The 110,691-nt window shown below is 43.4% G+C and overlaps 2 protein-coding genes across 2 annotated transcripts; both read right to left on the minus strand.

Annotated features, from left to right (window-relative positions):
* Window positions 1-18,325: 18,325 nt before the first annotated feature.
* Window positions 18,326-59,954, minus strand: C6H14orf132 (chromosome 6 C14orf132 homolog). The gene is made up of 2 exons (XM_056852093.1): window positions 59,890-59,954; window positions 18,326-18,573 (listed from the first exon to the last, which is right to left on the minus strand). The coding sequence occupies exons 1-2, from the start codon at window positions 59,914-59,916 to the stop codon at window positions 18,349-18,351; spliced, it is 252 nt and encodes an 83-aa protein (XP_056708071.1). The 5' UTR covers window positions 59,917-59,954; the 3' UTR covers window positions 18,326-18,348.
* Window positions 59,955-91,590: 31,636 nt separating this feature from the next.
* On the minus strand, window positions 91,591-92,011 carry LOC130479284 (40S ribosomal protein S12-like). The gene has a single exon (XM_056851664.1). It carries the CDS (start codon window positions 91,987-91,989, stop codon window positions 91,591-91,593), a length of 399 nt encoding a protein of 132 aa, XP_056707642.1. The 5' UTR covers window positions 91,990-92,011.
* Window positions 92,012-110,691: the final 18,680 nt, after the last annotated feature.

A 110,691-nucleotide genomic window follows, 5' to 3' on the forward strand; every position in this document is an offset into this window, starting at 1 on the left:
AGATTGGGGGTGGAGCCTGTGGAGGTTGGAGTTTGGAGAGTGGAGGGAGCTCAGTATGGATGTGATGCCGTAGCGTTCCCCCTCTGACACTGCTGTTTTTTTCTAGGGGAACTGATCTTTGTAGTCTGGGGATCAGTTGTGATTCTGGTAGAACTCCAGACCCCACCTGGAGGTTGGCAGCCTCGTGGTGGAATTCAGCCTGTAATTATCTTTGCATACCAGCGGTGATGACTGTGCAGTTGTTTACATGGCCACTTAATCCAAGGTGAAGTAAGCAAGAAACCCCCTCCATTTTAAAAAAGGGCCCATGCACCTCACTAATAAAATATAAATTGAATAAATGCATTTAAAGTGTGTGTGTGTATTAAGGGCCGTCAAGTTGCTTCCAACTCATGGTGACCCTATGAATCAATGTCCTACAAAATGTCCTATTTTTGACAGCCTTGCTCAGATCTTGCGAATTGAGGGCTGTGGCTTCCTTTATTGAGTCAATCCATCTCTTGTTGGGTCTTTCTCTTTTCTTGCTGCCCTCAACTTTTCCTAGCATGACTGTCTTTTCCAATGACTCTTGTCTTCTCATAAAGTGACCAAAGTACGACAGCCTCAGTTTAGTCATTTTAGCTTCTAGGGTCGGTTCAGGCCTGATTTGATCTACAACCCGCTGATTTGTTTTTTTTTTTTTTTTTTGGCAGTCCACGATATCCGTAACACTCTCCTCCAACACCACATTTCAAAGGAATCTACTTTCTTCCTATCAGCTTTCTTCAACATCCAGCTTTAAAACAGTAGAAATTATTTAATAGTATTTTAAACTAGGCCAAGACTTTCTGAAATATAGAAGTCTTTGTCTGATGTTGGAAGACCTGCAGAGAGGGGAAAAAACACAATTCCGGGGGGCGGGGGGAGGAGGAAGTCCAAAGATTAGGGTCGGCTGCTCAAAAGGTTCTCATATAGTCCCCATCAAATGTACTGCCATAATTGTGGATTCCCACAACAAGGCTTCCTTGGATCAACTCTGTGTGTGTGTGTGTGTGTGTGTGTGTGTGTCTGTGTATGGGAAATGACACAGAAGCAATGAAAGTGTTGTTATACCTGGGGTTTCAGTATACCTCTATTGTATCAGTATGGGAAGTGCTGGTAGTAATTAGGACCACTGAGAGCCACTGTGCCCCCCCCCCAACAAAGATTATCTCTGGGTATCCCTCCACAAATCTGGACCTCTCTTCCATGCAAAACAACACATGTAACATGATCTGAAACAGGGATGGGCCCTCAGGGTGATCGGACCCTCCAGAATTTTTACCCCCAGCTCTCCTGTCAGAACCCCTGGTGGTAACAGAGGCAGCATTAGAGAAAAAGTATTTGCCATCAAGTTTCCCATCCAAGTACTAACCATGGCCGACCTTGCTTAGCTGCCAAGCCCAGGTCAAACTGGGCTATTCCAGCTAGCGTTAGAGTACACAGGGTCAAAAGCCAAGCTTGCGTACCCAGAGGGCACTGTCTGTACGGTCTTCCTTAGTGAAGTAAAAATCACAGCTCGTTTGCCCTTCACAAAACGTACGCCGCGCATACAAATGCAAGGTGCTCCCCTACCTTCCTTATAAGACACGGTGACAGCTGGTGGAAATGAAGAACTTGTGGCTGGCAATGCAACTTTTATGCATAATTTTGGCTTTGGTTCTGGCACCAGAATACAAAAACGAGGAGCAGATGTTTAGGAAACAGAACAAGCAGCAAATTAAACCTACAGCCCTTAGCAAAACAAAACAAAACAAAAAAAACCCTCTCAGAGTGAGTGGAATATGTTTTTATGCTTCTTTGTGTGTGTGTGTGAGAGAGAGAAGTGCCATCAAGTTGTTTCTGACTTATGGCGACCCTATGGATTAATGGCCTCCAAAACAGCCTATAATCAACAAGCCTTACAATAGGGTTGCCAACCTCCAGGTACTAGATGGAGATTTCCTGCTATTACAACTGATCTCCAGCCGATGGAGATCGGTTCCCCTGGAGAAAATGTCCATTTTGGCATTTGAACTCTATGGCACTGAAGTCCCTCCCCTCCCCAAACCCCGCCCTCCCCAGGCTCGGCCCCAAAAACCTCCCGCCAGTGGCGAAAAGGGACCTGGCAACCCTACCTTGCAAACTGTGGGCCATGGCTGCCTTTATTGAATCAATTCATCTCGTGTTGGGTCTTCCTCTTTTCGTGCTGCCTTCAACTTTGCCTAGCCTTATTTCCAGTGCATCTTGTCTTCTCATAATGTGCAGTCTCGCCACTGAATTCATCCAGGGGATTTTATTGAAAGCAAATACTATGGCCTGCAGTTCCATGCATGCTAGATAGTCTTTGTTGTGGAGTAGGCTTTCTCTTCCTCTAAAATTTCTGTTTGGGCAAGGGCCCATTGAAAAGCATTGATCTTGCACAAACAGATGTTTAAGAGCAGCGGTTCCCAAACTTTTTGATTCATGGAGCACTTTTCAGGAGAGAAATTTATCACGGAGCACTAATTTTCACCTCACACCTATATACTAAACCTAACGACAGTAGTATATTTCTTTCCAATCTCTTAATGGAGCACAAGGAGATGTTTCACAGAGCACCAAGTGCTCCATGGAGCACAGTTTGGGAACTGCTGTTTTAGAGGAACACGTGTGTTCTACAGCAGAGACTATCTAGCATAGCATGCACAAAACTCATTCCTGGGATCCAAGCAAGGTCTCTCTCTGGTGGTGGGGGGGGGGGGGAAAGAGGGGCTTTGGCTTTGCTGGAAAACTTTCAGCAGGCACCTCCCTGATCGGTGTGGTCCTTCTCGTTCTTTTCTCCTGAGGACGCACTGTCCGAGTTACTGGGCTGGGCAGAGGTCATGACATTAAACAACCGGAAAAGGCAGTGTATTTTTTTCTTTAAAAAAAAAGCAGAGAGGAAAGAAGAGAGCCAGATGTAAACAATATGCATGAGATCAAACTGTTCTTCTTGGCTTTTATCCTGGAAGCCCAAGGATAGCCCATACGTTGACACAATTTCTTTTAAAAGGGTTTAAACCCTTTTAAAAGGGTTTAAATTCTAAACATTCTAAACATTGAAAGTTATTTGCTGAATGCAGTTGGAATTATATTGGCAAGGCATGAGTGTCTGCTGGTGTTAAATGAATTATCTATGTATGTATGGGGGCGTGTGTGCATGCACGGGCTGTGGGGAACAAGAAGCCCAGCCTTTGTTATCAGATGACTCCATGCAATTAAAAAGGCAGGAGACCACCAGGGGCTTTCTTTGGTTTCATGGAATATTTAACATTTTTTTTTAACATGGTCAGACAATCTGTTGTTAATATTTGACCCACAAGTTAACTGGCATCGCAATCCGACTAAAAAAATTCACCGGCCCAATGATGCGTGATTTCTGTTTGCAGACTCAGATTAGCAATGTGATTAAATTGAATTCAATTTAAAAACTGGGGTGAAGCAGACATGGGAGGAAACCCCTGCCAAGAAATACCCTGTGTCAGGACATGACCCTACAGCTGGCGCTCATAAAAGAGACTCTAGAGCTGAGATACCTGTAACCATTGGAAGGAGGAAAGATGATCTGCTGAGGTAGCAACTGAAGAGAGCCTGCTCCTGAGCCCGGCTAATGATGTCATCAGCCCAAGGAACAGGCTGCTTGCTTAAGGCAGCCTAGAGAATCACCTGGAGACATTCGACAGCTGATTGAAGAGGGCCACCTGGCCCAAGGAAGCAAGCATGGCTGGGCTAGACTCAGGTGCAGGGGCAATTGGATTAATGGGGAAGGCTGGCTGATTGGTGCCTTGAGGATGGAGGAGGTGGGACAGAAGGGAGAAATAAAAGGAGAGCTCCGCAGGCAAGCCATGGAGGCAATACAACACTAGGCAGTGAGGTGCAATGCTGCTCCAGGGGAAAAGTGGAAGGAGCCAGTGTGGTATAGTGGTAAAGAGGGGCGGACTCTAACCTGGAGAACCGGGTTTGATTCCCCACATGAGCGGTGGACTCTAAACTGGTGAACTGGGTTGCACATAAACCTGCTGGGGTGACCTTGGGATAGTCACAGTTCTCTCTGAACTCTCTCAGCCCTGCCTACCTCACAAGGTGTCTGTTGTGGGGCGAGAAGGGGAAGGGGGTTGTAAGCCAGTTTGATTCTCCTTTAAAAAGGCAGAGAAAATTGGCACATTAAAAACCAACTCTTCTTCTGTGGCACATTGCCAGCATCCTACCAACCCCCAATTCTGAGGCCTGAGAGGAAGCAGTGCAGAGAGCATGATGGAAGAAAGGGTGGGGGATATGAACACTCAAAAGGGGGGGGGCTCACAGGCTATTATTATTGTAAGAGGCAAGTCCATTAGCACCTTAAAGGTTGCCAAGATTCCCAGGGTGTAAGTTTTTGAGAGCCGAACCTCCCTTTGTTGATATCCTTTCAAAGTTTGCTTGGTTGGTATCTGATGAAGGGAGCTTTGACTCTCAACAGCTTATGTCCTGAAAATCTTATTGGTCTTTGAGGTGCTACTGGACTCAAATTTTGCTCTTCTGCTGCAGGCCAATATGGCTACCCACCTGAAACTGTTATCATGTTGGCAGGGTCTTTATCCATGCTGCCACCATGTTCAGAAGACAACATTTTGAGTGCTAAATGCTGTGAGCAAACCCGCAGGCATGCATTTTTAAAATTTATATCCCACTTTTCTCCCCAGTTGGGACTCAGAGCAGCTTAGAACATTGTTCTCGCCTCCTCCATTTTCTCACAGCAACAACCCTGTGAGATAGGCTGGGCTGAGAGTTTGTGACGGGCTCAGGGTCACCCAGCAAGCTTCCATAGGGGAGGAGCTGTGGCTCAGTTGTAGAGCATCTGCTTGGCATGCAGAAGGTCCCAGGTTCAATCCCCGGCATCTCGGGGATTAGACCCTGGAGAGCTGCTGCCAGTCTGAGTAGACAATAATGACTTTGATGGACCAAGGGTCTGATTCAGTATAAGGCAGCTTCATGTGTTCATATATGTTCATGGAAGAAGTGGGGATTACCCCTGTTGTGCCCTTCTTGTGTTCTCCCTAAAGACACTTCTCTGGTCACAGGGGGAGGCGGAGTGTTAAGCTAGATAGAGCTTGGGTTTCATCAAGCACATCTTTGTACCACTAACACAACTTCAAAGCCTTTCTAGGCTTACTATGCTGAGGGGGAATTATTTTTCAGCACAAAGAAGCACGTCATTTAGTGTTTATCTCAACAGGGAGCAGATTTGGCACACTGGCTTTCAGTGTAATATTTCCGTCAGTCAGGATTCCTCTGAGGAAGCCTATTACTGTAAACCAACTCGGTCAGCACATTTCAAGGTGCCGACAGCAGCACTTGCGGATGAAGGCTCATGGGTCAGAACAGAGTCTCAAGGCTATGTGGTGTGGTCCTCTCCTCAGGGAGCACTGGCAGTTCAAATAGGCAGCGTGTGGGTTGTGCACAAATAGCCATGGGAAGTTGCAACTCAGGAAAAACCAGAGAATCTGTAAGTTATTGTTGTGAGCCAAGAATCCCAATGAGCATAACCACATAGATCTTAGAGCTGGTATTATACATGTGGAAAAATTACATGGTACAGAGTTCCTGGGACTGTACCATTCCATAATGGGGTGTGTGTGTTGCATGTTTAAAAATTCCTCCCTCCATGATAACTTCCTTGCCCCAGAAGACAATGTCAGGGAGAATACTTTAGCCTAGCCTAATCTTTTCTCTGACTTGACAGTTTCCTATACATAGAGAGTCCCCCCCACCCAGAGGAAGAGCACTCAAACCTGCAATTGCTCATCTGCAATCTGGAATGGTAGCCGTGAACCGGATAGTCCAGGCTAGCTTGATCTTGTCAGATATCGGATGCTATGCAGGGTTACTCTATGACCCAGAATTGTTTCTGGTTTCGCAAAAAATGGACATCCTTTGTTTGCAAGAACATGGTCTTCGGAGTCTAACTCCTCCCCCCAGCTCTCCAGGGGTATCTTCCCTGGGGAACCCCCGGGAGTAAACTAGAAAAGAATGCTGATTAAGAATATTAGTATATCTAGTGACCCAGGTGCTATCCTTCTGGATAAGGGCAAAACATTGCCTTGAGTGATGGGATCATCTTGGAACTCCCTATCTTGCATTGGCTCAAGAGAAGAAGAGGGGCCTAGCTATTTATATTAACGAGAAAATCTTGACCGTTAAGACCCATACAGCAGACCCAGATGGACGTTATCAAATTTTGATTCTTCATGGGCCAGATGGAATTTGTTTCACAATAGCTCATATTTATGCTCCGAATACTGCCAAGGAAGCCTTTTACGAAACACTGTTCAAGAATCTTGCAGAATGTCATCAAGGAGAAATTATAATCATAGGAGATTTTAATGCAGTTGTGAACCCAATGATAGATAAGACTCACAATAGTACATCTGGAAAATTGCCGAAGAATGCTCTTAAACTAATGAAAGAATTTAACCTAATTGATGTATGGAGAATGAAGAATCCTAGAACAAAAGACTTTACTTTTTACTCAAATCGTCATGGATCACATTCAAGAATTGACATGTGTTGGATCTCCAGATCAATGATAACAAGTGTGGAAAGGATACAGATTGCACCAAGAATATTGTCAGATCATAACCCAATTGAATTGACTTTGTTAAAAGGCAGAATAGGGATCAGAAGATGGCGTTTGAATGACCAAATACTGCGGAGGAAACAAACACTTGAACAATGCAAACGTGATGTGGAGGAGTTTTTTATAATAAATAAAACTGTAGGTATGTCTGATTTTGTTATATGGGATGCAAGCAAAGCTTTTATTAGAGGGAAAATGATTGCCCTGAATTCTAAAATAAAAAAAGATAAACAGAAGAAACTCAAAGATCTGCAAGATCAATTAAGAAGATTGGAAAAAAAAGTTCAAACCAAGTTAGATAAAACTACATTACATAGTATTAAGATGACCAAACACCAAATCGAGCTGATAGAAACAGAAGAAATTCAAACAAAAATCAGATATGCCAAGCAAAGACTTTTTGAAAGAGCAAATAAACCCGGTCGTTTTCTTGCTAACCAACTTCGACTACAAGAGAAGACAAGGAAGATAATTGGCGCTAAGACTAATGGGATAATTTATAACAAGCAAGAAGAAATCGAAAGAATATTTGTTGATTATTACAAGCAATTATACGCGAAAGATGACCTGCAAGAAGAAGGATTAAGAATTTACTTATCAGATGCACAATTACCTAAACTACCAAAAGAAGACCAAGAGAGTCTCAATCAGAAGATAACGACTCAGGAAATTGTAGATGCCATAAACAATCTGAAATCAGATAAGGCACCTGGTCCGGACGGTATAACACCTCAATTTTACAAGTTGTTCGAACAACAACTGACTCCGGTTTTACTTTCTCTCTACAATGAGGTAATTAAACATGGTAAGATTCCTCTGTCCTGGCAGGAAGCACATATCTCTCTGATTCCAAAAGAAGGCACAGATCAATATCTTCCTCAAGCTTATAGACCAATCTCATTGCTGAATATCGATTATAAAATCTTTGTTTCTATGATCACCAAAAGATTTCAAAAACATGTTGGCAAACTGGTACATCCAGATCAAACTGGTTTTATTCCAAAGGGGAAAAATAGAAAGGGACTTGAGTTTATGGTCAAAAATGAACATTTCATGGTTGGGCAGAATATCGTTGATAAAGATGAACGTACTTCCTAGACTGAATTTCTTATTCCAATTTCTGCCGATTGATATTCCAGACAGAACAATAGAAAGTTGGCAAAAACAAATTAACCGATTCGTTTGGAATGGGAAAAAACCGAGAATCAGATTCAAAGTGTTACAAGATGAAAGGAAAAGAGGAGGATTAGCATTACCTAATCTTAAATTATATTATCATGCTGCTTGTCTAACTTGGATTACAGAATGGATAAAATACCCCAAAACCAGACATGTTATCCTAGAACGAGCGGACCTTGGACAAGGTTTTCACAAAGTTCTGTGGGACTCTACAACAAAAATTCAAAAAGACAAAGCACCAGAAGATTGCGACGTTAAAATAGCGCTATTGAAAGTATGGAAAAAATACAAAAAGAGAATAAGTCCTTCTCCACCATCCATAATGTCGCCAGTTGAAGCCTATCATGACAACGTTAAACTAAAACCAGGCGTCCATCTTACTTATAATCAAATGATAGAGCCTACAGGAGAAATTAAGACCTTGATCAATCTTCAAGAAAAATTTCAAAAACTGAACTGGCTGACTTATTTACAACTGAGGTCTAACCTACAAAAAGACTGTTCCTATCCTCAGCCATTTCGTGAACTAACAGAATTTGAGCAGATAACATCCAAAAATGACTCACATTTATTAGGAAAAATCTACAAGCTTCTTTTGAAATACGATACAGAAGAAGAACAAGTGAAAACCAATATGATAAAATGGCTGCAAAACTTTGGACAAATGATTAATATGGATTCATGGGAAAAACCCTGTACTTCCGAATTGAAATATACCGTCTCCCAAGAAGTTAAAGAAAATTGGTATAAAACATTTTATAGGTGGTATTTGACCCCCAATATGCTTTCCCAGATGACCATTCCCGGAAAAAGAGGTGCCTGTTGGAAATGTCAAGATACGGATGGTTCCTATTTTCATGTCTGGTGGACATGTCCAAAGTTACAAACATATTGAAAAAGAATTCATCAAGAACTTCAGTTGATGTTAAATACCAAGATAACATTTGATCCCAAATTCTATCTACTCAGTATAGTGCCACCAAACTTGCCTTTGAAATTTCAGGATGTTTTTAAATATGCTACTACTGCAGCTAGAACGGTTCTTGCTAGAACTTGGAAACAAACTCACATACCTGAAATAGAAGACTGGAAAGAAAAGCTATTAGAGTATGCCAGTATGGCTAAGATGACTTTCGACTTAAACTTAAAATTTAGTGAATTTACAGAGCAATTTGATGTTAAGTGGGTGTCATTCTATACTTATATGAATTCTAGTTAATTGAATGAAATACGTTGGTTGTGTATTATCTAATTAGTTTTAAATAATTGTTGAGTAAATTTCAGACCTTTATACAATAGAATACCAATACAAGTAGAATAATTGAATGACACTTTGTATTAATTTTTTCTTCTTCTTTTATTGCCGTACAGAAATTGCTGTATATAATCGAGCTTATTTTTTTAATATTGTATTGTTTTTATACTTATAACGATTTATCCTTCCCTTTTTTCCTGTACCCCTTCATTTATACAAATAAAATCTTTAAAAAAAAAAAAAAAAGAATATTAGGATATCTAGTGACCCAGGTGCTATCCTTCTGGATAAGGGCAAAACATTGCCTTGAGTGATGGGAGCTTGGGGCTTTCATCTGCTTACACCAAAATTAATTAAAGCGACATGTACCTGAGCCCTTACTAAAGGAAAGCCAAGTCCAGCCCGCATCAAGGCAGCTGGACTGCCCTTAGGCAGAAGTAGGATTTTAATTTTTTTAACACTCTCCAGGTGAATCTCTGCAGTGGAAACTCCAGGGGGCACTGTTGCAAGTCCAACAGAACCAATAGGAATGTACAGAAGCCCAGCAGAACCCAGAGCTACTGTGGCAGCACAAGCCCAATAGAACCAATGTCAAACCAGAGAATCTCTACAGTAGTAATGGAAGGTGGGGGCATTTTTGCAAGCCCAGCAGAACAAATGGCAATGCACAGCAAAACCCAATGCTACTGTGGCAGTGCAAGCCCAGCAGAACCAATGTGAATCTACAGTGGAACAAATCCAAGCACTGAGCAGAGAGCAACACTGTAAAAACCTCAAAGAGAACACAAAGCAACTCTGGCAAAAACAACAACCCAACAACCTAGCTCTTAAAACTGACAAAGGTTGTTAACGCATGGCCGTTTTGTCCTTCGATTCTCCTGAAAATGTGGCAAGTCTCTGACATTTGAAACGGATCCCCTAATGTAAAAAAGGGGGGAACAGTCCCCAGGAGCGTGCAAACTCTGGCTCCAGATCTTCCCAGTAAATCCCAAATATTTCCGGGATTTTTCAGGACCATTTTTTCAGTTTCCCAAAAAAATTATCTAATATATTTGGGATGCCAAATATACCCCCAAAATACCAATGGTATTGTTTGAGTATATTTTTTGCCTTGGGTGTATCCGAATGCACACCCCTAGTCACAATATTCAAAAGTCAATCATTGCATGAATTGGCCTTATAGCATGGATGGAGAGCCTCCATACCTGTCCTAGCCATGCCTGGGATAGGGTTGATCTACACGGTATGCCACATACCAGTTATGTACCCCACACAGAGCTGTTTTTGGGCAGAACTGACCAAGAAGCATACTGTAATGTATGAAGCAGCTCTGAAAGGGCTGTAAAACAGAAGTCAGCATCTAAAGTCTAAGGCCATAAACCAGGCCTCTGATATGTACCAATTGGCCCACCCACCACTTGCCAAGCTAGGGGAAAGAAGTGATATCTCAAGGGACTGCAAGAATAGGATTTCAGACAGTTTACCGCTAAGGGTGAATTCCTGCTCTTCTGCCTCCCATCTCCATCTCGACCTGGTTCTCCCATAACTTAGTTGCTGATGTAAAGTTGTGGATCTAAAGTATCACAGAATTAACAAAGGATATAAAATTTTGATCATCCTATAATGGTGGTTCAGGCAAGTTGTTCTATTTTCCCTTCCCTTCCCTGCAGACTGGGTTATGTGACTCGCCTCCCAATGTGTGGCATGGTTAGAATAGCTAATTCTTCTTTGCTTCATCCACCACAGCTACAGACACAGATTGGTCTACAAAGATCCCTTATTGTAATACAATGGTGAGACAGGTTTAGATATTTTTTTTAAAAAAAATGGGTAAAACTGAGGCATTTGAAAAGTTCTAACATGTGAGCATTAGAAATTGGAGCCAACATCATTCAGGGCTGGAAGCCGGCTCATAGAGACTGTAGGATAAGCAGAAACAAATAACCAGAGAGCCAAAAGTTCATGGTGAGCTTAGGGAGGGAAGCTTTACTGTATGGTGGTGTTGCTTTGAGCCAGAACTGTTAGCCAGTTTATCATGAGCCTTTTCTCGCTTCCTTTTTGCAGGGAACAAAGTGAGACTGGGGTAGTGAATTCAGCTGTAGCTGTTTCTAGCTAAGTGGCACCAGCAATGCAAGACAGTCTTGCCTTGTGGCTCTTAGTTATGCACAGCATGCTGCACTGAGATTCCCAATGCACAAATAGTACCAGTTACTGTCCTGAGAGGCTCATGCCTACGTTTGCCCATAGGGCCTTGCTCAGGGCATTATCTTTTGTGAATGCAAAAATATGGTCTGCTCAGTGGCTGCTCCAGTATTGCGGAATGTCCTCCCTTTTAGCCCAGCTGCTTTTGTCTTTTATGAAAATAATAATAGTCTTATTCATTTGGGCTTTTGAACGGGATCAAATGTCCTGCAAGGTTGAATTGTATACCCACAGAAATGGCTGTTCCCTTTGAAGAATTTTGCATGCTCTTTTATATCCTTTTTGGGTATTGCCCTTCTGAAGCAACTGCCAAAGTATTTCTATCGCCTGACAATACCAAAGTTCAGAAGAGCTTTTTACGTTGGCAAGAATGAATGCCCTTCCTTTGGTGGTTCTGGAGGGCAGATATAACGAAGTGCCATACTCAGATAGAACATGTAGATGCTCACATGACAAAGCTGAAACTATCGAACATATTATCGTGGAGTGTCCAATATTTAATGAGCTGAGGTCCACTTTAATTACTCCTTTATTTAAAAATTTGGACATGTCCAATGAGACATCTGGTGGTACAAGGGCACAGGTGACATGGCTATTATTGGATAAAAATGTCTGTGGCATTTCTGTCTGTGGCAACATTTATAGCGGCAACAATTAAATATCAGAAGAATAGCACTACATAAGGCATTTTTTTGTTTGTTTTCTGCTCAAGGCTATGGCTGTATGAGTAGTGGTAGATAAAAGAATCCAAGGCAAGAAAGGTTTTTGGTATAAGGTGGTTTCATGTGTACGAGGTCAGGGCACCTCTGTGGGTGGATAGTTTGTACTTTTATGCACCCTAAAAATATTTTTGTACTTTTAAAAAAACCTAAGTTCATTAATTTTAACCGAGAAACAATGAGTTACAACCCAGTTACCAAACTTCATTGGAGGTTTGGGAAAGACTATAATTGTATTCCATTGGAGTAGCTGTGTTAGTCTGTTGCGTCCTCCTTTTTGATCGCATGAGCGTGAGGAGCTGTGCTCAGCCTTTAACGATGGTGTCAACCCACCAATTTTCACAAAGACAAGGAATTAAATATAACTTTTTGTAAACATTGATAACTTTAATGTTTTTTTTAAAAAAATCACAAATATAATTGTACTTTAACAAAAGCAGTCCCATTGTATCTTAATAATAATAAATAGTGAGGCCTGTAAACAAAAAAACACTGCAGTAGTCAAAAAAGGCTACATGTTTGATTTGCTTAAACCACTCATGGATACAAGACATTATGCAAACCCCAGATAAACACAGAACCCTTTTCAGCCCCTCCCCATATCTCGAACAATTTATTACAAGAATAAAAGTTTCTGTAGAACAATTATTACAAGATAAAAAGTACAATTGTAGGCTTCCCCTGTGAGTCCCCCCCCTCCCCCCACAATCCACTGGTATAAGGAAAACAGTATCAAAGACTGAGAGAGTATAAGAATGATAATATCACTGGGCAATTGATAAGATGGAAATTCCGCTATTTAATATCAATATGTGAACTTCAGTCTTCTGCAACTTCCAGTCATGATCTTTCTGCCCATCCTCTCTTCCAGCATGTTTCCCTTTCATACTCTTCATCATTCTCTTGGACTGTCTCTTCATCCAATTCTCCATTCCTGCCTACTCTTGTTCCTTAGCTCCCCTCCATTCCTAAGCTACTGTTTTAACCACCCTTCCTTCCTACCAACCTTCTATCTGTCTTGCCTTCCCCGCATCAAAGAAGCTCTGTCAACAGCGTCCAGACATCCTTCTGCCTGTCTTCTCCCTCTGTAACTTGGGTTAGCACAACCATTCATTGCCACAGGCTTCATCTCAGATGGCATGCCAGTGTAGCCATTTCAGCATCCTTCTTCCTATGAGATAGTTGTTTTAAAATACTATAAGAAAGGTTTGAAGGCCATGCTTTGCAAAATGGAGGCATTTTGTGTGAAGTTTCATAAATGTTTTAACAATTTCCAGCAGACTGCAGAAAATATTGCAAGTGAGAATATACAAAACGTCTTGCGGAGTTGTGAAAAATAAACAATCCATTTACCACAGATTTATCCACATTACATATGCACATTAAAAATCTATTTAACATTCTTCACAACTTTAGAATCAAAGCCTGCTTAAAACAGTGGTGCAAAGGAGCCTAGTAAGGGTAAGACTATAGGAACAGTGTTTGCTACATCACATATTACTTCTGTCAAGGGTTAGATAGTGTTCCTGTCATTGCTATGAAATACTCCTAAAATGCAATCAACAGGGTAGGGCTGCCACATGAACAAAGGTGTTTGTTAGTGTGCTGAATAGCTGACAATATTTGACCACAAAACCAATTTTAGATAGTCATTTGACCATATTTGATCAGGTAACTGACCAGCTTCTCAGCTATAGTTGGAAGTCAGCTCCATAAAGGAACCTGCTTTATTTCTATTTCAGTTGGACCACTACAAATATTTAAACGAGAAATGTCATTAAGTACAGAGAGGTTCATAAGGATCCAAGGAAACATTTGGCAACATATTTACCACTGAGCCACTATGAATATTTTCCCAACATGCCTTTAACCTTGTTATGATAGCAAGTTTTTTTTTAAATGAAAATATGATGGTGGAACACTCAGAATTTTAACAAGCTTGTGGGTAGCACATAAACGTTTTGGGAAGGGCATAATTTTCCCATGTCCCTCCCCCCCTTTAAAATGCATTTCACTGGCTTACTCCACTTCTCTGATTAGCTGCAGGAAACTGCAAAATTAAATTTTCAGGGGCATGGTGTGAAAAGAGAGCTTCTCTGCACATTAATAACTCTCAAGCTCTCTGCAGGAAACTGTGGAGAAGTAATGAGGATTGTGAATAACTCCTGGATATTAAAAAAGAGGCTCTTTATAGGAGAGGGAAGCATCTACAATACATCACTGAGCAAAACCTGTCATTCTAATTTGGCAACTCATAGATGCTCAAATTCCAAACAGTATGGGAGTGGGAAATGTTTTGTGAAAGTCTGGCATACCCTGGCAGATGCCAGTTCACCTTTTATTCAAGTGAGTTGGCACTTAACATGGTTCGCATGCCTACAGAGTTTTTGTAAATAGCAGCTGTCATACTGGCCTCAAAGTGACCAATGAAATTCAAAATAGTTGGAGGGAGATCTTTTATTGGACCAACTATGGTATCATGGAATCTTCATTAGGTGAAATGGGAAGGCAACAACATTTCTGCTGTATACAGAGCAAAGCACAATTATTTTAAGTGTTGCTGCTTTTCCATTCTGCCTACCAGAAAATTCCATGAATGCTCAATTTTTACTCCACTCCAAGCTAGCCCAATAAACTGCTGATAACAAGTACTTGTCATTTGAACACATGAAATTGCCTTATGCTGGACCAGACAATTGGTCCATCAAGGTCAGTATTGTCTACTGAGACTGGCAGTGGCTCTCCAGGGTCTCAGACAGAGGTCTTTCACATCACCTGCTACCTGGTCCTTTTAACTGGAGATGCCAGGGATTGAACCTGGGATTTTCTGTGTGCAAAGCAGATGCTCTACCATTGAGACATGGTCCCTCCCCAATTGAGAGCCATGTGTGTTGTTCACATCACTTGGGTTGTATGCATGCATGGTGGAACATTTACGTGGGCTAAATGGTACACTGAGATAGCACACAGCCATTCCTGCAGTCGCAGCTGATTGTCACTCCAGTCCCAGTAATCACTTTGGGGTGGTTTTAGCCATATTTCCTGCTGGCGAAAGTCATTTCTGTCAGGGGAAAAGGGGTACATTTTTAGCTATTTCAATGGACACAACAGTGACAGAGGAGATGTGGGAAAGTTCACTTCTGCTGCACGCAAACTAAATAGCATCCACCCTTTTGTCACATGAACACATGAAGCTGCCTTATACTGAATCAGACCCCTGGTCCATCAAAGTCAGTATTGTCTACTCAGACCGGCAACGGTTCTCCAGGGTCTCAGGCAGAAGTCTTTCACCTATTTGCCTAGTCCTTTTAACTGGAGATGCCAATTAATATATGTCAATGTCCATATATTTGCTTCACACCAATATTTCTCAGCTACGAGATTTCTCTGCATACTCAATTGCGTGGAACAGATCAACAGGAACTGCATCTGCAAATCAGCCTGAAAAAATCAAAGCCCAAAAACATAAGAGTAAAATGTAGATCATAGCATTTCTCATAACTCCTGTGGTCTCTTTATTAGGACTTATTTGAAAATCAAATTGTAGGGAGCCAGCTCTGTAGTTGGACAAAAGTCCTCTTCAGGCCTGATATTACACACATTAAAAAGGTAGTTGATGGACAGGGAAGTTGGTCAAGGGCATGGTGGAAGCCCAGTAGGACCACTGATTACAGCTGGTCACTCTAGAAGCTCTTTGCAGATTGATGAGGTTAGATTCTGCCTAGTGCACACCATTACAGGACACAAGAAAATATACTGGGAAAGAGAGGCAACGGAAGCTATCTCTTTGAGACATAAGACTCTTGACTGACCAAACAGAATTGTGGCGACAGAAAATATGGGCAATGATTACTTCCTCTCTTTTCTGATATCATGGTACTCTTCCTGTCAGATCACATGGCAATCTGGTGTCAGACTTAAATACAGTTTGGTGTTTTTATCCCAATTAGCTCAATTCTGCTCCTTTTCAAGTCTGAATGTTCTTTTAAAACCTAGTCCAATCCTTCAGCAGATAAACACAAACTCTGCTAATTGAGCTTACATTAAAACCCACAAATTAGCTTAAGTGAAGCATTGTATTGGCAAATTCATCAAACAGCACAGGAATTCCACTGGGTAAGAATAAGCATTCTCCAATTGAGTGTAACCATGGTGAAATAACTTTTCTCAGCTATTGACCATGCAAAGGCCATTTCACTGCAAGATGTGGTACAGATTCAGAATCTTTACTGAGCGACTGAAACATCTATGAATACCCAATCAATCTAATTATAAAGCTGGCAATGCTCTCAGAAACAACCAGGAATGTGGAATTGAACTCATTTACTTTTCATTAGTTCTTTTAAATGGAAAGCTGTGAGGGAATTGGGAAATTCAGGCATTCGGTTCAGAAGCAGGTACCTTTGGCACGATCAGAACAACACTGGGGACTTTGGCTGGAAAAAATAAATAACACAAACACATAAAAATATATTGCCAGCCTATCTGTGTCTGTTTGTGAAGTTTGCTGTAAATATTCACTAGCCCCACTGCCATTTTGTCTCAATTGGCACTTTCCCCATCATTTTGGAGCCCTATGAGCTTATCCTCCATCTTTGACTGTGGATCAACATTAAAATTCATTTGGGGCAAAAGATCCAGGCTCTGCTTCTGTGTAACTACTGTAGAATGATTCACAGGTTCAAGCCGCTGACCATTTCATAGCTTGTCGGGGTATCATTTCAGATTGTATGTGTGTGTGTATGTGTGTGTGTGTGTGTGGGGGGGGAGGATTCTCATGAAGGTTTAAAAGGTCCACTGGTGGCTACGTTTAAAAACAAGGTGAGGTGCAGTTTAAGAGCATTTCTGTGCTCAAAATAGTTACAGTGACATTTTTGACATAGATCAATTGCTCGTTTTTAAAAATTACAATGGTCCCTTAAATGTGCAGAACCAGCATGTTGCCTAGATATGTAAGTGCTCCTGAAAAATAATTACATTTGGTTTAAAACATGGGGGGGGGGGCTGGGAAGAGAAAACAATTTCCCGATCCAAGAGAAAATTGCTTTCTGGGGCCGCAGTCAATAGATCATCTTAAATACAATTCTTCAGGTGCAAAACCCACCCACCCCTGTCCCCCTAGACATGCCATTTTATACGGTACAAAAATCTTTGTGAAACCGGAAGACAGAAATAGGTATCAGGCACACAAGGACTTCCGGCTCTCTTCCGCGAGATCCCAAATATTCAGTGCACACAGTGGGAATGTGGGAACTTGACAGACATTTTAGATTGTGGGAACTGTTGTGTTGTTGTTGGTTTTTTAACAGAAGATCATCAAAAGGCTCTACCAAATACTTTGTCACACAACGTATACATAATTTGAGGAATTCATTGCCACAAAGTGGTTACGGACATTAATTCAGGATGGCTTTCAGAGGTGATTTATATGGCCTCTCAATGGCTATTCACTTTTTTCTGAGGGAGTATGCCACCAAATTCCATTGGCTGGGCTACAACAGTGGGAGGCGCCTACGGCCTTTAAGATAAGCTGGTTGGCTACTGTGACGAACAGGATGCAGGATTACACAGACTTGGAGTTACCTATTAATAACATAATTGTAAATGCTTTCTTATTATAAAGTTCTGCACTTCCTCCACCTGTTACAAAGTCAACATTTCAAATTCACACACATTTTACGATACAGCTTTCATTTAAACTACTTCTGTTTTCCCGCTGATGAAGTACATGGAAGCTAATCAAAATACCTACAAGCTGATTATGATATATCTTCATGGCATGACCCATATGTATCACATGGCTTTTTGCAGTAAACAATTCCCTGTCCCACAAGCTGACTTGCCATAATCTTCCTAAAAAAACAACAACTTTAAAAACAAAATGAGAACATATGTCATGTTCACATGTCCTGTGCCTCTGAAGAACAAGGGAATTAAGTTTCCACAGAATGAAACAGACAAGGCATTTATACACAAATCTATGTGTTTGAAATTCAAATCCACACCGGGGCAAATTACAAACAAAAACTACAGCAATGTAGAAAAGCAAACACCAGGTTTACTAGCCAGCAGAAAATAAATCCCCTGCTGTTTGCTGTTCACACTGGTCCTTCACATTAGATTTACACTTTGTTAGCTATGCTGTTAATTAGTTATTTCACCCCCAAACCATTTATAGGTTCTCAAGGAGTTTTTCCCACCCACTATTACACTTGCTCTTATGTAGTAAACAGCATTTAACTACATATATTTATAAAGATATACATTTTTGTATATGAATGTGCGCATATATAAACACACACTCATAAGAGACAGCGCATTGACTGCCCACTTCCTTCTGCCGCCTTCTTGCTTCTCTCTCAGAACGTGAATGCATACACAACTCCGACAACGACAATGTTCCCAATTGTTGCTATAATTGCAATCCATAACAAAATGGCATCATTTGAAGAACGGGATGCCTCTTCCGGCTGGTTCTGCATCGAGGAAGCTGCATGGACATTGGCAGATGAGTTAAATAAGGAGTATTCCGTACTATAGTCCTCATTGGGTGAGTCCATAAATGCTCCCCCCATAACGGGAATCTGTGGAAGTAGAATTTAGAACATTAGGGTTAAAATACGAAAAGGGATTCACATTTTATATATAGATCTGTACCCTATGCAAAAAAGCCTATGCAATTATGAGAATCACAACAATGTGTTGTGGAGGTACATAAGAACATAAGAAAAGCCCTGCTGGATCAGACTGAGGCCCATCAAGTCCAGCAGTCTGTTCACACAGTGGCCAACCAGGTGCTTCTAGGAAGCCCACAAACAAGGAAACTGCAGCAACACCTCCTGCCTCTGTTCCACAGCACCTAAGATAATAGGCATGCTCCTCTGATCCTGGAACATTGTTAAGTAGTATGTGTTTGCTCTGCACCCAGCTTACATCAGTTTACTTCTGGCCTGAGCTGGGAAGCAAGGGAAGACTGCGAACCATGTTGTATGCCAGGGTCCCCAATCTTTCTGAGCTTGCAGAATTCTGAGATAGGGTGATGGATGCAACCACACAATGGCTGCAACATGAGGTGGGGCCACACACACAGAAAGAAGATGCCCTAGTACAGGGAAGAAGAGGCATAATGGAAAAAAAAACACTGGTAAAGAGGAGTGACCCTAGATGCTAAAATGAATAAACTGAAGCTATCGTATTTTGGTCACGTCATGAGACGACAAGAGTCACTGGAAAAGACAGTCATGCTAGGAAAAGTTGAGGGCAGCAGGAAAAGAGGAAGATCCAACAAGAGATGGATTGACTCAATAAAGGAAGCCACAGCCTTCAATTTGCAAGATCTGAGCAAGGCTGTCAAAGACAGGACATTTTGGAGGACTTTCATTCATAGGGTCGCCATGAGTCGGAAGCGACTTGACGGCAATTAACACACACAAAGAGGAGTGAAAAGGAGAATAAACCCAACACGCTGGTGGCAGCTGCTGCTGAAATTACATTATTTAAATCTGCATTAAAATATTTAAATCAGATCTCCAATGGCCAATCTTATAACCATTAGAGGTAATTGTTGACATGTTTGTAATGGCCTATGGATAAATGCAAATAAAACTTCGTTCATTCATTCAAGGGCCAATCAGAAGCCCTGCTGGGAAAGAGCCCTATCTTGGCAAAGCCTTACAGCCTCTTGGGTCCAGCTCTTCATGTGGGAGCTCTCCTTAAGCCTGTATTGAATAGGACCTTCCAGAAGTCTAGTCATGAAATATAAATTGTTTGGTTCTGCAGGGCAGTTGAGGGGCAAAACTGATACTGTCCAATAGGAACCAAACCCCAAGAAGCCTGGGGAATCTTATAAAAACAAAAGCTCGAATAAAGAGACGCTTTCGCTATAATAAAAAAGTGTATCAAAGCCATATTTGAACTCTGAAGTGCAAACCATGATTTGAAAGCAATTCCTGATGAGCTTATTGGGAAAACAGTATCTTTACTGCAAGAGAAACTCTTATATCGACTCTTTGGAAGATGGACGGTGTAATTCATATCTACTGAATAGGAGGAGTGGGCCATAATAGTTAGTACTGGGGTGGGAAGGGGTGAATAGGCAAGGGTTAAGTTTATTATATTAGCACATATCTTCCCAGGTTCTAATACTTGTAGGCTCTCTATTGTTGACTCTACTCTAACACCCATTAATTTTTGATTCCTCCCTTCTATGTGCAAAAAAACAATTGACCCCTTAAAGTTCAGGAGATTGTTATTCCACAATAACCACTTTTGCAAACAGGCATTGTGATTGATAAGCTCTAGTTACAGGATTCCAAGCTTCTGGCTAAATATTTTACTTTGAGTTTTTGGATGGGGAAAAGCACCCAGACCAGAAGGAAATTATTCAGTGTACTGCATGCATGTTTCAGAATATAATTCATCTCTGTTTCCAGGCATGCAACCAACATTTTAGCAAGAGTTGAAAAGGGTCCGCTATTAATCTTGTCCTTCAATGAAATTTAAATGCTGCTTGTCTGGAATCAGGCACAATTTTTGCCCTGAGAGGTAACAACTGGTCTCGTACTAAGTTCCAACAACAAGCAGCCTCTGACTCCCCTATTTCCCACAGCATGTTGTAATGGTTAAGAATGGTGGTCTTTAATCTGGAGAACTGGTTTGATTCCCTGCTCCTCCACATGAGCAGCAGACTCCAATTTGGAGAATCAGATTAGATTCTCCACTCCTCCACATGCAGCCCGCTGGGAGATCTTGGGCTAGTCTCAGTTCTCTCGGAACTCTCTCAGCCTCACTTATCTCACAAAGTGCCGGGGGGGGGGGGAGGTAAGCCGCTTTGAGACTCCTTAAAGGTAGAGTAAAGCGGGACATAAAAACTACCACCACCACCCCTCCTCCTTCCATAATCTCTCTTGTTCATTTAAGACATTAGTTGTTTTCGGCCCTGTTCCTGAAAACCCTTAAAAGCCACCAGAAAACATATCACTGCCATCTCTGTATAAGGACTGTATCACTGTTTTAAAGATTTGGCTACTTGTATGTTCCTGCTTCTTGTAGACCTATTTATTATTTTCAGTGCTTGGACATTTCCTCTATTGCTGTTGACTTCCCCAGGGGTTATCTAGAGCTGCAGCATAGCTCATTTTACAGATTGCTGGAGATGTGTGTGTGTTTGTGTGTGTGTGTTAAGTGCCATCAAGCCACTTTCAACTCACGGAGACTCTATGAATCAATGTAAAGAAGCCTAAAAGTGGTTTACCTTTCACCACATGGGGGACAGCCAGTTAAAACTCTTATTTATGATGTGTCTGCTCAAGTGGTTTTTTCAATGTGCTACGTCCCAAGAATACCTTGACCATTTTGTGCAGGCTGAACTTCATCCCAAGTGGCATGATAGATTAGGGTTCTTTTCCAAGCTCTCTAACAGGAAGGTTAGCTCCTCCTTAAGAGGCATTAAATTACTTGTGTGGTTTTGTTCAGTCATGGATATTAAGGCAGAACGTTTCTGTATCTACTCGTGTGCGAAGTTACTCAGCAATGTGCTTGCTATTCTTTACACACACACCCCATGGCAAACCTACTTATATGTAAACTTGAGAAATACACTGAGGGGAAGATCCTAAGTTTCAGATCACAGGGCTGCAGGATCAGTCCCTAAAAATCTCCAGTTAAAGGGATCTCAGAGAGCAGAGCTGGCAAAAGCTAATTTATCACCCCCTTCCTTCTTCCAAGAAACACAGGCATGTGGTACAACGGTTGTCCCCCACCAAGACGATGGAGAACTGTGTCATATGGGCCAATGTTAGGATGCAGCCACTGTGACCAAAGTATGATAGCCTCAGTTTAGTCATTTAACTTCTAGGGAGAGTTCAAGCTTGATTTGATCTAGACCCCACTAATTTGTCTTTTTAGTGGTCCATGGTATCCGTAAAACTCTCCTCCAACACCACACATTAATCCGTTAGGTTAGTCAGGCAAAATATTAGTCAGTAGGCTTGTCCACAGTAATCAAGCTAGCTAAAGTCATGGTAATTAAAAAAAAAACCTCACAAAATCCAAGAGCTACATAACTTGTAGGAAACACCAGTTCCTAGCGCCCACCAAGCTGTCCAGAAAGTGGTCAGAGCCTTTGTAAGGCAGGGCTTGTTAGTGACGGTCTCATTCAAATGAAAGAGTTTTTCCATGGATGCCATAACAGCAGGCAACAGTCACTGGAGGATAAGAACTAGTAAGCATCCAGGCTTGCGGTCCTGTTCCCCCTTCAGGCTTTTCTTCTTTTTATTCCCTTTTCTCTTCCTTCCTTCCCCCATTAAATGAAAGCAGTAGGCACAAAAGATCTTTCTATTATGTCAGTCAGTTTCTGCCTTGCATCGTCAAGAGATTTAGGTAAATCTCCATAATGAAAATGACATCAGATGGGGATCTGTCAATCAGAGTGATAATGGAAAACTACATAAATATTTATTTATTTCACACTATAGTACCCCCAGTCTTCCTCCAAGGGATTCAGGGCAGCATACACGGAGCTCTCTGATTTTATTCCCACATCCTCTGAAGAACCTTAGACTAAGAGAAAGTAACTTGCCCAAGGCTAGTGAGCTTGAGGGTTTTTGAAAGGCTGATGAAACACACTTCTTCCCTTTGGCTTTCCTTTCCCTTCCTTCTCTTTCCCCTTTCTTGACTTACCAAAAGAGCCTCACTGGAGCCCAACCCTGTACATTTGTAGAAAAAAAGGTAAAATGTTAGTCAAGAATGAGTTCTTGAAGCACAGGATTGGAATTCTTACTGCTTTTATTTACAAACTGGTGTTTCCTACAAGTTATGTAGCTCTTGTATTTTTGTGGGTTTTTTTTTTTAATTATCATGACTTTAACCAGCTTGATTACTGTGAACAACCCTGTTGACTAATATTTTGCCTGGCTAACCTAACGGATTAATGTGTGGTATTGGAGGAGAGTTTCATGGATACCATGGACCACTAAAAAGACAAATAAGTGGGTTCTAGATCAAATCAAGCTTGAACTCTCCCTAGAAGCTAAAAATGACTAAACTGAGGCTACTTTGGTCACATCACAATAGGGTTGCCAGGCAGGAAAAGAGGAAGACCAAACAAGAGATGGATTGATTCAATAAAGGAAGCCACGGTCTTTAGCTTGCAAGATCCGAGCAAGGCTTTTAATGATAGGACATTTTGGAGGTCATTAATTCATAGGATTGCCATACGTCGGCAACTTGACATCACATAAAACATGCACAGAACCTAACGGAGTGTCAGAGGCTTAACGAAAGGACATTAATACTCCATGATGGCTCTAGTCTTTAGAATGTCATACCTATCACAGGTTCCAGGAGGGACAAAGACAGCTAGGAGGAGGTTTTGCAGTTTAGTTGGGAGCAGAGGCAGAGAAATGCTTAAGAGTTCATAGCTGGATCTGGCAAAGCTGATGCATCCTTAGCACAGCTGACAATGCAGCAGGATTACTGGTGTACATTTAAGGAGTCTGTTGACTCCTGATCTGCTTGGCTTGTATACTGGAACCGCCACAGACACTACAAAGACATGTAAAGCTCTCTCTCTCTCATCTCACCCAACCCTGTACTGGGGAAGGCATAGTAGAACATGTGCTCGGCATTCAGAAGGTCCCACTTTTAATCCCCGGCACCTCCAGTTCAAAGGACCAGATAGTAGGTGATATGAAAGACCTTTATACGAGACCCTGGAGAACTGCTGTCAGTCTGAGTGGACAATATTGACCTCAATGGACCATTAGTCTGATTCAATATAAAGGAGCTTCATGTGTTCATGCGCTGCCCCTGGACTTCTTGATGCTTGTGGAAGAAGGAAGTACCCCTTCCTAAATGTTTTAATTTTTGTCTGCTACTTATTGGTTTCTCAAATTTTTATGTGACTTGATGGCAAGGTTCTCCTGTTCTCCATCTTATCCTCATAACAACCCTGTGAACTAGGTTAGGGTGAGCATGAATGACTGGCCCAAGGTCCCACAGGGAGCTTTCAAAGTTGAGTAGGGATTTGAAGGTTGAAAAACATATATGAGGAGCAAAGAAGCACAGAATTCACAGGTTGCGTCCCGTTAGGGAGCCTGGTGAGATAGAGCAGTGGAAAAAAATGTCTATGTGAATCAGTGTTTCAGAAGTTCTGAAGTGTAGTGGGATGGAAATGTTTACCACTGGAGAAAAATACCAGGAATGGCCCTACGCCCAAATAACCAAATAGCCATGGGGCCCTGTTGGGTTTTGAAAGTTTCTTTGCTAGAAAATCTTTGTAGAACATTATTCTTATAATTGGATGATGTGGTATGTATAGCAAATCCCCACAAAAACATTTTATTTCCATTTACATTCTATAGCCCATGTCTTCTTTTCCTCAGGGTTGTTAAGAAGAAATTCTAAGAGATCACTATCAAGCCCTTTACAATATTTTCCCCCACATTCAGTTTGAGGGGGGCAAAAAGACCACCCCTGCCATCCTCAGTAGAGTTACACCTTTCTAAGTCCACTGAAGCCAATGAGCTTGGGAGGGTTTACATCTGCTTAGGATGACATTATAGGAGTTGTCTCTTACTCCTCTGCAAATGGTGGTGCCTTCCTCCATCATAAGGAGCCTTCATCCAACACAGGAGACTCTTTTACTTGTGGAAGATCCTGGTATACCAAGGAAGGGGGTTACCGCACTTTGTATTCCCAGCAATGCATTAAGAGTTTGAAAATGTTATAAAAAACATCACTTTAAAAGGGTTTTTGGATACCACGGCTTGTAAAGGGTTGGAAGACATCTTCACAGCTAAAGGGGCCAAACAAAGGGTGAACAGTACTTTTTATAACGTTTTCAAACTCTTAATACATCGCTGGGAATACAAGTGCGGTAACCCCCGAAGTCTTCTTGGAATGAAGGAAGGAAATGGCATTAGTGGAGTAGCAGGATATAGCCACGCCCTTGCTGCAAACACAAGCAAACATGCTCAGCAGATAAAACTATACCTATGAAAACTTAGGTATGTTGGAAAACCTATACGGTAGTGTTCAAAAGGATCTTTAGAGTCTGAATTCCTACACAAAAGATCTCATTAATGTCAACTAGTAAGCTATTGCTCAAAGAACCATTTCCTTTCTACTCAAAACCATCTTGTATGTTTCAAGAATTAAAATGTATTTGGGGGGGACATTGAGTAACATTCATGCGGAGGCTGCACAGGATTAGCACTGAAATCCTAAACAGAGTTACACCCTTCTAAGCCCCTTGACTTCAATATTTAGCGCTGAACTGTAAATGTGGTAGAATCTCTTAAATTTCCAAGTGACCTTTGCACAAGCCAAGGTTTTGTGCAAACACATTGCTTATGTTTTCTCAACAGCAGATAATCTGTAAATAAAGGGAATTTACTGAGTTGGGAAAAGCCCAATATGAAAGAGGAGGGAAGCAAACAACTTAATTTTTGGAAAGATGCTTCTAGTTCCAGATCTCCTAACAAGCAAACAGACATGGATCAGATTTTCCAACGACAAACCACGACACCCGAGGGGTGAGGAAAAGGCTGGTTCCTCACAGACTGTTAAACACTGCACACAAAAAATGCCAGGCAAAGACATTTTTCAGGCGGTCAACCTACTCCTACTTAGGAAAGGAAAGAGTAATGGCTTCTCAAGGGAGTACAGAATCTGCAAATTCAATTTTTTTAAAATGAAGAACTTGTTGCTATGGAAGCAATTTTTGAACTCAGGAAGCACAGGCTGTGTGAGAAGCACAGCAACCCTTTTTTTGGCTTGTTATCATTATGGACTCATGTCAAATGGGGGAGACAGTTTATCACAGCTTCAAAGGAGATACACTTTAATGAAAATCGCATGACATTAAAAAAAGGTTAGCATGCTCAATATCTATGAAGGTAGTACTTTTTGTATGAAACACAAATATATTTTCTTAGGCAATGACACTGCCATGGGCACACATATGGCAATATGAAAATATCTTCATGTTTTAGAATGACACTTCCTCTGCTCTTGACCATTAGCCTCTACTTGAAATCCATTGACATTTTTATCATCTGGACACATGGAAAGGAACCTCTCGAAGAGATTCCACCAGGGTTTTAAGAATTTTCACCTCACCAGCAACCTGAGCATGAGCCAGTCCACACAAGTACATTTTCAGGACACCACTGTAAAACTGTGTAAAGGGTGCATAAACACTGCCTTACACCAACTGCCAAACACCAACTACACGCTTCCAGCTACCACCCAGAACAAATAAAACAATCCATTGTGTACAGCCAAGCACAACATTTCAATTACATTTGCTATGGTCCCTCAGACAGGTACTCTCACCTGGAGGATTTATAACAGGAATTCTCAGGTTTAGAATACCCACCTCATGAAATGAAGAAGCAGGCAAACAAAAGCCAGGCTGGCACCCAGAGGCCGCCCGCTACAAGACAGACCCAAAGTGGGTAACAGAACACCACTGGTTGTCACAGCGGAAACCAGTTCAGCACATCATCTGTGACCCACAGCCTCTCCTGCACAAGGATATTTCTCTTTCACAGTCCTCTCCTCACTTACAGACAACCGCCCAGATTTAAAACAGTTACTTACTGCCAACAATGGACATAGTAGACACACAAAAATAGGAATCAACCCCCACAAATAATCTGGATGTCAACTTTGTCCCCCATAAACACTATTATGGAACTTAATGGCATCAGGTATACCATCTCCAATTCATCTAACTGCTCATCATCCAATTTGATATATGCCATCACAGGCCACAATGCCCTTCTACTATCAACACTGGACAAATGGATAACTTGCTATGAGACAGAATAATGGACACTGATCTGACATAAAAATTGTAACTTTGGTTCTTGTAGGTTATCCGGGCTGTGTGACAGTGGTCTTGGTATTTTCTTTCCTGACGTTTCGCCAGCAACTGTGGCAGGCTGTGGCAGGCATCTTCAGAGGAGTAACACTGAAGGACAGTGTCTCTCAGTGTCAAGTATGTAGGAAGAGTAATATATAGTCAGAAAGGGGTTGGGTTTGAGCTGAATCATTGTCCTGCAAAAAGTATCAAAGGTAATGTGCTAATCATTGTCCTGTAAGTGTCAAGATAATGTGATTAATTTAAATTAATGTTGTGCTTCTAAAAAATGTAGATCTAAAGGGATAATGTTAAGTTGTTGTAGTAAAAAATCATGCGAAGCCAGAGGCACAAGGAGGAGAGGCAGTTTGATCAGCAGAAAGGCCCTAAAGCGAATCCATCTGATTTCCCCCCTACGTGTCTTCCAAGTTTAGAATGACATGTGTGGTTCTCTTCCCCTTTATCTTCCAGTCTGAGAAAGGCATTCAGAGAGCTTCACGGCTGAGTGGGGATCAAAGTCCAGGTCTCTTTGTTCCAAGTCTGACACCCCAACCATCTAACAAACACTATTTTTATTTAGAGAGAATGATCTGCAGGATATAACTGGACAGAGATGTTCTTTGGAGATGACACATCCTTCTCTCATCCATCCGATGGAGAGAAGGAAAGACAGTATACATTAACCAGTTACACACAAGAATCAATAATTTTCAGAGTTGGGAAATGCCTGGAGATTTGGGAGGGGGTGGAGCCTGGGGAGGGTGGGGTTTGGGTAGGGAGGGACTTCACCAGGTATAATGCCATACAGTCCACCCTCCAAAGCAGCCATTTTTTCCAGGGGAACTGATCTCCATATTCTGCAGGTCAGTTGTAATTCTTTGAGATCTCCAGGCCCCTCCTGGAGGTTGGCAGCCCTATTGATGGCACAGGATGTAAATATCTTAAGAAATACATATAGACTATGAGCGCCCCTCCTTCACCACCAGTAATCCTGCTTTACCCCCCGTTGCAACTGGGTATTTTCTTCCACGCATTTTCCACACCATTTGTAAGAACTAGAGATTTACTGTTTTTTTGTTTTAAAAACAGAATATGGAATTTTGTGGCCAATAACAATTACTACATTGTGCAACTGCAAAAAGTATCATCAACCTAAACCAAATAGAATTTCGAAACTCATGGTTGAGTGGGATAGGGAAAGTGTTTGGAAGAGTGTTTGTTTAGTTTTGACTCGTGTTATACTTCTGCAGTGGATATGAACAGGCTTTGCAAAGGGCATTCTGTACCAGCCTTGCCACTGCATCCGGACAACAACTGCTGAAAGCTGGAAAGGGCAAAACAGCTCATTTGAGCCATCAAAAAGATTCCAGTGACCTATTAAAGGATCCCCGTGGCGCAGAGTGGTAAGCTGCGATACTGCAGTCCAAGCTCTGCTCAAGACCTGAGTTCGATCCCAACGTAAGTCAGTTTCAGGTAGCCGGCTCAAGGTTGACTCAGCTTTCCATCCTTCCGAGGTCAGTAAAATGAGTACCCAGCTTGCTAGGGGTAAAGGGAAGATGACTGGGGAAGGCACTGGAAAAACCACCCCGTAAACAAAGTCTGCCTTGGAAACATTGAGATGTGACGTCACCCCATGGGTCAGGCATGACCCGGTGCTTGCACAGGGGACCTTTACCTTTTACCTTTATTAAAGCTGGCTATCACCACCTTCTTTCTGCATATTCTTTAAAACAGAACCTTTCATTCTCTAATTGTAAACAAACAGTACAGGAGGACTACATGTATGACAAACAGATGCAAGAATTAGCCTTAAGTGTACTTTTTAATTTGATTTGCACCATTCCTCACAAAGGTTTGTTTCAACAGACTGGATGGGCTAGTATAGCAACTAACATTGAATGGTACAATATGGAGAGGGTTTTCTTGAAGCAAGAACATGAAATGTCAAGTATCCATCTCCAGTCAGCAAGACCATGTGATTCATAGCCACAGAATATATATATTTAGGGCACTTTCACACATGCTGAATAAAGCACTTTAATTCCACTTTTAATGCATTTTAACAGTGGTTTGCAAGTGGGTTTTGCCATTTCACACAGTAAAATCCAGCTGCAAATTGCATTGAAAGTGGATTGAAAGTGCATTATGTGGCATATGTGAAAGCAACCATACTCTGAGGGTAGCTGTGTTGGTCTGCAGTAGCACCTTAAGAGACCAACAAGATTTTCAGAGTATAAGCTTTTGAATTTTACTGTTTAATTACTCTTTGAGTGAAGAGAGCTTCCTTTGGTTCATCCTTAATCTATGTCCCATCAACATCACCGAGTATAGCCAAGTTCTCCTATTATGGGAGAGGGAGAAAAAGTTCTCTTTACCCACTATTTCCACTGCATGTGACTATTGAAACCAAATGGCGCCTATGAAAGCTGCTTTGAAAACAATCTTAAGCAGGTTTACTCAGAATCCTACTCAGTCTATTAATGAGGTTTACTCTTAGGCAAGTGTTCTTGGGATGGCACTCAGAGAAATATGGGGTATAATTTTATAAAACAAATTTATAAAGTAATCAGAACCAATTCTGTAGAAATCCAGCATTTGGCCACAGAACTGATGAAGATGTGACATCCGTCTGGTCTTTATTATTTCTTTCTTCTATCTTTTTATGTACCCCAGACTTAGAAGGTTTAAACATGCCTGTCCCCATCATCAAAGCTAATTCCAACATTGCTGAATACAGATTTGGTTTTGGAAAGCTTAAGATAAATAACACAAGTAATTTTATGATATTCTAACCATTTATTCTAATTTATGTTCTAATACTTTGAACTTCCACTTTAACAGTGCAGTTCTAAGCAGAGTTACACCCACCTAAGCTTTCTGAATTAGAAGGGTGTAATTTTCCTTAGGAACCCACTGTTAATTGCTTTGCAATAATTATATATGGATATTAATTATGAACACCTATGGTTATTTCACTCTTTTTATAGGAAAAAAAGACCAAAAAAACCCACTTATGTGTGAATGAATGCTGACTCTTGCTTGAACCCATGGCATGGCAGGAATAATAAAGCCCCAATGAGTTAACTTCAAATCACAGTATAACCCATAAAACTTGAATGTGCATTTAATTACATCTCTCCAAGAAGCTCAGCCTAGTTCCATCAAAGAACGTGCTTGATATTCTGTGACAAGCTCATGGGGCATCCAGGTTGCTGGCTAGTAGATTCTATACAGGGAAATTACAGCTATAGAAGCAAGTCAAGAGACAATTCCTGCCCCCCAGCCCCCAATAAGTGGAGTAATTGCTGCAGGTAATAGCAGAAACTACTTCATTCTCAGTACCTCTTAGGCAGACCCCTGGGAAGGCCTCCTCAAATATACATACTAAGAGACGGCACTGTCCGCATCTATCTATAAACCCAGTTGCAATAGTATAATATGAATCAACTATAATACCAAGTCTCATACAGGAACAATAGGAAGACAAATCGGTTCTCCGAGTGAAATCTACAAAATGCTTGTAACTGGTTTGGCATTTTTAAGGTGCCACTGGACTCGAATCTGGCATTTTTAAGGCCTGAATTTGTAGATGATGCATTTATACTCCACTTTCTTGCCTTAATCCAGATAAGGAAATCTACACACAGAAGCAGAAAAGTTCCTCTGCACTAGGGTTGCCAACTGCCTGGAGAAAAAGTGTCCAGTGCATTTAATAGAGGCTTAATAGGATGTTCAGATGCTGTGCTGCCAGTCTTCTCAACCAAGATGCCAAGGAATTAAATTAATTATATTATGTGTTTTTGCCAGCTCTAAAATGTCTTTCAAGAACACTGTGGAAAGGTTTCCCCTTAACCAGAAGCTCAGAGGAAAACCGCAACAGATCTACTTCATTTTATGTCAGTTGCTCAGAATGAGGCTTGTCAAATACACCCTTACTGTCTCTCAACTAAGTTCAGCTGGCTGTTTCAGCATTGTTTTTTCCACATGTAATTAATGACTTGTGTAGTACACAATGCCAAATTGTAGAAGAGTATGTTTGGGGGGGGGGGTTTGTGTTTTGCCTCCTGCTCCTCAAAAACTCAGCCTTAAATGGCTAATCTGATGTTTTGACTGATTTGTGCCTCAGAGGAATCTGTCTGAGAGAATCTGCTAAATGACCCAATGCTATTAAACTAAATACTGTCACTGCGTATTGGTGAGTCAGAATAAAATATCAATTAGTCTAGTGCCTCACAACATGTGCACATCTCTTCCTGAGTGCCTATTTTTTTTTAAGACAGTGTAATCTAGGAACTGCCAAGATAGCTGCTGCCCATTTTCTCCAAGACGGGTAGAAACAGTAATGCTATTGCAGGGTTGTCCAGCAACCTGGAGAGAAAACAAACCTCCTGTCCTTTACTAGAGGCTTCATGTGTGGAAATGGTAGTTAAAGCTTTTCATGGCATGGAGGTAAATAACATCCCATTAAGCCTCTGTTAAAAAGGCAAGACACGTAAGAAGAGCCCTGCTGGATCAGACCAGTGGTCCATCTAGTCCAGTATCCTCACAGTGTGGCCAACCTATTCCTCTGAAGGGCCAACAACAGAGCATAGAGGCTGAGGCCTTCCCCCTGATATTGCCTCCTGGCACTGGGATTCAGAGGATGATGGCCTCTGAACATGGAGGTTCCCTTTAGCCACCATGGCTAGTAGCCACTGATAGACCAATCCTCAATGAATCTGGCAGGAGGTTGGACTGGATGGCCCTTGTGGTCTCTTCCAACCCTGTGTGATTGTGATTTTGTCTAATCCCCTCTTAAAGCTGTCTATGCCTGTGGCCATCACTACATCCTCTGGCAGCGAATTCCACATTTTAATCACTTGCCCTGTAAAGAAGTATTTCCTTTTGTCTGTCCTGAATCTACTGCCCATCAGCTTCCCTGGATGCACTTGAGTTCTAGCATTTTGGAGGGAGAAAAAGTTCTCTTTGTCAACACCCTGTGAATAATTTTATAAACCTCTATCATGTGTCAGAGGAAGGCTTTGTGTATTACAGGAAAGCATCACCATTCCCTGAGCTAAGTGGAAGAATATAACCCACTGGCATTACTTTAAAACCTCAGTCTCACAGTGCCTAATGGGAATATTAATGAACAGGTTTTTGTGTGTGGAGGGGAGAAGCCCACTACACATTATGGCTGCAGTCTTCCAATGAGTAGAATTAAGTCTACTGATATTTGTGAAAATAGTGTACCTGAGAACTTACCTGTAGCCAGGCAATGTATTAAACAGTGGGGGGGGGGACCCATGAGGAATCATAAGAGAGAGAAAATTCCATTCCCTGTCTCCCACCCCTCTTGCTTCCACTCTGCATTCCTTCTCTCTCTTTATCTCTGCTTCCCCCTTCACACCTGCCTGGACTTCTCTCCCAGCATGGTGTAGTGGTTAAGAGCGGTGGTTTGGAGCAGAGGACTCTGATCTGTAGAGCTGGGTTTAATTCCCCACTTCTCCACATGAAGCCAGCTGGGTGACACACTCTCTCAGCCCACCTACCTCACAGGGTGTCTGTTGTGGGAAGGAGAAGGGAAGGTGATTGTAAGCTGGTTTGATTCTCTCTTAAGTGGCAGAGAAAGTTGGCATATAAAAACCAACTCTTCTTCTTCTACCTGATCTCTCCGCCCGGAGAGGGAGAGAGAAAATCCTGTTTCCCCCTCCTCGCTCTATTTCCGCCCTCCACAGCTCCCCCCGCCCCCATTTCCCTCCCCTTTCCTGCTGCCAGACAACTTCTGAGACCCCCATGTCACACAGAATCTTGTGAGTAAGTTCCATAAGGGTTCAGTGCCTTTTCCCAAGCACTGGTGCTAGATGGATCACCTGATGCTTGGGAAAGGGCGCCGTTAGATACCTTTCATATGAATACAATGGTGCAAAAGAGGAGGGTTCCTTAGCTTAACAGCCTGTCTGTACCAGCAGCACACCAATGTTCTGGATGGCACACTTGCATTTGCAATTGAAGGTTCACTGATTTATGGAGGCTTCTGGTTTGTGAATTCAGGGGGAGCTACCTTGATGCTTTGGCATGCTATTATGTGCCAGGTTCTGCTCATGATCACAATTTGGTTCAGTAATTCCCTATATATAAAAAAGGATAATATTAAATCCTAAACTTTTATGTTCCTCAAACAATACCAGTTAAATACATGCACATGCAATGTAATTATAATAGTTTCTCAGACCTGATTTAAATAGGCATGCTAGCTGCACAGCCTTGAAGGAACCCATCAATTCACAATTAGCTCTATTGAGAAATGAATATAACTATTTCTTCAGTTGCTTTTGTTCTCATTGTGTTACATTTTGCACTCACACAACCCAGCATGAAGATGTCAGGTTGTGAATAACGCTCTCTCAGGGTTTATGTCTTATATATATAAAAAAACACATACTTCTTTTGAACAGATACTAAGGCGTATAAAATGTTTACTTTGAAATTTTACTCCCCTCCCCAAGCTAAATGCTACATGCCATTTTTTTTGTGAGCCATAAGCCATAGTGACCTTTGAGTTATGTCTGTGGGGGTTACTGCATTATGTATTCCCAGCGATGTATTAAGAGTTTGAAAATGTTATAAAATGGTTGGAAGACGTCTTCACAGCTAAAGGGGCCAAACAAAGTGCGAACAGTATTTTTTATAACAGTTTCAAACTCTTAATACATCGCTGGCAATACACAGAAAGTGCGAACAGTATTTTTTATAACAGTTTCAGACTCTTAATACATCGCTGGGAGTACATAATGCGGTAACCTGTGTTTCTGCATCTAGATTGCGGGCCTAGTTCTGCACAGATTCTTTTCATGCTAGGGCAGAGAAAAGTGATGAAATCATAGGCTATCTTGGTGGTTTAAAGTTCACTGAATTATCCATTAACAATTTGTTTTACACAACTGTATTGTGTTTATGTTCAGGCCCCACTTTTCATGCTACATTTCTTACATTATGTGGGTTTACACACTAGCTTCTGAATATAACAGTATGCGCTCGCCTCACTTTCTCAAGCACTGAAGTTCCAGGGGCAGCATTACAGAGAACAACAGAAACTTTGTGTTTCCTTCTTAATGTTTATTCACAAATATACCTTCAGAAATGTATTAGAAACAAACAGACCCCTAAGCAGGTAGCAAATCCCTAGACTGGGAGAGTAAGCTATTGTACATCATTAGGCTTGGCTGAAGGTAGTTTTATGTACAGTCTCCATTTTCCAAGCGGTGGGGTGTCTCCAAGCGGTACAGGTCTATATCTCAAAAATTAAACTGTTCTCAGTTTTGGAAATCTCATACACTGAAAGTTCCCTAGAGTTTAAGCAGTGCTATTAAGCTGGCTTGGTAGCCTTAGGCAAAGAGTTTCTGTACCTCTGTTGCTGACAGAGGTCCCCCAAAGCCTAACCAAGAGCATTTTTCCCACAGGCAACATAAGATGTTTCTGTTCAAGCAGGCATATGGTGCCCCAGGAAGCCAGGAGGCAGTTCTAGAAAGAGTCTATTTTAACAATATTGCACATACAGACTCACTCTTTATATTACATATCCCAATGGACACTGCTGATTTCCTCAGGGAGAACCAGGGTGGAGGTGAAGATGGCATTCAGTGTATGAACAACTCCACTGGAAAGTATGCTACACAAATACCAAGATCTGGTTTTAAATAGACATGCATGAGTTTTACCTAAAGGGGTACAGATTTATTCCAGTCAAAGTGCTCAACCCTTAAGCAATGCTTTCTTTGCCAAAACACGGCTCTTCCTTATGTTCATTGCATAATCTGAAACAAAGTATGTTCTGCCAGGACCTTTGCAATTAAATCATATTGCTTAACACTTATTTAATTCCACCCTTATTCAAGTGGATTTGGAGGGAAGCTTTTCCTGTACAATTTACAAGTGGGTTTACAAGTGTGTGTGTGTGTGTGGGGGGAGAATCCTTTTCTAAGAAAACTTGTGCTATTTTAATGTTAAAACTGGAGTTGAACCAATTAGGTGGAAACAAAAGTGAAAATAGGCTGAGGCTCCGAGAAGTTCTTGCAGGAGAGAGGAACGCTGCCAATCTTGTCATTTTAAGACAGGACTTCAACAAAGGTACCAGAGCTCAATTCACAGTGAAGCAGGAGTAAAAAAAAATCTTCATGCTGTTTGAGCAAAGATGACATGCAGACAGAAGCAGGTTTCTGCGCAAGACCCCATTGTTTAATTGGGTCCTGCATGCACCGAAGGATGCTTCATGGAGTAAACAACCCACACGCACAGCTCTGCACCTGCAGTGATTTAGCGCCAGAGTGGTTTCATTTCCACATCTGTCAACAATCAGCTGATGCACCCAGTACAGACAACCAAGATCACATGTTCAAGAAAACCAGCCTGCTTCCCATAAAATGCCCTCCCCACACGGACAGGTGGATGGGCTCTGTCAAAGCTGATCACCACTACAGTGACAGCAGGGAAAGATGCTCACACATGTTTTATCGGTCCACATGAAGACATTTAGCTCAGGACCACCATAATTGGAACTAGCAGCAGCCCCATGAGCAAAGCCAGATATTGGAAGTGCCTCCTTAGACTACTTGTCTCATACAAAAATGTTCTTGCAAATTTCATTTTTCAGGAAGGAGAAGGCAGTGGATAGGGAATCATAGAATTGGAAGCGACCACCTGAGTCATCTAGTCCAACCCCCTGCACAATGCAGGAAATTCACAACTACTTCCTCCCCACAACCCCAGTAACCCCTACTCCATGACCAGAAGATGGCAAAAAACCCTCCAGGATTCCTGGCCAAAGCTGGCCTGGAGGAAAATTGCTTCCTGACCCCAAAGTGGCAATCGGCATTTCCCTGGGCATGTAAGAAAGGGCCACGAGAGCCAAGCACTGACGCAACCTTTCCTGCCCTCCCTGTCATGATCTGCCTAAGTTCAAAGAATCAGCATTGCTGTCAGATGGCCATCTAGCTCTGCTTAAAAATCTCCAAAGAAAAGCAGATAACATTCCAATCTACTATGAAGTCTGTCAGGCATCTCCATGTGACCTTAAAGAGTCAGACCTAAGGGATGTGATGCAGAAGAGCTGCCTAATTAACACTGCGATTTAAATCTCAGATGCAGTAGAGTAAAACTGTAACAACACTGTCCTTTTCCCAACAGATTCTCTCAGGCAGACTCCTGTTTCACTGGGCTAATAACTGTCATATATAATTAGGCCACTGATTTCAGAGGAGCTTACTTTTACTAGTAGGCAAATAACAACATTATACAATGAAAGAAAATAGTGCAGTTCCAATCTGGTACTTCAGCTGGTCCAACAGAAAGGTTTTGAGTCCTTCAGCAGAGATACCACAACTATAAAAGGTGGCAGAGGGAGAAATCCTAAGCAGGTCTACTAAGACATAAGTACTACATTATTCAACTCGGCTTATTCCCACGAAAGTATCTTTGGGATCGCAGTCCGAGTGATGTAAAGATTTGTGCTGTGTTTATGTGGGCCACACAACTGTGTTGATAAAGTCCCAACTGCAACAAGGCTTTGTGCTGATTAAGTTCCAACTGCAACAAGGCTTACTTTCATGGTCGAAGAGCAAACAGAGCATTACCTTAAGGTCCTGATTCCAGCTCATCTCAAAACAAGGAAACGCAGAGCATTTCATCTGCACCCTCTCGGCTGATTCTCCCGGGCCATTCACGGGTTATTGCAATTATCCACAGCATTCTGGGGCTCCATCTCAGTCCTCCATGTCAAGTCTAAAAACCACGCTAGCTCATAGTAATCTGTTTACTTCTTACATCCAACTACGTTCAACATTAGTTGCTCACAAGCTGCTGAGGGGGAAAAAAGCTTTAAGGGGCTGCCCGATAACAACAGTGGGTGAGTGGGATTTAAAGTGCTGTCAAGTCACAACTGATGGTACGGTAATGTCACTGTGAACCTGCAGAAACAAAAACCCAGGTTTTTTTTTTTAAATGCTACACTCTTATTGCAACTAAAAGATAGTAAAGAACTATCTGCTTTCATTCCCAATACCCTGCCTTGCTCGGATAAGTACTGTATTGCCACCATTTCTCCAGATTTTTGCGAAGGATGGATAGAGCTCCACCTCCTGGTTTAATGACCACACTGCCCATGTGCCACTGCAAAACTAGAGGGAGGCAATCATTCCATGCAATATCTTTAAACCTTCCTTGGGGCTGGCATACAAAGACAAAAGGGGGGAAAAGGTTTCTAATCAAGCAAGCAGATATATTTCAGTATCTTCCATTCTACTGTCTGTTTGCTCACCCTCTACGGTAGGGTGGGACATAAGTTCAAATCAATAAATATGGCTACTCTACTTTATGAGTTTTCAAACCTGGACACAGTGCATCTTCCTGATGGATATGTGAAGGTGCTTTATAGCAAATCAGACCATTGTTTTACCTATCTCAGTCCTGTCTACTCTGAATGGCAACAACTCTCTATGGAATCAGGCGGAGAAGAGTCTTTCCCAGAACCTTCTAAGATCCAGTGTGGAGCCAGTGTGGTGTAGTGGTTAGGAGTGGTGGACTCTAATCTGAGAACTGGCTTTGATTCCCCACTCCTACATGAGTGGTGGACTCCAATCTGGTTAACTGGGATGGTTTTCCAACTCTTACACATGAGGCCAGCTGGGTGACCTTGGGCTAGTCACAGTTCTCTTTGAGCTTTCTCAGCCTCACCTACCTCACAAGGCATCTGTTGTGGGGAGAGAAAGGGAAGGAGATCGTAAACCAATGTCCCTTTCTTGCTTACAGACAGCCGGCTAACCTAAAACAACTTCTCACCCATGATGATAAACTACTTAACAGGAACATGGACTCTGGCACCAAGGCCTGCAACAAACCAAGGTGCCAACTTTACCCTCATATAGATTCTAGGAACATGATCTCTGGACCCATCAATGTCAGCCATACTATCTCAGGTTCATACGCCTGCTCATCTTCTAATGTGATTTATGCCATCACATGCCAGCAATGCCCTTCCACAATCTACATTGGACAAACAGGTCAGTCTCTTAGACAAAGATTAAATGGACATAAGTCTGACATCAGAAACCACAATATTCAAAAACCAGTGGGAGAACATTTCAACCTTCCAGGACATTCTGTTGCAGGTTTAAGAGTAGCAGTTCTCTTACAAAGGAATTTCAAAGGGAGATTGGAAAGAGAAACTGCTGAATTACAGTTGATATTCAAACTAAAGTCAATGCATTTACCTAGGCTGAATAAAGACCTTGCATTCGTGGCTCATTACCAATGCTGATTTCTCCACACCCATCTCTCCCCTGGACATCACAGACTCTTCTGCATACCACACCCAATCCCATCATGCCTGCTATTCTCATTTACATGCTGTTAACATTTACATACTAATGCTTTTCTGAATTCACTCTCCTCTACTTAAAAACAGATGGATTCACATTCTAGCTGTATCTGAAGAAGTGAGCTGTGGCTCAAGAAAGCTCATACCCTATCAGAAAATATTTTTGTTAGTCTTTAAGGTGCTACTGGACTCTTGCCCTTTTCTGCTACTGCAGACAGACTAACACGGCTACCCACTGTGAATTGCAAGACAAAGATTGGGATCCACATGGCCAGACAGGTAGCAACAAATAGAGTGGAGCTTTGAAGACTCAGCCTTCCTTCCAACGCTAACAACCTTCCTCCATATCACCTAACAAGTCACTCCTGGTACTTCTTGCATATTTGGGAATGGCTTTCATTTACCTGCATCCTAACTTTCCCCCTGAGGCAGCTTACAAAAATTACCAATGGGCCGTGTGTGTGTGTGTGTGTGTGTGTGTGTGTGTGTGTGTAAAGTGCTGTCAAGTCGCAGCTGACTTATGGCGACCCCAAAAAGGGGCTTTCAAGGCAAATGATTAAGCACAGGTGGTTTGCCATGGCCTTCCTCTGCAGAGCATTTCTTGGAGGTCTCTTCCGAGATCTGATGTGATCGGGCTATGCCATGCCGCCTTCCTTCCCCCAATGGACCATAACAGCATTTAAATAAAACTTTATCAGCTTTAAAACAACCACTAATAAAATCACCTACCAACCCTTGCCATAGAACTCAGCAGAAAGAAACTCTTATTCAGGGTCAAAAACGTGTTTTAAAACATCACTGAAATGATCTTTGAAACAAAACGGTGTTTTGTTTCCTTCTGAAAACCAACACCCTCTTAATGTTTCAGGGCAGGCTGTTGCGATCTGAGCCTCAACCAAGAATGTCCAAGACAGGTCTGCGGAAGGTCAAACATTTTTTTGGGGGGGGAGGGGGGGAGAGTATGGCAATCAGGAGCTGATGGGAGCAGGTATGATGTAATGCAGGGGGCTAAAATCGGAACAGAATTCAGAGAAACCCCACTGTGTATCTGCAAGCACTTGGGAATCTTCACAGCTGATCTGACAGAGCAGTGACTCACGCAGATGCTGTGGGAAAACTCTGTAGAAAAAGCAGTATTTAACATTTGTTTCATGGGCACTCCAGCACTTGTCTTCAGACACAGTTTGAGAATTTCTATACCAAAAGGATCAGAACCCTTTCCCAATCCTACTATCTATTACTATGTAAAGAAGATGCCTAAGACTTGCAGGGCCAAAGCCCTGAGATTTATACACCAAAGCTTTGAATGTCACCATATGAATGAAACGTGGTTGCTGTGTGGGTCTCAGGTTTACTGCTAGAGAAAATGCAATCCGTTAGAGGAAATGTCTGGCCTTGAACGGCTGAAAATTTTCATTGCGGACAAAGCCAGATGGACCACTTACATACCCAGAGGCATCACCACACACACGCGTCTGCACACATAAATTTTTACGCATGCCGTCTGTCCATAATCTGGCCTTCTGATGCAGCAATTCAAAGAATACGGGGCTGTAGCCCCCTCCACTGCCCCATAGAACTCACCAAGGAAAACTGAAATTTTCTAAAACGATCACTGTAGCGCAGTACTCAGATTGTAGAAGCTGTGTAGTAGGTAGGCTCCTTCCCCTCCAATGCTTGGCTGCAGTTCGCTTCTAGCCTATGAAATCAGGAAACAGCACAGAACCAGAGATACAAGCAAGAGTCTTGACTGGCAAAACCCAGCCCAGGCACTCCTGGTCCAGGAGTGCAACAAGCTCCTACTTCCTGCACGGCTCACACTAAAGGTTGTCCGCGTTTTAAATAAGCAGCTTAAAGAATTCCAGGTGGATGTCAGTGCAGCTGCAAGTCCCTCCATCATATGGACATACGAAGCTGCCTAATACTGAGCCAGACCATGAGTCCATCGGTAACCAGAACAAAACGCACATGAAAAAAATCCCACATGAAAATTGAACACAGAAAAAAAAACCCACTGTCATAAATGCCCACATGGAAAAATGCCCACATGGATACATATAGTAATTTTCATGTACAGCTGAAGATGTCTGTCCAACTTCGATACTTATAACTGAAGATAACCCAAATTCTTCAAATACTTAGTATTTTTTTTTATTTCATTATTAAAAAAAAATAAAACCTTATCCTCCCTCCTCCCCTCTGGGTAGAGGAAGGCCAGCCTTTCCGGAGCCAGGGCTGCTGGGAGATATAGTTTCTTTGAAATTCCATTACAGTTGTAATGGAAAGGAAAGGTACTCATCATTTTAAACAAATACTCTGTTTGCTTCCAAACATATGGTGATATGAGAATTTTTCTATGTGGGCATTTTTCTTGAGCGCATTTATGACAGTGGGTTTTTTTTCTAGGAGCAATTTTCATGTGTGCTTTTTTCATAGAACTGAGTCCATTGAGGTCAGCATTGCTTACTCTGAATGGCATAGGCCCCTCACATCAGCTCACATCATCCCTTTGAACTGAAGATGCTGCAGACTGAACCTGTGCCCTTCCACATGCAGACACCCTGTCCCTGAGCCCCTGTCCTCCAATCTGTTCTTGTATGCCTCAATCAGTCTAAGTAGCTGTGGAACACTCTGACCTTATTTTTCTTTAATCAGAATGGCAACACTGGCAGATGATCCTGGGATGCAATGCTTTTTTTCCCAGAGCGTTCATCTTACAGATTCACTTTTCCAAGATCTAAAAACAATTACCAGGCTTTTTTGCTTTCACTCAGAGGTGGAATGTCAAACTTTCTTATTGATTTAAAGAGCTTTGGACAGTGACACAGTTTGAAATGTTCTGTCATCAGTACAAACCACAGCTGTCAGTACTCTGTGCTTAAAGACAAAAACTGTCCAGGTGACTCAAACTTGCCCTCAGAAAAGGTGAATTCTGTGACCCATATGGATTTAAATTCACAGTGATCTATTTTGCAATATGTTTGCTGTTTTGCAGAATGAAGCTGAAGTTCTTAGGGACTTTATGTCCAGTACCACATTCTGCTATTTTCTGAGTTTGACAGCAGCTTCAGAAATTAACCCCAAATTTGCTCTACTACAGTAACAAATGCTTTTCCCCGCTGCCCTTCAAGTGCCTTGATAAAATACTGTTTGCTTTCTTCCCTGTGGGACACCTTTGACAGGAAATGCTAGGCTATTCCACAATCTCGACAAAGAGTATTTCTGCATCTGTGCTTCTGTGTTGTGCAGCTCTTAACACTGTTTTTGTTTTGTCATTTCCGGGCATTTTGGTTTTCCTCGTTCCCATTACTTGTATCTCTGTCCAGTATACCAGCGTGCTGCTTCAGTTAATTTACTGAATGGACAGTTCCAGTGGGATCTGGAAGCCATCCAAGCGTGCGACTCTTTAGTTGTCTCATTTCTGAGATTACAAATATTATGATCCTATAGACCAAACAGGAGATTATGATCCTATAGACCAAATAGGAGCCCCGTGGCGCAGAGTGTTAAGCTGCAGTACTGCAGTCAAAAGCTCTGCTCACGATCTGAGTTCGATCCCGACGGAAGTTGGTTTCAGGTAGCCAGCTCAAGGTTGACTCAGCCTTCCATCCTTCCGAGGTCGGTGAAATGAGTAACCAGCTTGCTGAGAGTAAAGGGAAGATGACTGGGGAAGGCATTGGCAAACCACCCCACAAAGTCTGCCTTGGAAATGTCAGGATGTGACATCACCCCATGGGTCAGGAATGACCCGGTGCTTGCACAGGGGACCTTTACCTTTTTATAGACCAAACAACACAGACATTTACTCTCTATCTCGTGGGAAACAGTAACCTGTTCAGTAACTATCAGATCTGAATCAGGAAAATGCTTGGCACTTAGTCTTCCATTAAATGGTACTGCTCAGTGTTCTTGTACATCTATAGATATAGTTTAATTCAGTAGTCTTCAACCCACTGGTCTTGTAGAAGGCCTGCGGATCCCCTCAAGCATCTAAAGAACAGTGATTGTTTTCATCTATCTTTTGCAAGGACTTGCTGAATGGAGAGCAAAGGGTGTCATGATTCCTGCCTCTCTTTCCATGCATGCTGAGAACAGCAACAGGATAGTTAGTTGAGGTCACTCAACGGTAGAGATAATCCTCCATGGCCCTGACTCTTGGCTGGTTTCTCATTACAGTATTTCTCCTGATACTTGGCTTGTGTTTCCTGTCCCCAGTTCTTTTGGTTTGCTGGCCATGATTTTGGTCAAGACTCTGGTGAGGTCACAAATGTTATATCCTCTTCATAAGAACATAAGAAAGGCCCTGCTGGATCAGACCAAGGCTCATCAAGTCCAGCAGTCTGTTTACACAGTGGCCAACCAGGTGCCTCTAGGAAGCCCCCAAACAAGACAACTGCAGCAGCACCATCCTGCCTGTGCTCCACAGTACCTTCCTGTCACATGACTAGTGTCATATGACTTCCCTGTCACAACCTTACTTATTCAATTCCTCTTTTACTTTCTGGGATGTGGAACACAACTGGATGGTAGAAAGAAATAACTGGTTTGACAGTTTTGCCTGGAATCAGATTCAACTTTGTTGGTCCTATAGTACCAGTCTGGGGAGGAAAAAAAACATTAATAGATATGTTGAACTTTTAAGAGCAACCATTTTCAGCAGGAACCTTGTTCTTGCACTAAAGAGTCTGTTGAATCATCCTTTCTGGGGGGAAATTGCTACAAATCTTCAGATTTAAATTTTGTTCAGATGGTCTGCCTTAGTATCAAACGGAGCTTCCTGAGATGCAACCTTTATTCTGGAAAGGCCGCTGTTGGCAGAAGTCTCAAAGTCTACTGAGAAAGGCAAGGATGTTTTCAGCTGAAGTTTTGTTTGCTGATCCTTGTTTTTGTATCTCTGCACACAACTGCTTGGTCAGTATACCATCTGTCTCACCTTAATCATGAATCTGTCATTAAAAAGACTGGATTTCAGTGCTCTGGCCATCTGCCCATTTTTTTTCTCATGGCATGCTCACTCTAGTGGCATGAAACATAAATTTGCAAAATGCCAGCATTTGGAGCAAAGGACATTCCAGCAATAGGTCACATGACAGCTGACAGGAATGGCCAAAGACATCTGGGTACTCATATCCTTACACGATGTGGCAGAGTGCTCCCACTGATCTTTGAGCATCACTCTGTTCAGCCCTCCGAGAAGTCCAGGCACCCAGCGACTGCCCTGAAGTTAGTGTTTTAAAAGCTTCCCATTGCCTTGCATTCTTTCCCCAGCCAGCCTGCCCCTTGTCTGCTCCACATGGCAATGGTGACCATCAAGATGGAGCTGAGTTATGAAAGCTCCTTCCTCCAGATGTATTAAGTGAGAACGGGCCTGCCAAAATGGATTCCTCTCCCTTCATGCCAAGGGATTTTATCTCCTTTTTCACCCCTTTGTGGGTCAAAGAATCCCTTCCTGAAATCTCCAAGAAGATATGATCTAGCCCCTAGTAGCCTCAAGTCTCTGTGTCTTTTCTAGGTATCAAATTCCAGCCAAGGTATGAGCTGACAATCTCCAGCCAGAAAGGACATTGCTATTTCCAAAGTTTTGATAGTTGGCAGTTGGAAGCAACCAACTCCCCCCTTCCTGCATGTCCTCTAAAACTAAATGTGAGATTTCTGACAAGCTGTTCTTTCTTTATTTCAAACATTTATTAGTCACCTTTCTTCCTTACAGAGCTCAAGGAGGCTTACAGCATAGATAAAACACATAAAATAAAATACATTAAAAACATAAAAACTAAGATTTAAAATCATAATTAAGGACTGCTAATAAACAACCAAATGCTGCCCTAAATAAAATTGTCTTCAGCTGCTTCCTAAAGATCAACAGTGAGGGTCCCAGGTCCCTCCCTAGGGAATTTAACTCATAATTGTGGTGCTGCTATAGAAAAGCCCCTCTCTTGTGTACCCATCTCATGTACCCACCAAATGGCTTTCTTCTATTGATGGGACAGTCAAGAGGTCCCCTCCCGATGATAAGAATTTATAGGCAGGAACATACGGGAGAAGATGGTCCTTTGGACACCCTGGTTCCAAACCATGGAGGGCTTTTAAAGTTCCTACAGCTTTTGGACTTGTGCGCCAAGTCTAAAAGCTGTGTAGGGACTTGTGCCCCTACAGCTTTTAAATTTGTGCGCCATCATGTTAGGTTTTTAGAATTTTATTGATGGTTTTATTATGGATTTTACTGTATATTATATTGTATATTGTTTTATTTTTTAAATGTTACCCGCCCTGAGCCAGCTTGAATTGGACTCCTTGAATTGGACTCGGGAATAGATCAGCAGCAACTGTAAGTATTGCAATATCAGGATCACATGCTCTTGATATCTTTAAAATAAGATGCATTTATTCACACATGCTCTTTTACTATGTTTTATTATCAATTCAGTGTACTCAGGGGGAGGGTTACAGCTAACTAGGCGGAGAAACCATGTCAAAGGATGTTAGTGTGTAATGACAGAATTCACAATTTAGAGGTATGCCCTTATATTTTGCTGTGCTAAGCAACTGGTAATGTGTGGACATGTCTTAAGATCATATAACCTTATTTCTAGAAGAAGGCTTAAAAACTGCTGCGCAAGATGTTTCATTTACTGCATCTATTCCAATTTATTCCTCATTCTGTTACATCTTTATTTGTGAACCAAGAAATAGCGCATGTAGGACTTCGCAATAACAAAACATATGCCGAGCTCTGCCAGTAAGCCATCTGCATTGAATTTTTCCTGTAAAGGCTCTGGGAAATTTTAACTAGGGCATCACAACTCTGTGAAAATGAAGGACTGCGTTGCCATGATAAAGACTGTACGTGGAGTCATATGAAGCGGGCCTTAAAGCAGTTTCATGCAGCCATTATTTGTGTAGTGAGGGAAACATATGCTGACTAGGAGGAGGGGGTTGTGATGCAGTGAACTCATCTTGTGAAACGCCCCCTTGCGTTGGCATTGCAACTTGCCATAACATGAAACTCCTCTGGAAAACGAGCTGAGAAACGATTTGGTCGACAGATGGTTGCGCATTCACAAGACCAGGCTATCACATCGCTATGCCAAGAAAAAACATTTGTGATAACCAAAAACAAAACACTGCTTTCAGAAAAGGGCTTGATAATTTCCATAAGCTGTTTCAGCACTCAAAAATCAACTTGAATTTTCTGGGTAGGCGTGGTGGAGAGAAAAACTAAGGAAGCAATTTCATAGGGTTGCCAACCTCCAGGTAGTAGCTGGAGATCTCCCACTGTTACAACGAATCTCCAGGTGATAGAGATCAGCTCACCTGCAGAAAATGGCTGCTTTGGCAATTGAACTCCATGGCATTGAAGTCCCTCCCCTCCCCAAACCCTGCCCTTCTCAGGCTCCACCCCCAAAATGTCCAGGTATTTCCCAACCCAGAGCTGGCAATCCTACACTTCCATCATTAGACAGCAAAGAATAAAAATGCTTTATGAAACCAGGAAACCATGTGTGTGCTCTAAGTGTACACAAAATGGGACCAGAGGTGTAGCCCCAACCTGGGTACCTTATAGCCTATAGTATCAACATCCTGGATGGGGGTTATTTATGCTTAGGTATGCTGTGATTAACTGCAAAGTTAGTTTGAATCCTGAATAGTATTGTGGCTGAGTAGGTGTAGTGGAGGTCAGTTATTTTCTAATCTTGTTAGACTCAATGGGAGCATTTATACTTGAATTATTTATTTTGCCAGCATAATTTTAACAGGAGTTGGGGGTGGGCCCTGGGCTGAAAGGGTGAACTTATCCCATTGCTCCTTGGCACACCTATTTCCAGTACCTGTGCTGGCACAATTACAGAAGCACCTCCGTCACACTGGCATGGCATCACACCAACGCATCTCAAGACACTCCAGTGTCTCTCTGAGATACACCAATGTGGAGACTTAGCTGCCCTCCTAAATTGCTACAAAACAGTTTTAGGATTGCATTGGAAGGAATTATGTTCACCATTAAATTGCACAGGGTAATAATACACTTTATCAAGCCAAGTAACCACACCTGGCCCTGACCTGGATGGCCAAGGCTGGCTCCATCTCATCAGAACTCAGAAGCTAAGCAGGGTCGGTCCTGGTTAGTATTTGGATGGGAGACAACTAAGGAATACCAGGGTTGCTATGCAGAGGCAGGCAATGGCAAACCACCTGTTAGTCTCTTGCTTTGAAAACCTTATGGGTCACCATGAGTTGGGTTTGACTTCATGGCACTTTGGGCACACACACACAGCCTCACCTGATTGATAAATGGGTGCATCATGTCCTGCAAATAATTCAACTCTAAGAGCAACGCAAGGAACTGAAATAATTTCTTCTGCTGTTCTGTCAAGTGATGTGGTTATTTAACTGACTTCTACCATTTTGAATCAAATTTTGATATCGAGAACCAACATGACATTTGGTATCTTGCGCATTATTTGCAAATAAATCAGTGGTTTCAGCAGAAAGTATTTAATATTAAAGCCATTATTCAGAAACACACACTAAGTATTCCTAGTATATCTTCATTTTCTGAGTTAATAACATCTTCCCGAACACTAAGCAAAGGCCAAAAATCTAAGCAAAAGGCCAGGAGTCACATTTATGAATGACCTCTATACTTTCTACTGGTTTCTGTACTTTTTAAATGGCATTTCCCCTTCTTCATCTTAGAAGGTTAAGAAGAAACTTGATGCCAGCTGTACCCAGCACCACTTTACCCAAATGGGGTCTGAGGAACATCATGCACAAGAACTAGGCAAAAAACAATAACATCATGGTCTGAAATATTTTTCCTTCTTTCCTTAGCCGCTCCTTCCCTTAGTGTGATTCTTCCTTAAGTGGTAGAGAAAGTCGGCATATAAAAACCAACTCTTCTTTTTTTTTTTTAAAATCCAGCCTGGTGAAGACCTCTAGAGAATTTGAAAACTTGTATCTTATTTTGTGATATTTTGTTTGGCACTAGTAAATAGTTTGAATGGCTTTTAAAAATGTCTTTAGCTCATGTATATGTACAATCTTTCTCTACTTTTGAAAACATTAAATATGCATGTGTGAAAGAAATTCACATGGTCTTGGAAGAGATTACAAGATCAGCACATTGCTTAAACCTACAAAGCTCGGATCACAAGGGGATTAAGAAACACATTAAACTTTTGCTAAAGGACAGATTTCATCCTTGCGTGCATTACTCTTCTGAAAAATAAATGCTGCATTGCACATGCAGAGATTTGTGTTTCACCATGAGTAATAGCAGAAATCCTTAAAAAGGGCAATCCTGACATTTTTTTAATTCAGGTGATTTTTAATCTGAATTCTAATATTTTGCCAATCTATTATTTATCATTTTTCTTAAGTATAAAAATGAACATCTTGGATAAATAACATACCTTATCTGGCTGAACAGTTTTATTGTTTTAAGCCACATTTCCATTTTGAAAAGACTAATCCCCTCTCCAAAGCACAAGATGGAAAGCCACTAACAATGACCCCACCCCACCCCCCGGCTACTGTACATCATTCGTACCAAGACAAGAACCTATCAGATTTGACAGTTTAACATTTTGAAAGAACCACCTTAAGATCAAAGGATACCATACCACATCCCTCGAAGGGATTTCATGCCATGAAACCGTTTTGCATTTGGTCATTGCTGAAATTACTGGTGTTACAGTTCTAACTTTCCACATCAGTGCATTTCACTTCAAGGATCTAAATGGGGGGTTTCAAACACCACCACGACTTGACAATACACCAAAAGTCACAGAAAAAGCGCATGCTCTAGGCTGAATGCATTCTACAACTGTAGCTTCTCTCCCTTTTGAAAACAGAATTAATTAAAGCATCACTAACAGCAGCTGTCCTTTTGGTTATACCAAGCTGTATGTTTGTGCCTGTTCTACAAGGCAGCTTGCAAGTAGCTAGACAGTTCCATGGCTATCCTAAATTCTTACTGCATCACTCAAGTGTGGGCGTGACTTGCTGCCACAATAGAGAAAGGCTGCTTAAAAAGACATGCAGTGCAATCCTGAGCAGAGTTACACCCTTCTAAACCCAATGGCTTCCCTGAATTTAGAAAGACATAGCTCTGTTTAGAAATTCACTGATTTTCTACTCAACTTTGGCTGAAAACATTGCTCATGACGCTGTAACATCAAATATATTTTCTGTGGCACACTGCTCAAAACGAATAGAAGGATGTCTTTTATGGCAAGCTATAAGAGATGCAAAATTAGTCATGTATGTTTGGATACAGTGAAAGAGAGGCTAGGGCTCATGAAAGAGCCTCTGTTTTGCATGCAGAAGGTCCCAAGTTCAATCCCTTGCATCTCCACTTAAAAGGACCAGGCAACAGGTGATGTAAAAGACCTCTACCTGAGACCTTGGATAGCTGCAGCCAGTCCAAATATACAGTACTGACACTGATGGACTGATGGTCTGATTCAGTATAAGGCAGCTTCATCTAATTATGTGTGTATATTAAAAACATATATGGTTTCAAAAATCTACACATATTTCAAAAATATGGCTCCCTTATCTTAAAATATCAACCAAATAAGCAAAACCCACTATATTGCAAAAATTCAGCGTATACTAACAAAGTTATTGGAGTTAGTACAAAAGAATTTTCCATCAGCTGTAAATAGACCACAAAAAATATTGTCCATAAGAGGAATGTGTTGAAATAAGACTATTAAACGGCTATGCATGCATTGTGCTATGTACTAGTTATTTGTACTACTGTAGCTATATGAAATTTCAAGAAAAAGCACAGTAGAGCAAGGGCAGCCAACTGGCATCCAAGTGCTATTATCTTACATACAGTGCCCCTTCCAAATCTGAATCAAAATCTGCCGGCATTCTGTACACTGCCATTCATCTTCTGAGCTTGCAAACTCCCCTTCCCACCACCTTCAGTTTCCACTGTAAAGATTCTCTGGTTTGACATTGGTTCTGTTGGGCTTGCACCACCATAGTGGCACTGGGGTGCTGCTGGGCATCTGTACATTGTCATTGGTTCTTCCGGACTTGCATAAGTGCCCCCTTGAGTTTCCACTGCAGAGATTCTCCAGTTTGATTTCGGTTTGGCACATTGGCTTGTGGTTCTACTAAGATTACTGGGTTCTGCAGTTGTTCTGTTGGGCCTGTTGTGTTGGTTCTTCCATGGGAGGAAGAAGAAAAGGAGTTGGTTTTTATATGATGACTTTCTCTACCACTTAATAATCAAACCGGCTTACAATCACCTTCCCTTCCCCTCCCCACAACAGACACCCTGTGGAGTAGGTGAGGCTGAGAGAGTGTGACTAGCCCAAGGTCACCCAGTTGCCTTCATGTGTAGGAGTGGGGAAACCAACCCAGCTCTCCAGATTAAAGTCCACCGCTCCAAACCACCACTCTTAACCACTACACCACGCTGGAGGCATGGTCTGACCAGTGATGCTGTTTGCAGGCCTGGAAGTAGCTTGGAGGTTTATTCCCTTCCCCCACTCCATAGGAAATAATGGAGGACAGCTGAGGGCACCCTGTTTAGGGCCCACAGAATTGGACCCCTTGGCCCAATCTACTTGAAATTTGGGGGCTATTTAAAGGACAGGTACCAGCAGCTCCACTGTAATTTTGTTGCCTGTACCTTCAAAGCCAACTTCTCTCCAGCCCCCCAGAAATTTTCCCCATGCGGAATAATGGGACCCGAAAAAATTCGGACCCCCCCCCCAAAAAAAAACCCTGAATCTGAATACCATATTGGTATTGGAATTTGGGAATATTAGGAATACCAATGTTTTTGGGTTGAATATACCCGAATCTGAATAGTTGCTACCCACCCCCAGTTGGGCACAAGTGCAACAAGCTGTCCCCATGGTGACTAGAGGCTGGATAGCTGGAGACACAATGAGGCAAGGCCTTAGAATGGCAACGCAGGGAAGGGAAGCTGGGAGCCCTGGACCTCCCGGTGGGGAATTCCTAGAAAGGCCAGGTGGGGGCAGTGGGTGAACCAAGAGGGAGAGAAAAGTTCCTAGGAGGGCAAAAAGAAACAGAGCCTGCAGATCAGTGGAGCTGTTCCATCATATAAGGCATTGCCTTCTAACAGATTCTGAAAAAGCAAAACACCACTGCCAAATTGTCTCCGTTAAGTTTACTTTAATTAAAATTTCATCCCACATTTTCCCCCAAGGCACCCAAGCTTTGGAACAGGATTTGATGGAAACAAGAGAAAAAGAGGGGGGTGGGGGAGGAAAGCAAAGCTGGAAAGCTTATTTTACAATGGTGACTGTGTTAAGAGTTATATTTGAGGAGGCAATGGCTGCATTAAGACATCACAAATAAACCTTTATTTGCTTTTGATGAGGCCTTGGGCTCACATGCTCCCGTTCCCTCCACTCCCCTTCCTCTAAACCAAGATTACACTGAGGGTTCAAATACTGGTTTGTGAGCCTGATTCAGACAGCCCAATAAAATGCAGTTTACTGAAGACTCCCCAGTCTGCAATCTCTGTATGGGATATGAAGGGAGGACACGAGCCTGAGGAATTTGGACTGTTCTTGAGATCTAAATGCAACCCATCTCTTCCCATATAAGTAAACCCAGCTTTGCTATTTTTTTTTATGTTTACTGCTGAGCGTCAAAGCAGCTGTGTGGTTTTTTAATCTTTGAGCAGCTGACATTCATATGCCACATGTAAGCAGGTATTCATGCATCTTTAAATTATGCTCTTCTGTGTTCTCCCCCACCCCTCAGGATATTATGATCTGTCTTGCTTTTTTAAAATTCATTTCCTTGGATTTGTTCCAGAATAGAATACATTGCTAAGTGGAATGTGAATTATCATGGATACTCACTCAACGCACTAACTAAGCTTGGAAAGGTGCCAATGCAGTCCTAAACACTGTTAACACTCTGCTAAGTCTACAGAAGTCAGTGGGCTTAAAAGGGAGTAACTCTGTTTAGGACTACACTGTTACACTTGCAAACACATAATGGAGGATCCATCCTTGAGTGCTGTATCACAGCTTTCTTCCTCCAGACTGCTGCCCACATCGCCACAGTGAGGCAGAACTCAGCCTCACTGGCACTTGCACAGATTCATTGAACAGGTACAATAATAATACCCTGACCTGGAAGGCCCATGTGGGCCTGATCTCATCAGATCTCAGAAGCTGAACAGGGTTGGCCCTGGTTAGTACTTGGGTGGGAGGCCACCAAGGAAGAGCAAGGTTGCTATCCAGAGGCAGGCAATGGCAAGCCACCTTTGTTCATCTCTTGCCTTGAAAACTTCATGAGGATTCGCCATAAAGTTGGCTGCAACTTGATGGGACTTTCAACCACCACCAATAACAATAGGTTTTAAAAAAATACAAAAATACCTAAAACAACAGGAAACTGCATAGAAGATAGAAATGATAAGAACATAAGAAAGGTCATGCTGGATCAGACCAAGGTCCATCAAGACCGGCAGTCTGTTCACACAGTGGCCAACCAGGTGCCTCTGGGAAGCCCACAAACAAGACGACTGCAGCAGCATTGTCCTGCCTGTGTTCCAAAGCACCTAATATAATAGCCATGCACCCAGAGTGATAGAATCATGTAAGGCACCTGTGACGATGCCTTACATGATGTAAGAATGATGTAAGGCACCTGTGTCTCTGGCCACGTAGACCAACAGCACCAACAGCACCCTGGTAATTCCACTTCCCCTACACTGGGGTTCCTTCAGGAGGCCATCTCAGCCTGGCTCCCCCCAACATGCTCACTTGCTCACACTCTATGCCCTTTGTAGGTGGCAATGCTACTCTCAGACCCACAGTTCAAAGCGCCAACTCATGCTACCATTTCATCTCTCCTTGCTCGGTGTGTGTGTGTGTGAGAGAGAGAGAGACGGTTGATATCTCTTCAGCATGTGCTACAAATCAGTATCCATAGCATTTTGTTATCACTTGCAGTCCAACCGAGTCAACATCCAGTGGAAGACCCAGAGTGGTACGGCTCTGTTTAGGATGCTGTTTAGGATTGCACTGTAAGAATCTCACTGCGTATCCTCATTAGTCACAGATGCACAGTGAGGAGGCATCTGTCAGAAGATCACCAGAACACCACCACTGGGGTACAAATATAAAGGCAGTTCTCGAGGTGTGGAGGAGCTTCCTCCAAAAAAGCTCAGGTTTCGAAATAGGAGCTCATTCCATCTTCCCATTCCCCTCTTCCAGATCACTCATTGAGAGGAGGTAAGCTATCACATTCCACTTACAAACAGGCTAGAAGGGAGCACTGCAAAAGCTTCATACCAGTACCTTCGATTCAGCATATTCACTGACGACACATGGCATACATTCCCTGGCACAGCCATACTGAGACAGTGAGGTTTACTAATGTCAGAGACAACTTTCCCCCTATCCACCTACGTGTGCAAAGAGGACAAAAGGAAGCTCTAAAAAAGCTGTTTCCGTTCTTCACACAAATATAACTGTGAAATGACTGGGTTTTTCATCTTCACACCCAGGGGAAACCTCATAAAACACTGTATTCCCTCAAATCAAAACTTGTGTCTCACAAACTGAATAATACACCTTCAGTCCTCTTTAGCAATCATTTGCAAATAGATTTTGCCCTTTCACACACTGAAGTCCAGTTGTAAAGTGCATTGGAAGTGGATTGAAAGTGCATTATTCTGTGTGTGAGAGACAGCACTTGGTCTGAGACACCAAAATCCAATTAAGTGTTCCCACTTCCTTTTTTCAGTTGTGCACACATTCTGCTTTTAAATTCTTTTCTAATTTGATGTCAATAAGATCACCCGGTGCCACAAGATGCCTTTGGAAATGCACCCTGCTCCCCCCCCATAGGGGGACTGTTGTCTGGAGCTGCAGGTCAGAGGGTTCCCTGGTTTATGATATCTTTCCCCATACCACAGTGACTCTGCCCAATGAAGCAGCTACCAAATTTCCCCTGGTCACACAAGATAATCAAGGCTTTCAGAGAAAAGCTTGGTCTTTGACGGGACAACAGTTTTGGTTGTGTCTGCCTGACTGCTGATTACCTGCCTATCAACCAGTATGCTTACTACCTTTCTCCCCACGGGACTTATATTTGACAACTCTGTCTTAGAATTTTCCCCTTGGCTTATTTATAATTTATTGGTCATTCATCAGGCAACTGCTACTGATTCTAGTCCAGAAGGCAAACAGCTGACACCAGACGCACCTGCTGACCAGTGGAATTCTCCCTATATATTTTGAAAATGTACATCTCTAGCAGCCTGAATAGTTCAACCTAGTCAGAGCTTGAAAACGAAGCAGGGTCAGCCACAGTTAGTACTTGGATGGGAGACCACCGAGGAAAACGGGTTGCTATGCAGAGGCAGGCAATGGCAAACCACCTCTGCTCATCTCTTGCCTTGGTCCTGGTGTCACCATGAGTTGGTTGTGACAACACACAATTATTATTATATGACAGCTCTCCAGAGACCAGTTCAAGGTAGCTCATCCAGAAAAATTAATACAACAAAATAATTAAGAATAGCAATATCTGGGATTTAGTCATTCTTTAGAGCTCCATTCCAACTATAGCACTGTTTCTTAAGTTTGAGCTGGCACTGGCAGTATATTCTCTCCCAGCATGGAAATGTGGATTGTGACAACTCAAGATCACTCCATTCTTCTATAACCAATCACTAATGACCCTTAGACACAGGTATGGTCAGAAAGCCCATGATGAAACAAGGGAAAGTTAAGCAGCTCCAAGTCTGGTCAGCATCTGGAAGGGAGATCTTCTGGGAACTCCAAGGACATTACCTTGAGCTGCCCAGAAGAAATCTGGGATATAAATGCAACAATAACTCAGGGCTTTAACAAAGGCCTCAGGTGCGCAAAGCTGAGGGGTGCAGAAAAAGTATATCATGACTAAAATAAACATTGTATTATTATTACTCTTGTTATTTATGTATTTGTCTTTTCACCAAAATAACTCCTATGAAAGTAAAGGGGGCATTATTTTATATTCTTGCCTTGGGCACAAACTTAGCTAGTTATGGCTCTGTAATAACTAAATGATACATCTGCCTGCCGCCCATGCCATTAGTGTCTTTTCCTTTTCAAAAAAATTAAGATGTTAACTCTGCCTTGTCTAATACTAGTGCAGTTGCTCATACATATTCTGCTCTGAATAAACGCAAAAAGAAAATCTTCCCTTCCTTGGCATAGCAACACCAACAGAAGTGGCGGTGACAGAACTTCTGTGGGGAGGGGAAGGGAAGGTGATCGTAAGCTGGTTTGGTTCTCCCTTAAGTGGTAGAGAAAGTCGGCATATAAAATCCAACTCCTACTCCTACTCCTCATGAAGAAATAGGTGAAGACTCCCCTGAACAGCTACAACAAGCTCTGTAGTTAAGAGAAGGTGACCGGGTGAAGTTTCAATAGCATAGCTGTCTCTCCTGCATAGGGACTAGATGTTGCAGAATTAGTGTGGATTCATGGCTAGCATTGGTAGACTTAGCTTCCTCGTGTTGTTGCTGCTGTGCTTGGAAGCACCCAATGTTTATAATGCTGCCCGTTAAAGTCCAGTTAGTGCACTACATAAAGGGCTATTTTTAAAACAGAATGTTCTGCTCTCGTTTTTCATCTGATTTGGAAATTCAGGAAATTAAAAATATCCTTCTTTGGAACACATAACCTATGCCTATTTTATTATTTCTTTCTAAAAGCTTGGAAAGCAACAAATTGTCTCTGTCTTGTCTCCACTTGACATCTAGATAAGACCAACTCTCCACCACACCATGCAAAATGAATAGTGGAAGCCATCACTGTGGAAACATCAGATATCCCCCCACACACAAACACACATGCATGTGAGGGAGAAAGCTGCATTGTGAAGGATAGAACAGAGCACAAATATATACCTGGGAAAACTTTTACCTGTTTTATCTGGCATACCAGCTGCAAATAAAATTTATTATTATTTCCTGGGAAAACTGAGGAGGGGATTGCAGTGGGAGCTCAAGGAAGCTAACCCTAAACCTTGAGAGCCAGTGTGGTGTAGTGGTTAAGAGCAGTGGTTTGGAGCTGTGGACTCTGATCTAGAGAACCGGGTTTGATTCCCCACTCCTCCACATGAGCTTTGGAGGCTAATCTGGTCAACTGGATTTGTTTCCCCACTCTTACACACCAAGCCAGCTGGGTGACCTTGGGCAAGTTACAGCTCTCTCAGCCCCGCCTACCTCACAGGTTGTGTGTTATGGGAAGGGGAAGGGAAAGTGATTGTAAGCTGGTTTGATTCTTCCTTAAGTGGTAGAGAAAGTCGGAATATAAAAACCAACTCTTCTTCTTCTTCTGTCCGGGGGCCTTCATGGTAACCATAATCCAATATTGATATTACATTTCTGCAAATGCAATTCAAGGAGGCAGAAGACTGTTTCTGAGAAAGGTTTATGAATTAATGTCTCAGTTACATCGATTCAAGATCCCACAGGGCTGTCCACTGCAACAGCATAAATTGAAAGCCCTCATCTAACATCAAATAACTTAGTGACCTCCTGGTGCACCCATAGTCCAGTCAATGGGTCAATCAATGAGCTTAGATTGGAGCCATATTTTAGTATTTCACAATACAATCCTGAAGAGAGGTCTGAAATCAAAGGGCTTAAATGGGTGTCATTCTGCTTAAGTCTGAAACATCATTTTACTTTGATAATCCATTCTCGTACCCAAACTGTGCCACTCCCACCAGCTTTAAAATAAGAACAAGAATTATTTTATCATGAATGTATCGGGGAGGGGGGACATTTTCATTAACACTGCAGCCAGCACTGTTACAGCAAGAAACCATCTCTGGTTTTTATTAAAAAGGTAAACGTAGTCCCCTGAGCAAGCACCGGATCATTCCTGACCCATGGGGTGACATCACATCCCGATATTTACTAGACAGACTTTGTCTAGCCTTCCCCAGTCATCTACACTTTACCCCAAGCAAGCTGAGTCCTCATTTTACCGACCTCAGAAGGATGGAAGGCTGAGTCAACCTTGACCGGGCTACCTGAAACCGACTTCCGTCGGGATCGAACTCAGGTCATGAGCAGAGCTTGGGCTGCAGTATGCAGCTGACCACTCTGATTGCATCAGACCATACTGAAAAGATTTTAGTATATCAGGTAATATTTAGGTAGGTCTGGATAAGAGTTCCATTCCACATTATTTCTTGATTCTATCATGAATGCAACTACCCAACATACACAACAGATAGTAGGGAAAGTGTCCTCCATTTAGGCATGCAATGGGCAAACAATGCAATACTGAAAACATGCACATGTAAATAGAACAGGGTAGTCTTATGAGCTGATAATCTGGTTAAAACAATCTTGTTCTTTCTGCTCTCATTGTTAAAGCAAAGCATTCAATACACAACACAAAACGTGACTGTATAACTGAATAGTCATTGTCATCACTTTTTAAAATCATTTTCATAAACATATCATTTGTGAGTTTTTTTCCTAGCATGCCTAACAGACAGTATCACCACAAGAAAATAAGAAACATTTCATCCCCTCACAATGTAACCTAATTCAATTTATCGTGGAACCACCTGACATAAGCTCCAAGCTTTGTGCAGGAAGAATAGCCTGACAGATACTTACCAGCAGGCAACAGTATACGGGTTTTTTTCATAATGCTGTTATTGTGCCATTTCTTTTTTTTAAAGGAAAGAAACCTTGCCAGTTATGAGCACAAATGATACCATTTAGTGTGATTTCCAGTTTCAGTGGCATTTAGGTTCAAGACAAACTTTTCAAAACACGTACCGGATGCTTATTTATCCAGAAAAACTTTTGTTTAAGTTATGGACTATCATTTGCCTCCCCCCCACCACCACCACCCGGTAGCACAATCTACTAGAAAACACTCCTGGATGGCCTCTACACGGATCGTCTGCCCCAAATTCAGTGCTTTTGGGAAGCTTTGTTTTTTCCTGCTTCCCCTAGCATCGTGGTACATCTGGGCACCTCCTGAGATTTCCCCAGCTTTTCTCCAATCTTTCTCAAACCTGCTTGATTCTGAAGTTTTGGGAAAGATAGCAGAAAAGCCAGGAGGGCTGCTGTGTGAATGGAAAAACCTGTCTATGTGGCAGCCATTTCCCCTGACCCTGTCCCTGCAGCAGCCATTTCCTGCCCCCACCAAAAGGGAGGCTTAAAAAAAAATCTGTACTAGAACACAGTTATATTGATATACCATTGTAACAATAGATGCAGCAGGTTCTTTCATTGCAAAAATAAGTAAACCTCTAGCCTCTTCTCTTGCAAAGATATATGGAAAAGGGTGTATCTTTGCAATCCAAGGGGCTAGAGACTTACTTTTGTTTAAAATGGAAGCTGGGAATTCAGAGAACCCACTACACCTATAGTTACAATGGTATATTGATATAACAATATTTTACTGTTGTTTTTTGTTTGTTTAAAAAACAACAACAGCAAAAGCCCTGTTGGCCAGGGGAGCAGGTCCCAGCACTGGGATATTGGATCAGGAAAATTGTGGGGTAAAACTGCCATGTGGAAGCCCTATCATCCCCTTGCTTTATCTGCAGGCACACCAGCAACAGAGAAACCACAAAATCCTTTCCCTGTGCGGAAGACATCCTGCTGAAGTTCCACCAGTGGTGCAGTTAGGTAATTTTAGACACTAGGCTTTATGAAGCTCCACTCTTTAGATGGTAGCAAGTGGGCGAGCCAGAAGGAGTTGCAAGGGGGGGGGTCTCATTTCCCCTATATCCCCTTTCCCCACACTATTGTCTCCTTTCCTCCTCCAGGTAACCCCTCATATCTTACCTTTCCCTGGTACCTTCTCTCCTTCCCTGCCTACCATTGATCCCCCCCCCCGCCATCTTCAGCTATATGTATTATTTATTTACTTCATTTATACTCTGCTTTTCTCCACAATGGAGACCCAAAGCAGCTTACATAATTCTTCTCTCCTCCATTTTATCCTCACAACGATCCTGTGAGGTAGATTAGACTGAGAGTAGGTGACTGGCCTAAGGTCACACAGGAAATTTGCATGGCAGAGTGGCAATTTGAACCTGGATCTCCATGTTCTAGTCTGAAGTTATAACCATTACACAACACTGGCTTTCATAGGGTGGCTGCTGTTGAACAGTAGCAAGCAACTAGGCCTGGGGGAGTTATGCAAGCCGTGTGGTAGCAAGCAGGCTGGTGGTCTTTATGAATCCTCCCACAAAGGCCAAAACAGCTCTGGAAAGGGCCCTGCCCTCTTCCCCTGCCTTTTAGTGACAGGAGCCAAGACTTGAAGGCTGTCAGTACTGCTGTCATTGCCTAGCAACAGCCACCAACAGCATTTGTTTCTTAAAGCTACAGGTGCAGCTTCTATTATTTTGGAGGGAGTTAACCCCTAATGTTGTTTTTCTCCAGATTTTTCTGAATACCCGGGGTGCTTTTCAGGTTTGTAAAAAGATCTGTCCTGTCTGCTCATGGCTTCAAACTCTAGTTTTAAGTATCCACAGATTTGGCCATGTTAAGAATTAAATATACTGATGACGATTTATACATCAAACACAAAACTATGGCCTGCTTTGGGGGGGGGGGAGCTGCTAAGCTCTTGGGCCTGGGGGCCCTGGTCTTCTGCCCCCAAAGGTAGCTTTGATAACACCACTAAAATGATTGAGAAATGTGTAATAAGATATCTGTGTAGTTCCCATTCATTTCTCCGAAGCGAATACTCTAATTCTTCACAGTGGGATGCACCAAAGATACAAAGAAAAGAGTTAAGAGTATATAAACCACATTAGTTCCTTTTACTTCACTCATGGCCCCCCCCCCCCCAGTCTATGTTTTCAGCCAAACTAGAGACTGGAAGTGAATCAACAGATTGTCTTTCCTTTATCACACAGTAAAGTTTAACCTTCCATCTAGCGCGTGTGTGCGTTGTTTCGATCCTGACTCATGGCGACCCTACGGATCGATGTCCTCCAAAATGTCCTGTCATTAACGGCCTTGCATCCCCTTCAAGTAACGGATGGAGAACCACAGAAATGGCTCAAACAGCTAAGTTTGCAAAGACCGACAGTCGCACACCCTGCACGCTGATCTGTTGATACCTATTTCCAGGAGCGGGGGGCATTTCGACAGTTTTAACAGGGGCAAGACAGGGAGGGGTACCCCTCCAGACTATCCGGGATATTCAAGCCATTCTTCATTTCTAGGGCTTCCAAGTAGGCAAAACTTCAATCGGGAGATGAAGCGACAAGACATAACGCACGTCTTTTTTTAGGGTGTGTGTGTGGAATATGAAGGTTGGAATTGCACACACACACACACACACACACACACACACAACCCTGAAACATCCCTATTTGCTGACCACGGGTCCTCAGAGGTTTTGCACCGCGCTTGCAAAATCAAGGGCTCCACGCGCCTTACCAACGGCGGCCCCTTCTTGCAAAGAAGAGGGTTCTTGCATTTTTCTCTCCCCCCCCCATTACCTCCGGCCATCGTTTCCCACCCCGGATCCACGCTCCCCCCACCCCTCCCCCCACACAATGGCTACCAAAGGGCAAGAGGGCACGGACGCCGGACGCCCGCCCACCGCCCGGGGTCGCGGGCGGAGGTCAAGGGGCGGGGGAGGGCGGCTTTGCGGGGCTCGGCCCCTCTCCCCTCGCCGTTACCTGGGCAGCCATGAAGGAGAGGTCCATGGTGGCGCTGGAGCTGCCGCTGGAGCTGGCGGAGAGGCTGGGGGCGAGGCTGCCGCTGCGCGCCGGCGTGGAGGGCTCTCGCGGGGGCCGGGCGGGGGTCTCCCCCAGCAGCGCCTTGGGGCGCGTTACCGGTTCCAGCTCAGTGGGCTGGCCCGGCCCCGGCCCCCTCGCAGCATCGTCTGCCCAGGCGGGGAAGCGGCCGCCCCCCACTCGCCCTCTCCCCCTCGCCCTCTCCGGCGCGCGCCGTCCGCAGCCAGTCAGGGCGAGAGGCTGCGCTGCCGTCACGTGGACGTCCGCCGGACCACCCACCCACCGTCTCCCCCGCCCCACTGTCGGGCTGCTGGGGGAGGGAAGAGAGAGAGAGAGAGAGAGAGGGGAGGGCGGGCTGTCTGGCTGGCTGGCGCGCCGCGAGACGCGCTGGTTGCTGCCTGGCGCGCGGCGACAAAAAACCCCTCCGCGCGCCGGGCGGTGCCCCCTCCTCGCAGCCAATCACCCTTCGGAGGGCCCCCCCCTCCCCGGCTTCTTCCCCAGGCAGGCAGGCAGGCCACAGGTGGTGCTGCTCCCCTGGCGCGCCGCGCGGGGGGAAGCAGCACCTGTCGGATTTCTGCTTAGGAAGTGTGACAGTGGCCCCAAAGACCTCCCGGTAATAATTGGCATCCAGACTGCTAGGGAAGCTGGGGGAAGGGGTGTCTACCTACTGGTGCCCAACCAGGGGTCCGTGGACCCCCAGGGGTCCGCGAGAACTAAATTAAGGTCCGCAAAACAAAGTTATAAACCCATAATAAATTAATATTTTCAATTAAAAGTTCTCTATTATATATATATATATATATATATATATATATATATATATATTCAAATATTATTCTAAGCTTAATGTTTAACTAACAGTTATGATTAAAGTTTATTTTCAAATTCTCGGCATTTTTATTTTGAGCCTTGGGGTCCCTGCACCGAACAAAAAAGTCCTAGTGGTCCCTGGTCAAAAAAAGGTTGGGAACCACTGATGCAGGCTTGCTCTCTGTGTGCTTTAAGTAAGTGGGTTAAGAGTCATGGGGCGAAAACGCACGGTCGCTTTATCTTCCTTTAATCCCTGTTTTAGCCAGGATCAAACGCGCGTTAGGCAAAATGCGTGCGTGCGGTCCTGGCTGAGTCCTGGCTGAAACAGGGATTAAAGGAGGATAAAGAGACCATGCGTTTTCACCCCATGGAGTGTCAGAGTGAGCTATAAACAATGATAGGAGAAACTGGATGAAACTGCAACTGTACTGAGTCGCCTTTCAGTCTGTAATACAATCAGATATGTACAGAATGTTGATGTACCGTCATAACTTGAATTTGGATAAATACCCTTTCCTCAGTACAATCGGGACTCAGAGATTTCTGCCCATTAGGGCCTCTGGGTCGCAACTGCCAGAATAAACTGTTTTCTTGAAATAACGGTTCGGGTCTCTATTTCCCCCACGAACCCCTGTTTACCGCTACAGAAGCCTTGGCCATTTATGCATGGGAGGTTTTTGCCTTGGGTTTGCCGCTCTTCTAGATGCACGTTTTCCCCATCCACATTCTCAACACTCAACAGTAAGCCCTCCTGAAGAGTTTTGAGAATTTGGATGGGGGAAATGTGCATGGAGACAGCGGCAAATCCAAGGAAAAACCTCCCGTGCATAAATGGCCCTCGATGTTTTTTTAAAATTAGGGATTCACGCAGTTTTTTTTTTACGAGCGTCATCTAGCTTTCATGTCCAGTAGCAAAGTTATTAAAGCCGTTTATCAGAGCAGAAAGCCAATGTTCCTAGTTAGTGCAAATTGAGGCCGTTCAAGTTTCTGCTTGCTGCCGTGGTGCACTGACTGACGGAGCACCTGCTTGGCATGCAGGAGGTCCCAGGTTCCGTTCCCAGCATCGCCAGTGAAATGGATCAGGTAGCAGGCGATGTGAAAAAACCTTTGACTGCGACCCTGGACAGCAACAGACAAGACTGACCTTGATAAACCAATGCTGTGGCTCAATAGAAGGCAGCATCAGGGTCACTCATTGCAATTGCCTGATCGTTTTCAGACATGGGGCTTAAATCAGCTTTCTTTTAAATTGGTTCCTAACACAAATGTAAAATCTGCACTAGGTGAAGATATGCATTCCTTTTTTCTCTCTCCTCCAGATCCTCTCCTTCCTTTATATTAGGTCAGTTGCACTTGCCACTTTAAATGCTGTCCAGCCCTTCTCCCACAGCTGGTAAGCAAAAGGACATGCCTATAGGTTTCTGAATGGATTGATGACCACAAAGTTTGATTTACGATCAAATTTTGGCCTCATGTAAATTTCGGTCTCAACCAAAAAGGACTTCAATTATGCTTTTTATGCAGCAGTGCTCTCTCTGTCTCTCTCTCTCCTCTGAACACACTGCAAACATCTGGCCTCATTTACACTTTATCTTGAATCCTAACCCTGCTCAGTGCCTTATTTCCAAGTTAAGCTGTAAAAAACAATGAAGAGTCATAGGGCATAAGCTTGGTGAAAAGGAGCCATTTGAAATGCAAACATTCATCAGGGCACAGAGACAAGCTGCACTGTTAGAGCTACTTCACGTTTAATTTTTTCCCTTTAAGAAGAAGAGTCGGTTTTATACCCTGCTTTCCTATACCTTAAGGAGTCTCAAAGTGGCTTACAATCACATTCCCTTCCCCCTCCACAACAGGTACCTTGTGAGGTAGGTGGGGCTGAGAGAGTTCTGAGAGAACTGTGACTTGCCCAAGGTCATCCAGCAGGCTTCATGTGGAGGAGTGGGGAATCAAACCCAGTTTGCCAGATTAGAGTCTGCTGCTCTTAACCACTACACCACACGGTGTTATTGCGTGTTTGCATGTGGACATTTAAATGCTCAAGTTTCCACACAATAAACACAGAATGGGGTAGAGGCAAACACTTTTCTGATTACCATTTCCATGTACATGAGTGAAGAAAACTGGCCATTTAAAATACGTGTGCACTGTTCACAATGTTCATTTCCCTCCCTTTTAAATTATATTTGTATTCAAATTGAAAACGTAAAGAATTGAGTTCACTCAAAGGAAAACATGTGTAAGCACTGGTTACACCACTGGGAAGTACCAAAAATTCAGAAGCAGGATTCATTCTTTCCTTTTTTTGAAAAAGACATTTCCCTAGAGAGATTGTCCATCTCCAGCTGCCTCACAGAAGAAATTGGCAAGGGGGCAGATTGTTTTATGACATTTTAAACTTGGGAACTTCTGCTAATCCATATTGTTCCTGAGCTTGCAAACCTTGTATTTTTACTCTGAAGTTAAAAATTCCAGCACTGTTATTATTTATGTTTGTTCAATAATTTAATCTAAGGGAGTCTTGAGCTTAGAACCACTGGGAAGTGAAGATATGTTTTGTACATCCACACGCACCTGATTTTCCTGCTCAGAAAGTGCTTCTTCCAAACTTTAAAGCCTTTGTGGATGAAGCATGACTGCTCTGCAACGGGGAGATTGATGGAGAAACAGCATGTGCCCAGTGGTAGCATTTCTCCTTGGCACCAAATCCCCAAACTGCTTTTTGAAGCTTTTGAACATGTGCCCACCTGCTTGCTGATAGAAAGCACGAGCTCGGCAAGGAAACTTCTGTTGCTGCAAAGACTTTCAGCCTTAAAAGACAAGTCACCATCAATAGTCATTATTTGGACCAGAATGTCGTGGCTTTTCTAGAGAAAAGTTAATGTGCTCAGTGCTATCTTGGCATTGCAGACTTCTTAAGCAATGTCATAAGAACCAGGAAGGGACTGGGAGAATTAGACAAATCTAATTAAAGGAAGGACATTACTCCAGAAAATGTAAACTAGAGGAAGTTTCTAGAAGGGTGTTGTTGTTGTTTTGCAAAAATTATTGGAAGTGCACAGTCATTTAGTATCTGGAGTGGGTGTGTTTTATGGAGGTTTCAGGCCATAAGAGAAAAAATCTGTATGTCAGTTTGCCTCAAAAGTGTAGGGGTGCCAAGTCCTCAACATCTCAAATCCCAAGAGTTAGTGGGTGGAACAGGGTGATGTTGTAGGATAGATTCTAGTGAAGCTACGCTGAATTTCAGGAATGTTAATGGTAATACTTCCATATGCAACTAGGAATTGTACCATATAGTATCTATCCATGTGTGTTGTCAGAATCAGGTGGCACTGAAGAGATGAACTGTTCACTACATGAAATTAAATAGAATGGACATTATATGGAAAAATGCAGCCAAACTGTTAATGCCATATCATTGCATCTCACATCCAATTTATATGTTCAGTAGATATCGAAGCCTAAACTCTGCCTAGAAACCAAAATGACAAAACAGAGGCTGTTGTACTTTGGTCACATTATGAGAAGACGAGAGTCACTAAAAATGTCATGCTAGGAAAAGTTGAAGGCAGCAGGAAAAGAGGAAGACCCAACAAGAGATGGATTGACTCACTCAAGGAAACCACAGCCCTCAATTTGCAAAACCTGAGCAAGTCTGTTAATGATAGGACATTTTAGAGGTCATAGGATCACCTTAAGTTGGCACTTGATAGCACTTAACACACACACACAGATTCCAAAATCAGGCATGTGTAGAAGTCCTGGAAGATGAGCTAGCTGAAGGCTAGATTCTAGTGAAGCTACACCCTTAGTTTCACTAGAATCTGCCACCCTTAGATCTTGAGAATGTGTCCCAGACAATGACACTGCTTGAATGTAGACCAAGGATGGGAAGGAAACCAATAATGAGTCAGCCATCTTGGCTTGCTTCAGACATCACCCCTGTCCTCATGCGGCTGCTTGTGCAGAGAGCTGGCGGGTTCCAAAGTGGGTTCCTGTGTGTAGTGGATGCATGCAGAAGAAAGTATAATTGTCATTTGACTTGGAACTCTGGCCTGCAGAAGCAACGATGGGATTATCAGATTCATGGAAGGTGTCCATTAATGGCTATTTGCTATGATGGAACTTCCATATTTAGAGGCAATATACCTGTGAATACTGATTGCTAGAGGGCAACAACAAGGGAAGGTTTGGGTCTCCATGCCCTGTTTGTAGACCTTTGTAGGACATCAGGCTGGCCACTATGGGAAACAGGTTGCAGGACTGGATGGAACAATTGTCAGATCCAAGAAGTCTCTTATTCTATATACACACTGTACTCACTCTGTACTCACTCCATTCCCAATTCACAAATTATCATGAGTGCCATTTTCCTAGGGCAACACCCTGCCGTAGAACCAACATACATACCATATTTTCTCCCAGATATGCAGCTGCTGTTACTAGGGGTAAAAATAAATCTCTTAAATCTTTCAAAAGGATTGGCTGGCATATTAATTTAAAACAAACAAACAATCACCCCTCCTCATGTAGTATATGCTGCTGAAATAGAAACTGACCTCCTTTTCATACGATTTTAGTTCACATTGTGTCGTGTCTGCCTCTTGAAGAAGAATCCTTGAAACCTAAAATATGTTATATGATAAATCTGTATGCCTTTGTGCTTTGCACAGTATAACAGCAACAACACCTGGAAATGCGGGTACAGTTGCATGGTGCATTAATCCCACATTATGATGAGTTGTTGCTTCATAAAAATGTGCTTTAAAGTTGTTTACTGAAAAGTTTTGGTTTTGATGTTTTTTTTCCAGTGTTGTGGAATATAAATCAATTAGTGAATAGCTAGGGTTGTCAGATTTCTCTGTAGCATAGCGGGAAATCCTTTGTTGCAGTGAACGCATGCATAAGCTCTACTCTTGCTTCTTAAAGCAGATCTAACCAAATTTGACAATCAAGTCTGGCTCCTGAAGAGGATTTTAAAATGTGCTTGTATTTATGTACATTTGCATTTACTGCATGTCATGTTTTGCTCCCTCCAGCGATTCCCAGTTCTCTCCTTGTGGATCTCGTTTAAACAGTAAGAACATCAGCATGTAAGGATTGCCCTTTTGCATTAGGCCAACAGCCCGTGCCATACAGCTCCCTGTGTCTAAAAGCAACCAGCCAGGTGAAGGTCACGTGCAAGGCAGCAGACCTAGCCATCCGTGATGACCTAAAGGAGGGGGTATTCCCTTTGCTGGTTGGAAGGGAAGATGCCGGGAACCCCCCCCCCCCACAACACACAGGGGAGGAGTTTTTCACTGCCACCAACTGTGGGATACTTTGAATAAAAAGGTATCCCCAGCTTTATTTTTCAGCACATTCAGGACCCTGGACAGCAGTCTGTTTAAGCCAGCTCCAGGAAAGGAAAACAGCGGCTTACTCCTTTTTTGCTTCCATGTGGTAGCAGCAACTAATTCCAAGATTTTAATTGCTGGTTGTTGTTTAATAAACAGTGTACCTACCTATATAGTTTAAGAAATTTGGCTCTCAAAAGAAATCTCAATCGTTGTACTGTTGATATTTGGCTCTTTTGACTAATGAGTTTGCCGACCCCTGCTATATATGGGTGTGAAAGTTGGACAATGAAGAAAGCTGACAGGAAGAAAGTTGATTCATTTGAAATGTGGTGTTGGAGGAGAGTTTTATGGATACTGTGGACTACCAAAAAGACAAATAAGTGAATTCTTGATCAAGCCTGAACTCTCCCTAGAAGTGAAAATGACCAAACTGAGGCTATTGTACTTTGGTCATATTATGAAGAAGAAGAGTCGGCTTTTATACCCCAATTTTCTCTACCTTTAAGGAGTCTCAGAGTGGTTTACAATTGCCTTCCCTTCCTCTCCCACAACAGACTCCTTGTGACGTAGGTGGGGCTGAAAAAGTTCAGAGAGAACTGTGACTAGCCCAAGGTCATCCAGGAGGCTTCATGTGTAGGAGTGGGGGACCAACCCAGTTCACCAGATTAGAGTCCACCGCTCTTAACCACTACACCACACTGGCTCTCAAGAAGCACTGGAAAAGATAATAATGCTAGGAAAAGTTGAGGGCAGCAAGAAAAGAGGAAGCCCCAACATGAGATGGATTGACTCAGTCAAGGAAGCCACAGCCCTCATTTTGCAAGACCTGAACAAGGCTGTCAATGATGGGATGTTTTGGAGGTAATTAATTCATAGGGTTGCCATAAATCAGAAGTGACTTGGCAGTATGTAACACACATACACACAAGTGTGGCAGGATCCTTTTCTGGCTAAGACACATTGATTAATCGCTGGGAAGCATTGATCAAAGGTCTGCCTGACACTAGATAAGGCTTGGTATCTCCCTGGACTGGCTATATTCCTCAATGAATGTGCTGACTCTCTACTGAATTTCTACTGACTCTCTGTGTTCTGTAGTACAACTGGTAACAAACCTTATTTCTTGGCCTCATGGGACACACACAGATGTTCTGGCCCAAGCCTCAAAATGGAGGAGACATACGAACCAAAATGGAGACTTCATGCCATTGCTATATCCTTGCATCATGTGTGTGTGTGTGTGTGTAAAGTGCCGTCAAGTCGCAGCCGACTTATGGCGACCCCTTTTTGGAGTTTTCATGGCAACAGACTAACAGAGGTGGTTTGCCAGTGCCTTCCTCTGCACAGCAACCCTGGTATTCCTTGGTGGTCTCCCATCCAAATACTAACCAGGGCCGACCCTGCTTAGCTTCTGAGATCTGACGAGATCAGGCTAGCCTGGGCCAGCCTTGCACCATAGAACAGCGAAAACCTAGCCATTTGGATGTATTTATAGCATCACCAGTTATCCCCTCTACAAAAAGCACAGCCATTTTCATTCTATCCTGTCCTCGTCAGCCTGGCACAAATGAATAGCCGGCAGTCTGTTGTCTTTAGCAAGCGTCATCCAAATGGATGTGTGTAACTCTGCCTGGAAACCAAGTCCATTATCTCTGCAAAGCTCTCCACCCCCCGCCCCCCTGGTTGATGCTGCTACAACATCCAGCAGAGCAGGAATGCTGAATTTTTAATACAGAGTCTGATTGGACTGAATTGCCAGAAGAAAGTGCACTTAGCAAACTCTTTACATTTTTCATTCATACTTCGGTACCACTTAGGGAACTGAATAAATAATCTGATAAGATCCCCCCTTTTTATGTGATAGACATAGCCTGCACATAGACATTTTGGGGGGATAATGAAAAACAGAGAAACCAGATTATTTTTTGTATGATCTATTATTTAAAATGCAGTGAGGGGAGGTTGGTGCCATTTGGAGCTCATCCTCTTCTGAGGCACCACTGCTCTGTGATTTCTTCCTTCTTCCCAAAACAACACTTGACTTCCATGCTCCAGCTGCCAACAGCTGACAACCCACTGATGTGCAGTGGGAATGCTCAAGTGCCCAACCCAATGATATCATGTCAGTCAATATGTTATGCTACACATAACCAGGAAGAAAAGGAGAGAAAGACACAGACGCTCTTTAGATAGATGTTCAATGTGGGTGGGATGAATGCATTTGGGGGTGGGGCAGGGGAATTGGATGGATGTGGCAAGCTCCATGCTCAATCTGTGAATGTTCATTCAAATGTGCTATAGCACCCATATGAACAATCATGTATGCATATATGTGATCTCTCTGCTTAGTTGATGGCTCTCAGTCAAGTGGAGAGAACCCTGCACATGCACACAATTAATGCACATAGGTTGGGCTGTAAATCTAACACATTGCAGCTTCCAAATGGTCTTCAGAGGCAGTCCCATGTAGACCATATTGCTGGAGTCCAATCTGAATGTGATCAGAGCATAGCCAAATCCTGTATTTCAAGGCCATAACTAGCACTCCAACTGAAATAGAGCAAACATGTCACCGTGGAACTCCCTGCCCCAAAATGTGGTCATGGCTGCCAACTTGGAAGGCTTTAAGAGGGAAGTGGACATGTTCATGGAGGAAAGGGGTATTCATGGCTACTAGTTAAAATGGAAACTAGTCATGAAGCATACCTATTATCACCAGGATCAGAGGAGCATGCTGAATATATTAGGTGCTGTGGAGCACAGGCAGGATGCTGCTGCAGTTGTCTTGTTTGCGGGCTTCCTAGAGGCACCTGGTTGGCCACCTGGTTGACTCCCCAGAAAGGAAGAAGATGCCTATGAGCAATTGTGTCGACTGCCTGAATTATCTCCTAGATTCAGAATGCTAGCAGGACTGCAACAAGAGCACCAGCCCTATCAGCAGATAAAATAAAAATCCCCAGTGACAGCCAGGACAGTCTGGATCTAGCCGGCCATCTTAACGAGTCCTTCAACTGTGCAAAGTCTAAAGTTCAAATTCATTTCAACTCTGCTTTAAGTGCACATTAAGGATACACTTCCAAAAGGTAGATTGTACATGTATCTCTTTATGAACATTCCTAGCTGAAGCGAACACGGCTTGTAACAACGTAGATATTGTTCATCCTGCCAAAGGCTCTCATCATCTGTCAAAGCAAATCCATAATTCCTTGTAAAATAAACAGCACCTGTCAAGTCCAACACACCATGAACTAATCAATTCAGATACACCGTCTTCATAATGAAGTAAATTGCCTATCAAGTCAGGCACTGGGTCAGAATTCATTGATATGATAGATGTGCTCATAAAAGTGGTCTTTAACAAAGCTAAAACTTTACACATCATCATGATGGAAATAATGCCTGAAGATGGAATTGGCATAGGAAGTTTGTGAACTGGCCATAGATTTCACTATAGAACTTGGTAATAATCTGATTGGTTATTTCGCAATTAATTTCCTTCATTCCATAGTCATATTTATGTAGCATTGATGCAGCATATTACAACTGATCTCCAGCCAACAGAGATCAGTTCACCCGGAGAAAATGGCCACTTTGGAAGGTGGACTCTTGGCATTACATCTCATTGAAGTCCCTCCCCTCCCCAAATCCCACCCTTCTCAGGCTCCACCCCAAAAATCTCCAGGTATTTCCCAACCCCGAGCTGGCAACCCTAGCATTCCATCAGGGAGAAGCAGCTGTAGGGCTAATTTTACCAAGCAGCTGCTTGGGGCCCTTTGGTTTGACCCTTAGTGCACGGGATTTGTCAAAAAGGTAGATGACTTTGTAGCAATTTTAATCAGCCGTACAGCAATATGCCTCCTTATGTAATATTTTACCACACTATTAGGAACACTGCTTCTGCACTAGTACAGAGCACCAAAGCAACAGCTGAGTCTGAGGATAGAGGTGGTGGCAGGAGGACCCAACCAACATTTAAAAGGAAAGGGAATGAGGTGTACTTGACAGAAGAGACATTAAAATGAAGGAGGAGATATTTTTGTGAACATTGTTCATCTTAAATCAGCACCCTACCTCTGTGTTCTGCATCTGCTTCTTTTCAATACTATCAATCACAAGTATATTACCTATGGAAGGTAGTCGCCCAGTAAATGATGGGTATAATCTGTATGTTTGTTCACTATTCATTACCAAGAGAGCATCACCACATGTACTTTTTTCTGTATGGATGCTGCTACTTTCATTGGGCTAATGTTGAATAAATCCCACCCCGCTCCCCAGTTATGCTCACAGTACTCTGTATCCTGTGGCTTCAGAGCCAAATGTGGCTAACAAGCAGGGTTGCTAACCTCCAGGTGGTGGCTGAAGATCTCCTGGGATTTCAGCTGATCTCCAGGTGACAGAGATCAGTTCACCTGGAGAAAACGGCCACTTTGGAAGGTGGACTCGATGGCATTATAACCTACCGAAGTCCCTCCCTTCCCCATATCTCACCCTCCTCAGGCTCCACCCCAAAAATCTCCAGGTATTTCCCAACCGAAGCTGGAAACCCTACTAAGAAGCCCAACATGGCTTTTTAAAAATAAATCAAAATCTGTAAGATCAGGTAAATTAGAAGCGTAGGTGTGATTCTAGAATAATCTGTTAGTTTTTGATGCACACAGTGAAGTGAACTAATTTCTCACAGACAAATAAGATCAGTTGGCAACCTAATCTAAACTCATGTATGTGTTTGTTTTCAAAATTTATATCCCACCACCTTTCCATGCAAATAGCAGCTAACAAAATTGGAACATTATAATAAAATCAATTAACACCACAAATCTTTGGGACCTGACTGGCTTACAAATGAGTTCTATAAAACCTATTTGGATTATATACCTAATTCTATATCTGGAGAGGGTTTATGGATATATGGGAAAGACAGGAATCCCTTTAGAAGGATGGACAAATGCTAATACAACTTTAAAATTGAAGGAAAGTGGGGGACTCAGGAAGTTACATCCTACAGACCTATACCATTATTAAATAGCAGTAATTTTAGAGTATATTTAAGGACCTGGTTAACAAATTATTAAATGCAAGGCACACTTAATTTTTAGTTTTGGTGACTGATAGCTTTTGATTATCTGTTATTAAAATACTAAAGTTTTTATCTTGTCATTTTTTGGTTATTGTATATCTGTATAATTGATTGTTATAATAAAAATGTTAAAAAATAAAAATAGTATTTTTCTAAACACACCACAAATAAAGCATATAAAAATCTGCAATTCAAGCATACTGTATTTAGCAAAATGTTTGTTATGCCAGTAAAGGTACCTGAACTAAAAGAAGGCAAGATCATTAAGGGAACAAATTTTCACCTGCCTGCAGAAAATGGATGAATTTCCCGGGGTAGGGATTTCCACAGTTTCAGTGCCATGACTGAGAATTCCCTCTTTCACGTTGTAACCCATCTAAACTCAGAAGGCAGGGGCACCCAAAACAGAAGATAATCATAGTAGCTGGGTAAGGGTGAATGAAAATAAACTGTATAGGCCTTTAAAGGACAGCACCGGCACCTTGAATTAAGCCCAGAATATGGATGTCAGCCTCCAGGTGGGACCTGGCAATCCTCTGGAATTGCAGCTCGTCCCCAGACTACAGAGATCAGTTCCCCTGGATAAAATGGATGCTTTGGAGGGTGGATTCTATGGCATTGTACCCCACTGAGATCCCTATCTTCTCCAGGCTCCATCCTCAAATCTCCAGGTGTTTCCCAACTTGGATCTGGCAACCCTACCCCCTCCATCCCCTGCTGGTGGCCAGGGAGAACCTGGCAAACCTAGCCCAGAAACAGATTAGGACCCAGTGTAGATGAGCCAAGACTGGAGTGATATGGTTCCTACAAGCCACTCCAGTCAACATCCTGGCTGCAGCAGTCTGCACCAATTTAAATTTCTAAACATTTTTCAAGGGCAACCCCATATAGAACACATCGCCATAACCTAATCTAGATGTTACCAGGGCATGCACCACAGTGGCCAGGTCTTTCCTGTCCAGGAAAGGCTGCAGTGCAGCTGGCTAACCAGTCGAAGCCGGTAAAAGATACTCCCAGCCCCAGAGTGAACTCTAATGAACTCTAATGATTCAGAATCAAGCTAACCAAAAACTGTTAATGTTAAAGCTTTTTTTATGCTTGGTGGTACTACAAATAACAAAAATTATACTTCATAATATGAAACACATGGATTGTTTCTTAGGGGCAGGCTTTTGCTTCTCTCATTTTATAGCAAGGGGTTAAAAATGATATATTGATTAATTCCCATTATGGCCTCTTTGTTCTGGGTAGAATTGCTACTCTGAATTCGGAGGGCAGAATTTATTGTAAACATAAAACAGAGCACCTTTCTCCTCTGAGCTCCTTTCCCTGTGTGGTGTTTCTGTTTCCCTCTACTCTGTTAGGACTATTGACTCTTCCCCTCTCCCTTGGGTCTAGTTCAGGACCATATTTCACTACAGATGGTACCTGGTCACACCTTTGGTATTCTGGGAATTCTAGGCATTCTGGGAGGAAGAAGCAAAAATGGAAGCCATCCAGCTGTAAAAATAAAAACCAAAACAGTTGAATGTTTCTCTGATGCCAAACTGAACTCACAATGATAGTATAAGAAAATATATATCAATCAAGTTTTATTTCAATACAATATCAGCTCGGAATAAAAATCAAAGTTAAGTTAAAATAATAAAATAAAATAATAAAAGTTTATGATTCTGGGAAGGTAATTTGAAGAAGAGGAGGAAAGATCTTCTATGGGGAAAGGTTTTCAATTAGCCGTTTATGAATCCCACTGGACCAGAGGCAAAATTTGGCTACTTGAATGGTTATCTTCAGAGAGGAGTCTGCTAAGAGAAGGGAAACTTTAGCTTTTCCTGATCTCCCAGGAAAGGATGACAATATGGGGAGAATATACTGCGATCTTATGTCATTGTAGAAGGGACATTGCAGCAGAACATGTTCTATTGTTTCCACTTTCTCTGTTTTGCATGGGCATAGTCGTTGGTGAAAGGGAGTACGGAGATACCTGCCTTCCAGGAGAAAATATACATGATGTAATAAGATGGTGTATGCATATTTGTTGTGCTTTATGATGTATGGATATGTGTTATGCTTTATTAGTATCTGTTAGAATTGGTTAGTGATTGCCAAGAACAATATTAAGGACAGGAAAGAGGAATCTGTGTGAACAGAAAGGAAAGGAATAGGATGAGGTAGCTGAGAGAGGGCCAAGAAGAAATTTCGTACCAGTTACTGTAATGGGTACTTCAAAGGGAATGTATTAACTAGGCAGATAACAAAGTTGAAAAGACACAGGTGTTGGGGATCAGGTAAATGAGCGGAACTGATGACCAATTATGAATTAAGAGGTGTGCTGGAAATTTGATGTAACATGTTACATTATGTACTGTCAAACCAATGAAATTGTTGGCCGATGACAGTTTTTCAACCAACAGATTTGTCCCTTGGTGTCCCAGCCCAATTAACACATCAAGGGGGAGAAGGTTTAAAGATTTATTATTCAGCTGAATAACAGGCTCCTGTCCAATGCAGAAGCAAGCACTTTTAGTCCAGCATAAGATGATGTACTTGCCAAGATGTTAATCATTACAAACATCATGTTCTCCTCTTGCCTTATTTTAGAATTAAGCCTTGTTCTCTAAGGCTTGTTTTAGAATTAAGGTTATGCAATCTTAAGGTAGATCTGCAAAACTACTTATTCCCTAATACTACTATAAGGGAACAAGTGGAAATCCACAAGGATTTGCAGGGGGCATCTCATTTCCACATTCCCCACTATTTCCTCTTTCCCTTTCCTGAAAACCCTTATAGCCTCTCCCCTTTCCCTGCTTCTTTCTCTCCTTCCCACCCAACAGCTGAGTCAACCTACTTCATCTGCCCCTTTGGCTTCAGCTTTCCCTCCTTCCCCAGCCAGCAGCCTCTACCTAGAAAACTACAGCCAGTTGTGTGGTGCTGGCTGCTAGGCCAGGCCCACTTGTGTGGTAGGGAACCCACAAGGACTTGTGAGGGGGCACCTCCTTTCTTCAGTATCTCCCTCCATGCACTATTTCCTCTTCCCCTCCTCCTGGCAACCCCCATACCACTATGGGCATAACGTTTAACATTAATATGGGCATAACGTTTAACTCCCCCCCCCTCCAGTATGGCAGACTGTGTTTATTTCGTCTCATAGATATGAGGCATTCAATTTTGCTAAGCCTCTTCTGCCCCCATGTGACGACGCAAGGTTTATAGAGCAATTTCTTCTTAAACTCAGATGGTAAACTGTAGCCGCTAAATGGTCTGTTTCTTGTAGGAGCGGATCTTGGACCGGACCCATTTCAACCTTCACCTATCCAAAGGGAGGGGTGGAACATTCTGCAAGGTCCAAATTAGATTCAAAGCTGCAATGACTGTAGAATTAATGGTTGGGAAGGAGGGCCTTACCTAGAATTAAACTGGACATACCTGGGATTATGCTGAGGCCCCAGCCACCACTATACAAGCATGTGTGTGTGTGTGTGTTAAGTGCCGTCAAGTCGTTTCTGACTCATGGCGACTGTGACGGATAAGGGGTCAATCTGCAGCAAGAGCTGACAGACCAAGAGTGCGCGGAGCCAGAGAGCTGACATCCTGAGCTCTAAGAGACAGAAAGCATTTGAAGCTTGGGACCCAGCCTGGATAGAAGGCTGTGAAAGTAGTCGAAGCTTGGGACCCAGCCTGAGAGAGGGCTGTGATAGATTGGAAGCTTGGTAGCGAGACTGAGCGGAAGCCAGACTGTACTCTGTGAACCTGAGGGGTTCTGTTAAAGCCAAAGCTATTGACACACACAACCTGTGGGAGTAGCAGGAGTGAGAATTGGGTTAGAGTGGGCCCATTCTCAGGTCACAAAGGGGAATTAGTCTCTGAGGTAGAGCTGTTCCGGTAGCAGGGAGGTGTGGAGGATTACAGCCACTGGTGTGGGGTAATCAGAGAGAACTGGAAGAGGGATTTTGGATATTTCCCCAAACCTCTGTGAGTTCTCTGAGGAGGGAAAGGAACTCAGACTTCCTTCGCTCCTGTGAGCTAGGCTGGGGACAGAGCCTGAGAGTCCGAATCTGAGTAACAGTTCTGAGGGACAGAACTAAGCGTGAAACTAAGAACCGAAGGAACTTGAGTGAAGAAAACATCTAAGCTATCTCTCTCAAGTAATCTTGTGTAGATAAACCTGACTTTGAGTTTTCCCTCCAATTTCTGCCTTTTCCTTGAAAATCAATCTCTGTGAGTTCTGTTCAATAAACACCCCTGTTTTGTCTGTTTAAGTTAAAAAGCCTCTTGTGTCCTATTTCTCTCTGAGGTAAATACTGGTGTGGGACTGGAGGAGAAGGAAAATAATCTCCTCACAAATAAACTCAGGCCAACGCTTTTCCCTCAGCATATACGGTCGGGCTGAGAGAGTGGGATATTGAAGTGGTTGAAAGAGGGGGGGGGTGCGTCATAGCGACCCTATGAATCAGTGTCCTCCAAAGTGTCCTATCCTTAACAGCCTTGCTCAGATCTTGCAAATTGAGGGCCGTGGCTTCCTTTATAGAGTCAATCCATCTCTTGTTGGGTCTTCCTCTTTTCCTGCTGCCCTCAACTTTTCCTAGCATGATTGTCTTTTCCAGTGACTCTTGTCTTCTCATAATATGCCCAAAGTACAACAGCCTCAGTTTAGTCATTTTAGTTTCTAGGGGCAGTTTAGGCTTTATTTGATCTAAAACCCACTGATTTGCTGTTGTTTTTTTGGTGTTCCAGGGTATCCGTAACCCTCTCCTCCAATACCACATTCCAAAGGAAGCTACTTTCTTCCTATCAGCTTTCTTCATTGTCCAGCTCTCACACCCATACATAGTAATAGGGAATATGATGGCATGAATTAACCTGATCTTGGTGACCAGTGACACACTTCAGACTCTTTTCTAGCTCCTTCGTGGCTGCCCTTCCCAGTCTCAATCTCCTTCTGATTTCTTGGCTGCAGTCTGCCTTTTGGTTGATGATGGAACCAAGCATACAAGCATACCTCAGAGATATTGTGGGTTTGGCTCCAGACCACTGAAATAAAGTGAATCACATGATTTTTTTTGTTTCCCCGTGCGTTTAACAGTTATGTTTACACTATACTGTAGTCTATTAAGTGTGCAATAGCATTATGTCTAAAAAAAATTACTGTAATAATGATGAGAAAGTTTGAAATATTGCGAGAATTACCAAAATGTGACACAAAGTGAGCACATGCTGTTGGAAAAATGGCACTGATAGACTTGCTTGAAAATATCTGTGAAGTGCAATAAGGGTAATAAAACAAGGTATGCCTGTACTGACAAATGAGCCTAAGAGTGCATAGGACTGCAGCCAAAATCAGGGCGGCACTCTTCAGTTCAGCCCTCCTAACCGTAGAGACAACAGCTCCTAAGCCAGAAGTCCTAAACTTTTTTCAGCCTGTGGGCACCTTTGGAATGTTGATAAATGGTGGTGAGCACCACGTCAAAGTAGCTTCCATAGGGGTAAGGGCCAAAATTAAAATGGCTTCCCCATAAGGTGGAGTCAAACAAACATAGCCACCTCAGGAGATAGATCCAAAGACAGTACTTCCCTCCATGCTTGGTAAAAGAATAGCAGCAGGGAAATAAAAGAAGTGAACTAAAGCCCTGGTAGGAGGGAAGGAGAAAGACAAATAGGAATAAAAAGAAGGAAAGCCTGAAGGCGAAATGGAACCACAAGCCCAGCTGCTTACCAATCCCTCCAGTGGCTGTAGCTGCTGTTGTAGCCATGGAAAACCCTTTCATTTGAATCAGGGCAGCCAGTAACCAGCCCTGCTTTACAATAGCCCTGCCTACTTTCTGAAAAGCTCAGGAGGCTCCAGGGGAAGTACTGGCAGTGCCATGGTACCCATGGGCTCCACATTGGGGAACGTCTTAATGATTAGCAGGAAGAAGGCTCCTTAATACATTGTGGCCAGAGGAATATATATTCCTTCCTGTTTGGATCTACAGTGCTGTTGGTAGGGTTGCCAGGTCCCTCTTTGCCACCAGCAGGAGGTTTTTGGGGCAGAGCCTGAGGAGGGTGGGGTTTGGGGAGGGGAGGGACTTCAATGCCATAGAGTCCAATGGCCAAAGCAGTCATTTTCTCCAGGTGTACTGATCTCTATCGGCTGGAGATCAGTTGTAATAGCAGGAGATCTCCAGCTAGTACCTGGAGATTGGCAACCCTAGCCATTGGCTGCTTAAACTCCAGTCTAGTGGCATACTTTCCCCACTTGTTGGGGCACAGAGGGTTAAATTCTTCAATACACCCCCCCCCCAAGTCCATCATGGCTCACTAGGTTTCTGCAATTACCTGGAGAGTTTTCCATGCACCTCAGGGCACTGCCCAGGCCAAGCTCTTTTAACTTGAGCTTTCAGTAATCTGTAAGGTAGCATTTCAGAAGAACGCTGAACCTGTTGCCAGTGTTCATTAAAAGTAGGGCTCACAGAGGGCATACTACAAAGAAGACCCTTTATTGTAACCACAAAGGTATGCCATGAAGAAAACGCAAACGGGCTCCAACAAGAGCCAAACCAAACTGAAAGTGGAACGTGATGCTGCTCTTGCTAAGAGGCTGAATTCCAACACTTTTTTGTACAGCAAGCCAGAAGGGCTAATATATAGGGTTGCCAGCTCCGGGTTGGAAAATATCTGAAGGGAGGGTGGGGTTTAGAGAGGGGGAGGGACTTCAATGGGGTATAATGCCATAGAGTTCACCTTCCATTTTCTCCAGGTCAACCAATCTCTGTTGCCTAGAGATCAGTTGTAATAGCGGGAGATCTCCAGCCACCACCTGGAGGTTGGCAACCCTACTTCCAGTTAACAGAGCCAGAAATTATGTCATAGCTTCATGGGGTGCCTTTTCACACACACCACTCTCCCCCCCCCCCAATTAATTACCAACGGGGAGAGGGAGAACCAGGAGTGGGGGATGGGCAGTTGACAATCCTAGTGGGGAAGAGTCACAGTAGGGAGTGATGTGGATAGACTACCAGGGTGCTGCCCTAGTCAGGGAGGGTGTACAGTAATCAACTTAGTATATCAGCAGTAGATAGCATAGCCTGTGGTAGCCACCTTACCAAGATGGCCATGGGAACAACTTTCCTACTTTATCATTACTACCCAGGAGAAACAAATTTAGAGTTGACATTTGACAACCTCCAGGTACTAGCTGGAGATCTCCTGCTATTACAACTGATCTCCAGCCAACAGAGATCAGTTCACCTGGGGAAAATGGTCACTTTGGCCATTGGACTCTATGGCATTGAAGTCCCTCCCCTCCCCAAACCCTGTCCTCAGGCTCCACTGCAAAAACCTCCCATCGGTGGCGAAGAGGGACCTGGCAACCCTAAACAAATATGAAATATGAGGGAGGGCATCTTGGCCATCTTCTGGGCATGGTGTAGGAGTCACTGGGGGGAGTGGGGGGGAGGTAGTTGTAAATTTCCTGCATTGTGCAGGGGGTTGGACGAGATGACCCTGGTGGTCCTTTACAACTCTATGATTCTATGAAATTTTAACAGAGAGATATTTGACCATCTATGCTAAGGGCTCTTTTCATAACATACTTTGATATTGGGCAGAGCGTTAAAAAATGCACACTCATTCAGAATCTAAAGTAACTCAGCTTTCGGGCACATTTTTTCCCTTTAAAATACATTGAATTATTAGCCACAGTCTTTTCTAATTTCCCCTTTAAAGGAAAACCTTGCATTTGACACTCAAGAGTATCCTTTAGAACTGATTCAGTACACATATTTTCCACACACATATTGATTCACAGATACAACATATCTCATGAGAAACAGCCCTTAGTTGAATTAAAAACAGGATTCCTCCCAAGAGGGGGACGGGCAGGCTTGTTTTATAAAAAAATGAAGGAAGTGGGAAACGAATAGCAGTTGAAGTGCCTGTAGTAGCAGCAGCCCCCACTCCATGCCAATCTGGGACAGAGATCTGATGTTTGCTAAAGGCATTGCATTTCTCTTCTTGTACCAAGAGATGGCCCTCAGGTATAAGAAATAAATCCATCTTTGGCATTAAAAAGCAAAAACATGGTGCTCTTTCCTGAAATGCATTGACCTAAATAGATAGTCTCTGTAAACAAGTTATTGTTAAATGATGTGTAAGTAACTTCTTAATACATCATGAATGTTCATAATATAGAAATATAAAGTCTCTGTGCAATATAATGTGTGCGTGCAATGTGCCGTCAAGTTGTAGCTGACTAATGGAGACCCCCGCAAAGGGCTTTCAAGGCAAGTGAGAAGCAGAGGGGGTTTGCCATTGCCTTCCTCTGCAGAGCCTTCCTTGGAGGTAGGGTCGCCCACCTCCAGGTACTAGCGGGAAATCTCCTGCTATTACAACTGATCTCCAGCCAATAGAGATCAGTTCCCCTGGAGAAAATGGCTGCTTTGGCAATTGGACTCTATGGCACTGAAGTCCCTCCCCTCCCCAAAGCCCGCCCTCCTCAGATTCCACCCTGAAAACCTGCCGCCGGTGGCAAAGAGGGACCTGGCCACCCTACTTGGAGGTCTCCCTTCCAAGTACTAACCTTGCTTAGCTTCCGAGATCTGATAGGATTGGGTTGTGCCATGCCGCCTTTCCTCTGCTGTGTGCAGTATAATAAACATTAATAATTTCAGTTTTATTTTACTTTAAGAAGTGGAAGGTGTGCTTTGATAGCATGCCGGAGGGGAAAAGAACCCCTTCCAGTTGCAAGTTATTCATTTAATAAGTATACTTGTGAGTTGCCCTTCCTCCAAAAATACTCAGAGAAGCATTTTTTAAGTTTCGCAACAATCCTGTACGATAGGTTAGGAGGAGAGAAGGTGAGTTGCTTAAGGCCACTCTAATTATACTTCCAGTTTACTCTTAAGAACACTTTTCTGGGAGTAAGCCCCATTGACTAGACCTTAGTAGGCTTTTGTGTAGAGCTGCTTAGGATTGCACTCTTACAGCATAATCCTATGCAGAGTTACGCCAGTCTAATCTCATTGAAAAGAATAGATTTAGACTGGAGTAACTCTCCTTAGGATTGCACAGTCAGTGGAGTAGGCTTTAGAATGCCTTTGGCTTCTACACAGAGCCTGTGCACAGAGCCACTGTTCTGTTCTATAGTTGCCAGCTCCGGGTTGGGAAATACCTGGAGATTTTGGAGGTGGAGCCTAAGGAGGGTGGGGTTTGGGGAGGAGAGGGACTTCAATGTCATAGAGTCCACTTCCAAAGCAGCCATTTTCTCCAGGTGGACTGATAGCGGGAGATCTCCAGCCACCACCTGGAGGTTGGCAACCCTATTCTGTACAGAGCGTACCTATATACAAATTTTCATCAAGATATTCTCGTCTGATGTTTTACTGATGTTGTAGTATTGTCTAAAGTGTGGTGGGAAGGGGTAGCTTACCCATCCTACTTCATAATACCCTTCAGTCTTGCAAATCCACAGGAGACTGTGGTAGCTTCAAGTGCAACGAGACAAGCTTCTTTATTGCTTCCAACTAGGAGAGGACACCTACGAATGGAGAACGCTAAGGGCCGAACTACACAAGATGTTTTTAAGAAGCCATCTGGACCCAACTCACTTCTTCCTCAGCTGCACAGCAGCTGCAAGGACTGCCATTTTAAAAGTCTCTGGGCACAGGGAGAATAGGGTGTCATGAGCTGAAATGGCCCTGGCAGGAGTTATTTGCCCCATTTGGGAGCTGCATGTGTACAGGAAACCCAGACCCGACTAGTTAAAAACAAATCTCACATTGTTTGGCCCCTACTATATACACTCTGAGATATTGCCACCAAGATCAAGACCTAAGTGAGGCCTGGCGGGGGAACAGAAGCTAGTTCTTGAGGGCTCATTTAAAGGTATACACACACATGAATGCATCATAGACGTCTATGTGTAACTAGTGTTCATTGATTCACATCACAAAAAAGCAATCTAAGTGTGATTTCACATATGGTTTTATTGATATTTCAAGTTGTTCTACCAACATGAAGGAGCATGTTTGAGCATCAGTAAATCACTATATCCAAAGGATCATATGTATAATCACACCAAGGTTGCTTTTTTTCCCTTTGCAGTGTTTTAGCAATGGATATTGGTAACACACAGGGAGGAAAGACAGGAAAATGAATAGAACAACAACAAGAAGAGTTGGTTTTTATATGCCGACTTTCTTTACCACTTAAGGAAGAATCAAACCGGCTTACAATCACCTTCCCTTCCCCTCCCCACTACAGACACCCTGTGAGGTAGGTGGGGTTGAGAGAGAATGACTTGCCCAAGGTCACCCAGCTGGTTTCATGGGTAGGAGTGGGGAAACAAATCCAGTTCACCAGATCAGCCTCCGCCACTCATGTGGGGGAGTGGGGAATCAAACCCGGTGCTCCAAACCACCGCTCTTAACCACTACACCACTTGGAAGTTGCAAGAAACTATGCATTGCCCAGTTCCAGAATTAATGTCAGACATTTCCTTAGTGGAATTCAGGTGCAGTGGAACACAGCACAGAGAAAGCATACAGGAAGATAAAGGAATACAACATGGTAAACTTGCTGATCCCAGCTCCAAGAGGTAGCAGTGATGGAGCATTCTATACACCTGTCCATTTTATGAAAGAAAGTTGTTGTGGCAGAGTGATTCACTGTGCATTGTGTTACACTGAGCAATCACTAGTGTACATGAGAAGAAGCTCTTGCAGAGGGCAATGTATGGGAAAGCTAGTCAAGTACGTATGTGGGTCACTACCTTCTCCCTTCTGCTAAATGTCATTTCCATGTTTATCCCCAGAATGCAGTTCTCAGACTACCTTCTTGCTTTCTGTTATAAAGACCTGGGTGCTGTTCCTGTCAAAAGCAGTTAAAAATTAAAAGCCTTTTTGTTCCATGTTATAAATTTGAATCATTCAAACAAGAAACCTGCTTTGTAACTGTTATTTTTTTGTCTGACCCCAGCTTTGTTACTATAATATTCAGAGGGCTGGAAAACAGCAACAACAACTAAGCCACACATACCATTGAAACAAACCTGTTTCTTAGTTGTTTTAATCAAGCCTACCGTGTGGTTCCTTCAAGCCTATAATCCCCTTATAATAGGCCAAGTGAATGCCAGGTGGCATCCTAACTTTGGGTTGCCAACCTCCAGGTGGCAGCTAGAGATTGCTTGCTATTACAACTGATCTCCAGCTGATAGAGATCAGTTCACATGGAGAAAATGGCTGCTTTGGCAATTGGACTCTGTGGCACTGAAGTCCCTCCCCTCCCCTCCCCAAACCCCACCCTCTGCAGGCTCTGCCCAAAAAACCTCCTGCCAGCAGCGAAGAGGGACCTGGCAACCCTACCCTGACTCCAGGCATTACCATAATTGAGGACTAGAAGGCCAAGTGGTCCCAAAAATCTTAATCATAAATAGCGTTGCCAGCTCCAGGCTAAGATATACTTGGAGATTTTGGAGGTGGAGCCTGAGGAGGGTGGGGTTTGGGGAGGAGAAAGACTTCAATGAGGTATAATACCATAGAATCCACATTCCAAAGTGGCCATTTTCTCCAGGTGAATTGATCTCTGTCGCCTAGAGATCAACCATAATCCCAGGAGATCTCCAGCCACCACCTGGACATTGGCAACCCTAATCATAAAATAAAAGTATAGGGGGGGGGAGTTTGTCAGGTATGAAATTTAAATTGCTAGTTTCTAGGTAGGCCTGGCGATGAGGTGTTGTCACAGTGCCAGTATAGGAATTTTCCCATCTCTTCAATCCCGACAGAAGTTGGTTTCAGGTAGCGGGCTCAAGGTTGACTAAGCCTTCCATCCTTCCAAGGTCGGTAAAGAGAGTACCCAGCTTGGCGAAGATGACTGGGGAAGGCACTGGCAAACCACCCAGCAAACAAAGTCTGCCTTAGAAACGTCGGGATGTGACATCATCCCATGGGTAAGGAATGACCCGGTGCTTGCACAGGGGCCCTATACCTTTATAGTAAAGACCATAAAGATTGGGGGGGGGGATTGCTAAACCATCACAGCAGATTTCTCCAAAACTCTGTCCTCCCAGGCACCAGCATCCAAATCTCCCAGAATTTGCTGGCCCAGGGCTCGCAACTTGACTCTTTTCTGTGTAGATCACTGATTCAGAAATTCATTTAATGCATTTTCGAACTCGTTGAAAATCTTCACACAGATGTGCCCTGAGACAGCTGATCTCCCTTACAGAAAATCTGTCGGCAGCAGAACCTGTGATGATGATATTTGCTTGCTTCTGTTTCCCACTAGACCCATCCATAGTTTTTTGGGAAGCTATTGAGAAATGGTTCTTTCCCTCAGCATTCATCGCACAATCAAAAACTGTGCTTTAGTCCCTTCGAATTTGTAGAAAATTTTGATTTCAATGCCATGCGTGCTGAGACTCAAAAAAGCAAGAGATTGTATTGGGAAATGTCATGTTCTATAGAGTCCATCTCACAATGCTCAGACATTTGGGCTGGCAAACTGTTCCTGGATGCTGAACATTTTATTCTTGTTGATGGTGAACCTGGTGTGGCTGAACTAGCCAACAGCCACTACATTCTCCTAGCATTTAGCATTTGCTCTGTAGATAGGAGGAATGGATGTATAGCAGTAGTCGCCAGCTCCACGCCAGCAGCATCTATATGTATTCAGGTGTCTGGCTGCAATGAATCTGTAGACAGAACAGGAAAGTTTGAATTAGGTTTTAGCACTCCCTGTTGAGAGTGAGAAAAAGGATGAATTCAGGTAACTCACAGCCATCAAGCATTACAAAAAGGAAGATCTGTCCAATCACAAAATCTGGAAAGCAGTGAACAGAATCAGAGGGTGTTTCCAGTTTTAGATTCCCGAAAGACAGTAGCCACAAACCTGGAGGACAAAACAGGAAACATCTGATAAAGGCATGTATGTTTCAGCCTGTTACAGGTCCATAGATTGACCAGGCCTTGTATAAATGCTAAGAACCTGTCCAAATACCTCTGTTGAAGTCTTTTAGGTTTCTGGTTCCTCAAAACTACTAAGGTTGCTTCTGAATTTCTCCCCAATAGAAATGCTCCCTGGAATAATCTGAGTTGTACATGTTGTAGTAGAAAGCTGCAAGTGTATTATTTATCCCATTTTCTCTTGGTTTGGCCTGGATTTGGGGCGGGGGTATACATAATTATATAATTATGGTACTGAAAAAGTACAGATCACAGTATGTTATCTAACACATATAATACCCGCAGAAACGATGTATCAAAATGTACAACATGTACATGGTAATTTATAGTAGATCACCATGAGGACATATAATGGAATACTTAATATAGCAAAACCTGTCAGGCATAGGCCTGAGAATGGTATGCTGTGGTTTCACCAGGTGCCAACCAAGGCCGGCTCCCAGATTGTTTTGACTCTCTCCAGTGGGAACCCTTCCAGAACTCCTGACAACTCTAGGGAGGGAGGTTGCTATGGTACCCAGACTTATCTCCCGTTTGCCCATCTATTTATGCCATGTATTGAACTATGATCTTTACTAGTGTCCTTTTGACCTCTGGCTTCTGCTACCTGTGGATTTTCTAATAAATCAGCTTTCTTTGGACTGTCTGTCTGCTGAAGTCTGTTTGTGGGATTATCACGGGACTAGAGCTTACATTAGACATTAGGACACTAGTCCCTTTCTATTTCTTACCGACCTCTGGCTGGAGCCCTGGAGGGTTCGCCGAGGATTCCTTTCCCTCGGGTGGGAGTTCAGGACGAGCTCCCCAAGGACCCCGGCCTTCCACGCGCTATACGTGAGGAGGCGTGTCGGACCCTTGCTGAGTCCACCCGGCTGGTTGGATTGGTGGTAGACCAGTTGCATCGACTGGAAGCAGCTGCCCCGTGGGAAACGAGGGAAGCTGACCTCCGTGCCCAAAACGAACTTTGGTGGCTGGATCTCGCTGCATATATGCCCAGTTCAAAATCTCGGGATGTAAGGCTTCCCGAAAATAATGGAGTGACCACAAAGGGTACTTTAGATCCTTCTAATCCTTCTATGGAACAAATACAGAAGTAGGGTTGCCAGGTCCCTCTTCGCCACCAGCAGGAGGTTTTTCGGACAGAGCCTGAGGAGGGTGGGGTTTAGGGAGGGGAGGGGAGGGACTTCAATGCCATAGAGTCCAATTGCCAAAGTGGCCATTTTCTCCAAGTGAACTGATCTCTATCGGCTGGAGATCAGACGTAATAGCAGGAGATCTCCTGTCACCACCTGGAGGTTGGCAACCCTATACAGAAATGAACAAGTGACATTCATCCAATCCCAAGCTGGGCAACTTCCAGACTGAAATTCAGGCCCAGTTGCCCACATCTCTTGCATATAGACCATGACTATGGATTATTCTCCATTTCAATGGCATGACATCCAACTAGGGTTGCCAGCACTGGCTTGACAAATGGTGGGGAATTTTGAGAGTGGTGCCTGGGGAGGGTGGAGTTTGGGGAGGATGGAGTTTGGGGAGGATGGGAATTCACTTCCAGGACATGTTCCAGGAATCACCCCTAATTTCTATGGTAACAACCATACAGACTTGAGGAAAATGCTAGAGTGTTGCTAGGGAGGCCACCCACAACACGTAAACAAGTTCAAAGATTTCTCGGGTTCACAAATTTTTACCGGGGGTTCCTCCCCGACTTTGCCCAGATTGCGCTGCCCATCACGGACCTCCTCAAAACAAAGAGGAAGGGAAGTGCGGCCGTCTTACCTACTGCCCGAGTGAATTGGACCCCCCAGTGTCAAACTGCTTTTGACACACTTAAACAACTGTTTACCTCCGAACCTGTTCTGCAACACCCTGATTGTGAACAGATGTTTATAGTCCAAGTGGACGCTTCTGAGGTGGCGATGGGGGGTGCATTGCTACAGTGGGGGGGGGGGGGAGACGGTCAATTGCATCCGTGTGCTTACTTCTCTAAGAAGTTTGCCCAATCTCAACCTTCACTCCTCAATTTTTCTTCCACTCCTCAATTTCTTGAGAGCAGGGGGTTGGGATTGAAGGTGGTGGTTTCCCATGGGTGAGAAAATGGCAAGCCTATATCTAAGACAGTGAACACAAAAAAGCTATGAAGGGAGGGCAATCATATACAAGCAGCAATTTAAATAGGAATGTGCTTATGTAATGTCAGTTCTTTTGTTTGAGACTATAGATTGGATAATGAGGAAGTGCTCAAACAAGTGAGTTTTGAAACAGCCCAGATAAATACCAAATATGTCAGAGATGCTTATTTTGTCAGACATACTGCATGGCAGAGACAATTAAACTTGCAGAAACTGCTTGTCCATTAAGACTTAAAATCAATAGGAATAAAGCCAGCATGCTTGAAATTCAGGCATCTTATTAGAAGGTGAGAAATTGAAGGAAGGAAACAATTTCACCTGCTCTGGAAAGCTGCATGTCAGCTGGTGCAGATTTAACAAAAGAAGTTGTTATCAGAATGCAGGGAAAGGTGGGGAGGAATCTGAAGCTTTTCATAAGCTTAACAATATCTGGGAATTAAAGTGATTCAGTCTAGTTCAAAGTTGAAAAATTTCCGCTCAAGAATAATTTCCACCCTTACGGATGAGGGAGCAGAAAACTGTCAAGGGAAATGGAAGATTTGATGCATTTGAAAACAAAAACATGCATAACAGTCTGGTGTATTTAATAGGATGACCTCAAGAAATGCAGGAAAATTATTTAAGCCAAGGTCCTTCTATATATAAGAAAGCAAAGGCAAAAGGCTGGCCAAAAATGTGATGGATTCTATAACTGGCTGAAACAGAAGAATCCATTAAATGGTGCTCTAGTGAACCCAGGATGGAGCAACTGAGTTAGCCTATCCAGAACCACCACAAAAGGTTTCTCCTCCCAAAAAAGAGGAACTGGGAGGCAAATCTGTAATAGAACAAAAAGACCCTCTACGAATCTGTAATCACCTGTTAACTTAACTGGAAAACACAGCAAGGGCTCTCATGCTGCTGGTGAGACCTTGTTAAGTTTTCAAGTCAAATGAAGGGTTAAATTGAGGAGATTATAGATTCCTCGAGAGCATAAAAAGAGCCCTGCTGGAGCGGACTAGCCGTCCATCTGTCTCACATGGCTAACTAGTTATTCTGGAGGTCCAATAACAGGTAGGTCCAATCTCCAGATACTAGCTGGAGATCTCCTGCTATTAAAACTAGCAGATGATAGAGATCAGATCACCTGGAGAAAATGGCCACTTTGGCAATTGGACTCAATGGTATCGAAGTCCTTCCCCTCACCCCAACCTCCTCAGGTTCCACCCCAAAAATCTCCAGGTATTTCCCAACCCAGAGCTGGCAACCCTAATAACAGGGCATAGAGGCTGAGGCCTTCTCCTGATGTTGCTTCCTGGCTCTGGGATGCAGAGGTTTACTACCTCAAAATGTGGAGGTTCTCATTACTCACCATGGCTAGTAGCCATTGATAGACCTCTCCTACCTACATCTTTCTAATCCCTTTTTAAAGCTGTCTGTGCCTGTGGCCGTCACGAATCCTCTGGCAGCAAATTCAACATTTTAATCACTCATTCAGTACAGATTTGTTTTTTATAGTCCATCCTGAATCTTCCGCCCATGAACTTCATTGGGTGCCCCTGAGTTCTAGTATTTTGGGAGGAGGAGGAGGAGGAAAACTTATTTCTGTCTACACTCTCTATCTAGGGTTGCCAGCTCCGGGTTGGGAAATACCTGGGGATTTTGCGGGTGCAGTCTGAGGAGGGCGAGGTTTGGGGAGGAACTTCAATGCCATAGAGTCTAATTGGCAAAGCGGCCATTTTCTCCAGATCTGATCTCTGTCGCCTGGAGATCAGTTGTAATAGCAGGAGATCTCCAGCCATCACCTGGAGGTTGGCAACCCTATCTCTACCACATGAATAATTTTCTTCCCCCCACCATGACAGTCTTCACCCACCCAGGTAGCTTGGTGGGCTAGGTCCCAACCACAGCACATGAAATTCTCAATGCAAACTCTGGCATCCTGGGCACTGAGTTCTAATTATGCTCGAAGCAGTGGAAAAAACCACGGCCCCTTTCGTCTAGCTGTCTCCTCTCTCATGAACACATGAAGCTGCCTTATACTGAATCAGACCCTTGGTCAGGGTTGCCAGGTCCCTCTTCACCACCGACGGGAGATTTTGGGGGCGGAGCCTGAGGAGGGTGGGGTTTAGGGAGGGGAGGGACTTCAATGCCATAGAGTTCAATTGCCAAAGCAGCCATTTTTCTCCAGGTGATCTGATCTCTATCGGCTGGAGATTAATTGAATTAGCAGGAAATCTCCTGCTACTACCTGGCAGTTGGCAACCCTACCCTTGGTCCATCCAAGTCAGTATTGTCTACTCAGACAGGCAGCAGCTCTCCAGGGTCTCGGGCAGAGGGTCTTTCACATCACCTAGTTGCCTAGTCCCTTTAACTGGAGATGCCAGGGATTGAACCTGGGACCTTCCACATGCCAAGCAGATGCTCTACCACTGAGCTATGGCCCTTCCTAAAATATATGGCTGGAGTTCCAGCTCCAGTGGCAAATATGCATATAGCTTTCCTCTCACCTTCCCCCTATATCACACGATTTACAAAATTTGATAATGCTATGCTGCTTTAAAAAAGAAAAAAAAAAGTGGGTTCCGGCTGTTTAAAAAATGTAGCTCTGAGTAAGTTCCAGCTGTCAGAACCAATCTGTGTGCTGAGATGGAGTACCTGATCCGCAAGGCGTAGGAGTTGGAAGGTGATGCTGACAGTGAAGACATCTCAGGAGACAGGACTGAAGATCCTAGTGGCAGGAGGCGAAGGCTGATTTTAGCAGAGGCCTTCAGGATTGACAGGAGAGGTGGCAGCCGAGATCGTGGGAGAGGCTGCCACGGCTCATGGAGAAGGGGGGAATGATGAGGGCACAGCTGAAGTTTTTAGCAGCTGAGGCTCTGAGGGAAAAGCAGGCCCTGGAGACTGTGAAGATGAAGAAACAGCAGGACTTGGCAACAGCTGGCTGCGTGGCAGGAGGAGGGAGCTGTAGAAGACAAGCCCCAAAACTACATTCCTGAAACTCAAGTGTGAGCCAAAGATTGGGGACAGAAGACATTTTGGGGAGTAAAAAAATGTGTATTTTCCTCCCACCTGTTCTTTTGAAACTACAATAGAACATAACAGGCAGAAATTCCAGGGTAATGACAACGTATTCAGAAACTGTTTCCCAACTGCAGCACAGAGCGTCAGTGTGGTGTAGTGGTTAAGAGTGGTGGACTCTAATCTGGAGAACCGGGTTTGATTCCCCACTCCTCCACATGAAGCCTGCTGGGTGACCTTGTGGCAGTCACAGTTCGCTCCGAACTCTCTCAGCCCCACCTACCTCACAAGGTGTCTGTTGTGGGGAGAGGAAGGGAAGGAGATTGTAAGCTGGTTTGATTCTCTTTAAAAGGTAGAGAAAATCGGCATATAAAAACCAACTCTTCTTCTTCTTAGTGGTTGGAGCGTTGGACTAGGATTTGGTAGACCCAGGTTCAGATCTCCACAGTGACATGGAAGATTGTTGGATAACCTTGGGCCAGACACACACTCTCAGCCTAACTTACCTGACAGTGTTGTTGTAAGGATAACGTGGAGGAAAGAGTACTGCAGTAAACCACTTTGAGTCCCTGCTGGGGAGACAGATGGGGTATAAACAAAGTCAGCTAATGATGAATTAGGAGAATAACAAGAAGAATCTCCTCCAGCCTGCTTCTAGAACTTTTGTGGAAACTACCTCTTACTTAGGCTGTCTTCATGCTTGCAGTGTTCTGAGGAATAGTCACTCACTTATTACAGAGAATACAGACAATGTTTTTTCCAACCCATTGCATTCTGGTGTTTCCCCAGTCGTCCTCCTGTGTTTGTTTTTTTTAAATCAAAAAAATCAGAGAGCCAGCGTGGTGTAGTGGTTAAGAGCGGTGGTTTGGAGCGGTGGAGTCTGATCTGGAGAACTGGGTTTGATTCCCCTCTCCTCCACATGAAGCCAGCTAGGTGACCTTGGGCCAGTCATGCTCTCTCAACCCCGCCTACCTCACAGGGTGTCTGTTGTGGGGAGGGGAAGGGAAGGTGATTGTAAGCCGGTTTGATTCTGCCTTAAGTGGTAGAGAAAGTCGGCATATAAAAACCAACTCTTCTTCTTCTTACTTTGTGAGGATGTTTGTCACCTAATGCAATTGCAATGCCAGAGTCCTTTGCCTTGCTTAGAGGGGCCAAGCACACTTAAAATATGGAGCTGGACTGAGGGAGTTGATGATATGGAAGCAAAGATTCCTTCCTTCTCCCATCCTGCTATTCTGTTTGGAAAAATACATTAATTTCCCCCAAATTTTTATAGTTGGCATATAGGAAAGATCCCCTCCCTCCTCTTCCTTGGGACAACACTAATGGCAGAGGCAGAGAAAAGAGGGTGGACTTGGGGGCTACCACCGGAACTCTCTGATCCTATCAAAGGCAGTGGGGAGCTAGAGGGAACATATGAAGCTGTCTTATACTGAATCAGACCCTTGGTCTGTATTTTCTAGTTCTACTCAGACCGACAGCAGCTCTCCAGGGTCTCAGGCAGAGGTCTTTCACATCACCTACTTGCCTAGTCCCTTTAACTGAAGATGCCAGGGATAGATCCTGGGACCTTCTGCATGCCAAGTAGATGTTCTACCACTGAGCCACAGCCCCTCCCTGCCAAATTTTGCAGTTTAATTTGAAAATCTCTGTTTCAGTGTCTCCCTCGAACTTGAACTTGCAGGTCTTTGTTTTCCAGAGCACCTTCTGTTTCCTTCTGGCAAATTTTCCAGTTAAAATTAATGCAGTATTTCTGTGTCCACTGTACCTAATGCACCACTAACATAAAGACGTCATAAAGCAAAAAAGCTAACTGGGAATGAGAGCAGTAAAAAATGAGCAGAATGAAAAGACTCACAGTGGCAACATACCAGAACAAAAGAAACCATCAACAGCAACAACGAGAGTTTTTATATATCCCTAAGTGGAGAGGGTAGGGAGTGAAGGTGGCATGGTATAGCTTGAGGCATGGTATAGCAGGATCTCATCACATCTCAGAAGCTAAGCAGGGTCGGTACTTGGAAGGGAGACCCCCAAGGTAGGCTCTGCAGAGAAAGGCAATGGCAAACCACCTCTGTTTCTCACTTGCCTTGAAAGCCCCTTGCTGGGGGGGTCACCATATGTTGGCTGTGACTTGACCGTAGTTTACACACACACATGTGAAGAGGCCTCTCAGGTTTGGTCTAGAAGATAGACAATAAGGAAGATTTCTGTTATGTCACATTATATGTTCGTTAGGAGGTTTAGCACGTGTATTAGGTATGATGAGTTGTTAGCGTGCCACCTCAAGAATCCTATGCTGATTCCCCCCCCCCCCAGGCTCATAATATTTTACTTGTTCATTTCTTGCATTTGAAGTACTCCTCGATGACATCTTTGGCCCGATATTCTTTGCCAAGGTCTTTTACAACCACACAACTGCAGCCCACAACTTTGTGGGGTTTTCCTTCTCTGTCAATCTTGCAGAGACCTATCCACTCACCCAGTTTCTTGTTGTCATCAAACTTTATCAGATTGACTTGGTGTTCAGCACAAAGTGCTTCAACAAGCTTGACATACATGGGCTCATCATAGTTGGATGCAAGAACACAAAGGTGGGCTTGGCGTTTGTCTAAGGCTTTGGCAGCTTCCCGAATTCCACGGGCTAAAACATCATGGATAAGTGCGGTCTTAAGCACTTCTTGAAGGTCAGTGTTAACATCCATTACACCACCAGCAGCAATGTCTTCCTCGGCCATGGTTGGTGGTGACGCTCCCACCCGGGGTAGTTTGCAGCCTCCACGAGTCGACACTGGAAAGGCAAGAATTCTATGCTGATTTCATGTGATCTTTTTAGCCTGTGGCAATTTAGAAAGTTTGCATTATACTCCCAGGGAATGAGACTTTTAGTGTCTTCCATAGAATATCATTGAACTATTGAGTGCTGATTAGGGTTGCCAGCTCCGGGCTGGGAAATACCTGGAGATTTGGGGGTGGAGACTGAGGTGGGTGTGGGAGGGGATGGGAGGGACTTCAATGGGGTATCATGCCATAGACTCCACCTTCCAAAGTGGCCATTTTCTCCAGTTGAACTGATCTCTGTTGCCTGGAGATTGGTTGTAACAGCAAGACCTCCAGCTACCATCTGGAGGTTCACCACAAGAAAAGAAGGCTCAGTGCTGTAAGGATAATTGGAGCAACCCAAAACAGCACTATAACACTATAAAGCAAATAAGTGAATTTTATAAAGTGCAAAGTGAATAAATATATACAGCATATACGAAGGGAGTACAAACAGATACAAAATTTACAATAACAATCCAATAAGTATGACTTATCAAGAGGATGCCAAGGATCCTGATTCAACAGGTAAGTTCAAGTAATCAACCAATTAAGGTATCATTTGATATTAGAATTTTTTGAATCATTCAAATTCTTTTTAGGTTGCAGTTATTGGAACAAAGCCACAGGAAAAAGATGTCAGACCTGTTGTCTAGATCGGGACCACGTTTCGCATATGGCTTCTTCGGTGACCTGTATCTGTGTATCTGTGACCTGTATCTTTTTCCACTTCTTTACTTTTGCCGCCAGCAATAGGACATCATCGTTGTGGTACGTGCTCAGTGTGTAATTTATGCCTTACAGTTAAAGAGCTTACATCTACTACCACTGGTTTCCGTTTTTTCCTAAAAAATTTCTTTAATTGTGCTTCAAAAAATGTTGTTTATTGCGTGGAATGTAAATGTGGTTTAAAATACATTGGCAGCACCATACGTCCCGTGAGGATCAGGATCTCTGAACATTCTTCTAGAATTCGCTCCAGAAATTTAGAAGCCCCGCTCACTGCCCATTTTTTGGAAAAAGGACATGGAGATAGGAATTTCTCCTTTTGTGTTTTATGGCAATTCCGTGGTCGACCCTATGACTCGCAAAATATCCAAAAAACACTGCACCAAATGGAGACTAAACTTATTTTCCTTATGGGAACATTGTCTCCCAATGGTCTAAACAATGAATTAGATTATTCCTGTTTTTTAGGATAGCATCACTTTAAGAACCCTTTTTTCTGAGTTTTTTCTGAGCCTGTCTGCTACAGCTGCGATCATTTAAGAGCCAAATCCTTATACCATCCTTATCTTTCCTTGACTATTCTGTCCTTTTGGAGACCTGGATACAAATCTTTGCGGTCCCTATGAGACAACACCTACTAAGGCACTTATACTTATATCTATTATTGGTAAGAATATTTATGCTTGCATAGTCTTTTTATTATTGATTAAATAATGTTTTAATGTCTATTATAAATGTTGATTTATTAGTTGAATACATGCATTTTTGATACACAGATACAGGTCACCGAAGAAGCCATATGCGAAACGTGGTCCCGATCTAGACAACACGTCTGACATCTTTTTCCTGTGGCTTTGTTCCAATAACTGCAACCTAAAAAGAATTTGAATGATTCAAAAAATTCTAATATCAAATGATACCTTAATTGGTTGATTACTTGAACTTACCTGTTGAATCAGGATCCTTGGCATCCTCTTGATAAGTCATACTTATTGGATTGTTATTGTAAATTTTGTATCTGTTTGTACTCCCTTTGTATATGCTATATATATTTATTCACTTTGCACTTTATAAAATTCACTTATTTGCTTTATAGTGTTATAGTGCTGTTTTGGGTTGCTCCAACCATCTGGAGGTTGGCAACCCCTGTTCTGATTCCAAACCATATGAAAGACCAGGAATTTTCTAGTGGGACTGCCAACTCCAGGCTTGGAAATTCCTAGAGATTTTGGGGTGATCCCTGGAAAGGGTAGGATTTTGGGAGGAGAGGGACCTCAGCAGGGTGTAATTCCATAGAGTCCACCTGCCGAAACAGCCATTTTCTCTAGAGGAACTCCTCTCTGTTGTCTGGAGATCAGTTGCATTTCCAGGCGATCTCTGGGCCACATCTACAGGTTGGCAACCCTACTTTCTATCCATCTGTGTCTACGGTTCTCCTTGAGAACCTAGTGCTGCTACAACTTTCTCTATAAAGCTAGCAATGATTTATGGGATATGGAACCTCCAGAGCTCTGGGAAAAGTTTTAAAATAATGAATACAGGTTGTGTATTCCTTATCCAAAATGCTGGGGACCAGAAGTGTTCCATATTTCAGATTTTTCTGTATTTTGGAATATTTGCATATACATAATAAAATCATGGGACCCATGTCTAAACACGAAAATCATTTATGTTTTGTATACACCTTACACACATAGCCTGAAAGTGATTTTATATAATATTTTAAGTAATTTTGAGCATGTGGGGCATTGTGGGGACCTGCCATTGGCATGACCGGCCTGCACAAGTGCCATTTTATTACCCTTTGGGGGCTCTCAAAAAGTTTTGGATTTTGGAGCCTTTTGGATATTGGAATTCTGGATAAGGGATACTCAATCTGTACTTTAAGCCACATGATGCCAATTGTTTACCAGAGTCAACACTCATGGCAATTACTCTTGCCAGACATAATCACCGGGACCAGGCTAAATTAGGGTTGCCAGGTCCCTCTTCACCACCGGCAGGAGGTTTTTGGGGCAGAGCCTGAGGAGGGTGGGGTTTGAGGATGGAGAGACTTCAATGCCATAGAGTCCAATTGCCAAAATGGCCATTTTCTTTAGGGGAACTGATCTCTATTGGCTGGAGCTCAGTTGTAATAGCAGGAGATCTCCAGCTAGTGCCTGGAAGTTGGCAACCCTAGGGTAAATATATGCTGTGTAGATCAGGATCGAAGCCCAAAGGAGGAGTCCCTGACTATCCTGCATTCCCTCTGATTGGCCTCAATGACACCAGTCAGAAGCTCACTATCCATGACACATGATTCAACCACAATGTAAATGACCCATCAGATCACATGGCCCCATTGGCTGAAGCAAGAATGGATTTCCCCAGCAACCAGTACAGAATCTCCCAAGCAGAGGGTCTTTAGGGTTGCCAGGTCCCTCTTCGCCACTGGCAGGAGGTTTTTGGGGCAGAGCCTGAGGAGGGTGGGGTTTGGAGAGAGGAGGGACTTCAATGCCATAGAATCCACCTTCCAAAGCGCCCATTTTCTCCAGTTAAACTGATCTCTATCGGCTGGAGATCAGATGTAATAGTGGGAGATCTCCAGCTAGTACCAGGAGGTTGGCAACCCAATGGCGCTTCCATGTATGATGAGGTCCGGATATCATGTAGGACATGAACGACGCTCGTTTCTTGCACTGACAACTGATCATTGGGAAAGGCTCCTTTAGAAAGCCAGTGCTGAAAGATCGCCCTAGATCTGCAGAGGCCGTGCACGGCTCGTGAAGTAGATGGACTACCACCGGGCCAGTGAGGTGGCAATGGCACACACAAAAAATGGCCCAGGATGCTGAAGATTAATTAACTGTACACAGGCAGGGGAGAGTGCATGTGAAGCAAATAGGTCACCATGTTTTATTCCTGATACTGTTAAGAGGCACAAAAGAACTATAGCACCAGTGAGTCTCTGGGAGGGAAACACCATTTGTTATGTGTCATCCCTGAGAAAATTTTCCTCTGCCCTTTTGTATGTGTGCATGCTGAAATATATTTCTACAAAAAAAAAAAAGCTTTGAACGATCTCATCTCTGCTCAGAAGAAGTAAGTTAAGGCTGTTTTGTCCAGATGTGTTTCTGTGGCCAACTCGCAGCAAAATCCTAAGAACACTTTCCTGGGAGTAAGCCCCATTGAATAGTTGGATTCTGAGCAGAACTGCTGGCTTAGGAGTGTTCTTTCATGCTCCCATTTCAGATCTGGCCTAGGTTTTTTCCTCCTATGATTATAAGGAGCCTGGGTTAGGACTGCCAACCTCCAGGTGGTGGCTGGAGAACTCCTGCTATTACAAGTGATCTCCAGGCAATAGAAATCAATTGGACTTTATGGCACTGAAGTCCCTCACTTGCCTAGGATTGCCAGCCTCCAAGTGGGGCCTAGAGTAGGGTTGCCAACCTCCAGGTGATAGCTGGAGATCCCCTGCTACTACAACTGATCTCCAGGCAACAGAGATCAGTTCTCCTGGAGAAAATGGCAGCTTTGGCCATTGGATTCTATGGCACTGAAGTCCCCCCCTTCTCCAAACCCTGCCCTCCTCAGGCTCCGTCCCCAAATCTCCAGGTAATTCCCAACCTGGAGCTGGCAACCCTAATTATACCCCATTGAAGTATCTCCCCTGCCCAAACCCCACCCTCCCCACTACGAAACCACCAAACTCCCTCCCCACTATCCAGTAGGGTGACCTACTGGATAGTGGGGGCCCACGCCAATAATGACCTGACATTGCTTACGATGTGCTGATGTCAGTTCCTGTATACACTGGAAGTGACATCAGCACAATGCCAGGGGTACTCTGGAATTTGGACAAAACTCTATTGTTTAACTGGGAGTGATGTCAGTGCGTTGGGATGCTGCTGACTCCACCCCCCCCCCATTTCGGTGCCATTTTTCTTCCTGCCAGCTGGCTGAGTGGCAGTGAGGAGTGCCTGCTGGAGACAGAGGGGCCTGGCAACCCTAGGAAGGTGCCATTGTTACCAAAGCAGAGCTATAGGTGCCCAGTAGCTGCAGAGTGCGTTGAGACCGATAACGCTGCACAAGGGCTGAGATCACAGCCTTCCTTCTGTGACCGAGGCAGGGCTAGGATCACCGAGTGGATGTTGGCAGCAGGTCTTGATTTTCTTGTTCTATGAGCTCCCTGGGATTTTTTTTTTTATTAAGCCGTATTACATAAGTCTCATTTGAAATGCTCAGTAGTTTAATACCTAATTACAGTAAATTATTTTGCAAACAGTTTAATGGGTTTTGTGCAAACAAAGCCTCTAATTCCTAGCCGTATCGTGAATTGCGTGGAACAGCCAGAGAACTCCGAGCAAATATTTAAGATAATTAATTAATGTCAACCTGCCAGTCACATGAGAAGCACCTCTATTTAATTATGCATGAGCATCTCTTTCTTCTGAGTGTGGGAGCAGAACAGAGTCCTCCTTCAGTGAAGGTCATCCTTTGAATTAGGGAAGATTTCCCCGTAGTGAACGAGTTCAAAACTCTTCTGATGCCTCCTGCAGTAACCCCCCCCCCAACTTCAGCCACTGTTACCAGTGAATGAAATGCTATCATTCTATCTCAGTGGACCACTTTCAAAAATAACCTTTGAATAACCTCCAGTAATTGGATAATAATTGACTTTCATGCGAGCGCCTATGGATACTAGTAGTCATTTTGATTCATGCTACGCTCAATTTTTGTGAGGTTTGATTTTCAGTATGAACGTTGCCACAAGTGGGATAAAAGAGTCATGAAAAGCCTGCTTACCTTCCATACTTTCCCACATTTTTGTACGTGTTAACCACTGTTCTCTTCTTCTGCTTGTTTGTTCCTTGGCCATGGCTCAGCTGTTAGAGCATCTGCTTGGCATGCAGAAGGTCCCAGGTTAAAAGAATCAGGGAACAGGTGATGTGAAAGATCTCTGCTTGAGATTCTGGAGAGCTGCCACCATTCAAAACAGACAGTAGACCTGTGGCTTAAGGGATAAGAACTGGGGGGCCACTGGCCATATAAGCAGCAGAACACATAATTCCTCCTTCCCTACCAGAAGAAACTCTGCACCTACCAGCAGGAAAAAGGGGGATATACAGCGTATGCACCACAGTGTTAGCGTCACATACTTGGGACACAATGGGTTGGATCCAGTAGAAGGTGCTTCCCATTTTTTTCCTGCCCCCTGCAGCCTACCTTGGGGAAGTTTATTCCTGGGTTTGCAGGACCCATGTGGAGTGATAGCCACATGGGTCAAGAGGCTGCAGTGGAGAGGAGGAAGGGGTGAAATTGCTCTCTTATGCCTCTTCCACCAGCAGAACTCTGCTGGCTGTAATCTCCACATGGGTCCTGCAAACTTAGGAAGGAACATCCCAGGGGTGGAAAGAGGATCCTGGAGAAGGGGAAAGCAGGAAAATCTTATGATCCTTCTGGGATCTTTGCACTGAATCTGCTCCCAATTTAACACACTTGTTAAGATAAGGGCTTCTGCTGCCACAAAATCCAGTGTTAAGAGTAGGGTTTCCAGCTCTGGGTTGGGAAATACCTGAAGATTTTGGGGGTGGAGCCTGAGGAGGGTGGGGTTTGGGGAGGGGAGGGACTTCAATGCCATAGAGTCCAATTGCCAAAGCAGCCATTTTCTCCAGGTGATCTGATGTCTATTGGCTGGAGATCAGTTGTAATAGCAGATCTCCAGCTATTATCTGGAGGTTGGCAACCCTAAGAGGGGAGGAACTTCAATGGGGTATAATTTTTGTAATTTTATGCTGGCCATTGGTTGTAACAAAAAAAGGGGGTATAATGCCATAGAGTCCACATTCAAAAGTGGCCATTTTCTCCAGGTGAACTGATCTCTGTCACCTGAAGATCAGTTGTAATGGCCGGAGATCTCCAGCCACCACCTGGTGGTTGGCAACCCTACTTAAGAGTAAAAAAAAGTTCCCCCTCCTTTGGACCTGGAGAATAAAGAAGGATGGTTCTGAGATGCCTTTTACTTAGTATTTCAGTAGAAACAAAGAAAATACTATCCAGCGGATCGCAATAACTGCCTGACGGGCGAGTTAGGCGGAGAGAATTATTCCTAAGTTAGATTTTCCTCCTTGTATTCTAATAAAAGTTTTAAATAAAGAGAAGGCTGCCTCCCATCGGTGCCTCTGCTGCTTTCCGTTTGTCTAATGAAATATTTACTGTGCCATAATTGCAGACCATCCCTCAGGCAGAAGGAAACCAGCAGACACTCAACCAATATTCTCCTTTGCCTCAGCAGGGCTTATGGAGGGGAGTGATGGGAAGAAGAAGAAAGAAAGAAAAAAGAATGAAACGGCCCTCAGTAGATAAGTATTGTTTGATAATGGCCTCTTTTGAGATGAGCACCAGGGCTTTCTTCACCAACTGGATTAATTATATTTGGAAGGAAGGCCTTAAATTACAGTTCGCCCACATCACAGCTTGCTAATCGTTTCTGTATTCAGAAGAATCTTCCCATACAAACCACTGGAGACAATCATTTGAAGAGAACCATATGGGTCAAATCATCAAATTGCTTCCCAACTTCCAGCATTGTTGCAAGCCTTTCCAAGAGCGCTCAGGATATCGTTTCCCTGCTCGTTAAAGACCAAAAATAAAAAAATAAAAAAATGGAATAATCAGGGAAGTATTGAAAAGTCAGATTTCAGTTGTTGTGGCTGATTCGTTTTGGAGGGTAGCCGTGTTGGACTGCAGTGGAACAGCTTGATCCGAGTCTGCCAGCACATCAGAGACCAACAAGATTTTCGGGGTATGAGCTTTCGAGAGTCAAAGCTCCCTTCGTCAGATACTGTAAATGTGGCACACAGACAACTTGAGGGGTTGCATTATGTTTTCTAAATGACCCCTCTGCTCTCTGCATGAGGAATTGGTTCGATCCCGACGGAAGTTGGTTTCAGGTAGCCAGATCAAGGTTGACTCAGCCTTCCAGCCTTCCGAGGCCGGTCAAATGAGTACCCAGCTTGCTGGGGGTAAAGGGAAGGCGACTGGGGAAGGCACTGGCAAAACCACCCCATAAACAAAGTCTGCCTTGGAAACGGGATGTGACGTCACCCCATGGGTCAGGAATGACCCAGTGCTTGCACAGGGGACCTTTACCTTTTTTCTCTCTACCTTTAAGGAGTCTCAGACAGGCTTACCATCTCCTTCCCTTCATCTCCCCACAACAGACGACACCTTGTGAGGTAGGTGAAGCTGAGAGAGTTTTGAGAGAACTGTGACTAGGCCAAGGTCACCCAACAGGCTTCATGTGGAGGAGTTAGGGTTGCCAGGTCCCTCTTCGCCACCGGCGGGAGATTTTTTGGGGAGGAGCCTGAGGAGGGCGGGGTTTGGGGCTGGGAGGGACTTCAATGCCATAGAGTTCAATTGCCAGAGTGGCCATTTTTCTCCAGGTGATCTGATCTCTATCGGCTGGAGATCAGTTGAATTAGAAGAAGATCTCCTGCTACTACCTGGCAGTTAAGCAAGCCAAAATCAACACCTCTGCACTAATACCAACGGTAAGGAAAGTAGTGCAGGAATCTTATGCAATGATTAATACAACACAGATAAGTGAAACATCAAGGTGTATTCAGTGCATATATATGTGGAAAAAGACAAACAAATATACAATTATATACAAAAATACTTCAATAGTCCACAACAGTACTCATAAATATGTTTCAATAGTCCACAAAGGTACACTGATCCTTTTTATTACACAATACATTCAAGAAATTCATTTCTTCCCATTCGGGATAGATCCTTCAACTATATCCATTAGCAATTGCAGTAGTCCATATGACTTAAAATATATAAAGGATATAGTTAGAATGAACAGAAGTCATTGCAAAAGTAACCGTTCCACAAGGGATACAAAAACTAAATAATCAGCCGCTCATTTAAGCTTTTGCAACCAATGAATTTCTTGAATTTATTGTGTGCATATTGAATTACATGAATTGAATGGAACTGATGAAGAATGAAACGATCATCTTCGTTTTTGTAACAGTTTTCTACACATCTGCTGAGTTCATGTGACCAGCTATTAGAGTATTCTTGGATCAGTGTACCTTTGTGGACTATTGAAACATATTTTTGCGTACTGTTGTGGACTATTGAAGTATTTTTGTATATAATTGTATATTTGTTTGTCTTTTTCCACATATATATGCACTGAATACACCTTGATGTTTCACTTATCTGTGTTGTATTATTAATTGCCTAAGATTCCTGCACTACCTGGCAGTTGGCAACCCTAGGAGGAGTGGGTAAACAAACCTGGTTCTCCAGAGTAGGGTCCACCACTCTTAACCACTATACCACACTGGCTCTCAAGAAAAAGATAAGCTGCAACCTTTCCTGAAAAAGGGTAAAGTAGTGACCTAATATGTAGGACTCTACATAGACAGACAAGCTAATGATGAATGGGGAAGGTCTTAGTGGGCTAATAACCTCCAGAGCAGGTGCAGATGGGGTAGTTCTTCTCGAAACCACCTTGAGAATGGCACAAGCACGCTCCACAGCTGGCGAGAGAAAGCCGCTCCTTAGAGGGCAACCTGAGAGTCTGGCTTGAGATGACAGGCAGCCTGAGGAAAAGCAAAGCCTATTGTTCACCATCCTCTCTGGAGCGAGGGAGAAAAAAATATGAAGTTTCCAACACATTTCTACTCTGGGGAAATAGGTGTAAGAGAAGATTTATTGTTTATGAAACTTAAGGCATCCTGCAGGGCAAAGAGGAAAGCGGAGGTGGAAGGAATACACAGAGGAGAAGAAATGCCAGGCCCAGGCAGTCTCGGGGCTTAATTACACATTTATGTGGGTGATCTGTGATCATATCTCCTGACATAGCTTTAAAAAGGCACCGTGGAGGATTAGGGTGCTGAGGGAGGGGGGCAAAAGCTTTTCTCTGCTCCATTTTAAAAATAAAAATCCCACCCCAAAACCTGCTATTAGAAAATACAGTATGGGTATTTTTTCCAATGGGGGTTCGAAGTGGCTTACAAAAAATAACAATGCAATAGAAATAAATTTGAACAAAATAACAGTGTAAAGAAAGAAGCAAAAAAACAAAATGGTACACAACACATTCTGGGCGAGGCTGATATCTACTGGGTTGGTTCTTCGAGGGTACAGGCCATGGGTCCCGAGATGAATGAACATATCATTCAATAAAACAATCAATCAAATAAATTCCGAAATTGATCATGGGAAGTTCTTTCAATTCATCCCCCCACCTCATTTCCATTACCAGTGTGCAGATAACAACACATCCCAAAAAAACAATCCTGATGTAATCATATGCGTAACTGCATGAAAATCCCTTTTTATACTGAATTTTACTGCTCCACTCCCACCCATTGATAAAACACCACACAAAAACAATGTTGAGACTAGGCATACTCAAATGCCTACCGATTTGGCTCATGTCTTGTTAACCAGTCATGAACAAGAAGCCAATCTTTTGATGATCAGTTCAACTGTTTGTGGACCAATTCACGGCTGTTTGACAGGCTGCTTCACATCTTTCCTACAGCCCAGTTCAGCACAATTTAATTTTTTAATTTAAAAAAATCAGTAATTGCCATTGTGCTTTTGTGATCTAACTTTCTAACAATGCATTGCCATGATTGCTGAAGTCCCAGCTTTCATTTTTTACATTTAAAAAGTAAGTCTCAAGTAGGGTTGTGCATATCAATAAACCCGAACTGAAAGTAAACACGAAATTAGCCATTCTGGCAATATTTGGTTTTCGATTTTACCATACACCAAAACCTGGGAATAAAGACAAAGCCGGATAGCCAATCGCTGAATTAGCTGAATTGGTATTCTGCTTTTTTCAGCTTTCCCCAGGCTTTTCCCTATGGGAATATTTAAATGAGCTCCGGGGAAACATTTTTGGAGGTAGAGTTCCCCGGTTTTCAGGGTAGCTTCAAGGGACTCTCCTTGAATGAACCCAGAAGTTTGATGAAGATTGGGTCAGGGGGTCTGATTTTATGGGGAAGGAAGGGGTCGCCTCCCCTCCTCCATAAAGAAGCATTGTAAATTTTACCTTAATTCTATATGTATAAGGTTGCCAGGTCCCCCTTCACCACTGGTGGGAGGTATTGAGGGCAGAGCCTGAGGATGGCGGGCTGTGGGGAAGGGAGGAATTTCAATGCCATAGTGTCCAATTGCCCAAGAAGCCATTTTCTCCAGGTGATCTCTATCTGCTGGAGAGCAGTTGTAATAGCAGGAGATCACCAGCTAGTACCTGGAGGTTGGCAACCCTACATATGTACAGGCCCAGCAAGAAGGCTTGGGGCTTTCTGTCATTCGTTTACACATGCACAAGAGTAATGCAGAAGAGGGGGAGAGACATGATGGAATGTGCAGCAGCCGAGTAGCCACAGCATTTGGAAATACAGAACAAAACGAAGGAGGTTTCCAAATGTGTCCGTTCCACTCGTTTATGATTTAGTTTATTTAGAACATAGCACACTCCCCCAAAGTACCCAAAGCGGCTTGCAGTAACCACATTTAAAACAGCAATCCCAAACATAAAACACACTAAAAATAGAACCTTATTGCTCAAATAAAACCCACTCAGATAAAACCGGGGAATAAAAGAAACAACAGCATTTGAACCAACTCACTTCAGAAAAAAAAATCCTAATTCAAAATCCCAGGAGAAGTTCAGATGAGGTGAATGTCAGTTGCATCTCTATAATCCACTTGAAGCGGGACTTGGAATGTGGAAATCCTTGGAGAAAAGGTTACTCATATCCTTCCTTTCTCAGTGTGCCTCTGATCTCAGTCACCCTTCCAAAAGTCACTTTTCCTGCTTAAAAATGGTTGTTGGGGGCCACTTGTTTTACATTTTATTCTGGTCTGTCTTCCTAGAAGTTCAAGATGGTGTACCTGTTCCCCTTTCCTGTTTAACAACATCCTTGTGAGGTAGGTTAGTCTAAGAGCGGAGAGTAACTGGCTCAAAGTCATCCAATGGGGATTGGAACCTAGGTCTTCGGGGTCATTTTGCATGCATCCATGTATAATATCTAGTATGATTCTTAGATTTTTTTATGAAAATAAAGTTGAAGAAGAATAAGAAGAATATGTAGAAGAGTTGGTTTTTACATGCCGACTTTCTTTACCACTTAAGGAAGAATGATACCAGCTTACAGTCACCTTCCCCTCCCCACAACAGACACCCTGTGAGGTAGGTGGGGCTGAAAGAGCTGTGACTATCCCAAGGTCACCCAGCTAGCTTCATCCAGTTCACCAGATTAGCCTCCACCGCTCATGTGGAGGAGTGGGGAATCAAACCCGTTTCTCCAGATCAGAGTCTACCGCTCCAAACCACCGCTCTTAACCACTACACCACGCTGGCTCTTCTGAAGATTTCTGCAGACTTAATTGGAACTAAATGCTATAGGAAATGACTGCTGACTAGACCCATTTGAGGTCATGCTGTAAATATGTAACATGAAAATGTAAAAGTCACACCTATCATGCACTCATTAAAGACTCAGAGCTGGCTACAACTCTGTTTAGCTTTTATACCATATATTGTATGTGATGGCCCCCAAATTACTTCACTGTAAAGGGAGTAGAGTTTTCTGCCCTGTTGTTGGACCGCCAGAGAAACTGGTTGGCCTCTGTGCGAGACAGGGTACTGGACAAGATGGACCAGTGGTCTGATCCAGCCGGGCTCTTGTTATCTTCTTATTCTGAAGGCTCAGAAGAAACCGATAATAACAGAGCACCCGCTTAAGGAAAGATCCATCTCTAGCTGCAAAAAGAAAAAAGTCATCAACAGGATTCCCCAACATCAAAGTAGAAGGCCGGAGACCCTCTAACAAGGCCGATGGCTTAACAGATACAACACAGAGAAGGAGTTATGGGAAGCAGCTTGCGCCCACAAGCTGTCTGTGTGCTCCGCAGATACACTTCCAGCATGCGCAGCGATGAAGATTTTGTCAAAACGTGAGCCTCGCTTCACAAAGAGCTCCAGAATGCTTTATGGAGTTGGGCAGAGATTACACCCAAATGGAAAATTAGAGTCTCTCATTGTTAAATTCGGTGTGTAGGGAAGTGATAACTAGGGTTGCCAACCTCCAGGAGCCATAGAGTCCAATTGCCAAAGGGGCCATTTTCTCCAGGTGAACTGATCTCTATTGGCTGGAGATCAGTTGTAATAGCAGGAGATCTCCAGCTAGTACCTGGAGGATGGCAACCCGAGCTGTGTCCTATGCCTTGTTTGCCGTTACCCATCCGTGTGTTCTGCAGGGCTTAATGGGCAACAGGCAGCACAGAAGGAAAAAGATCTGGGGGAGCGGCAGCAAGGGAGGCACGGGGAAGGGAGATGAAAAAGAATTGTGCCTTCTGTCCAGGGGATGGGGCTATAAATAAATGCTACTCTAAAAAGGAGGTCTGAAAAAGTGATGGTCGGCTTCTGCTTTACTATTACTCACATCTCAGTAAATCTCACCGTAAGCCCAGAGCTGAGTGATGGAGGAGCAACCCGCATGTTTATCGATTGCTTCTTTATTTAGTTTCCCAGGCAGTGGGATCCCAGCACCAGGGGTTATTAGTTTCCAGCGACTTGTTAAACTCTCAGAAGGAACAAAAGGATGAGTGATTTCTGAAGGCAGGGGATTTAGCAGGGGGAGGGGCCGACTGAGGACTGGTCCCAGAGGCTGGATGGGGTCGCGCTGTGGAAGCTAAGCGGGTGTGCTTCTGACCATTGCTGGGACCTTATTGAAAGCCCCTGCTTGAAATAAAAAAAACCCCGCCTATCTTTGGACACTGAAGAGCAACCACACCTACACACACTGTGGGCAAGGGTCCTCCTGTACAATAACAGTGTCTTATAATCATTTGAAAAACCAGGTGACGTTAGGGTGCCAGGTCCCCCCTGGCTGCCAGCAGAAGATGGGAAGAAGAAGAAGAAAAAGAAGAAGAGGTGGTTCTGCTTTTCTCTACCTGCTTTTCTCTACCTTAAGGAGTCCCAAAGCAGCATACAATCACAATCCCTTCCTCGGAACCTAAGCAGGGTCATCTGTGGTTAGTACTTGGATGGGAGACCACCAAGGAAGAGCAGGTTTACAATGCAAAGGAAAGCAAGGGCAAACCACCTCTGCTCATCTCTTGTCTTGAAAACCCCTTGAGGGGTCACCGTAAGTCAGTTGTGACGTGTGTGTGTATGTGCATGTGCACACACGCACTGTCAAGCCACAGCTGACTTATGGTGACCTTGTAGGATTTTCAAGGCAAGAGACATTTAGAGGTCGTTTGCCATTTCCTTCCTCCCCGCGAATGGCCCAAGGTCACCCGGCAGGCTTCCTGTGGAGGAGTGGCGAATCGAGCCCAGTTCTCCAGGTTAGAGTTCTCCGCCCTTAACCACTACATCATGCTGGCTCTCATTTGTGATTTGTTGGCACTTTATTATTATTATCATCATCAGAGAAAGGGAGTATCCAATGCCAATAAATGTAATGGAAGGCTAGTGGGTCTACACTGAGTATTTCAGTTCGGATTTGGGATACTGGCTATAGGCACCCACATCTAGGGGTGATAACTGTGTGTGTTTAAAATGCCATCAAGTTGCAGCCAACTTATGGGGAATCCAGAAAGAGGCTTTCAAGGCAAGTGAGAAGCAGAGGTGGTTTGCCATTGCCTTTCTCTGCAGGGTCTTCCTTGCTGGTCTCCCTTGCTTAACTTTTTAGATCTAATGAGATCAGGTTATACCATGCTGCCTTCTCTCCCATGGTTGCCAACTACCTGGAGGAGGATGTCTTTTTAATAGTGGCTTAATGGGATGCTATTGACCAGGTGATATTAGTCACCTCCATGCCATGAAGATTTTCAGCATGCCATTTCCCCCAATTGAGTCTCTATTAAAGGGACAAGGCATTATTCTCCAGGCCTGTTGGCAACCCCATGCCATGCGTGAGAAATTTCCCCTTAACAGCGAGCACACAGTTCATCACCCCACCTGTGCAAGAGTGTTTGTTACAGTTCATTTACCAATGCTTTGCCCAATGTTCCACTCTGTTTGGAGAAACCTTGATTTGCTTTCTTGGCCTCAGGCTTGTTCTTGCATTGTGTGTGTTTCCAGCCCTTCCCCCTTGACAACGGAGAATAACGGGGACACGCAGGAAGAAAACTCAAAAGTCTGGGCCCTGATATGACATAAGAAAGTGGATTCCATTCTGGGGAGGGGGTAGACTTTTTAAACTGACCTTTTCATTTTAGAAACCAACAACCCACCCCTAAGCAGGGAAACAAGCAGGAAAAATACCTGGGATTCATGTGCTGAATTCAGTGCTTGCTTTCAAACAGGATGCTTAGCGAGATACCTACTGAGAGCTAGTGTGGTGTAGTGGGTAAGACCGGTGGTTTGGAGAGGTGGAGTCTGATCTGGAGAACTGGATTTAATTCCCCACTCCTCCACATGAGCGGTGGAGGCTGATCTGATGGACTGGATTTGTTTCCCCACTCCTATGCACGAAACCAGCTGGGTGATTTTGGGCAAGTTACAGCTCTGTTAGAGCTCTCTCAGCCCCACCTACCTCACAGGGTGTCTGTTGTGGGGAGGGGAGGGGAAGGTGATTGTAAGCCGGTTTGAGTCTCCCTTAACTGATAAAGTCTGCATATAAAAACCAACTCTTCTTCTTCTACTTCTACTTTATACCTAGCACTATGGATTTGTGTTTAATATCCACCTGTCCTATTACATTGGGTTAGATCCAACCACCCTGCCTGGAGATCGGTTGTAATAGCGGGAGATCTCCAGCCACTACCTGGAGGTTGGCAACCCTACCTGAAAACATACCTGTGCCAGCATGGTGTAGTCATTAAGAGTGGTGGTTTGGAGTGGTGGACTCTAATCTGGAGAACCAGGTTTGATTCGCCACTCCTCCACATGAGTGACGGAGGCTAATCTGGTGAACCGGGTTGGTTTCCCCACTCCCACACATGAAGCCAGCTGGGTGACCTTGGGCTAGTCACAGCTCTCTTCGAGCTCTCTCAGCCTTACCTACCTCACAGGGTGTCTGTTGTGGGGAGGGGAAGAGAAGATGATTGTAAGCCAGTTTGATTCTTCCACTCAGGTTTTCAAAAACTTGGTCAACATTATTATCTCAACATCGGAAGTGAGGAGCCAGGACTGAGGGAACTGCAGCTTCATAAAGGCCCTCCAGAGAGCTCATCACAGTGTTGAAATAAGAAGCTTGGACTGTCCAGCTCATAGTCTTAACCAACATGCGGCACCAGCTCCCATTTCTTAGACACGTGAGGGTTGAACTTTACTTTGGATGATCAGCGGTAAAGAAAAGGAATTCTGCTCATGTCATGTCCAATGCCCATCTCTTCTTTATTGTTTGCCCTGGCATATATTCACTGGCTAGCTCAAGGAAAGCCATTGAGAAGAGGAAAAAAATTATCCCATCTCCTTAAACTAGTGAATATTATTTTGCTTATATGTTTTTCCACTGCCATATTTTATCTGGTGATGGTATTATTTTGCTGTACAGGACCTAAACATGCTCACTTGTGTGTTGTGCCAGTTACACCACCTAGACATTGCGTTCTTACTGAAGAGCAGGGTCATCTGTCAGTTTTCAGTCTTCTCTGTACCGCCAGTGATTCCAATGAACTGCAATTTGCAGGCTACTTTTTGCTTGCCACTCCACACTGCCCTCTCCATTCCACAAATGGTTGATGTAGATCAGAAGAAGGGAGGGAAGGCACTTCAATCCACACTGAAGTAGCTGATCATTCGCTCAATATGTCATGCAAACAACTAGACCATGTTAAGAGACAAGATGTATAGTTAGAAAATTCCCAATGTGATTACCAAATGTCAGTACTGGAGACAACTAAGTTTAGCTGGACTTGAGGCCATTGTCTGAAAGCAACATATGTTAATTATATTTGTTAATTTGGGGGCCTGGCTTACCTAGACATACTTATCCATTAATTTCTCAACACTGTACAGTACACTTGATGCTTCCTTCATACTTCAGGTTGCCAGGTCCCATCTGGCAACCAGCGGGAGCTATTGGGGGGCTTACAATTTTGTGGGGGCTTGGAGCAGTGATCCTCATGCCCAGCAGAAAGGAGTCACTTCTGGGTTTACCTGGAAGCTCCGGCATTGCCCTGGTATGCTCTAGCACTCTCCTCCAAAAGCTCTATGGTTTCCATAGAGTTTTTGTGGGAGAGTGCTAGAATGTCTCCGGCGCGATGCCAGCTCTTCCAAATAAACACAGAAGGGATGTTATCATGTCGATTGTTCCCCCCTTCAGCTGGCCTGCTTCTGCCCATCAACCAGGTGAGGGGCAGCGGGTAGCCCGGTCAATTGGGGTGGGATCCAGACCAAACTTTCCGCTAACGGGAGGGGCAATTTTTGCCAATTCCCTTTCTTGTGGCAGACCCCCTTCATATCATTTCTAAGGGTCCTTTATCCATTAGGAGCAGCATTTGTGAAGATCAGTATTCTGCAGTAGGAGAGGGGAAGCAGGAAAGTTCCATTCTGCTGATGGAAAATTTAGTCTGGGTCCTACCCTTGATGCTGCCCCTCATCAACGCACCACATGTGAGGACCAGTCTGTGGAACAAAAGGGTCTTCCTTTTGCTATCTGATCTTGAACTCCTAAGATATGTGAGCCAAGTCTGGATGAGTTGGCCCTTGCGTACTTTTCTATTCTGCATTGTGGCGTGGGTTGAATTAGCAACACCAAAGCAAAGATAACTGTGCTTTGATCGCTCCCCCATGCTTTGCTTTTCAAAGTGCTTTCTCAACATTAAGCCTCTTAACACCCCGCTGAGATAGATCTACATTATTATCCAAAGCAAAGAGAGGTTAACTGCCTTTCCCTGGGCACTGAGGAAGCAAGTGGTAAACACAAACCAAATTATAACCATACCTCTGGTTTCTCAGGCCTATAGTATCACCAGACAATTCTGCCTGTCATGAGGCCAGCTAATTATCTCCAATTAAAGTTGAATTTTAACAATAAGTTCAGCCTTTGTCCTATATACAGAAGAGTTGTTAATAGTCTGCCTGCAGTTAGGAGAGGAATAGGTGAACTGGCTACCTTTTACTATCCCAATTACTGGCTTTCAAAAGCAGTATCTTTTTAGTTGTGTTGGACCAAATGAGACATACTGGGCATACCCATTCTACAAAACAGTGTCCCAGTCTGCTTGTCATAGAATCATAGAGTTGGAAGGGACCACCAGGGGCATCTAGTCCAACCCCCTGCACAATGCAGGGAATTCACAACTACCTACCCCACACACACCCAGTGACCCCTACTCCATGCCCAGAAGATGGCCAAGGTGCCCTCCCTCTCATCATCTGCTTAAGGTCATAGAATCAGCATTGCTGACAGATGGCCATCTAGTCTCTGCTTAAAAACCTCCAGGGAAGGAGCACTTACCACCTTCGGAGGAAGCCTGTTCCACTGAGGAACAACTCTGTCAGAAAATTGTTTTATGCTTTGACCCAAATCGGGAAGTGTGAGAAGGAATGGGTTGGATCCAGTAGTAATTTTACACCAACAGATTTTTACTGAATCCTTCCTTCTGCTGTAGATTCATCCCTCATGCTGTTCCTGGAGGGGGATCACCTTGCCCCCAGGAGCAAAATTTCAAGGAAACCTTTGAGTGGCAGCAGGATGGGGGAGGTGTGAAAGTCCCATTCTGCTGATGGAAAATCCTTCCATTGCAGGCAACTTAGTATCTAGAAAAGAATTCTGTGGGGGTTGGAATGAGCTCATGTGAATTGAAGGGAGGAGGACATACTCAAGAAAATGGATATTCTTGGGATGTGAGATGTTTTCAACACACCAGTTGGATTTAAGGGGCCCCAATCCAGTTCTAGGTGCTTCTAAGAA

The sequence above is a fragment of the Euleptes europaea genome, chromosome 6 (genome assembly GCF_029931775.1).
Source record: "Euleptes europaea isolate rEulEur1 chromosome 6, rEulEur1.hap1, whole genome shotgun sequence".
Lineage (NCBI taxonomy): Eukaryota > Metazoa > Chordata > Lepidosauria > Squamata > Sphaerodactylidae > Euleptes > Euleptes europaea.

Bases quoted from the DNA above. Each gene is read 5' to 3' on its own strand.
- C6H14orf132 (XM_056852093.1), bottom strand. From the start codon at position 59,916: ATGGACCTCTCCTTCATGGCTGCCCAG. The intron at 18,574-59,889 runs GTAACGGCGAGG...CTACTTCCACAG, and splicing joins TCTCCTTCATGGCTGCCCAG to ATTCCCGTTATGGGGGGAGC.
- LOC130479284 (XM_056851664.1), bottom strand. From the start codon at position 91,989: ATGGCCGAGGAAGACATTGCTGCTGGTGGTGTAATGGATGTTAACACT.